We start from the raw sequence: 144,179 nt of genomic DNA, 5'->3' as shown, positions 1-144,179 counted from the left end.
CAACCGCACATAGTAATACGTCATAACGTATGATGTCATATAGTATTCCGTCATAACGTATAACGTCATGTAGTATTGCGACTTGACGTACAACGTTATATGTTATTGTGTAATAACGTATAACGTCACATAGTAATACGTCATAACGTATAACGCTATATTGTATAGCGTCATAACGTATAACGTCATATAGTATTACGTCATAACGTATAACGTCAAATAGTATTGCGCCATGACGTATAACATTATAAAGTATAATGTTATAACGTATAAAGTCATATAGTATTGCGTCATTACGACTGACGTCATATAATATTGCGTCAAAACGTATAACCTCACATAGTACTACGTTATAACATATAGCGCTATATTGTATTACGCCATGACGTATAACGTCATATTGAATTATTTCATAACGTATAACGTCATATAGCATTGCGCCATGACGTATAACGTCATATAGAATTACGTCATAACGTATAACGACATATAGTATTGCGTCATAACGTATAACGTCACATAGTGATACGTCATAACGTACAACTGCACATAGTAATACGTCATAACGTATGACGTCATATAGTATTCCGTCATAACGTATAACGTCATATAGTATTGCGACATGACGTACAACGTTATGTGTTATTGTGTAATAACGTATAACGTCACATAGTAATACGTCATAACGTATAACGCTATATTGTATAGCGTCATAACGTATAACGTCATACAGAATTACGTCATAACGTATAACGTCATATAGTATTGCGTTATAACTTATAGCGTCACACAGTACTACTCCACAACGGATGACGTCATATAGAATTACGTCAGGACGTATAACGTCATACAGAATTACGTCATAACGCACAACGTCACATAGTAATAGGTCATAACGCATAATGTCATGTAGTATTATGGTATAACGTATAACGTCACATAGTAATACGTCATGACGTATAACGTTATATTGTGTGACGTCATAACGTATAACGTCATATAGAATTACGGTACAACGTATAACGTCACATAGTAATACGTCATGACGTATAACGTCATATAGTATTGCGTCCTAACGTATAGCGTTATAAAGTATTACGTCATAACGTATAGCGTCACATAGTAATACCTCATGACGTATAACGTCATATAGAGTTACGTCATAACGTACAACGTCATATAGTATTGCGCAATGACGTATAACGTTATAAAGTATAACGCCATAACGGATGACGTCGTATAGTATTGCGTCATAACGTATAACGTTATAAAGTATAGCGTCATAATGTTATATTGTGTGACGTCATAATGTATAACGTCATATAGTATTCCGTCATATCGTATAACGTCATATAGTATTGCGTCATGACGTATAACGTTATATGGTATTGCGTAATAACATATAACGTCACATAGTAATCCGCCATGACGTATAACGTCATATAGAATTACGGTTTAACGTATACCGTCACATAGTTAAACGTCATAACGTATAGCGCTATATTGTATTACGTCATAACGTATAACGTCATATAGTATTGCGTCATTACGTACAACGTTATATGATATTGTGTAATAACGTATAGCGTCACATAGCAATCCGCCATGACGTATAACGTCATATAGAATTACGGTTTAACGTATACCGTCACATAGTTAAACGTCATGACGTATAACGTCATATAGTATTGCGTCCTAACGTATAGCGTTATAAAGTATTACGTCATAATGTATACCGTCACATAGTATTCCGTCATAACGTATAACGTCACATAGTTCTACGTCATAACGTATAACGTCATATAGTATTGCGCCATGACGTATAACGTCACATAGTAATACGTTATAACGTATAGCGCTATATTGTATTACGCCATGACGTATAACGTAATATAGAATTACGGTTTAACGTATACCGTCACATAGTTATACGTCATAACGTATAGCGCTATATTGTATTACGACATAACGTATAACGTCGTATAGTATTGCGTCATGACGCACAACGTTATATGATATTGTGTAATAACGTATAACGTCACATAGTAATACGTCATAACGTATAGCGCTATATTGTATAGCGTCGTAACGTATAACGTCACATAGTTCTACGTCTTAACGGATGACGTCATATAGAATTACGGCAAGACGTATAACGTCATATAGTATTACGTCATAACGTATGACATCATATAGTATTGCGTCATGACGTACAACGTTATATGTTATTGTGTAATAACGCATAACGTAACACAGTAATACGTCATAACGTATAGCGCTATATTGTATTGCGTCATAACGTACAACGTCACATAGTAATACGTCATAACGTATAACGTCATATAGAATTACGGTTTAACGTATAACGTCACATAGTTATACGTCATAACGTATAGCGCCATATTGTATTTCGTCATAACGTATAACGTCATATAGTAATCCGCCATGACGTATATCGTTATAATGTATAACGTCATATCGCATAACGTCATCTAGAGTTACGGTTTAATGTATACTGTCACATAGGACTACGTCATAACGTATAACGTCACATAGTACTACGTCAGAACGGATGACGTCATATAGTATTCCGTCATAACGTATAACGTCATATAGTATTGCGACATGACGTACAACGTTATATGTTACTGTGTAATAACGTATAACGTCACATACTAATACGTCATAACCTATAGCGCTATATTGTATAGCGTCATAACGTATAACGTCATACAGAATTACGTCATAACGTATAACGTCATATAGTATTGCGCCATGACGTATAATGTTATAAAGTATAACGTCATAATGCATAACGTCATATAGAGTTACGGTTTAATGTATACTGTCACATAGGACTACGTCATAACGTATAACGTCACATAGTACTACGTCAGAACGGATGACGTCATATAGTATTCCGTCATAACGTATAACGTTACATAGTTCTACATCATAACGTATAACGTCATATAGTATTGCGCCATGACGTATAACGTTATAAAGTATAATGTTATAACGTATAGCGCTATATTGTATTACGCCATGACGTATAACGTCATATTGAATTATTTCATAACGTATAACGTCATATGGCATTGCGCCATGACGTATAACGTCATATAGAATTACGTCATAATGTATAACGTCATATAGTATTGCGTCATGACGTAAGCGTCACTTAGTAATACGTCATAACGTATAACGTCATATAGAATTACGTCAGGACGTACAACGTCATATGTTATTGTGTAAAAACGTATAACGTCACATAGTTATACGTCATAACGTATAGCGCTATATTGTATTGCGTCATAACGTACAAAGTCACATAGTAATAGGTCATAACGCATAATGTCATGTAGTATTAAGGTATAACGTATAACGTCACATAGTAATACGTCATGACGTATAACGTTATATTGTGTGACGTCATAACGTATAACGTCATATAGAATTACGGTACAACGTATAACGTCACATAGTAATACGTCATAACGTATAACGTCATGTAGTATTGCGTCCTAACGTACAGCGTTATAAAGTATAACGCCATAACGGATGACGTGATATCGTATTGCGTCATAACGTATAACGTTATAAAGTATAGCGTCATAATGTTATATTGTGTGACGTCATAATGTATAACGTCATATAGTATTCCGTCATAACGTATAACGTCACATAGTACTACTTCATAACGTATAACGTCACATAGTAATACGTCATAACGGATGACGTCATATAATATTGCGTCATAACGTATAACGTCACATAGTAATACGTTATAACGTATAGCGCTATATTGTATTACGCCATGACGTATAACGTAATATAGAATTACGGTTTAACGTATACCGTCACATAGTTATACGTCATAACGTATAGCGCTATATTGTATTACGACATAACGTATAACGTCGTATAGTATTGCGTCATGACGCACAACGTTATATGATATTGTGTAATAACGTATAACGTCACATAGTAATACGTCATAACGTATAGCGCTATATTGTATAGCGTCGTAACGTATAACGTCACATAGTTCTACGTCTTAACGGATGACGTCATATAGAATTACGGCAAGACGTATAACGTCATATAGTATTACGTCATAACGTATGACATCATATAGTATTGCGTCATGACGTACAACGTTATATGTTATTGTGTAATAACGCATAACGTAACACAGTAATACGTCATAACGTATAGCGCTATATTGTATTGCTTCATAACGTATAACGTCACATAGTATTGGGTCATGACGTACAACGTCATATGTTATTGTGTAATAACGTATAACGTCACATAGTTATACGTCATAACGTATAGCGCTATATTGTATTGCGTCATAACGTACAACGTCACATAGTAATACGTCATAACGTATAACGTCATATAGAATTACGGTTTAACGTATAACGTCACATAGTTATACGTCATAACGTATAGCGCCATATTGTATTTCGTCATAACGTATAACGTCATATAGTAATCCGCCATGACGTATATCGTTATAATGTATAACGTCATATCGCATAACGTCATCTAGAGTTACGGTTTAATGTATACTGTCACATAGGACTACGTCATAACGTATAACGTCACATAGTACTACGTCATAACGGATGACGTCATATAGTATTGCGTCATAACGTATAACGTCACATAGTACTACGCCACAACGGATGACGTCACATAGTATTACTTCGTAACGGATGACGTCATATTGAATTACGTCAAGACGTATAAAGTCATATATTATTCCGTCATAACGTATACCGTCATATAGTATTGCGTCATGACGTATAACGTTATATGGTATTGCGTAATAGCGTATAACGTCATATAGTAATCCGCCATGATGTATAACGTGTTAATGTATAACGTCATATCGCATAAGGTTATATTGTTACGGTTTAACGTATACTGTCACATAGTAATACGTCATAACGTATAGCGCTATATTGTATTGCGTCATAACGTATAACGTCACATAGCAATGCGTCGTCACTTATTGCGCTATTTTGTATAGAGTCACAACGTATGACGTCACATAGTATTACGTCATAACGTATAATGTCATGTAGTATTAAGGTATAACGTATAACGTCACATAGTATTACGTCATAACGTATAACGTCATATTGAATTACGTCATAACGTATAACGTCATATAGTGATACGTCATAACGTACAACCGCACATAGTAATACGTCATAACGTATGATGTCATATAGTATTCCGTCATAACGTATAACGTCATGTAGTATTGCGACTTGACGTACAACGTTATATGTTATTGTGTAATAACGTATAACGTCACATAGTAATACGTCATAACGTATAACGCTATATTGTATAGCGTCATAACGTATAACGTCATATAGTATTACGTCATAACGTATAACGTCAAATAGTATTGCGCCATGACGTATAACATTATAAAGTATAATGTTATAACGTATAAAGTCATATAGTATTGCGTCATTACGACTGACGTCATATAATATTGCGTCAAAACGTATAACCTCACATAGTACTACGTTATAACATATAGCGCTATATTGTATTACGCCATGACGTATAACGTCATATTGAATTATTTCATAACGTATAACGTCATATAGCATTGCGCCATGACGTATAACGTCATATAGAATTACGTCATAACGTATAACGACATATAGTATTGCGTCATAACGTATAACGTCACATAGTGATACGTCATAACGTACAACTGCACATAGTAATACGTCATAACGTATGACGTCATATAGTATTCCGTCATAACGTATAACGTCATATAGTATTGCGACATGACGTACAACGTTATGTGTTATTGTGTAATAACGTATAACGTCACATAGTAATACGTCATAACGTATAACGCTATATTGTATAGCGTCATAACGTATAACGTCATACAGAATTACGTCATAACGTATAACGTCATATAGTATTGCGTTATAACTTATAGCGTCACACAGTACTACTCCACAACGGATGACGTCATATAGAATTACGTCAGGACGTATAACGTCATACAGAATTACGTCATAACGCACAACGTCACATAGTAATAGGTCATAACGCATAATGTCATGTAGTATTATGGTATAACGTATAACGTCACATAGTAATACGTCATGACGTATAACGTTATATTGTGTGACGTCATAACGTATAACGTCATATAGAATTACGGTACAACGTATAACGTCACATAGTAATACGTCATGACGTATAACGTCATATAGTATTGCGTCCTAACGTATAGCGTTATAAAGTATTACGTCATAACGTATAGCGTCACATAGTAATACGTCATGACGTATAACGTCATATAGAGTTACGTCATAACGTACAACGTCATATAGTATTGCGCAATGACGTATAACGTTATAAAGTATAACGCCATAACGGATGACGTCGTATAGTATTGCGTCATAACGTATAACGTTATAAAGTATAGCGTCATAATGTTATATTGTGTGACGTCATAATGTATAACGTCATATAGTATTCCGTCATAACGTATAACGTCATATAGTATTGCGTCATGACGTATAACGTTATATGGTATTGCGTAATAACATATAACGTCACATAGTAATCCGCCATGACGTATAACGTCATATAGAATTACGGTTTAACGTATACCGTCACATAGTTAAACGTCATAACGTATAGCGCTATATTGTATTACGTCATAACGTATAACGTCATATAGTATTGCGTCATTACGTACAACGTTATATGATATTGTGTAATAACGTATAGCGTCACATAGCAATCCGCCATGACGTATAACGTCATATAGAATTACGGTTTAACGTATACCGTCACATAGTTAAACGTCATGACGTATAACGTCATATAGTATTGCGTCCTAACGTATAGCGTTATAAAGTATTACGTCATAATGTATACCGTCACATAGTATTCCGTCATAACGTATAACGTCACATAGTTCTACGTCATAACGTATAACGTCATATAGTATTGCGCCATGACGTATAACGTTATAAAGTATAACGTTATAACGTATAACGTCATATTGTATTGCGTCATTACGACTGACGTCATATAATATTGCGTCATAACGTATAACGTCACATAGTAATACGTTATAACGTATAGCGCTATATTGTATTACGCCATGACGTATAACGTAATATAGAATTACGGTTTAACGTATACCGTCACATAGTTATACGTCATAACGTATAGCGCTATATTGTATTACGACATAACGTATAACGTCGTATAGTATTGCGTCATGACGCACAACGTTATATGATATTGTGTAATAACGTATAACGTCACATAGTAATACGTCATAACGTATAGCGCTATATTGTATAGCGTCGTAACGTATAACGTCACATAGTTCTACGTCTTAACGGATGACGTCATATAGAATTACGGCAAGACGTATAACGTCATATAGTATTACGTCATAACGTATGACATCATATAGTATTGCGTCATGACGTACAACGTTATATGTTATTGTGTAATAACGCATAACGTAACACAGTAATACGTCATAACGTATAGCGCTATATTGTATTGCGTCATAACGTACAACGTCACATAGTAATACGTCATAACGTATAACGTCATATAGAATTACGGTTTAACGTATAACGTCACATAGTTATACGTCATAACGTATAGCGCCATATTGTATTTCGTCATAACGTATAACGTCATATAGTAATCCGCCATGACGTATATCGTTATAATGTATAACGTCATATCGCATAACGTCATCTAGAGTTACGGTTTAATGTATACTGTCACATAGGACTACGTCATAACGTATAACGTCACATAGTACTACGTCAGAACGGATGACGTCATATAGTATTCCGTCATAACGTATAACGTCATATAGTATTGCGACATGACGTACAACGTTATATGTTACTGTGTAATAACGTATAACGTCACATACTAATACGTCATAACCTATAGCGCTATATTGTATAGCGTCATAACGTATAACGTCATACAGAATTACGTCATAACGTATAACGTCATATAGTATTGCGCCATGACGTATAATGTTATAAAGTATAACGTCATAATGCATAACGTCATATAGAGTTACGGTTTAATGTATACTGTCACATAGGACTACGTCATAACGTATAACGTCACATAGTACTACGTCAGAACGGATGACGTCATATAGTATTCCGTCATAACGTATAACGTTACATAGTTCTACATCATAACGTATAACGTCATATAGTATTGCGCCATGACGTATAACGTTATAAAGTATAATGTTATAACGTATAGCGCTATATTGTATTACGCCATGACGTATAACGTCATATTGAATTATTTCATAACGTATAACGTCATATGGCATTGCGCCATGACGTATAACGTCATATAGAATTACGTCATAATGTATAACGTCATATAGTATTGCGTCATGACGTAAGCGCTATATTGTATTGCGTCATAACGTACAAAGTCACATAGTAATAGGTCATAACGCATAATGTCATGTAGTATTAAGGTATAACGTATAACGTCACATAGTAATACGTCATGACGTATAACGTTATATTGTGTGACGTCATAACGTATAACGTCATATAGAATTACGGTACAACGTATAACGTCACATAGTAATACGTCATAACGTATAACGTCATGTAGTATTGCGTCCTAACGTACAGCGTTATAAAGTATAACGCCATAACGGATGACGTGATATCGTATTGCGTCATAACGTATAACGTTATAAAGTATAGCGTCATAATGTTATATTGTGTGACGTCATAATGTATAACGTCATATAGTATTCCGTCATAACGTATAACGTCACATAGTACTACTTCATAACGTATAACGTCACATAGTAATACGTCAGAACGGATGACGTCATATGGCATTACGCCATGACGTATATCGTCATATTGAATTACTTCATAACGTATAACGCCAAATAGTATTGCGTCATGACGTACAACGTTATATGTTATTGTGTTATAGCGTATAACGTCACATAGTAATGCGTCGTAACGTATAGCGCCATTTTGTATTGCTGCATAACGTATAACGTCACATAGTATTACGTCATAACGTATGAGGTCATATAGTATTGCGTCATAACGTATAGCGTCACACAGTACTACGCCACAACGGATGACGTCATATAGAATTACGTCATGACGTATAACGTCCTACAGTATTACGTCATAACGCACAAAGTCACATAGTAATAGGTCATACCGTATAATGTCATGTAGTATTATGGTATAACGTATAACGTCACATAGTAATACGTCATGACGTATAACGTTATACTGTGTGACGTCATAACGTATAACCTCATATAGAATTACGGTACAACGTATAGCGTCATATAGTATTGCGCTATGACGTATAACGTTTTATAGTATTACGTCATAACGTACAACGTCACATAGTACTACGTCATAACGGATGACGTCATACAGAATTGCGTCATAAGGTATAACGTCACATAGTACTACGCCACAACGGATGACGTCATATAGAATTACGTCATTACGTATAACGTCATATAGAATTACGTCATAACGTACAACGTCATATAGTATTGCGACATGACGTATAACGTTATACAGTATAACGTCATAACGTGTAATGTCACATAGTACTACGCCACAACGGATGACGTTATATAGAATTGCGTCATGACGTACAACGTAACATTGTACTACGTCATAACGTATAATGTCATGTAGTATTATGGTATAACGTATAACGTCACATAGTTATACGTCATAACGTATAACTTCACATAGTAATACGTCATAAAGCAGAATGTCATATAGTATTGCGTCATGACGTACAACGTTATATGTTATTGTGTAATAACGTATAGCGTCACATAGTAATACGTCATAACGTACAGCGCTATATTGTATAGCGTCATAACGTATAACGTCACATAGAATTACGTCATAACGTATAACGTCATATAGTATTGCGTCAGAACGGATGACGTCATAAAGAATAACGTCATGACGTATAACGTCATATAGAATTACGTCATAACGTATAACGTCATATAGTATTGCGTCAGAACGGATGACGTCATAAAGAATAACGTCATGACGTATAACGTCATATAGAATTACGTCATAACGTATAACGTCATATAGTATTGCGCCATGACGTATAACGTTATAAAGTATAACGTTATAACGTATAACGTCATATTGTATTGCGTCATTACGACTGACGTCATATAATATTGCGTCATAACGTATAACGTCACATAGTAATACGTTATAACGTATAGCGCTATATTGTATTACGCCATGACGTATAACGTAATATAGAATTACGGTTTAACGTATACCGTCACATAGTTATACGTCATAACGTATAGCGCTATATTGTATTACGACATAACGTATAACGTCGTATAGTATTGCGTCATGACGCACAACGTTATATGATATTGTGTAATAACGTATAACGTCACATAGTTATACGTCATAACGTATAGCGCTATATTGTATTGCGTCATAACGTACAACGTCACATAGTAATACGTCATAACGTATAACGTCATATAGAATTACGGTTTAACGTATAACGTCACATAGTTATACGTCATAACGTATAGCGCCATATTGTATTTCGTCATAACGTATAACGTCATATAGTAATCCGCCATGACGTATATCGTTATAATGTATAACGTCATATCGCATAACGTCATCTAGAGTTACGGTTTAATGTATACTGTCACATAGGACTACGTCATAACGTATAACGTCACATAGTACTACGTCAGAACGGATGACGTCATATAGTATTCCGTCATAACGTATAACGTCATATAGTATTGCGACATGACGTACAACGTTATATGTTACTGTGTAATAACGTATAACGTCACATACTAATACGTCATAACCTATAGCGCTATATTGTATAGCGTCATAACGTATAACGTCATACAGAATTACGTCATAACGTATAACGTCATATAGTATTGCGCCATGACGTATAATGTTATAAAGTATAACGTCATAATGCATAACGTCATATAGAGTTACGGTTTAATGTATACTGTCACATAGGACTACGTCATAACGTATAACGTCACATAGTACTACGTCAGAACGGATGACGTCATATAGTATTCCGTCATAACGTATAACGTTACATAGTTCTACATCATAACGTATAACGTCATATAGTATTGCGCCATGACGTATAACGTTATAAAGTATAATGTTATAACGTATAGCGCTATATTGTATTACGCCATGACGTATAACGTCATATTGAATTATTTCATAACGTATAACGTCATATGGCATTGCGCCATGACGTATAACGTCATATAGAATTACGTCATAATGTATAACGTCATATAGTATTGCGTCATGACGTAAGCGTCACTTAGTAATACGTCATAACGTATAACGTCATATAGAATTACGTCAGGACGTACAACGTCATATGTTATTGTGTAAAAACGTATAACGTCACATAGTTATACGTCATAACGTATAGCGCTATATTGTATTGCGTCATAACGTACAAAGTCACATAGTAATAGGTCATAACGCATAATGTCATGTAGTATTAAGGTATAACGTATAACGTCACATAGTAATACGTCATGACGTATAACGTTATATTGTGTGACGTCATAACGTATAACGTCATATAGAATTACGGTACAACGTATAACGTCACATAGTAATACGTCATAACGTATAACGTCATGTAGTATTGCGTCCTAACGTACAGCGTTATAAAGTATAACGTCATAACGTATAGCGTCACATAGTAATACGTCATGACGTATGACGTCATATAGAATTACGTCATAGCGTACAACGTCATATAGTATCGCGCCATGACGTATAACGTTATAAAGTATAACGCCATAACGGATGACGTGATATCGTATTGCGTCATAACGTATAACGTTATAAAGTATAGCGTCATAATGTTATATTGTGTGACGTCATAATGTATAACGTCATATAGTATTCCGTCATAACGTATAACGTCACATAGTACTACTTCATAACGTATAACGTCACATAGTAATACGTCATAACGGATGACGTCATATAGTATTGCGTCATGACGTACAACGATATATGGTATTGCGTAATAACATATAGTATTTGGTCATAACGTATAACGTTATAAACTATAACGTGATTACGTATAACGTCACATAGTTATACGTCATAACGTATAGCGCTATATTGTATAGCGTCATAACGTATAACTTCACATAGTATTACGTCATAACGTATGAGGTCATATTGTATTGCGTCATAACGTATAGCGTCACACAGTACTACGCCACAACGGATGACGTCATATAGAATTACGTCATGACGTATAACGTCCTACAGTATTACGTCATAACGCACAAAGTCACATAGTAATAGGTCATAACGTATAATGTCATGTAGTATTATGGTATAACGTATAACGTCACATAGTAATACGTCATGACGTATAACGTTATACTGTGTGACGTCATAACGTATAACCTCATATAGAATTACGGTACAACGTATAGCGTCATATAGTATTGCGCTATGACGTATAACGTTTTATAGTATTACGTCATAACGTACAACGTCACATAGTACTACGTCATAACGGATGACGTCATACAGAATTGCGTCATAAGGTATAACGTCACATAGTACTACGCCACAACGGATGACGTCATATAGAATTACGTCATTACGTATAACGTCATATAGAATTACGTCATAACGTACAACGTCATATAGTATTGCGACATGACGTATAACGTTATACAGTATAACGTCATAACGTGTAATGTCACATAGTACTACGCCACAACGGATGACGTTATATAGAATTGCGTCATGACGTACAACGTAACATTGTACTACGTCATAACGTATAATGTCATGTAGTATTATGGTATAACGTATAACGTCACATAGTAATACGTCATAACGTATAACGTCATACAGGATTACGGTTTAACGTATGCCGTCACATAGTTATACGTCATAACGTATAGCGCTATATTGTTTTGGGTCATAACGTATAACGTCCATTGTACTACGTCATAACGGATGACGTCATATAGAATTACGTCATGACGTATAACGATATATGGTATTGCGTAATAACGTATAACGTCATATAATATTGCGTCAGAACGGATGACGTCATAAAGAATTACTTCATAACGTATAACTTCACATAGTAATACGTCATAAAGCAGAATGTCATATAGTATTGCGTCATGACGTACAACGTTATATGTTATTGTGTAATAACGTATAGCGTCACATAGTAATACGTCATAACGTACAGCGCTATATTGTATAGCGTCATAACGTATAACGTCACATAGAATTACGTCATAACGTATAACGTCATATAGTATTGCGTCAGAACGGATGACGTCATAAAGAATAACGTCATGACGTATAACGTCATATAGAATTACGTCATAACGTATAACGTCATATAGTATTGCGTCATGACGTACAACGATATATGGTATTGCGTAATAACATATAGTATTTGGTCATAACGTATAACGTTATAAACTATAACGTGATTACGTATAACGTCACATAGTTATACGTCATAACGTATAGCGCTATATTGTATAGCGTCATAACGTATACCGTCACATAGAATTACGTCATAACGTATAACGTCACATACCAATACGTCGTAACGTATAGCGCTATATTGTATTGCGTCATAACGTATAACGTCAAATAGAATTACGTCATAACGTATAACGTCATATAGAATTGCGTCATGACGTATAACGTTATGAAGTATAATGTCATAACGTATAGCGTCATATAGTATTGCGTCATTCCGAATGACGTCATATAATATTGCGTCATAACGTATAACGTCACATAGTGATACGTCACAACGTACAACCGCACATAGTAATACGTCATAACGTACAATGTCATGTAGTATTAAGGTATAACGTATTACGTCACATAGTAATACGTCATAACGGATAATATCATATAGAATTACGTCATGACGTATAACGTCATATAGAATTACGGTACAACGTATAACGTCATATAGTATTGCGCCATGACGTATAACGTTATAAAGTATAATGTCATAACGTATAACGTCATATAGTATTGCGTCATTCCGAATGACGTCATATAATATTGCGTCATAACGTATAACGTCACATAGTGTTACGTCATAACGTACAACCGCACATAGTAATACGTCATAACGTACAATGCCATGTAGTATTAAGGTATAACGTATAACGTCAGATAGTAATACGTCATAACGGATAACGTCATATAGAATTACGTCATGACGTATAACGTCATATAGAATTACGGTACAATGTATAACGTCATATAGTATTGCGCCATGACGTATAACGTTATAAAGTATAATGTCATAACGTATAACGTCATATAGTATTCCGTCATAAGGTATAACGTCATATAGTATTGCGTCATGACGTATAACGTTATATGGTATTGCGTAATATCGTATAACGTCATATAGTAATCCGCCATGACGTATAACGTTATAATGTATAACGCCATATCGCATAACGTCATATAGAGTTACGGTTTAACGTATACCGTCACATAGTATTCCGTCATAACGTATAGCGCTATATTGTATTGCGCCATAACGTATAACGTCATACAGAATTACGTCATAACGTATAACGTCACATACTAATACGTCGTAACGTATAGCGCTATATTGTATTGCGCCATAACGTATAACGTCATATAGAATTACGTCATAACTTATAACGTCATATAGAATGGCGCCATGACGTATAACGTTATAAAGTATAAAGCTATAACGTATAACGTCGTATAGTATTGCGTCATTCCGAATGACGTCATATAATATTGCATCATAACGTATAACGTCACATAGTAATACGTCATAACGTACAGCCGCACATAGTAATACATCATAACGTACAATGCCATCTACCATTAAGGTATAACGTATAACGTCACATAGTAATACGTCATAACGGATAACGTCATATAGAATTACGTCATGACGTATAACGTCATATAGAATTACGGTACACCGTAGAACGTCACATAGTATTGCGCCATGGCGTATATCGTTATAAAGTATAATGTCATAACGTATAACGCCATATAGTATTCCGTCATAAGGTATAACGTCATATAGTATTGCGTCATGACGTATAACGTTATAAAGTATAATGTCATAACGTATAACGTCATATAATAATGCGTAAGAACGGATGACGTCATAAAGAATTGCGTCATGACGCATAACGTCATATAGAATTACGGTACAACGTATAACGTCATATAGTATTGCGCCATGACGTATAACGTTATAAAGTATAAAGTTATAACGTATAACGTCGTATAGTATTGCGTCATTCCGAATGACGTCATATAATATTGCATCATAACGTATAACGTCACATAGTAATACGCCATAACGTACAGCCGCACATAGTAATTCGTCATAACGTACAATGTCATGTAGTATTAAGGTATAACGTATATCGACACTTAGTAGTACGTCTGAACGGATGACGTCATATATTATTACGCCATGACGTATAACGTCATATAGAATTACGTCATAACGTATAACGTCATATAGTATTGCGCCATGACGTATAACGTTATAAAGTATAACGTCATAATGCATAACGTCATATAGAGTTATGGTTTAACGTATACCGTCACATAGTATTCCGTCATAACGTATAACGTCACACAGTTCTACGTCATAACGTATAACGTCATATAGTATTGCGTCATGATGTACAACGTTATATGTTATTTTGTAATAACGTATTACGTCACATAGTAATACGTCATAACGTACAGCCGCACATAGTAATACATCATAACGTACAATGCCATCTACCATTAAGGTATAACGTATAACGTCACATAGTAATACGTCATAACGGATAACGTCATATAGAATTACGTCATAACGTATAACGTCATATAGTATTGCGTCATGACGTACAACGATATATGGTATTGCGTAATAACATATAACGTCATATAATATTGCGTCAGAACGGATGGCGTCACACAGTAATACTTCATAACGTAGAACGTCCTATAGAATTACGGTCTAACGTATACCGTCACATAGTTATACGTCATAACGTATAGCGCTATATTGTATTACGTCATAACGTATAACGTCACATAGCACTACGTCATAACGGATGACGTCATATAGTATTGCGTCATAACGTATAACGTCACATAGTACTACGCCAAAACGGATGACGTCATATAGAATTACGTCATTACGTATAACGTCATATAGAATTACGTCATAACGTACAACTTTATATAGTATTGCGTCATAACGTATAACGTCATATAGAATTACGGTTTTACGTATACTGTCACATAGTTATACGTCATAACGTATAGCGCTATATTGTATAGCGTCATAACGTATAGCGTCATATAATAATACATCATAACGCATAACGTCATATAGAATTACGGTTTAACGTATTCCGTCACATAGTTATACGTCATAACGTATAGCGCTATATTGTATTACGTCATAACGTATAACGTATTATAGTATTCCGTCATAACGTTCAACGTCATATAGTATTGCGCCATGACGTATATCGTTATAAAGTGTAAAGTTATAACGTATAACGTCGTATAGTATTACGTCATTCCTAATGACGTCATATAATATTGCATCATAACGTATAACGTCACATAGTAATACGTCATAACGGATAACGTCATATAGAATTACGTAATGCCGTATAACGTCATATAGAATTACGTCATAACGTACAACTTTATATAGTATTGCGTCATAACGTATAACGATATAAACTATAACGTGATTACGTATAACGTCACATAGAAATACGTCATAACGTATAACGTCATATAGAATTACGGTTTAACGTATACTGTCACATAGTTATACGTCATAACGTATAGCGCTATATTGTATAGCGTCATAACGTATACCGTCACATAGAATTACGTCATAACGTATAACGTCATATAGTGTTGCGTCATTCCGAATGACGTCATATAATATTGCGTCATAACGTATAACGTCACATAGTGATACGTCATAACGTACAACCGCACATAGTAATACGTCATAACGTACAATGTCATGTAGTATTAAGGTATAACGTATAACGTAACATAGTAATACGTCATAACGGATGACGTCATATAGTATTGCGCCATGACGTATAACGTTATAAAGTATAACGTCATAACGTATAATGTCATGTAGTATTAAGGTATAACGTATAAAGTCACACAGTAATACGTCATGACGTATAACGTTATATTGTGTGACGTCATAACGTATAACGTCATATCGAATTACGGTACAACGTATAACGTCATATAGTATTGCGCCATGACGTATAACGTCATCTAGTTTTGCGTCATGACGTATAACGTTATATAGAGTTACGTCATAACGTATAACGTTATATAATATTGCGTCAGAACGGATGACGTCATATAGTATTGCGTCATGACGTATACCGTTATATGGTATTGCGTAATTACGTATAACGTCATATAGTAATACGCCATGACGTATAACGATATAATGTATAACGTCATATCGCATAACGTCACATAGTATTGCATCATGACGTATAACGTTATATGGTATTGCGTAATAACGTATAACGTCATATAGTATTGCGACATTACGACTGACGTCATATAATATTGCGTCATAACGTAAAACGTCACATAGTACTACGTCAGAACGGATGACGTCATATAGAATTACGTCATAACGTATAACGTCATATAGTATTGCGCCATGATGTATAACGTCATATAGTATTGCGTCATGACGTACAACGTTATATGTTATTGTGTAATAACGTATAACGTCACATAGTACTACGTCAGAACGGATGACGTCATATAGTATTCTGTCATAACGTATAACGTCACATAGTACTACACCACAACGGATGACGTCTTACAGAATTACGCCATGACGTATAACGTCATATTGGATTACGTCATAACGTATAGCGTCATATAGTATTGCGCCATGACGTATAACGTCATAAAGTATAACGTCATATAGTATTGCGTCATAACGTATAACGTCACATAGTACTACACCACAACGGATGACGTCTTACAGAATTACGCCATGACGTATAACGTCATATTGGATTACGTCATAACGTGTAGCGTCATATAGTATTGCGCCATGACGTATAACGTCACCAAGTACAGCGTCATAACGTATAGCGTCATATAATAATACATCATAACGCATAACGTCATATAGAATTACGGTTTAACGTATTCCGTCACATAGTTATACGTCATAACGTATAGCGCTATATTGTATTACGTCATAACGTATAACGTCATATATAATTACGTCATAACGTATAACTTCACATAGTAATACGTCATAACGTGTAATGTCATGTAGTATTGCGTCATGACTTATAACGTTATATAGAGTTACGTCATAACGTATAACGTTATATGGTATAACGTAATAATGTTTAACATTGTACGATGTAAGATGTCATGTAGTATTAAGGTATAACGTATAACGTCACATAGTAATACGTCATAACGTATAGCGCTATATTGTATTGCTGCATAACGTATAACGTCACACAGTATTACGTCATAACGTGTGACGTCATATAGTATTGCGTCATTACGAATGACGTCATATAGAATTACGGTACAACGTATAACGTCACATAATATTACGTCATAACGTATGATGTCATATAGTATTACGTCAGAACGTATAACGTTATACAGTATAAGGTCATAACGTATAACGTCATATAGTATTCCGTCATAACGTATAACGTCATATAGTATTCCGCCATGACGTATAACGTTATGAAGTATAACGTCATAAAGCATAACGTAATATAGAGTTACGATTTAACGTATACCGTCACATAGTATTCCGTCATAACGTATAAGGTCACATAGTTCTACGTCAGAACTGATGACGTCATATAGAATTACGCCATGACGTATAACGTCATATAGTATTGCGCCATGACGTATAACGTTATAAAGTATATCACCATAACGTATAACGTCACATAGTAATACGTCATAACGTATGATGTCATATAGTATTACGTCAGAGCGTATAACGTTATACAGTATAAGGTCATATCGTATAACGTCATATAGTATTACGTCATAACGTATAACGTCACATAGTACTACGTCAGAACGGATGACGTCATGTATTATTACGCCATGACGTATAACGTCATATAGAATTGCGTCATAACTTATAACGTCATATAGTATTTCGCCATGACGTATAACGTTATAAAGTATAACGTCATAATGAATAACGTCATGTAGAGTTACGGTTTAACGTATACCGTCACATAGTATTCCGTCATAACGTATAACATCACATAGTACAACGTCAGAACGGGTGACGTCATGTACTATTACGCCATGACGTATAACGTCATAAAGAATTGAGTCATGACGTATAACGTCATATAGGATTACGGTACAACGTATAACGTCATATAGTATTGCGCCATGACGTATAACGTTATAAAGTATAATGTTATAACGTATAACGTCATATGGTATTGCGTCATTCCGAATGGCGTCATATAATATTGCGGCATAACATATAACGTCACATAGTACTACGTCATAACGTATAACGTCACATACTAATACGGCGTAACGTATAGCGCTATATTGTATTGCGTCATAACGTATAACGTTATATAGAATTACGTAAATACGTATAGCGCTATATTGTATTGCGCCATTACGTATAACGTCACATAGTATTACGTCATAACGTATGACGTCATATAGTATTGCGTCATAGCGTATAACGTCACATAGTACTACCCCACAAAGTATTACGTCATATAGAATTACGTCATGACGTATAACTTCACATAGTACTACGCCACAACGGATGACGTCATATAGAAATACGTCATGACGTATACCGTCATATTGAATTACGTCATAACGTATAACGTCATATAGAATTACGTCATAACGTACAACGTAACATAGTAATACGTCATAACGTATAATGTCATGTAGTATTGCGTCATGACGTATTACGTTATATACAGTTACGTCAAAACGCGTAACGTTATATGGTATAACGTAATAATGATTAACGTTGTACAGTATAAAGGTATAACGTATAACGTCAGATAGTATTACTTCGTAACGGATGATGTCATATAGAATTACGGTTTAACGTATACTGTCACATAGTTATACGTCATAACGTATAGCGCTATATTGCATTACGTCATCACGTATATCGTGATATAGTATTGCGTCATGACGTACAACGTTATATGTTATTGTGTAATAACGTATAACTTCACTTAGTACTACGCCACAACGGATGACGTCATATAGAAATACGTCATGACGTATACCGTCATATTGAATTACGTCATAACGTATAACGTCATATAGAATTACGTCATAACGTACAACGTAACATAGTAATACGTCATAACGTATAATGTCATGGAGTATTGCGTCATGACGTATTACGTTATATACAGTTACGTCAAAACGCGCAACGTTATATGGTATAACGTAATAATGATTAACGTTGTACAGTATAAAGGTATAACGTATAACGTCAGATAGTATTACTTCGTAACGGATGATGTCATATAGAATTACGGTTTAACGTATACTGTCACATAGTTATACGTCATAACGTATAGCGCTATATTGTATTACGTCACAACGTATAACGTCATATAGTATTGCGTCATGACGTACAACGTTATATGATATTGTGTAATACCGTATAACGTCACATAGTAATACGTCATAACCTATAGCGCTATATTGTATAGCGTCATAACGTATAACGTCACATAGTACTACTTCATAACGGATGACGTCATATAGTGTTGCGTCATAACGTATAACGTCACATAGTACTACGCCACAACGGATGACGTCATATAGAATTACGTCATTACGTATAACGTCATATAGAATTACGTCATAACGTACAACGTCATATAGTATTGCGTAATGACGTGTGACGTTGTATGGTATTGCGTAATAACTTATAACGTCATATAATATTGTGTCAGAGCGGATGACGTCATGAAGAATTACGTCATGACGTATAACGTTATATAGAGTTACGTCATAACGTATAAGGTCATATAATATTGCGCCATGACGTATAACGTTATAAAGTATAACGTCATAACGTATAACGTCACATAGTGATTCGTCATAACGTACAACGTCACATAGTAATACGTCATGACGTATAGCGTTGTATTGTGTGACGTCATAACGTATAATGTCAGATACAAATACGGTTGAACGTATAACGTCACATAGTATTACGTCATAACGTATAGCCCTATATTCTATTGCGTCATAGCTTATAACGTCATGTAATATTGCGTCATGGCGTATAACGTCACATAGTACTACGTCAGAACGGATGACGTCATATAGAATTCCGCCATTACGTATAACGGCATATACAATTACGTCATAACGTATAACGTCATATAGTTATACGTCATAACGTATAACGTCATATAGCATTGCGTCATGACGTATAACGTCATATCGTATAACGTCATAACGTATAACGTCATATAGTATTGCGCCATGACGTATAACGTTATAAAGTATAACGTCACAACGTATAACGCCATAAAGTATTGCGCCTTGACGTATAACGTCATATTGAGTTACGTCAAATCGTATAACTTCATATAGTATTGCGTAATGACGTATGACGTTGTATGGTATTGCGTAATAACGTATAACGTCACATAGTACAACGTCAGAACGGTTGACGTCATATAGAATTGCGCCTCGACGTATAACGTCATATTGAGTTACGTCAAAACGTATAACTTCGTATAGTATTGCGTAATGACGTATGACGTTGTATGGTATTGCGTAATAACGTATAACGTCATATAATGTTGTGTCAGAGCGGATGACGTCATGAAGAATTACGTCATGACGTACAATGTCATATAGTATTGCGTCATGACGTATAACGTCACATAATACTACGTCAGAACGTATGACGTCATATAGAATTACGCCAAGACGCATAACGTCATATCGAGTTACGGTTTAACGTATAACGTCACATAGTTATACGTCATAACGTATAACGTCATATAGCATTGCGTCATGACGTATAACGTCATATAGTATAGCGTCATGACGTATAACGTTATGTGGTATTGCGTAATAACGTATAACGTCATATAATATTGCGTCAGAACGGATGACGTCATATAATATTGCGTCATAACATATTATGTCACATAGTACTACGTCAGAACGGATGACCTCATATAGAATTATGTCAAGACGTATAACGTCATATAGAATTACGTCATAACGAATAACGTCCTATAGTATCCCGCCATGACGTATAACGTTATAAATTATAACGTCATAACGTATAGCGTCATATTGTATTACGGTTAAACGTATAACGTCACATAGTTATACGTCATAACATATAACGTCATATAGCATTGCGCCATGTCGTATAACGACATATAGTGTTGCGTAGTAACGTATAACGTCATGTAGTATTGCGTCATTACGAATGACGTTATCTGTTATTGTGTAATAAGATATAACGGCACATAGTAATACGTCATAACGTATTACGTCATATAGTATTGCGTAATAACGTATAACGTCACATGGTAATATGCCACAACGGATGACGTCATATAGAATTACGTCATGACAAATAACGTCAAATAGAATTACGCCATAACGTATAACGTCATATAGTATTGCGCCATGACGTACAACGTTATATGTTATTGTTCAATAACGTATAACGTCACATAGTAAGACGTCATAACGTATAACGTCATATGGAATTACGGTTTAACGTATAACGTCACATAGTTATACGTCATAACGTATAGCGCCATATTGTATTACGTCATAACGTATAACGTCATATAGTATTGCGTCATGACGTATAACGTTATATGATATTGTGTAATAACGTATAACGTCACATTGTAATACGTCATAACGTATAGCGCTATATCGTATTGCGCCATAACGTATAACGTCACATAGTTATACGTCATATCGTATAGCGCCATATTGTATTACGTCATAACGTATAACGTCATATAGTATTGTGCCATGACGTATAAGGTTATAAAGTATAACGTCATGACGTATGACGTCATATAGTATTGTGTCAGAACGTATAACGTCACATAGTACTACGCCACAAGGGATGACGTCATATAGAATTACGTCATGACTTATAACGTCAAATAGAATTACGTCATAACGCACAACGTCACATAGTTATACGTCATAACGTATAGCGCTATATTGTATTACGTCATATCGTATAACGTCATATCGTATAACGTCATATAGTATTGTGTCATGACGTATAACGTCACATAGAATTACGGTTTAACGTATACTGTCATATAGTAATACGTCATAACGAATAGCGCTATATTGTATTGCGTCATAACGTATAACGTCACATAGTATTACGTCATAACGTATAACATCACATAGTATTGTGTCAGAACGTATAACGTCACATAGTACTACACCACAACGGATGACGTCATATAGAATTACGCCATGACGTATATCGTCATATTGAATTACGTCATAACGTGTAGCGTCATATAGTATTGCGCCATGACGTATAACATCATAAAGTACAACGTCATACCGTATAGCGTCATATAATAGTACATCATAACGCATAACGTCATATCGAATTACGGTTAAACGTATTCCGCCACATAGTTATACGTCATAACGTATAGCGCTATATTGTATTACGTCATATCGTATAACGTCATATAGTATTGTGTCATGACGTATAACGTCACATAGAATTACGGTTTAACGTATACTGTCATATAGTAATACGTCATAACGAATAGCGCTATATTGTATTGCGTCATAACGTATAACGTCACATAGTATTACGTCATAACGTATAACATCACATAGTACTACGTCAGAACGGATGACGTCATGTATTATTACGCCATGACGTATAACGTCATATAGAATTGCGTCATAACTTATAACGTCATATAGTATTTCGCCATGACGTATAACGTTATAAAGTATAACGTCATAATGAATAACGTCATGTAGAGTTACGGTTTAACGTATACCGTCACATAGTATTCCGTCATAACGTATAACATCACATAGTACAACGTCAGAACGGGTGACGTCATGTACTATTACGCCATGACGTATAACGTCATAAAGAATTGAGTCATGACGTATAACGTCATATAGGATTACGGTACAACGTATAACGTCATATAGTATTGCGCCATGACGTATAACGTTATAAAGTATAATGTTATAACGTATAACGTCATATGGTATTGCGTCATTCCGAATGGCGTCATATAATATTGCGGCATAACATATAACGTCACATAGTACTACGTCATAACGTATAACGTCACATACTAATACGGCGTAACGTATAGCGCTATATTGTATTGCGTCATAACGTATAACGTTATATAGAATTACGTAAATACGTATAGCGCTATATTGTATTGCGCCATTACGTATAACGTCACATAGTATTACGTCATAACGTATGACGTCATATAGTATTGCGTCATAACGTATAACGTCACATAGTACTACCCCACAAAGTATTACGTCATATAGAATTACGTCATGACGTATAACTTCACATAGTACTACGCCACAACGGATGACGTCATATAGAAATACGTCATGACGTATACCGTCATATTGAATTACGTCATAACGTATAACGTCATATAGAATTACGTCATAACGTACAACGTAACATAGTAATACGTCATAACGTATAATGTCATGTAGTATTGCGTCATGACGTATTACGTTATATACAGTTACGTCAAAACGCGTAACGTTATATGGTATAACGTAATAATGATTAACGTTGTACAGTATAAAGGTATAACGTATAACGTCAGATAGTATTACTTCGTAACGGATGATGTCATATAGAATTACGGTTTAACGTATACTGTCACATAGTTATACGTCATAACGTATAGCGCTATATTGCATTACGTCATCACGTATATCGTGATATAGTATTGCGTCATGACGTACAACGTTATATGTTATTGTGTAATAACGTATAACTTCACTTAGTACTACGCCACAACGGATGACGTCATATAGAAATACGTCATGACGTATACCGTCATATTGAATTACGTCATAACGTATAACGTCATATAGAATTACGTCATAACGTACAACGTAACATAGTAATACGTCATAACGTATAATGTCATGGAGTATTGCGTCATGACGTATTACGTTATATACAGTTACGTCAAAACGCGCAACGTTATATGGTATAACGTAATAATGATTAACGTTGTACAGTATAAAGGTATAACGTATAACGTCAGATAGTATTACTTCGTAACGGATGACGTCATATAGAATTACGTCATTACGTATAACGTCATATAGAATTACGTCATAACGTACAACGTCATATAGTATTGCGTAATGACGTGTGACGTTGTATGGTATTGCGTAATAACTTATAACGTCATATAATATTGTGTCAGAGCGGATGACGTCATGAAGAATTACGTCATGACGTATAACGTTATATAGAGTTACGTCATAACGTATAAGGTCATATAATATTGCGCCATGACGTATAACGTTATAAAGTATAACGTCATAACGTATAACGTCACATAGTGATTCGTCATAACGTACAACGTCACATAGTAATACGTCATGACGTATAGCGTTGTATTGTGTGACGTCATAACGTATAATGTCAGATACAAATACGGTTGAACGTATAACGTCACATAGTATTACGTCATAACGTATAGCCCTATATTCTATTGCGTCATAGCTTATAACGTCATGTAATATTGCGTCATGGCGTATAACGTCACATAGTACTACGTCAGAACGGATGACGTCATATAGAATTCCGCCATTACGTATAACGGCATATACAATTACGTCATAACGTATAACGTCATATAGTTATACGTCATAACGTATAACGTCATATAGCATTGCGTCATGACGTATAACGTCATATCGTATAACGTCATAACGTATAACGTCATATAGTATTGCGCCATGACGTATAACGTTATAAAGTATAACGTCACAACGTATAACGCCATAAAGTATTGCGCCTTGACGTATAACGTCATATTGAGTTACGTCAAATCGTATAACTTCATATAGTATTGCGTAATGACGTATGACGTTGTATGGTATTGCGTAATAACGTATAACGTCACATAGTACAACGTCAGAACGGTTGACGTCATATAGAATTGCGCCTCGACGTATAACGTCATATTGAGTTACGTCAAAACGTATAACTTCGTATAGTATTGCGTAATGACGTATGACGTTGTATGGTATTGCGTAATAACGTATAACGTCATATAATGTTGTGTCAGAGCGGATGACGTCATGAAGAATTACGTCATGACGTACAATGTCATATAGTATTGCGTCATGACGTATAACGTCACATAATACTACGTCAGAACGTATGACGTCATATAGAATTACGCCAAGACGCATAACGTCATATCGAGTTACGGTTTAACGTATAACGTCACATAGTTATACGTCATAACGTATAACGTCATATAGCATTGCGTCATGACGTATAACGTCATATAGTATGGCGTCATGACGTATAACGTTATGTGGTATTGCGTAATAACGTATAACGTCATATAATATTGCGTCAGAACGGATGACGTCATATAATATTGCGTCATAACATATTATGTCACATAGTACTACGTCAGAACGGATGACCTCATATAGAATTATGTCAAGACGTATAACGTCATATAGAATTACGTCATAACGAATAACGTCCTATAGTATCCCGCCATGACGTATAACGTTATAAATTATAACGTCATAACGTATAGCGTCATATTGTATTACGGTTAAACGTATAACGTCACATAGTTATACGTCATAACATATAACGTCATATAGCATTGCGCCATGTCGTATAACGACATATAGTGTTGCGTAGTAACGTATAACGTCATGTAGTATTGCGTCATTACGAATGACGTTATCTGTTATTGTGTAATAAGATATAACGGCACATAGTAATACGTCATAACGTATTACGTCATATAGTATTGCGTAATAACGTATAACGTCACATGGTAATATGCCACAACGGATGACGTCATATAGAATTACGTCATGACAAATAACGTCAAATAGAATTACGCCATAACGTATAACGTCATATAGTATTGCGCCATGACGTACAACGTTATATGTTATTGTTCAATAACGTATAACGTCACATAGTAAGACGTCATAACGTATAACGTCATATGGAATTACGGTTTAACGTATAACGTCACATAGTTATACGTCATAACGTATAGCGCCATATTGTATTACGTCATAACGTATAACGTCATATAGTATTGCGTCATGACGTATAACGTTATATGATATTGTGTAATAACGTATAACGTCACATTGTAATACGTCATAACGTATAGCGCTATATCGTATTGCGCCATAACGTATAACGTCACATAGTTATACGTCATATCGTATAGCGCCATATTGTATTACGTCATAACGTATAACGTCATATAGTATTGTGCCATGACGTATAAGGTTATAAAGTATAACGTCATGACGTATGACGTCATATAGTATTGTGTCAGAACGTATAACGTCACATAGTACTACGCCACAAGGGATGACGTCATATAGAATTACGTCATGACTTATAACGTCAAATAGAATTACGTCATAACGCACAACGTCACATAGTTATACGTCATAACGTATAGCGCTATATTGTATTACGTCATATCGTATAACGTCATATCGTATAACGTCATATAGTATTGTGTCATGACGTATAACGTCACATAGAATTACGGTTTAACGTATACTGTCATATAGTAATACGTCATAACGAATAGCGCTATATTGTATTGCGTCATAACGTATAACGTCACATAGTATTACGTCATAACGTATAACATCACATAGTATTGTGTCAGAACGTATAACGTCACATAGTACTACACCACAACGGATGACGTCATATAGAATTACGCCATGACGTATATCGTCATATTGAATTACGTCATAACGTGTAGCGTCATATAGTATTGCGCCATGACGTATAACATCATAAAGTACAACGTCATACCGTATAGCGTCATATAATAGTACATCATAACGCATAACGTCATATAGAATTACGGTTAAACGTATTCCGCCACATAGTTATACGTCATAACGTATAGCGCTATATTGTATTACGTCATATCGTATAACGTCATATAGTATTGTGTCATGACGTATAACGTCACATAGAATTACGGTTTAACGTATACTGTCATATAGTAATACGTCATAACGAATAGCGCTATATTGTATTGCGTCATAACGTATAACGTCACATAGTATTACGTCATAACGTATAACATCACATAGTACTACGTCAGAACGGATGACGTCATGTATTATTACGCCATGACGTATAACGTCATATAGAATTGCGTCATAACTTATAACGTCATATAGTATTTCGCCATGACGTATAACGTTATAAAGTATAACGTCATAATGAATAACGTCATGTAGAGTTACGGTTTAACGTATACCGTCACATAGTATTCCGTCATAACGTATAACATCACATAGTACAACGTCAGAACGGGTGACGTCATGTACTATTACGCCATGACGTATAACGTCATAAAGAATTGCGTCATGACGTATAACGTCATATAGGATTACGGTACAACGTATAACGTCATATAGTATTGCGCCATGACGTATAACGTTATAAAGTATAATGTTATAACGTATAACGTCATATGGTATTGCGTCATTCCGAATGGCGTCATATAATATTGCGGCATAACATATAACGTCACATAGTACTACGTCATAACGTATAACGTCACATACTAATACGGCGTAACGTATAGCGCTATATTGTATTGCGTCATAACGTATAACGTTATATAGAATTACGTAAATACGTATAGCGCTATATTGTATTGCGCCATTACGTATAACGTCACATAGTATTACGTCATAACGTATGACGTCATATAGTATTGCGTCATAACGTATAACGTCACATAGTACTACCCCACAAAGTATTACGTCATATAGAATTACGTCATGACGTATAACTTCACATAGTACTACGCCACAACGGATGACGTCATATAGAAATACGTCATGACGTATACCGTCATATTGAATTACGTCATAACGTATAACGTCATATAGAATTACGTCATAACGTACAACGTAACATAGTAATACGTCATAACGTATAATGTCATGTAGTATTGCGTCATGACGTATTACGTTATATACAGTTACGTCAAAACGCGTAACGTTATATGGTATAACGTAATAATGATTAACGTTGTACAGTATAAAGGTATAACGTATAACGTCAGATAGTATTACTTCGTAACGGATGATGTCATATAGAATTACGGTTTAACGTATACTGTCACATAGTTATACGTCATAACGTATAGCGCTATATTGCATTACGTCATCACGTATATCGTGATATAGTATTGCGTCATGACGTACAACGTTATATGTTATTGTGTAATAACGTATAACTTCACTTAGTACTACGCCACAACGGATGACGTCATATAGAAATACGTCATGACGTATACCGTCATATTGAATTACGTCATAACGTATAACGTCATATAGAATTACGTCATAACGTACAACGTAACATAGTAATACGTCATAACGTATAATGTCATGGAGTATTGCGTCATGACGTATTACGTTATATACAGTTACGACAAAACGCGCAACGTTATATGGTATAACGTAATAATGATTAACGTTGTACAGTATAAAGGTATAACGTATAACGTCAGATAGTATTACTTCGTAACGGATGATGTCATATAGAATTACGGTTTAACGTATACTGTCACATAGTTATACGTCATAACGTATAGCGCTATATTGCATTACGTCATCACGTATATCGTGATATAGTATTGCGTCATGACGTACAACGTTATATGTTATTGTGTAATAACGTATAACGTCATATAGAATTACGGTACAACGTATAACGTCATATAGTATTGCGCAATGACGCATAACGTTATAAAGTATAATGTCATAACGTATAACGGCATATAGAATTACGTCATAACGTATAACGTCGTATAGTACTACGCCACAACGGATGACGTTATATAGAGTTACGTCATAACGTATAACGTCGTATAGTACTACGCCACAACGGATGACGTTATATAGAATTACGCCACAACGGATGACGTCATATAGAAATACGTCATGACGTATACCGTCATATTGAATTACGTCATAACGTATAACGTCATATAGTATTGCGCCATGACGTATAACGTCATAAAGTATAACGTCATATAGTACTGCGTCATAACGTATAACGTCACATAGTACTACGTCAGAACGGATGACATCATATAGAATTACGTCATAACGTATAACGTCATATAGTATTGCGCCATGACGTATAAAGTTATATAGTATTGCGTCATGACGTATAACGTTATATGGTATTGCGTAATAACGTATAACGTCATATAGTATTGCGTCTTTACGACTGACGTCATATAATATTGCGTCATAACGTATAACGTCACATAGTACCACGTCAGAACGGATGACATCATATAGAATTACGTCATAACGTATAACGTCATATAGTATTGCGTCATAACGTATGACGTCATGTAGTATTGCGTCATAACGTATAACGTCACATAGTACTACCCCACAACGTATTACGTCATATAGAATTACGTCATAACGTATAACTTCACATAGTACTACGCCACAACGGATGACGTCATATAGTATTGCGTCATGACGTACAACGTTATATGATATTGTGTAATAACTTATAACGTCACATAGTACTACGCCACAACGGATGACGTCATATAGAATTACGTCATGACGTATAACGTTATATTGTGTACGACATAACGTATAACGTCATATAGAATTACGGTACAACGTATAACGTCATATAGTATTGGGCCATGAGGTATTACGTCATATTGAATTACGTCATAACGTATAACGTCATACAGTATTGCGCCATGACATATAGCGCTATAAAGTATAACGTCATAACGTATAACGTCACATAGTATTGCGTCATTACGAATGACATCATATAATATTGCGCCATGACGTATAACGTCACATAGTAATACGTCATAACGGATGACGTCATATGGAATTACGCCATGACGTATAACGTCATATAGAATTACGTCATTACGTATAACGTCACATAGAATTACGTCATAACGTACAACGTCATATTGTATTGCGCCATGACGTATAACGCTATAAAGTATAACGTCATAATGTATAACGTCATATAGTATTGCGTCATTACGAATGACGTCTTGTAATATTGCGTCATAACGTATACCGTCACATAGTAATACGCCATACCGTATAGCGTCATATAGTAATGCGTCATGACGTACAACTTTATATGTTATTGTGTAATAACCTATAACGTCACATAGTAATACGTCATAACGTATAACGTGACATAGTATTACTTCGTAACGGATGACGTCATATAGAATTACGTCAAGACGTATAACGTCGCATAGAATTACTGTACAACGTATAACGTCATATAGCATTGCGCCATGACGTATAACGTTATAAAGTATATCGTCATAACTTATAACGTCATATAGTATTACGTCATAACGTATAACGTCATATAGAAATACGTCATAACGTATAGCGCTATATTGTATTGCGGCATAACGTATAACGTCACATAGTATTCCGTCATAACGTATAAGGTCACATTGTTCTACGTCAGAACGGATGACGTCATATAGAATTACGCCATGACGTATAACGTCATATTGAATTACGTGATATCGTATAACGTCATATAGTATTGCGCCATGACGTATAACGTTATATGGTATTGCGTCATAACGTATAACGTCACATAGTAATACGTCATAACGTGCAACGTCACATAGTAATACGTCTTATGGTACAATGTCATGTAGTATTAAGGTATAACGTATATCGTCACATAGCGATACGTCATAACGTATAATGTTATATTTTGTGACATCATAACGTATAACGTTATATAGAATTACGGTACAACGTATAACGTCATTTAGTATTGCGCCATGACGTATAACGTTATAAAGTATAACGTCATAACGCATAACGTCATATGGAGCTACGGTTTAACGTATACCGTCACATAGTATTCCGTCATAACGTATAACGTCGCATTGTTCTACGTCAGAATCGATGACGTCATATAGAATTACGCCATGACGTATAGCGTCATATTGAATTACGTCATAACGTATAACGTCATATAGTATTGCGTTATTACGAATGACGTCATATAATATTGCGTTATTACGAATGACGTCATATAATATTGCGTCATAACGTATAACGTCACATAGTAAAACGTCATAACGCATGACGTCATATGGAATTACGCCATGACGTATAACGTTATAAATTATAACGTGATAACGTATTACGTCATATAGTATTGCGTCATTACGAATGACGTCATATAATATTGCGTCATAACGTATAACGTCACATAGTAATACGTCATAACGTATTACGTCATATAGAATTACGGATTAACGTATACCGTCACACAGTTATACGTCATAACGTATAGCGCTATATTGTATTACGTCATAACGTATAACGTCATATAGTATTGCGTTATTACGAATGACGTCATATAATATTGCGTCATAACGTATAACGTCACATAGTAAAACGTCATAACGCATGACGTCATATGGAATTACGCCATGACGTATAACGTCATATTGAATTACTTCATAACGTATAACGTCATATAGTGTTGCGTCATTACGAATGACGTCATATAATATTGCGTCATAACGTATAACGCCACATAGTAATACGTCATAACGAATGACGTCATATAGTATTTCGTCATAACGTATAACGTCATATAGAATTATGGTACAACGTTTAACGTAATATAGTATTGCGCCATGACGTATAATGTTATAAAGTATAACGTCATATCGCATAACGTCATATAGAGTTACGGTTTAACGTATACTGTCACATAGTAATACGTCATAACTTATAGCGCTATATTGTATTGCGTCATGACGTATAACTTCATATAGTATTGCGTCATTACGACTGACGTCATATAATATTGCGTCATAACGTATAAAGTCACATAGTAATACGTCATAACGTATAACCTCATATGGAATTACGGTTTAACGTATACCGTCACATGGTTATACGTCATAACGTATAGCGCCATATTCTATTACGTCATAACGTATGACGTCATATAGTGCTGCATAATAACGTATAACGTCATATAGTTTTCCGCCATGACGTATAACGTTATAAAGTGTAACGTCATAACGCATAACGTCATATAGAGTTACGGTTTAACGTATACCGTCACATAGTATTCCGTCTAAACGTATAACGTCATATAGTATTGCGTTATTACGAATGACGTCATATAATATTGCGTCATAACGTATAACGTCACATAGTAAAACGTCATAACGCATGACGTCATATGGAATTACGCCATGACGTATAACGTCATATTGAATTACTTCATAACGTATAACGTCATATAATGTTGCGTCATTACGAATGACGTCATATAATATTGCGTCATAACGTATAACGCCACATAGTAATACGTCATAACGAATGACGTCATATACTATTTCGTCATAACGTATAACGTCATATAGAATTATGGTACAACGTTTAACGTTATATAGTATTGCGCCATGACGTATAACGTTATAAAGTATAACGTCATAACGCATAACGTCATATGGAGCTACGGTTTAACGTATACCGTCACATAGTATTCCGTCATAACGTATAACGTCGCATTGTTCTACGTCAGAATCGATGACGTCATATAGAATTACGCCATGACGTATAGCGTCATATTGAATTACGTCATAACGTATAACGTCATATAGTATTGCGTTATTACGAATGACGTCATATAATATTGCGTTATTACGAATGACGTCATATAATATTGCGTCATAACGTATAACGTCACATAGTAAAACGTCATAACGCATGACGTCATATGGAATTACGCCATGACGTATAACGTTATAAATTATAACGTGATAACGTATTACGTCATATAGTATTGCGTCATTACGAATGACGTCATATAATATTGCGTCATAACGTATAACGTCACATAGTAATACGTCATAACGTATTACGTCATATAGAATTACGGATTAACGTATACCGTCACACAGTTATACGTCATAACGTATAGCGCTATATTGTATTACGTCATAACGTATAACGTCATATAGTATTGCGTTATTACGAATGACGTCATATAATATTGCGTCATAACGTATAACGTCACATAGTAAAACGTCATAACGCATGACGTCATATGGAATTACGCCATGACGTATAACGTCATATTGAATTACTTCATAACGTATAACGTCATATAGTGTTGCGTCATTACGAATGACGTCATATAATATTGCGTCATAACGTATAACGCCACATAGTAATACGTCATAACGAATGACGTCATATAGTATTTCGTCATAACGTATAACGTCATATAGAATTATGGTACAACGTTTAACGTAATATAGTATTGCGCCATGACGTATAATGTTATAAAGTATAACGTCATATCGCATAACGTCATATAGAGTTACGGTTTAACGTATACTGTCACATAGTAATACGTCATAACTTATAGCGCTATATTGTATTGCGTCATGACGTATAACTTCATATAGTATTGCGTCATTACGACTGACGTCATATAATATTGCGTCATAACGTATAACGTCACATAGTAATACGTCATAACGTATAACCTCATATGGAATTACGGTTTAACGTATACCGTCACATGGTTATACGTCATAACGTATAGCGCCATATTCTATTACGTCATAACGTATGACGTCATATAGTGCTGCATAATAACGTATAACGTCATATAGTTTTCCGCCATGACGTATAACGTTATAAAGTGTAACGTCATAACGCATAACGTCATATAGAGTTACGGTTTAACGTATACCGTCACATAGTATTCCGTCTAAACGTATAACGTCATATAGTATTGCGTTATTACGAATGACGTCATATAATATTGCGTCATAACGTATAACGTCACATAGTAAAACGTCATAACGCATGACGTCATATGGAATTACGCCATGACGTATAACGTCATATTGAATTACTTCATAACGTATAACGTCATATAATGTTGCGTCATTACGAATGACGTCATATAATATTGCGTCATAACGTATAACGCCACATAGTAATACGTCATAACGAATGACGTCATATAGTATTTCGTCATAACGTATAACGTCATATAGAATTATGGTACAACGTTTAACGTAATATAGTATTGCGCCATGACGTATAATGTTATAAAGTATAACGTCATATCGCATAACGTCATATAGAGTTACGGTTTAACGTATACTGTCACATAGTAATACGTCATAACTTATAGCGCTATATTGTATTGCGTCATGACGTATAACTTCATATAGTATTGCGTCATTACGACTGACGTCATATAATATTGCGTCATAACGTATAACGTCACATAGTAATACGTCATAACGTATAACCTCATATGGAATTACGGTTTAACGTATACCGTCACATAGTTATACGTCATAACGTATAGCGCCATATTCTATTACGTCATAACGTATGACGTCATATAGTGCTGCGTAATAACGTATAACGTCATATAGTTTTCCGCCATGACGTATAACGTTATAAAGTGTAACGTCATAACGCATAACGTCATATAGAGTTACGGTTTAACGTATACCGTCACATAGTATTCCGTCTAAACGTATAACGTCACATAGTTCTACGTCAGAACGGATGACGACATATAGAATTACGCCATGACGTATAACGTCATATTGAATTACGTCATAACGTATAACGTCATATAGTATTGCGCCATGACGCATAACGTTATAAAGTATAACGTCATAACGTATAACTTCATATAGTATTGCGTTATTACGAATGACGTCATATAATATTGCGTCATAACGTATAACGTCACATAGTAATACGTCATAACGGATGACGTCATATGGAATTACGCCGTGACGTATAACGCCATATTGAATTACTTCATAACGTATAACGTCATATTGTATTGCGTCATTACGAATGCCGTCATATAATATTGCGTCATAACGTATAACGTCATATAGTAATACGTCATAACGTAGAACGTCCTATAGAATTATGGTTTAACGTATACCGTCACATAGTTATACATCATAACGTATAGCGCTATATTGTATTACGTCATAACGTATAACGTCATATAGTATTGCGACATGACGTGTAAAGTTATATGTTATTGTGCAATAAGGCATAACGTCACATAGTAATACGTCATAACGGATGACGTCATACAGAATTACGTCATGAGGTACAACGTCATACAGAATTACGTCATGACGTACAACGTAACATAGTAATACGTTATAACGTATAATGTCATGTAGTATTAAGGTATAACGTATAACGTGTCAATTTAATACCTCATGACGTATAACGTTATATTGTGTGACGTCATAACGTATAACGTGATATAGTATTGCGTCATTCCTAATGACGTCATATAATATTGCGTCATTCCGAATGACGTCATATAATATTGCGTCATAAGGTATAACGTCACATAGTAATATGTCATAACGGATGACGTCATATAGGGTTGCGTCATAACGTATAGTGTCACATAGTACTACGCCACAAAGGAGGACGGCATATAGAATTACGTCATAACGTATAACGTCACATAGTAATACGTCATAACGTATAACGTCAAATAGAATTACGGTTAAACGTATACCGTCAAATAGTAATACGTCATAACGTATAACGTCATAGAGAATTACGGTTTAACGTACACCGTCACATAGTTATACGTCATAACGTATAGCGCTATACTGTATAGCGTCATAACGTATAACGTCACATAGTAGTACGTCATAACGGATGACTTCATTTAGAATTGCGTCATAACGTATAACGTCACATAGTACTACGCCACAACGGATGACGTCATATAGAATTACGTCATTACGTATAACGTCATATAGCATTACGTCATAACGTACAACGTCATATAGTATTGCGTCATAACGTATAGGGCTATATTGTATTACGTCATAACTTATAGCGTCACATAGTGTTGCGTCATGACGTACATCTTTATATGTTATTGTGTAATGACGTATAACGTCAGTACTACGCCACAACGGATGACGTCATATAGAATTACGTCATGACGTACTACGCCATACAGAATTACGTCATAACGTACAACGTATCATAGTAATACGTCATCACGTATAATGTCATGTAGTATTAAGGTATAACGTATAACGTCACATAGTAATACGTCATGGCGTATAACGTTATATGGTGTGACGTCGTAACGTATAACGTCATATAGAATTACGGTACAACGTATAACGTCATATAGTATTGCGTCATGACGTATAACGTTATAAAGTATAACGTCATATCGTATAACGTCATATAGTATTGCGTCATTCCGACTGACGTCATACAATATTGCGTTATAACGTAGAAGGTCACATAGTAATACGTCATAATGTATAACGTCATATAGAATTACGGTTTAACGTATACCGTCACATAGTTATACGTCATAACGTATAGCGCTATATTGTATTACGTCATAACGTATAACGTCATATAGTATTGCGTCATAACGTACAACGTCATATAGTAATACGTCATAACGTACAACGTCACATAGTAATACGTCTTAACGTACAATGTGGTGTAGTATTAAGGAATAACGTATATCGTCACATAGTAATACGTCATGACGTATAACGTGATATTGTGTGACATCATAACGCATAACGTCATATAGAGTTACCGTTTAACGTATACCGTCACATAGTATTCCGTCATAACGTATAAGGTCACATTGTTCTACGTCAGAACGGATGACGTCATATAGAATTACGCCATGACGTATAACGTCATATTGAATTACGTGATATCGTATAACGTCATATAGTATTGCGCCATGACGTATAACGTTATATGGTATTGCGTCATAACGTATAACGTCACATAGTAATACGTCATAACGTACAACGTCACATAGTAATACGTCTTATGGTACAATGTCATGTAGTATTAAGGTATAACGTATATCGTCACATAGCGATACGTCATGACGTATAATGTTATATTTTGAGACATCATAACGTATAACGTTATATAGAATTACGGTTTAACGTATAACGTCACATAGTTATACGTCATAACGTATAGCGCCATATTGTATTACGTCATAACGTATAACGTCATATAGTATTACGTCATAACGTATAGCGCTATATTGTATTGCGTCATAACGTATAACGTCACATAGCATTACTTCGTAACGGATGACGTCATATAGAATTACGTCATGACGTATAACGTTATATGTTATTGGGTAATAACGTATAACGTCACATAGTAATACGTCATAACGTATAGCGCTATATTGTATAGCGTCATGACGTGTAACGTCACACAGTATTACGTCATAACGGATGACGTCATATAGTATTGCGTCATGACGTATAGCGTCACATAGTACTACGCCACAACGGATGATGTCAAATAGAATTACATCATGACGTATAACGTCATACAGAATTACGTCATAACGTATAGCGCCATATTGTATTGCGTCATAACGTATAACGTCACATAGTACTACGTCATAACGTATAACGCCATATAGAATTACGCCATAACGCATAACGTTATATGGTATTGCGTAATAACGTATAACGTCACATAGTACTACGCCATAACGGATAACGTCATTTAGAATTACGCCATGCCGTATAACGTCATATTGAATTACGTCATAACGTATAACGTCATAGAGTATTGCGCCATGACGTATAACGTTATAAAGTGTAACGTCAGAACGTATAACGTTATAAAGTGTAACGTCAGAACGTATAACGTCATATAGTATTGCTTCATAACGTATAACGTCACATAGTAATACGCCGCAACGGATGACGTCATATAGAATTACGGTTTAACGTATACCGTCACATAGTTATACGTCATGACGTATAGCGCTGTATTGTATTACGTCATAACGTATAACGTCATATTGTATTGCGCCATGACGTATAACGTTATAAAGTATATCGTCATAACGTATAACGTCATATAGTATTGCGTCATGACGTATAACGTTGTATGGTCTTGCGTAATAACGTATAACGTCACATAATACTACGCCACAACGGATGACGTCATATAGAATTACGCCATGACGTATAACGTCATATTGAATTACGTCATAACGTATAACGTCATATAGTCTTGCGCCATGACGTATAACGTTATAAAGTATAACGCCATAACGGATGACGTCATATAGTACTGCGTCATAACGTATAACGTTATAAAGTATAGCGTCATGACGTATAATGTCATGTAGTATTGCGTCATGACGTATAACGTTATATTGTGAGACGTCATAATGTATAACGTCATATAGTATTCCGTCATAACGTGTAACGTCATATAGTATTGCGTCATGACGTATAACGTTATATCGTATTGCGTAATAACGTATAACGTCACATAGTATTCCGCCATGACGTATAACGTCATATAGAATTACGGTTTAACGTATACCGTCACATAGTTATACGTCATAACGTATAGCGCTATATTGTATTACGTCATATCGTATAACGTCATATAGTATTGCGTCATGACGTACAACCTTATATGATATTGTGTAATAACGTATAACGTCACATAGTAATACGTCATAACGTATAGCGCTATATTGTATAGCGTCATAACGTATAATGTCACATAGTTCTACGTCATAACGGATGACGTCATATAGAATTACGGCAAGACGTATAACGTCATATAGTATTACGTCATAACGTATGACATCATATAGTATTGCGTCATGACGTACAACGTTATATGTTATTGTGTAATATCGCATAACGTCACAAAGTAATACGTCATAACGTATCGCGCTATATTGTATTTCGTCATAACGTATAACGTCACATAGTATTGGGTTATGACGTACAACGTCATATGTTATTGTGTAATAACGTATAACGTCACATAGTTATACGTCATAACGTATAGCGCTATATTGTATTGCGTCATAACGTACAACGTCACATAGTAATACGTCATAACGTACAATGTCACATGGTACTACGTCAGAACGGATGACGTCATATAGAATTACGTCATAACGCACAACGTCACATGGTACTATGCCACAACGGAAGACGTCATATCGAATTACATCATGACGTACAACGTCATATAGAATTACGTCATGACATACAACGTAACACAGTAGTACGTCATAACGTATAATGTCATGTAGTATTAAGGTATAACGTATAACGTCACATAGTAAGACGTCATAACGTATAACGTCATATGGAATTACGGTTTAACGTATAACGTCACATAGTTATACGTCATAACGTATAACGCCATATTGTATTACGTCATAACGTATAACGTCATATAGAATTGCGTCATGACGTATAACGTCATATAGTATTGCGTCATAACGTATAACGTTATATGATATTGTGTAATAACTTATAACGTCACATTGTAATACGTCATAACGTATAGCGCTATATTGTATTGCGCCATAACGTATAACGTCATATAGTATTACGTCATGACGTATGACGTCATATAGTATTGTGTCAGAACGTATAACGTCACATAGTACTACGTCACAACGGATGACGTCATATAGTATTGCGTCATAACGTATAACGCCATATAGTATTGTGCCACGACTTATAAGGTTATAAAGTATAACGACATAACGTATAACGTCATATTGTATTGCGTCATAACGTATAACGTCACATAGTTCTACGCCACAACGGATGACGTCATATAGAATTACGTCATGACGTATAACATCATATAGAATTACGTCATAACGTATAACGTCATATAGTATTGCGTCATGACGTCAGATGTCATGTAGTATTGCGTCATGACGTATAACGTTATACAGAATTACGTCATAACGTACAACGTAACATAGTAATACGCCACAACGTATAATGTCATGTAGTATTAAGGTATAACGTATAACGTCACATAATACTACATCAATACGGATAACCTAATATAGAATTACGCCCTGACATACAACGTCACATAGTAATACGTCACAACGTGTAACGTCTTATAGTATTGCGTCATGACGTACAACGTTATATAGTATTGCGTCATAACGTATAGCACTATATTGTATAGCCTCATAACGTATAACATCACATAGTATTACGTCATAACGGATGACGTCATATAGTATTGCGTAATAACGTATAACGTCATATATAATTACGTCATAACGTATAACGTCATATAGTATTACGTCATAACGTATAACATCACATAGTATTACGTCATAACGTATAACGTCACATAGTAATACTTCATAACGGATGACTTCATATAGAATTACGTCATGACTTACAACGTCATATAGTATTGCGTCATGACATATAACGTTATGTGGTATTGCGTAATAACGTATAACGTCACATAGTATTACGTCAGAACGGTTGACGTCATATAGAATTGCGCCTTGACGTATAATGTCATATTGAGTTACGTCAAAACGTATAACGTCATATAGTATTGCGTAATGACGTATGAAGTTGTATGGTATTGGGTAATAACGTATAACGTCATATAGAATTACGGTTTAACGTATACCGTCACATAGTAGTACGTCATAACGGATGACGTCATTTAGAATTGCGTCATAACGTATAACGTCACATAGTACTACGCCACAACGGATGACGTCATATAGAATTACGTCATTACGTATAACGTCATATAGCATTACGTCATAACGTACAACGTCATATAGTATTGCGTCATAACGTATAGGGCTATATTGTATTACGTCATAACTTATAGCGTCACATAGTGTTGCGTCATGACGTACATCTTTATATGTTATTGTGTAATGACGTATAACGTCAGTACTACGCCACAACGGATGACGTCATATAGAATTACGTCATGACGTACTACGCCATACAGAATTACGTCATAACGTACAACGTATCATAGTAATACGTCATCACGTATAATGTCATGTAGTATTAAGGTATAACGTATAACGTCACATAGTAATACGTCATGGCGTATAACGTTATATGGTGTGACGTCGTAACGTATAACGTCATATAGAATTACGGTACAACGTATAACGTCATATAGTATTGCGCCATGACGTATAACGTTATAAAGTATAACGTCATATCGTATAACGTCATATAGTATTGCGTCATTCCGACTGACGTCATACAATATTGCGTTATAACGTAGAAGGTCACATAGTAATACGTCATAATGTATAACGTCATATAGAATTACGGTTTAACGTATACCGTCACATAGTTATACGTCATAACGTATAGCGCTATATTGTATTACGTCATAACGTATAACGTCATATAGTATTGCGTCATAACGTACAACGTCATATAGTAATACGTCATAACGTACAACGTCACATAGTAATACGTCTTAACGTACAATGTGGTGTAGTATTAAGGAATAACGTATATCGTCACATAGTAATACGTCATGACGTATAACGTGATATTGTGTGACATCATAACGCATAACGTCATATAGAGTTACCGTTTAACGTATACCGTCACATAGTATTCCGTCATAACGTATAAGGTCACATTGTTCTACGTCAGAACGGATGACGTCATATAGAATTACGCCATGACGTATAACGTCATATAGTATTGCGCCATGACGTATAACGTTATATGGTATTGCGTAATAACGTATAACGTCATATAATATTGCGTCAGAACGAATGACGTCATAAAGAATTACGTCATGACGTATAACGTGATATAGAATTAGGGAACAACGTATAACGTCATATAGTAATACGTCATAACGTACAACGTCACATAGTAATACGTCTTGTGGTACAATGTCATGTAGTATTAAGGTTTAACGTATACCGTCACATAGTATTCCGTCATAACGTATAAGGTCACATTGTTCTACGTCAGAACGGATGACGTCATATAGAATTACGCCATGACGTATAACGTCATATTGAATTACGTGATATCGTATAACGTCATATAGTATTGCGCCATGACGTATAACGTTATATGGTATTGCGTCATAACGTATAACGTCACATAGTAATACGTCATAACGTACAACGTCACATAGTAATACGTCTTATGGTGCAATGTCATGTAGTATTAAGGTATAACGTATATCGTCACATAGCGATACGTCATGACGTATAATGTTATATTTTGTGACATCATAACGTATAACGTTATATAGAATTACGGTTTAACGTATAACGTCACATAGTTATACGTCATAACGTATAGCGCCATATTGTATTACGTCATAACGTATAACGTCATATAGTATTACGTCATAACGTATAGCGCTATATTGTATTGCGTCATAACGTATAACGTCACATAGCATTACTTCGTAACGGATGACGTCATATAGAATTACGTCATGACGTATAACGTTATATGTTATTGGGTAATAACGTATAACGTCACATAGTAATACTTCATAACGTATAGCGCTATATTGTATAGCGTCATGACGTGTAACGTCACACAGTATTACGTCATAACGGATGACGTCATATAGTATTGCGTCATGACGTATAGCGTCACATAGTACTACGCCACAACGGATGATGTCAAATAGAATTACATCATGACGTATAACGTCATACAGAATTACGTCATAACGTATAGCGCCATATTGTATTGCGTCATAACGTATAACGTCACATAGTACTACGTCATAACGTATAACGCCATATAGAATTACGCCATAACGCATAACGTTATATGGTATTGCGTAATAACGTATAACGTCACATAGTACTACGCCATAACGGATAACGTCATTTAGAATTACGCCATGCCGTATAACGTCATATTGAATTACGTCATAACGTATAACGTCATAGAGTATTGCGCCATGACGTATAACGTTATAAAGTGTAACGTCAGAACGTATAACGTTATAAAGTGTAACGTCAGAACGTATAACGTCATATAGTATTGCTTCATAACGTATAACGTCACATAGTAATACGCCGCAACGGATGACGTCATATAGAATTACGGTTTAACGTATACCGTCACATAGTTATACGTCATGACGTATAGCGCTGTATTGTATTACGTCATAACGTATAACGTCATATTGTATTGCGCCATGACGTATAACGTTATAAAGTATATCGTCATAACGTATAACGTCATATAGTATTGCGTCATGACGTATAACGTTGTATGGTCTTGCGTAATAACGTATAACGTCACATAATACTACGCCACAACGGATGACGTCATATAGAATTACGCCATGACGTATAACGTCATATTGAATTACGTCATAACGTATAACGTCATATAGTCTTGCGCCATGACGTATAACGTTATAAAGTATAACGTCATAAAGTATAACGTCATATAGTATTGCGCCATGACGAATAACGTTATAAAGTATAACGTCATAACGTATAACGTCATATAGTATTGCGTCATGACGTATAACGTTATATGGTATTGCGTAATAACGTATAACGTCACATAGTAATACGCCATAACGTATAGCGCTATATTGTATAGCCTCATAACGTATAACCTCACATAGTATTACGTCATAACGGATGACGTCATATATTATTGCGTAATAACGTATAACGTCATATATAATTACGTCATAACGTATACCGTCACATAGCACTCCGTCATAACGTATAACGTCACATAGTTATACGTCATAACGTATAACGTAATATAGCATTGCGTCATGACGTATAACGTCATATAGAATTGCGGCATGACGTATAACGGCATATACAATTACGTCATTGCGTATAACGTCATGTAGTATTGCGCCATGACGTATAACGTTATAAAGTATAACGTCATAACGTATAGCGTCATATTGTATTGCGTCATGACCTATAACGTTATATGGTATTGCGTAATAACGTATAACGTCACATAGTATTACGTCATGATGTATAACGTTATATATAATTACGTCATAGCGTATAACATCACACAGTGATACGTCATAACGTATAACATCACATAGTATTACGTCATGACGTATAACGTTATATGGCATTGCGTAAGAACGTATAACGTCTTATAATATTGCGTCAGAACGGATGACGTCATAAAGAATTCCGTCATGACGTATAACGTCATATAGCATTACGGTACAACGTAAAACGTCATAGAGTATTGCGTCATAACGCATAACGTCACATAATACTACATCAGTACGGATGACGCAATATAGAATTACGCCATGACGTACAACGTCACATAGTAATACGTCATAACGTATAACGTCATATAGTATTCCGTCAAAACGTACAACGTCATATAGTATTGCGTCATAACGTACACCGTCATATAGTATTCCGTCATAACATATAACGTCATATAGTAATACGTCATAACGTATAATGTCATGTAGTATTAAGGTATAAGGTATAACGTCACATAGTAGTACGTCATAACGTATAACGTTATATTGTGTGACGTCATAACGTATAACGTCATATAAAATTACGCTACAACGTATAATGTCATATAGTATTGCGCCATGACGTATAACGTTCTAAAGTATAACGTCATAACTTATAACGTCATATAGTATTCCGTCATAACGTTTAACGTCATACAGTATTGCGTCATGACGTATAACGTTATATGGTATTGCGTAATAACGTATAACGTCACATAGTATTACGTCATGATGTATAACGCTATATATAATTACGTCATAACGTATAACATCACATAGTGATACGTCATAACGTAGAACATCACATAGTATTACGTCATAACGTACAACGTCACATAATACTACGTCAGAACGTATGACGTCAGATAGAATTACGACATGACGTATAACGTCATGTTGAATTACGTCATAACGTATAGCGTCATATAGTATTGCGCCATGACGTACAACGTTATATGTTATTGTGCAATAACGTATAACGTCACATAGTAATACGTCATAACGGATAGCGCTATATTGCATAGCGTCACAACGTATAACGTCACATAGTAATACTTCATAACGGATGACGTCATATAGAATTATGTCATGACGTACAACGTCATATAGTATTGCGTCATGACGTATAACGTTATATGGTATTGCGTAATAACGTATAACGTCACATAGTACAACGTCAGAACGGTTGACGTCATATAGAATTGCGCCTTGACGTATATCGCCATATTGAGTTACGTCAAAACGTATAACGTCATATAGCATTTCGTAATGACGTATGACGTTGTATGGTATTGCGTAATAACGTATAACGTCATATAATATTGTGTCAGAGCGGATGACGTCATGAAGATTTACGTCATGATGTACAAAGTTATATAGAGTTACGTCATAACGTATAAAGTTATATGGTATAACGTAATAATCTTTAACGTTGTACAGGATTAAGGTATAACGTATAACGTCACATAGTGATTCGTCATAACGTATAACGGCACATAGTAATACGTCATGACGTATATCGTTATATTGTGTGACGTCATAACGAATAACGTCAGATACAATTACGGTTTAATGTATAACGTCACATAGTATTACGTCATAACGTATAGCCCTATATTGTATTGCGTCATAGCGTATAACGTCATGTAATATTGCGTCATGGCGTATAACGTCACATAGTACTACGTCAGAACGGATGACGTCATGTAGAATTACGCCATGACGTATAACGACATATACAATTACGTCATAACGTATAACGTCATATAGTATTGCGCCATGACGTATAACGTTATAAAGTATAACGTCATAACGTATAACGTCACGTAGTACTACGCCACAACGGATGACGTCATATAGAATTACGTCATTACGTATAACGTCATATAGAATTACGTCATGACGTATAACGTCATATAGTATTGTGTCCTAACGTATAGCGTTATAAAGTATAAGGTCATAACGTATAGCGTCACATAGTAATACGTCATTACGTATAACGTCATATAGAATTACGTCATAACGTACAACGTCATATAGTATTGCGCCATGACATATAACGTTATAAAGTATAACGCCATAACGGATGACGTCATATAGTACTGCGTCATAACGTATAACGTTATAAAGTATAGCGTCATGACGTATAATGTCATGTAGTATTGCGTCATGACGTATAACGTTATATTGTGAGACGTCATAATGTATAACGTCATATAGTATTCCGTCATAACGTGTAACGTCATATAGTATTGCGTCATGACGTATAACGTTATATCGTATTGCGTAATAACGTATAACGTCACATAGTATTCCGCCATGACGTATAACGTCATATAGAATTACGGTTTAACGTATACCGTCACATAGTTATACGTCATAACGTATAGCGCTATATTGTATTACGTCATATCGTATAACGTCATATAGTATTGCGTCATGACGTACAACCTTATATGATATTGTGTAATAACGTATAACGTCACATAGTAATACGTCATAACGTATAGCGCTATATTGTATAGCGTCATAACGTATAATGTCACATAGTTCTACGTCATAACGGATGACGTCATATAGAATTACGGCAAGACGTATAAAGTCATATAGTATTACGTCATAACGTATGACATCATATAGTATTGCGTCATGACGTACAACGTTATATGTTATTGTGTAATATCGCATAACGTCACAAAGTAATACGTCATAACGTATCGCGCTATATTGTATTTCGTCATAACGTATAACGTCACATAGTATTGGGTTATGACGTACAACGTCATATGTTATTGTGTAATAACGTATAACGTCACATAGTTATACGTCATAACGTATAGCGCTATATTGTTTTGCGTCATAACGTACAACGTCACATAGTAATACGTCATAACGTACAATGTCACATGGTACTACGTCAGAACGGATGACGTCATATAGAATTACGTCATAACGCACAACGTCACATGGTACTGTGCCACAACGGAAGACGTCATATCGAATTACATCATGACGTACAACGTCATATAGAATTACGTCATGACATACAACGTAACACAGTAGTACGTCATAACGTATAATGTCATGTAGTATTAAGGTATAACGTATAACGTCACATAGTAAGACGTCATAACGTATAACGTCATATGGAATTACGGTTTAACGTATAACGTCACATAGTTATACGTCATAACGTATAACGCCATATTGTATTACGTCATAACGTATAACGTCATATAGAATTGCGTCATGACGTATAACGTCATATAGTATTGCGTCATAACGTATAACGTTATATGATATTGTGTAATAACGTATAACGTCACATTGTAATACGTCATAACGTATAGCGCTATATTGTATTGCGCCATAACGTATAACGTCATATAGTATTACGTCATGACGTATGACGTCATATAGTATTGTGTCAGAACGTATAACGTCACATAGTACTACGTCACAACGGATGACGTCATATAGTATTGCGTCATAACGTATAACGCCATATAGTATTGTGCCATGACTTATAAGGTTATAAAGTATAACGACATAACGTATAACGTCATATTGTATTGCGTCATAACGTATAACGTCACATAGTTCTACGCCACAACGGATGACGTCATATAGAATTACGTCATGACGTATAACATCATATAGAATTACGTCATAACGTATAACGTCATATAGTATTGCGTCATGACGTAAGATGTCATGTAGTATTGCGTCATGACGTATAACGTTATACAGAATTACGTCATAACGTACAACGTAACATAGTAATACGCCACAACGTATAATGTCATGTAGTATTAAGGTATAACGTATAACGTCACATAATACTACATCAATACGGATAACCTAATATAGAATTACGCCCTGACATACAACGTCACATAGTAATACGTCATAACGTATAACGTCATATAGTATTGCGTCATGACGTATAATGTCATATAGTATTGCGCCATGACGTATAACGTTCTAAAGTATAACGTCATAACTTATAACGTCATATAGTATTCCGTCACAACGTGTAACGTCTTATAGTATTGCGTCATGACGTACAACGTTATATAGTATTGCGTCATAACGTATAGCACTATATTGTATAGCCTCATAACGTATAACATCACATAGTATTACGTCATAACGGATGACGTCATATAGTATTGCGTAATAACGTATAACGTCATATATAATTACGTCATAACGTATAACGTCATATAGTATTACGTCATAACGTATAACATCACATAGTATTACGTCATAACGTATAACGTCACATAGTAATACTTCATAACGGATGACTTCATATAGAATTACGTCATGACTTACAACGTCATATAGTATTGCGTCATGACATATAACGTTATGTGGTATTGCGTAATAACGTATAACGTCACATAGAATTACGTCAGAATGGTTGACGTCATATAGAATTGCGCCTTGACGTATAATGTCATATTGAGTTACGTCAAAACGTATAACGTCATATAGTATTGCGTAATGACGTATGAAGTTGTATGGTATTGGGTAATAACGTATAACGTCATATAATATTGTGTCAGAGCGGATGACGTCATGAAGAATTACGTCATAATTTACAACGTTATATAGAGTTACGTCATAACGTATAAAGTTATATGGTATAACGTAATAATCTTTAACGTTGTACAGGATTAAGGTATAACGTATAACGTCACATAGTGATTCGTCATAACGTATAACGGCACATAGTAATACGTCATGACGTATATCGTTATATTGTGTGACGTCATAACGAATAACGTCAGATACAATTACGGTTTAACGTATAACGTCACATAGTATTACGTCATAACGGATAGCCCTATATTGTATTGCGTCATGGCGTATAACATCATGTAATATTGCGTCATGGCGTATAACGTCACATAGTACTACGACATAACGGATGACGTCATATGGAATTACGCCATGACGTATAATGTCACATAGCACTCCGTCATAACGTATAACGTCACATAGTTATACGTCATAACGTAGAACGTCCTATAGAATTGCGGTTTAACGTATACCGTCAGATAGTTATACGTCATAACGTATAGCGCTATTTTGTATTACGTCATAACGTATAACCTCACATAGTATTACGTCATAACGGATGACGTCATATATTATTGCGTAATAACGTATAACGTCATATATAATTACGTCATAACGTATACCGTCACATAGCACTCCGTCATAACGTATAACGTCACATAGTTATACGTCATAACGTATAACGTAATATCGCATTGCGTCATGACGTATAACGTCATATAGAATTGCGTCATGACGTATAAAGTTATATGGTATTGCGTAATAACGTATAACGGCACTTAGTATTACGTCATGATGTATAACGTCATATATATTTACGCCATAACGAATAGCGTCACATAGTGTAATGTCATAACGTATAACATCACATAGTATTACGCCATAACGTATAACGTCACATAGTTCTACGTCAGAACGGATGACGTCATATAGAATTACGCCATAACGTATAACGTCATATAGTATTGTGCCATGACGTATAACGTTATAAAGTATAACGACATAACGTATAACGTCATATAGTATTGCGTCATAACGTATAACGTCACATAGTTCTACGCCACAACGGATGACGTCATATAGAATTACGTCATGACGTATAACATCATATAGAATTACGTCATAACGCATAACGTCATATACTATTGCGTCATGACGTAAGATGTCATGTAGTATTGCGTCATGACGTATAACGTTATATAGAATTACGTCATAACGTACAACGTAACATAGTAATACGCCACAACGTATAATGTCATGTAGTATTAAGGTATAACGTATAACGTCACAGAGTATTATGTCATAACGTATAACGTCATATAGTATTGCGTCATGACGTGTAACGGCATATACAATTACGTCATTGCGTATAACGTCATGTAGTATTGCGCCATGACGTATAACGTTATAAAGTATAACGTCATAACGTATAGCGTCATATTGTATTGCGTCATGACCTATAACGTTATATGGTATTGCGTAATAACGTATAACGTCACATAGTATTACGTCATGATGTATAACGTTATATATAATTACGTCATAGCGTATAACATCACACAGTGATACGTCATAACGTATAACATCACATAGTATTACGTCATGACGTATAACGTTATATGGCATTGCGTAAGAACGTATAACGTCTTATAATATTGCGTCAGAACGGATGACGTCATAAAGAATTCCGTCATGACGTATAACGTCATATAGCATTACGGTACAACGTAAAACGTCATAGAGTATTGCGTCATAACGTATAACGTCACATAATACTACATCAGTACGGATGACGTAATATAGAATTACGCCATGACGTACAACGTCACATAGTAATACGTCATAACGTATAACGTCATATAGTATTGCGTCATGACGTATAATGTCATGTAGTATTGCGTCATGACGTATAACGTTATATTGTGTGACGTCATAACGTATAACGTCATATAAAATTACGCTACAACGTATAATGTCATATAGTATTGCGCCATGACGTATAACGTTCTAAAGTATAACGTCATAACTTATAACGTCATATAGTATTCCGTCATAACGTTTAACGTCATACAGTATTGCGTCATGACGTATAACGTTATATGGTATTGCGTAATAACGTATAACATCATATAGTATTCCGCCATGACGTGTAACGTTCTAAAGTATAACGTCATAACGTATAACGTCATATAGTATTCCGTCAAAACGTACAACGTCATATAGTATTGCGTCATAACGTACACCGTCATATAGTATTCCGTCATAACATATAACGTCATATAATAATACGTCATAACGTATAATGTCATGTAGTATTAAGGTATAAGGTATAACGTCACATAGTAGTACGTCATAACGTATAACGTTATATTGTGTGACGTCATAACGTATAACGTCATATAAAATTACGCTACAACGTATAATGTCATATAGTATTGCGCCATGACGTACAACGTTATATGTTATTGTGCAATAACGTATAACGTCACATAGTAATACGTCATAACGGATAGCGCTATATTGCATAGCGTCACAACGTATAACGTCACATAGTAATACTTCATAACGGATGACGTCATATAGAATTATGTCATGACGTACAACGTCACATAGTATTACGTCATAACGTATAATGTCATGTAGTATTAAGGTATCACGTATAACGTCACATAGTAATACGTCATGACGTATAACGTTATATTGTGTGACGTCATAACGTATAATCTCATATAGAGTTACGGTACAACGTATAATATCATACAGTATTGCGCCATGACGTATAACGTTATATTGTGTGACGTCATAACGTATAACGTCATATATAATTACGTCATAACGTATAACGTCATATAGTATTAGGCCATGACGTATAACGTTATATAGTATTGTGTCATGACGTATAACGTCATATAGAATTACGTCATAACGTATAACGTCATATAGTATTGCGTCATGACGTATAACGTTATATGATATTGTGTAATAACGTATAACGTCACATTGTAATACGTCATAACGTATAGCGCTATATTGTATTGCGCCATAACGTATAACGTCACATAGTATTACGTCATGACGTATGACGTCATATAGTATTGCGTCAGAACGTATAACGTCACATAGTACTATGTCACAACGGATGACGTCATATAGTATTGCGTCATAACGTATAACGTCACATAGTACTACGCCACAACGGATGACGTCATATAGAATTACGTCATTACGTATAACGTCATATAGAATTACGTCATGACGAATAACGTCATATAGTATTGTGTCCTAACGTATAGCGTTATAAAGTATAAGGTCATAACGTATAGCGTCACATAGTAATACGTCATAACGTACAATGTCACATGGTACTACGTCAGAACGGATGACGTCATATAGAATTACGCCATGACGTATAACGACATATACAATTACGTCATAACGTATAACGTCATATAGTATTGCGCCATGACGTATAACGTTATAAAGTATAACGTCATAAAGTATAACGTCATATAGTATTGCGTCATTATGAATGACGTCATAGAATATTGCGTCATAACTTATAACGTCATATAGTAATACATCATAACGCATAATGTCCTATAGAACTACGGTTTAACGTATACCGTCACAAAGTCATACGTCATAACGTATAGCGCTATTTTGTATTACGTCATAACGTATAACGTCATATAGTATTGCGTCATGACGTACAACGTTATATGATATTGTGTCATACCGTATAACGTCACATAGTAATACGTCATAACGTATAGCGCTATATTGTATAGCGTCATAACGTATAACGTCACATAGTACTACGTCATAACGGATGACGTCATATAGTGTTGCGTCATAACGTATAACGTCACGTAGTACTACGCCACAACGGATGACGTCATATAGAATTACGTCATTACGTATAACGTCATATAGAATTACGTCATGACGTATAACGTCATATAGTATTGTGTCCTAACGTATAGCGTTATAAAGTATAAGGTCATAACGTATAGCGTCACATAGTAATACGTCATTACGTATAACGTCATATAGAATTACGTCATAACGTACAACGTCATATAGTATTGCGCCATGACGTATAACGTTATAAAGTATAACGCCATAACGGATGACGTCATATAGTACTGCGTCATAACGTATAACGTTATAAAATATAGCGTCATGACGTATAATGTCATGTAGTATTGCGTCATGACGTATAACGTTATATTGTGAGACGTCATAATGTATAACGTCATATAGTATTCCGTCATAACGTGTAACGTCATATAGTATTGCGTCATGACGTATAACGTTAATTCGTATTGCGTAATAACGTATAACGTCACATAGTATTCCGCCATGACGTATAACGTCATATAGAATTACGGTTTAACGTATACCGTCACATAGTTATACGTCATAACGTATAGCGCTATATTGTATTACGACATATCGTATAACGTCATATAGTATTGCGTCATGACGTACAACGTTATATGATATTGTGTAATAACGTATAACGTCACATAGTAATACGTCATAACGTATAGCGCTATATTGTATAGCGTCATAACGTATAATGTCACATAGTTCTACGTCATAACGGATGACGTCATATAGAATTACGGCAAGACGTATAACGTCATATAGTATTACGTCATAAAGTATGACATCATATAGTATTGCGTCATGACGTACAACGTTATATGTTATTGTGTAATATCGCATAACGTCACAAAGTAATACGTCATAACGTATCGCGCTATATTGTATTTCGTCATAACGTATACCGTCACATAGTATTGGGTCATGACGTACAACGTCATATGTTATTGTGTAATAACGTATAACGTCACATAGTTATACGTCATAACGTATAGCGCTATATTGTATTGCGTCATAACGTACAACGTCACATAGTAATACGTCATAACGTACAATGTCACATGGTACTACGTCAGAACGGATGACGTCATAAAGAATTACGTCATTACGTATAACGTTATGTAGAATTACGTCATAACGTACAACGTCACATAGTTATACGTCATAACGTATAGCGCCATATTATATTACGTCATAACGTATAACGTCACATAGTTCTACGTCAGAACGGATGACGTCATATCGAATTACGTCGTGACGTACAAATTCATATAGAATTACGACATAACGTATAACGTTATATGGTATAACGTTATATGGTATAACGTAATAGTGTTGAACGTTCTACAGTATTAAGGTATAACGTATAACGTCACATGGTATACCGTCATAACGTATAACGTCACATAGTTCTACGTCAGAACGGATGACGTCATATAGTAATGCGCCATGACGTATAACGTAATAAAGTATAACGCCATAACGTATATCGACATATAGTATTGCGTCATTACGAATGACGTCATATAATATTGCGTCATAACATATAACGTCACATAGTAATACGTCATAACGTAGAACGTCCTATAGAATTACGGTTTAACGTATACCGTCACATAGTTATACGTCATAACGTATAGCGCTATATTGTATTACGTCATAACATATAGCGTCATATAGTATTGCGTCATGACGTACAACGTTATATGATATTGTGTAATAACTTATAACGTCCATAGTAACACGACATAACGTATAGCGCTATATTGTATAGCGTCATAACGTATAACGTCACATAGTTCTACGTCATAACGGATGACGTCATATAGAATTACGGCAAGATGTATAACGTCATATAGTATTACGTCATAACGTATGACGTCATATCGTATTGCGTCATGACGTACAACGTTATATGTTATTTTGTAATAACGCATAACGTCGCAAAGTAATACGTCATAACGTATAGCGCCATATTGTATTGCGTCATAACGTATAACGTCACATAGTGTTACGTCATATCGTATAACGTCACATAGCATTACTCCGTAACGGATGACGTCATATAGAATTACGTAATGACGTATAAAGTTATATAGTATTGCGCCATGACGTATAACGTGATATAGTATTGCGTCATGACGTACATCGTTATATGTTATTCTGTAATAACGTATAACGTCACATAGTAATACGTCATAACGCATAAGGTCATGTAGTATTAAGGTATAACGCATACCGACACATAGTTATACGTCATAACGTATCGCGCTATATTGTATAGCGTCATAACGAATGACGTAACATAGTAATACGTCATAACGTATAACGTCATGTGAAATTGCGTCATGACGTATAACGGCATATACAATTACGTCATTACGTATAACGTCATGTAGTATTGCGCCATGACGTATAACGTTATAAAGTATAACGTCATAACGCATAGCGTCATATAGTAATGCGTCATGACCTATAACGTTATATGGTATTGCGTAATAACGTATAACGTCACATAGTATTACGTCATGATGTATAACGTTATATATAATTACGTCATAACGTATAACATCACACAGTGATACGTCATAACGGATAGCGCTATATGGTATAGCGTCATAACGTATAACGTCATATAATATTGCGTCAGAACGGATGACGTCATATAGTATTCCGCCATGACGTATAACGTTATAAATTATAACGTCACAACGCATAACGTCATACGGAGTTACGGTTTAACGTATAAAGTCACATAGTATTCCGCCATAACGTATAACGTCATATAGTACTGCGCCATGACGAATAACGTTATAAAGTATAACGTCATAACGTATAACGTCATATAGTATTGCGTCATGACGTATAACGTTATATGGTATTGCGTAATAACGTATAACGTCACATAGTATTACGTCATAACGTATAATGTCACATAATACCACGTCAGAACGTATGACGTCAGATAGAATTACGACATGACGTATAACGTCATGTTGAATTACGTCATAACGTATAACGTCATATAGTATTGCGCCATGACGTACAACGTCACATAGTAATACGTCGTAAATTATAGCGCTATTTTGTATAGAGTCACAACGTATGACGTCACATAGTATTACGTCATAACGTATAATGTCACATAATACCACGTCAGAACGTATGACGTCAGATAGAATTACGACATGACGTATAACGTCATGTTGAATTACGTCATAACGTATAACGTCATATAGTATTGCGTCATGACGTATAACGTTATATATAATTACGTCATAACGTATAACACCACACAGTGATACGTCATAACGTATAACATCACATAGTATTGCGTCATAACGTATAACGTCATATTGAATTACGTCATAACGTATAACGTCATATAGTACTACGCCACAACGGATGACGTCATATAGAATTACGTCATGACGTATAACGTCAAATAGAATTACGTCATAACGTACAACGTCACATAGTAATACGTCGTAAATTATAGCGCTATTTTGTATAGAGTCACAACGTATGACGTCACATAGTATTACGTCATAACGTATAATGTCATGTAGTATTAAGGTATAACGTATAACGTCACATAGTAATACGTCATGACGTATAACGTTATATAGTATTGTGTCATGACGTATAACGTCATATAGAATTACGTCATAACGTATAACGTCATATATTATTACGTCATAACGTATAATGTCACATAATACCACGTCAGAACGTATGACGTCAGATAGAATTACGACATGACGTATAACGTCATGTTGAATTACGTCATAACGTATAACGTCATATAGTATTGCGCCATGACGTACAACGTCACATAGTAATACGTCGTAAATTATAGCGCTATTTTGTATAGAGTCACAACGTATGACGTCACATAGTATTACGTCATAACGTATAATGTCACATAATACCACGTCAGAACGTATGACGTCAGATAGAATTACGACATGACGTATAACGTCATGTTGAATTACGTCATAACGTATAACGTCATATAGTATTGCGTCATGACGTATAACGTTATATATAATTACGTCATAACGTATAACACCACACAGTGATACGTCATAACGTATAACATCACATAGTATTGCGTCATAACGTATAACGTCATATTGAATTACGTCATAACGTATAACGTCATATAGTACTACGCCACAACGGATGACGTCATATAGAATTACGTCATGACGTATAACGTCAAATAGAATTACGTCATAACGTACAACGTCACATAGTAATACGTCGTAAATTATAGCGCTATTTTGTATAGAGTCACAACGTATGACGTCACATAGTATTACGTCATAACGTATAATGTCATGTAGTATTAAGGTATAACGTATAACGTCACATAGTAATACGTCATGACGTATAACGTTATATAGTATTGTGTCATGACGTATAACGTCATATAGAATTACGTCATAACGTATAACGTCATATAGTATTGCGTCATGACGTATAACGTTATATAGTATTGCGCCATGACGTACAACGTTATAACGTATAACGTCATAACGCATATCGTCATATAGAGTTACGGTTTAACGTATACCGTCACATAGTATTCCGTCATAACGTATACTGTCACATAGTAATACGTCGTGACGTATAGCGCTATATTGTACTGCGTCATAACGTATAACGTCATATGTTATTGTGTTATAACGTATAACGTCACATTGTAATACGTCATAACGTATAGCGCTATATTGTATTGCGCCAGAACGTATAACGTCACACAGTATTACGTCATGACGTATGACGTCATATAGTATTGCGTCAGAACGTATAACGTCACATAGTACTACGTCACAACGTATGACGTCATATAGTATTGCGTCATAACGTATAACGTCACATAGTACTATGCCACAACGGATGACGTCATATAGAATTACGTCATGACGTATAACGTCAAATAGAATTACGTCATAACGTACAACGTCACATAGTAATACGTCATATCGTATAGCGCTATATTGTATAGCGTCACAACGTATAACGTCACATAGTACTACGTCATAACGGATGACGTCATACAGTATTGCGTCATAACGTATAACGTCACATAGTACTACGCCACGACGGATGACGTCACATAGTATTACTTCGTAACGGATGACGTCATACAGTATTGCGTCATAACGTATAATGTCACATAATACCACGTCAGAACGTATGACGTCAGATAGAATTACGACATGACGTATAACGTCATGTTGAATTACGTCATAACGTATAACGTCATATAGTATTGCGTCATGACGTATAACGTTATATATAATTACGTCATAACGTATAACACCACACAGTGATACGTCATAACGTATAACATCACATAGTATTGCGTCATAACGTATAACGTCATATTGAATTACGTCATAACGTATAACGTCATATAGTACTACGCCACAACGGATGACGTCATATAGAATTACGTCATGACGTATAACGTCAAATAGAATTATGTCATAACGTACAACGTCACATAGTAATACGTCGTAAATTATAGCGCTATTTTGTATAGAGTCACAACGTATGACGTCACATAGTATTACGTCATAACGTATAATGTCATGTAGTATTAAGGTATAACGTATAACGTCACATAGTAATACGTCATGACGTATAACGTTATATAGTATTGTGTAATGACGTATAACGTCATATAGAATTACGTCATAACGTATAACGTCATATAGTATTGCGTCATGACGTATAACGTTATATAGTATTGCGCCATGACGTACAACGTTATAACGTATAACGTCATAACGCATATCGTCATATAGAGTTACGGTTTAACGTATACCGTCACATAGTATTCCGTCATAACGTATACTGTCACATAGTAATACGTCGTGACGTATAGCGCTATATTGTACTGCGTCATAACGTATAACGTCATATGTTATTGTGTTATAACGTATAACGTCACATTGTAATACGTCATAACGTATAGCGCTATATTGTATTGCGCCAGAACGTATAACGTCACACAGTATTACGTCATGACGTATGACGTCATATAGTATTGCGTCAGAACGTATAACGTCACATAGTACTACGTCACAACGTATGACGTCATATAGTATTGCGTCATAACGTATAACGTCACATAGTACTACGCCACAACGGATGACGTCATATAGAATTACGTCATGACGTATAACGTCAAATAGAATTACGTCATAACGTACAACGTCACATAGTAATACGTCATATCGTATAGCGCTATATTGTATAGCGTCACAACGTATAACGTCACATAGTACTACGTCATAACGGATGACGTCATACAGTATTGCGTCATAACGTATAACGTCACATAGTACTACGCCACGACGGATGACGTCACATAGTATTACTTCGTAACGGATGACGTCATATTGAATTACGTCATGACGTATAACGTTATATGGTATTGCGTAATAACGTATAACGTCATATAGTAATCCGCCATGATGTATAACGTTATAATGTATAACGTCATATCGCATAAGGTTATATTGTTACGGTTTAACGTATACTGTCACATAGTAATACGTCATAACGTACAGCCGCACATAGTAATACGTCATAACGTATAACGTTATAAAGTGTAACGTCATAACGTATAACGTCATATAGTACTGCGCCATTACGACTGACGTCATATAATATTGCGTCATAACGTATAATGTCGCATAGTAATACGTCATTACGTATAACGTCATATAGTAGTGAGCCATTACGACTGACGTCATATAGTATTCCGTCATAACGTATAACGTCATATAGTATTGCGACATGACGTACAACGTTATATGTTATTGTGTAATAACGTATAACGTCACATAGTAATACGTCATAACGTATTGCGCTATATTGTATTGCGTCATAACGTATAACGTCATATAGAAATACGTCATAACGTATAACGTCACACAGTATTACGTCATGACGTATGACGTCATATAGTATTGCGTCAGAACGTATAACGTCACATAGTACTACGTCACAACGTATAACGTCACATAGTACTACGTCATAACGGATGACGTCATACAGTATTGCGTCATAACGTATAATGTCACATAATACCACGTCAGAACGTATGACGTCAGATAGAATTACGACATGACGTATAACGTCATGTTGAATTACGTCATAACGTATAACGTCATATAGTATTGCGTCATGACGTATAACGTTATATATAATTACGTCATAACGTATAACACCACACAGTGATACGTCATAACGTATAACATCACATAGTATTGCGTCATAACGTATAACGTCATATTGAATTACGTCATAACGTATAACGTCATATAGTACTACGCCACAACGGATGACGTCATATAGAATTACGTCATGACGTATAACGTCAAATAGAATTACGTCATAACGTACAACGTCACATAGTAATACGTCGTAAATTATAGCGCTATTTTGTATAGAGTCACAACGTATGACGTCACATAGTATTACGTCATAACGTATAATGTCATGTAGTATTAAGGTATAACGTATAACGTCACATAGTAATACGTCATGACGTATAACGTTATATAGTATTGTGTCATGACGTATAACGTCATATAGAATTACGTCATAACGTATAACGTCATATAGTATTGCGTCATGACGTATAACGTTATATAGTATTGCGCCATGACGTACAACGTTATAACGTATAACGTCATAACGCATATCGTCATATAGAGTTACGGTGTAACGTATACCGTCACATAGTATTCCGTCATAACGTATACTGTCACATAGTAATACGTCGTGACGTATAGCGCTATATTGTACTGCGTCATAACGTATAACGTCATATGTTATTGTGTTATAACGTATAACGTCACATTGTAATACGTCATAACGTATAGCGCTATATTGTATTGCGCCAGAACGTATAACGTCACACAGTACTACGCCACAACGGATGACGTCATATAGAATTACGTCATGACGTATAACGTCAAATAGAATTACGTCATAACGTACAACGTCACATAGTAATACGTCATATCGTATAGCGCTATATTGTATAGCGTCACAACGTATAACGTCACATAGTACTACGTCATAACGGATGACGTCATACAGTATTGCGTCATAACGTATAACGTCACATAGTACTACGCCACGACGGATGACGTCACATAGTATTACTTCGTAACGGATGACGTCATATTGAATTACGTCATGACGTATAACGTTATATGGCATTGCGTAATAACGTATAACGTCATATAGTAATCCGCCATGATGAATAACGTTATAATGTATAACGTCATATCGCATAAGGTTATATTGTTACGGTTTAACGTATACTGTCACATAGTAATACGTCATAACGTACAGCCGCACATAGTAATACGTCATAACGTATAACGTTATAAAGTGTAACGTCATAACGTATAACGTCATATAGTACTGAGCCATTACGACTGACGTCATATACTATTGCGTCATAACGTATAATGTCGCATAGTAATACGTCATTACGTATAACGTCATATAGTAGTGAGCCATTACGACTGACGTCATATAGTATTCCGTCATAACGTATAACGTCATATAGTATTGCGACATGACGTACAACGTTATATGTTATTGTGTAATAACGTATAACGTCACATAGTAATACGTCATAACGTATTGCGCTATATTGTATTGCGTCATAACGTATAACGTCATATAGAAATACGTCATAACGTATAACGTCATATAGTATTGCGTCATGACGTATAATGTCATATAGAATTACGGTACAACGTATAACTTCATATAGTATTGCTCCATGACGTATAACGTTATAAAGTATAATGTCATAACGTATAACGTCATATAGTAATACGTCATAACGTACAGCCGCACATAGTAATACGTCATAACGTATAACGTCATATAGAATTACGGTTTAACGTATACAGTCACATAGTTATACGTCATAAGGTATAGCGCTATATTGTATAGCGTCATAACGTATAACGTCATATAGAATTACGTCATAACGTATAACGTCATATAGTATTGCGTCAGAACGGATAACATCATAAAGAATTACGTCATGACGTATAACTTCATATAGAATTACGTCATAACGTATAACGTCACATAGTGATACGTCATAAAGTACAACCGCACATAGTAATACGTCATAACGTATAACGTTATAAAGTGTAACGTCATAACGTATAACGTCATATAGTAGTGAGCCATTACGACTGACGTCATATAGTATTCCGTCATAACGTATAACGTCATATAGTATTGCGACATGACGTACAACGTTATATGTTATTGTGTAATAACGTATAACGTCACATAGTAATACGTCATAACGTATGACGTCATATAGTATTGCGTCATGACGTATAGCGTCACTTAATAATACGTCATAACGTATAACGTCATATAGAATTACGTCAGGACTTATAACGTCATACAGAATTACGTCATATCGCACAACGTCACATAGTAATAGGTCAGAACGTATAATGTCATGTAGTATTAAGGTATAACGTATAACGTCACATAGTATAACGTCATGACGTATAACGTCATATAGTATTGCGTCCTAACGTATAGCGTTATAAAGTATAACGCCATAACGGATGACGTCATATGGTATTGCGTAATAACGTATAACGCTATATTGTATTACATCATAACGTATAGCGCTATATTGTATAGCGTCATAACGTATAACGTAACATAGTTCTACGTCATAACGGATGACGTCATATAGAATTACGGCAAGACGTAAAACGTCATATAGTATTACGTCATAACGTATGACGTCATATGGTATTGCGTCATGACGTACAACGTTATATGTTATTGTGTAATAACGCATAACGTCACAAAGTAATACGTCATAACGTATAGCGCTATATTGTATTGCGTCATAACGTATAACGTCACATAGTATTGGGTCATGACGTACAACGTTATATGATATTGTGTAATAACGTATAACGTCACAAAGTAATACGTCATAACGTATAGCGCTATATTGTATTGCGTCATAACGTATAACGTCACATAGTATTGGGTCAAGACGTACAACGTCATATGTTATTGTGTAATAACCTATAACGTCACATAGTAATCCGCCATGATGTATAACGTCATATAGAATTACGGTTTAACGTATATCGTCACATAGTTATACGTCATAACGTATAACGCTATATTGTATTACGTCATCACGTATAGCGCTATATTGTATAGCGTCATAACGTATAACGTAACATAGTTCTACGTCATAACGGATGACGTCATATAGAATTACGGCAAGACGTAAAACGTCATATAGTATTACGTCATAACGTATGACGTCATATAGTATTGCGTCCTGACGTACAACGTTATATGTTATTGTGTAATAACGCATAACGTGACAAAGTAATACGTCATAACGTATAGCGCTATATTGTATTGCATCATAACGTATAGCGTCACATAGTATTGGGTCATGACGTACAACGTCATATGTTATTGTGTAATAACGCATAACGTCACAAAGTAATACGTCATAACGTATAGCGCTATATTGTATTGCATCATAACGTATAACGTCACATAGTATTGGGTCATGACGTACAACGTCATATGTTATTGTATAATAACGTATAACGTCACATAGTTATACGTCATAACGTATAGCGCTATATTGTATTGCGTCATAACGTACAACGTCACATAGTAATACGTCATAACGTGCAATGTCACATAGTACTACGTCAGAACGGATGACGTCATATAGAATTACGTCATTACGTATAACGTTATGTAGAATTACATCATAACGTACAACGTCACATAGTAAGACGTCATAACGTATAACGTCATATAGAATTACGGTTTAACGTATAACGTCATATAGTTATACGTCATAACGTAGAGCGCCATATTGTATTACGTCATAACGTATAACGTCATATAGTAATCGGCCATGACGTATAACGTTATAATGTATAACGTCATATCGCATAACGTCATATAGAGTTACGGTTTAATGTATACTGTCACATAGTACTACGTCATAACGTATAACATCACATAGTACTACGTCAGAACGGATGACGTCATATAGACTTACGGTTTAACGTATACCGTCACATAGTTATACGTCATAACGTATAGCGCTATATTGTATTACGTCATAACGTATAACGTCACATAGTTCTACGTCATAACGGATGACGTCATATAGAATTACGGCAAGACGTAAAACGTCATATAGTATTACGTCATAACGTATGACGTCATATAGTAATACGTCACAACGTATATCGCTATATTGTATTGCGTCATAACGTAATAGGTCCATTGTACAGCGTCATAACGGTTGACGTCATATAGAATTACGTCATGACGTATAACGATATATGGTATTGCGCAATAACGTATATCGTCATATAGTATTGCGCCATGACGTATAACGTCATAAAGTATAACGTCATATAGTATTGCGACATTACGACTGACGTCATATAATATTGCGTCATAACGTATACCGTCACATAGTATTCCGTCATTACGAATGACATCATATAATATTGCGACATGACGTATAACGTCACATAGTAATACGTCATAACGGATGACGTCATATAGAATTACGTCATAACGTACAACGTCATATCGTATTGCGCCACAACGGATGACGTCATATAGTATTGCGTCATGACGTACAACGTTATATGATATTGTGTAATAACTTATAACGTCACATAGTACTACGCCACAACGGATGACGTCATATAGAATTACGTCATGACGTATAACGTCATACAGAATTACGTCATAACGCACAACGTAACAGAGTAATACGTCATAACGTATAATGTCATGTAGTATTAAGGTATAACGTGTAACGTCACACAGTAATACGTCATGACGTATACCGTTATATTGTGTGACGTCATAACGTATAACGTCATATAGAATTACGGTACAACGTATAACGTCATATAATATTGGGCCATGAGGTATTACGTCATATTGAATTACGTCATTACGTATAACGTCATACAGTATTGCGCCATGACGTATAACGCTATAGAGTACAACGTCATAACGTATAACGTCACATAGTATTGCGTCATTACGAATGACATCATATAATATTGCGCCATGACGTATAACGTCACATAGTAATACGTCATAACGGATGACGTCATATAGAATTACGTCATAACGTACAACGTCATATCGTATTGCGCCATGACGTATAACGCTATAAAGTATAACGTCATAACGTATAACGTCATATAGTATTGCGTCATTACGAATGACGTCTTGTAATATTGCGTCATAACGTATACCGTCACATAGTAATACGCCATACCGTATAGCGTCATATAGTATTGCGTCATGACGTACAACTTTATATGTTATTGTGTAATAACGTATAACCTCACATAGTAATACGTCATAACGTATAGCGCTATATTAAATTACGTCATAATGTATAACGTCACATAGTGTTACGTCATAACGTATAACGTGACATAGTATCACTTCGTAACGGATGACGTCATATAGAATTACGTCAAGACGTATAAAGTCATATAGAATTACGTCATAACGTATAACGTCATATAGTATAGCGTCATGACGTATAGCGTTATATGGTAATGCGTAATAACGTATAACGTCATACAATGTTGCGTCAGAGCAGATGACGTTATAAAGAATTACGTCATGACGTATAACGTCGCATAGAATTACTGTACAACGTATAACGTCATATAGTATTGCGACATGACGTATAACGTTATAAAGTATAACGTCATAACTTATAACGTCATATAGTATTACGTCAAAACGTTTAACGTCATATAGTAATACGTCATAACGTATAGCGCTATATTGTATTGCGGCATAACGTATAACGTCACATAGTCTTACGTCATAACGTATGACGTCATATAGTATTGCGTCATAAGGTATAGCGTCACATAGTACTACGTCATAACGGTTGACGTCATTTAGTATTGCGTCATAACGTATAACGTCACATAGTACTACGCCACAACGGATGACGTCATATAGAATTACGTCATTACATATAACGTCATATAGAATTACGTCATAACGTACAACGTCATATAGTATTGCGTCATAATGTATAACGTTATAAAGTATAACGTCATAACGTATAACGTCACATAGTAATAAGTCAAAGCGTAGAACGTCATATAGAATTACGGTTTAACGTATAACGTCACATAGTTATACGTCATAACGTATAGCGCTATATTGTATTACGTCATAACGTATAACGTCATATAGTATTGCGTCATAACGTACAATGTCATATAGTAATACGTCATAACGTACAACGTCACATAGTAATACGTCTTAACGTACAATGTCGTGTAGTATTAAGGAATAACGTATATCGTCACATAGTAATACGTCATGACGTATAAAGTGATATTGTGTGACGTCATAAGGTATAACGTCATATAGAATTACAGTACAACGTATAACGTCATTTAGTATTGCGCCATGACGTATAACGTTATAAAGTATAACGTTATAACGTATAACGTCATATAGTATTCCGTCATAACGTATAACGTCATATAGTAATACGTCATAACGGATGACGTCATATGGAATTACGCCGTGACGTATAACGTCATACAGAAGTGCTTCATAACGTACAACGTCACATAGTAATACGTCATAACGTATAATGTCATGTAGTATTAAGGTATAACGTATAACGTCACACAGTAATACGTCATGACGTATGACGTCATATAGTATTGCGTCATAACGTATAACGTCACATGGTAATACGTCATAACGTAGAACGTCCTATAGAATTACGGTTTAACGTATACCGTCACATAGTTATACGTCATAACGTATAGCGCTATATTGTACTACGTCATAACTGTTAACGTCATATAGTATTGCGTCATGACGTATAACGATACATTTTATATGTAATAAGGTATAACGTCACATAGTAATACGTCATAACGTATAGCGCTATATTGTACTACGTCATAACGGTTAACGTCATATAGTATTGCGTCATGACGTATAACGATACATTTTATATGTAATAAGGTATAACGTCACATAGTAATACGTCATAACGTAGAACGTCCTATAGAATTACGGTTTAATGTATACCGTCACATAGTTATACGTCATAACGTATAGCGCTATATTGTACTACGTCATAACGGTTAACGTCATATAGTATTGCGTCATGACGTATAACGATACATTTTATATGTAATAAGGTATAACGTCACATAGTAATACGTCATAACGTATGACGTCATATAGTATTGCGTCATAACGTATAACGTCACATGGTACTATGTCAGAACGGATGACGTCATATAGAATTACGCCAAGACGTATAACGTCATATAGAATTACGTCATGACGTATAACGTCATATAGAATTACGTCATGACGTACAACGTCACATAGAATTACGTCATGACGTATAACGTCATATAGACTTACGTCATAACGTATAACGTCATATAGTATTGCGCCATGACGTATAACGTCATAACGTATAACGTCATATAGTTTTGCGTCATTATGACTGACGTCATACAATATTGCGTCATAACGTATAACGTCACATAGTACTATGTCAGAACGGATGACGTCATATAGAATTACGCCAAGACGTATAACGTCATATAGAATTACGGTACACCGTATAACGTCATATAGAATTGCGCCATGACGTATAACGTTATAAAGTATAACGTCATAACGTATAACGTCACATAGTAATACGTCACAACGTATATCGCTATATTGTATTGCGTCATAACGTAATAGGTCCATTGTACAGCGTCATAACGGTTGACGTCATATAGAATTACGTCATGACGTATAACGATATATGGTATTGCGCAATAACGTATAACGTCATATAGTATTCCGCCATGACGTGTAACGTTATAATGTATAACGTCACATCGCATAACGTCATATAGAGTTACGGTTTAACGTATACTGTCTGATAGTAATACGTCATAAAGTATAATGTCGTGTAGAATTTAGGTACAACGTATAACGTCACGTAGTAATACGTCATGACGTATAACTTTATATTGTGTGACGTCATAACGTATATCGTCATATAGTATTGCGCCATGACGTATAACGTCATAAAGTATAACGTCATATAGTATTGCGTCATAACGTATAACGTCACATAGTACTACGTCAGAACGGATGACATCATATCGAATTACGTCATAACGTATAACGTCCTATAGTATTGCGCCATGACGTATAACGTTATATGGTATTGCGTAATTACGTATAACGTCATATAGTAATCCGCCATGACGTATAACGATATAATGTATATCGTCATATCGCATACCGTCATATAGTATTGCGTCATGACGTATAACGTTATATGGTATTGCGTAATAACGTATAACGTCATATAATATTGCGTCAGAACGGATGACGTTATAAAGAATTACGTCATGACGTATAACGTCATATAGTATTGCGTCATGACGTATAACGTTATGTGGTATTGCGTAATTACGTATAACGTCATATAGTAATCCGCCATGACGTATAACGATATAATGTATAACGTCATATCGCATACCGTCATATGGTATTGCGTCATGACGTATAACGTTATATGGTATTGCGTAATAACGTATAACGTCATATAATATTGCGTCAGAACGGATGACGTTATAAAGAATTACGTCATGACGTATAACGTCATATAGAATTACGGTACACCGTATAACGTCATATAGAATTGCGCCATGACGTATAACGTTATAAAGTATAACGTCATAACGTATAACGTCATATAGCATTTCGTCATTCCGAATGAGCCATATAATATTGCGTCATAACGTATAACGTCACATAGTAATACGTCATAACGTATAACGTCATATAGAACTACGGTTTCACGTATACCGTCACATAGTACTACGTCAGAACGGATGACGTCATATAAAATTACGCTATGACGTATAACGTCATATAAAATTACGTCATAACGTATAACGTCATATAGTATTGCGCCATGACGTATAGTGTTATAAAGTATAACGTCATGACGTATAACGTCATATAGTATTGCGTCATTACGACTGACATCATATAATATTGCGTCATAACGTATAACGTCACATAGTACCACGTCAGAACGGGTGACACCATATAGAATTACGTCATAACGTATAACGTCATATAGTATTGCGCCATGACGTATAACGTTATATGGAATTGCGTAATTACGTATAACGCCATATAGTAATCCGCCATGACGTATAACGATATAATGTATAACGTAATATCGCATAACGTCATATACTATTGCGTCATGACGTATAACGTTATATGGTATTGCGTAATAACGTATAACGTCATAAAATATTGCGTCAGAACGGATGACGTCATAAACAATTACGATATGACGTATAACGTTATATGTTATTGTGTAATAACGTATAACGTCACATAGTAATACGTCACAACGTATAGCGCTATATTGTGTTGCGTCATAACGTATAACGTCCATTGTAGTACGTCATAACGGACGACGTCATATAGAATTACGTCATGACGTATAACGTCATATAGAATTGCGTCATAATGTACAACGTCACATAGTAATACGTCTTGACGTACAATGCCATGTAGTATAATGGTATAACGTACATCGTCAGATAGTAATACGTCATGACGTATAATGTTAAATTGTGTGACGTCATATAGTATTCCGTCAAAACGTTTATCGTCATATAGTATTGCGTCATGACGTATAACGATATATGGTATTGCGTAATAACGTATAACGTCATATAGTATTCCGCCATGACGTGTAACGTTATAATGTATAACGTCACATCGCATAACGTCATATAGAGTTACGGTTTAACGTATACTGTCACATAGTAATACGTCATAACGTATAATGTCATGTAGTATTAAGGTATGACGTATAACGTCACATAGTAATACGTCATGGCGTATATCGTTATATTGTGTGACGTCATAACGTATAACGTCACACAGTAATACGTCATAACGAATAACGTCATACAGAATTACGGTAGAACGTATAACGTCACATAGAAATATGTCATGACGTATAACGTTATATTGAGTGACGTCATAACGTATAACGTCATATAGTATTGCGTCATAACGTATAGCGTCACATGGTACTACGCCACAACGGATGACGTCATATAGTATTGCGTCATGACGTACAACGTTATATGATATTGTGTAATAACTTATAACGTCACATAGTACTACGCCACAACGGATGACGTCATATAGAATTACGTCATGACGTATAACGTCATACAGAATTACGTCATAACGCACAACGTCACAGAGTAATACGTCATAACGTATAATGTCATGTAGTATTAAGGTATAACGTGTAACGTCACACAGTAATACGTCATGACGTATAGCGTTATATTGTGTGACGTCATAACGTATAACGTCATATAGAATTACGGTACAACGTATAACGTCATATAGTATTGGGCCATGAGGTATTACGTCATATTGAATTACGTCATTACGTATAACGTCATACAGTATTGCGCCATGACGTATAACGCTATAGAGTATAACGTCATAACGTATAACGTCACATAGAATTGCGTCATTACGAATGACATCATATAATATTGCGCCATGACGTATAACGTCACATAGTAATACGTCATAACGGATGACGTCATATAGAATTACGTCATAACGTACAACGTCATATCGTATTGCGCCATGACGTATAACGCTATAAAGTATAACGTCATAACGTATAACGTCATATAGTATTGCGTCATTACGAATGACGTCTTGTAATATTGCGTCATAACGTATACCGTCACATAGTAATACGCCATACCGTATAGCGTCATATAGTATTGCGTCATGACGTACAACTTTATATGTTATTGTGTAATAACGTATAACCTCACATAGTAATACGTCATAACGTATAGCGCTATATTAAATTACGTCATAATGTATAACGTCACATAGTGTTACGTCATAACGTATAACGTGACATAGTATCACTTCGTAACGGATGACGTCATATAGAATTACGTCAAGACGTATAAAGTCATAGAATTACGTCATAACGTATAACGTCATATAGTGTAGCGTCATGACGTATAGCGTTATATGGTAATGCGTAATAACGTATAACGTCATACAATGTTGCGTCAGAGCGGATGACGTTATAAAGAATTACGTCATGTCGTATAACGTCGCATAGAATTACTGTACAACGTATAACGTCATATAGTATTGCGACATGACGTATAACGTTATAAAGTATAACGTCATAATTTATAACGTCATATAGTATTACGTCAAAACGTTTAACGTCATATAGTAATACGCCATAACGTATAGCGCTATATTGTATTGCGGCATAACGTATAACGTCACATAGTCTTACGTCATAACGTATGACGTCATATAGTATTGCGTCATAAGGTATAGCGTCACATAGTACTACGCCACAACGGATGACGTCATGTAGAATTACGTCATAACGTACAACGTCATATAGTATTGCGTCATGACGTACAACGTTATATGTTATTGTGCAATATCGTATACCGTCACATATTTATACGTCATAACGTATAGCGCTATATTGTATTGCGGCATAACGTATAACGTCACAAAGTATTACGTCATAACATAGATTGTCATGTAGTATTGCGTCTTGACGTATAACGTTATATAGAGTTACGTCATAGCGTATAACGTTATATGGTATCACGTTATATGAGATAACGTAATAATCTTGAACGTTGTACAGTATTAAGGTATTACGTATAATGTCACATAGTATTAGTTAGTAACGGATGATGTCATATAGTATTACGTCATGACGTATAACGTCATATAGAATAAGGTCATAACGTATAACGTCACATAGTAATACGTCATAACGTATAATGTCATGTAGTATTAAGGTATAACGTATGACGTCACATAGTAATACGTCACAACGTATAGCGCTAATTGTATTGCGCCATAACGTATAACGTCACATAGTATTACGTCATACCGTATAACGTCATATAGTATTGCATCATTCCGAATGACGTCATATAATATTGCGTCATAACGTATAACGTCACATAGTAATACGCCATAACGTATAACGTCATATAGAATTACGGTTTAACGTATACCGTCACATAGTAATACGTCATAACGTAGAATGTTATGTAGTATTGCGTCATGACGTATAACGTTATATAGAGTTACGTCATAACGTACAACGTCACATAGTAATACGTCATAACGTATAATGTCATGTAGTATTAATTTATAACGTATAACGTCACATAGTAATACGTCATAACGTATAATGTCATGTAGTATTAAGGTATAACGTATAACGTCACATAGTAATAAGTCAAAACGTAGAACGTCATATAGAATTACGGTTTAACGTATAACGTCACATAGTTATACGTCATAACGTATAGCGCTATATTGTATTACGTCATAACTTATAACGTCATATAGTGTTGCGTCATGACGTACATCTTTATATGTTATTGTGTAATGACGTATAACGTCAGTACTACGCCACAACGGATGACGTCATATAGAATTGCGTCATGACGTACTACGCCATACAGAATTACGTCATAACGTATAACGTATCATAGTAATACGTCATCACGTATAATGTCATGTAGTATTAAGGTATAACGTATAACGTCACATAGTTATACATCATGGCGTATAACGTTATATTGTGTGACGTAGTAACGTATAACGTCATATAGAATTACGGTACAACGTATAACGTCATATAGTATTGCGCCATGACGCATAACGTTATAAAGTATAACGTCATAACGTATAACGTCATATAGTATTGCGTCATTACGAATGACGTCTTGTAATATTGCGTCATAACGTATACCGTCACATAGTAATACGCCATACCGTATAGCGTCATATAGTATTGCGTCATGACGTACAACTTTATATGTTATTGTGTAATAACGTGTAACCTCACATAGTAATACGTCATAACGTATAGCGCTATATTAAATTACGTCATAATGTATAACGTCACATAGTGTTACGTCATAACGTATAACGTGACATAGTATCACTTCGTAACGGATGACGTCATATAGAATTACGTCAAGACGTATAAAGTCATATAGAATTACGTCATAACGTACAATGTCATATAGTAATACGTCATAACGTATAACGTCATATAGTAATACGTCATAACGGATGACGTCATATGGAATTACGCCGTGACGTATAACGTCATACAGAAGTGCTTCATAACGTACAACGTCACATAGTAATACGTCATAACGTATAATGTCATGTGGTATTAAGGTATAACGTATAACGTCACACAGTAATACGTCATGACGTATGACGTCATATAGTATTGCGTCATAACGTATAACGTCACATGGTAATACGTCATAACGTAGAACGTCCTATAGAATTACGGTTTAACGTATACCGTCACATAGTTATACGTCATAACGTATAGCGCTATATTGTACTACGTCATAACTGTTAACGTCATATAGTATTGCGTCATGACGTATAACGATACATTTTATATGTAATAAGGTATAACGTCACATAGTAATACGTCATAACGTATAGCGCTATATTCTACTACGTCATAACGGTTAACGTCATATAGTATTGCGTCATGACGTATAACGATACATTTTATATGTAATAAGGTATAACGTCACATAGTAATACGTCATAACGTAGAACGTCCTATAGAATTACGGTTTAATGTATACCGTCACATAGTTATACGTCATAACGTATAGCGCTATATTGTACTACGTCATAACGGTTAACGTCATATAGTATTGCGTCATGACGTATAACGATACATTTTATATGTAATAAGGTATAACGTCACATAGTAATACGTCATAACGTATGACGTAATATAGTATTGCGTCATAACGTATAACGTCACATGGTACTATGCCACAACGGAAGACGTCATATAGAATTACGTCATGACGTACAACGTCATATAGAATTACGTCATGACGTACAACGTAACATAGTAGTACGTCATAACGTATAATGTCATGTAGTATTAAGGTATAACGTATAACGTCACATAGTAATACGTCATGTCGTAGAACGTTATATTGTGTGACGTCGTAACGTATAACGTCATATAGAATTACGGAACAACGTATAACGTCATATAGTAATGCGCCATGACGTATAACGTTATATGGTATTGCGTAATAACGTATAACGTCACATAGTACTAAGACACAACGGATGACGTCATATAGAATTACGTCATGACGTACAACGTCACATAGAATTACGTCATGACGTATAACGTCATATAGACTTACGTCATAACGTATAACGTCATATAGTATTGCGCCATGACGTATAACGTCATAACGTATAACGTCATATAGTTTTGCGTCATTATGACTGACGTCATACAATATTGCGTCATAACGTATAACGTCACATAGTACTACGTCAGAACGGATGACGTCATGTAGAATTACGCCAAGACGTATAACGTCATATAGAATTACGTCATAACGTATAACGTCATATAGTATCCCGCCACGACGTATAACGTTATAAAGTATAACGTCATAACGCATAACGTCATATCGAGTTACGGCTTAACGTATACCGTCACATAGTATTCCGTCATAACGCATAACGTCACATAGTTCTACGTCTGAACGTATGACGTCATATAGCATTGATCCATGACGTATAACGACATACGGTATTGCGCAGTAACGTATAACGTCATATAGTATTGCTCCATGACGTATAACGTTATAAAGTATAACGTCATAACGCATAACGTCATATACAGTTACGGTTTCACGTATACCGTCACATAGTATTCCGTCATAACGTATAACGTCACATAGTAATACGTCATAACGTAGAACGTCCTATAGAATTACGGTTGAACGTATACCGTCACATATTAATACGCCATGACGTATAACGTCATATTATATTACGTCATAATGTATAACGTCATATAGTATTGCGCCATGACGTATAACGTCATATAGAATTACGTCATAACATATAACGTCACACAGTAAGACGTCAGAACGGATGACGTCATATAGAATGACGCCATGACGTATAACGTCATATAGAATTACGTCATAACATATAACGTCGTATAGTATTGCGCCATGGCATATAACGTCATATAGTACTGCGTCATGACGTATAACAATATATGGTATTGCGTAATAACGTATAACGTCATGTAGTAATCCGCCATGACGTATAACGTTATAATGTATAACGTTATATCGCATAACGTCATATAGTTTTGCTTCATTACGACTGACGTCATATAATATTTCGTCATAACGTATAACGTCACATAGTAACACGTCATAACGTATAGCGCTATATTGTATTGCGTCATAACGTATAACGTCACATAGTATTACGTCATAACGTATAACGGCACATAGTACTACGTCAAAACTAATGACGTCATATAGAATTACGCCATGACGTATAACGTCATATTGAATTACTTCATAACGTATAACGTCATATAGTATTGCGTCATGACGTATAACGTTATATTTTATTGTGTAATAAGGTATAACGTCACATAGTAATACGTCATAACGTATAGCGCTATATTGTATTATGTCATAACGTATAATGTCATATAGTATTGCGTCATTCCGAATGACGTCATATAGTATTGCGTCATAACGTATAACGTCATATAGTATTGCGTCATGACGTACAACGTTATATGTTATTGTGTAATAACGTATAACGTCTCATAGTAATACGTCATAACGTATAGCGCTATATTGTATAGCGTCATAACGTATAACGTCACATAGTACTACTTCATAACGGATGACGTCATATAGTATTGCGTCATAACGTATAACGTCATGTAGTATTAAGGTATAACGTATAACGTCACACAATAATACGTCATGACGTATAACGTTATATTGTGTGACGTCATAACGTATAACGTCATATAGAATTACGGTACAACGTATAACGTCATATAGTATTGCGCCATGACGTATAACGTCATATAGTATTACGTCATAACGTATAACGGCTTATAGTATTGCGTCATTCCGATTGACGTCATATAATATTTCGTCATAAAGTATAACGTCACATATTAATACGCCATAACGTATAACGTCATGTAGTATTAAGGTATAACGTATAACGTCACATAGTAATACGTCATGACGTACAACGTTATATGCTATTGTGTAATAACGTATAACGTCACAAAGTAATACGTCATAACGTATAGCGCTATATTATATTGCGTCATAACGTATAACGTCACATAGTATTGCGTCATTCCGAATGACGTCATATAATATTGCTTCGTAACGTATAACGTCACATAGTAATACGCCATAACGTATGACGGCATATAGTATTGCGTCATTCCGAATGACGTCATATAATATTGCGTCATAACGTATAACGTCACATAGTAATACGCCATAACGTATAACGTCACATGGAATTACGGTTTAACGTATACCGTCACATAGTTATACGTCTTAACATATAGCGACTATATTGTATTACGTCATAACGTATAGCGTCATATAGTATTGCGTCATAACGTATAGCGCTATATTATATTGCGTCATAACGTATAACGTCACATAGTATTGCGTCATTCCGAATGACGTCATATAATATTGCGTCGTAACGTATAACGTCACATAGTAATACGCCATAACGTATGACGGCATATAGTATTGCGTCATTCCGAATGAGGGTCATATAATATTGCGTCATAACGTATAACGTCACATAGTAATACGCCATAACGTATAACGTCACATGGAATTACGGTTTAACGTATACCGTCACATAGTTATACGTCTTAACATATAGCGACTATATTGTATTACGTCATAACGTATAACGTCATATAGTATTGCATCATAACGTATAACGTTATATGGTATTGCGTAATAACGTATAACGTCATATAGTATTGCGCAATGACGTATAACGTCATATAGTATTGTGTCATGACGTATAACGTTATATGGTATTGCGTAATAACGTATAACGTCATATAGTAATCCGCCATGACGTATAACCTTATAATGTATAACGTCATATCGCATAACGTCATATAATATTGCGTCATACGTATAACGTCACATAGTAATACGTCATAACGTATAACTTCATATAGAACTACGGTTTAACGTATACCGTCAGATAGTATTTCGCCATAACGTATAACGTCACATAGTACTACGTCAGAACGGATGACGTCATATCGAATTACGCCAAGACGTATAACGTCATATAGAATTACGTCATAACGTATAACGTCATATAGTATCCCGCCATGACATATAACGTTATAAAGTATAACGTCATAACGCATAACGTCATATCGAGTTACGTCATAACGTATGACGTCATATAGCATTGCACCATGACGTATAACGACATATAGTATTGCGCTGTAACGTATAACGTCATACAGTATTCCGTCATAACGTATAACGTCACATAGTTCTACGTCAGAACGGATGACGCAATATCGAATTACGCCATGACGTATAACGTCATATTATATTACGTCAGAACGTATAAAGTCATATAGTATTCCGCCATGACGTATAACGTTACAAAGCATAACGTCATAACGTATAACGTCACATAGTGATACGTCATAACGGATGACGTCACGTGGAATTACGCCGTGACGTATAACGTCATATTGAATTACTTCATAACGTATAACGTCATATAGTATTGCGTCATGACGTACAACGTTATATGTTATTGTGTAATAACGTATAACGTCTCATAGTAATACGTCATAACGTATAGCGCCATATTGTATAGCGTCATAACGTATAACGTCACATAGTACTACTTCATAACGGATGACGTCATATAGTATTGCGTCATAACGTATAGCGTCATGTAGTATTAAGGTATAACGTATAACGTCACACAATAATACGTCATGACGTATGACGTCATATAGTATTGCGTCATAACGTATAACGTCACATGGTAATACGTCATAACGTAGAACGTCCTATAGAATTACGGTTTAACGTATACCGTCACATAGTTATACGTCATAACGTATAGCGCTATATTGTACTACGTCATAACTGTTAACGTCATATAGTATTGCGTCATGACGTATAACGATACATTTTATATGTAATAAGGTATAACGTCACATAGTAATACGTCATAACGTATAGCGCTATATTGTACTACGTCATAACGGTTAACGTCATATAGTATTGCGTCATGACGTATAACGATACATTTTATATGTAATAAGGTATAACGTCACATAGTAATACGTCATAACGTAGAACGTCCTATAGAATTACGGTTTAATGTATACCGTCACATAGTTATACGTCATAACGTATAGCGCTATATTGTACTACGTCATAACGGTTAACGTCATATAGTATTGCGTCATGACGTATAACGATACATTTTATATGTAATAAGGTATAACGTCACATAGTAATACGTCATAACGTATGACGTAATATAGTATTGTGTCATAACGTATAACGTCACATGGTACTATGCCACAACGGAAGACGTCATATAGAATTACGTCATGACGTACAACGTCATATAGAATTACGTCATGACGTACAACGTAACATAGTAGTACGTCATAACGTATAATGTCATGTAGTATTAAGGTATAACGTATAACGCACATAGTAATACGTCATGTCGTAGAACGTTATATTGTGTGACGTCGTAACGTATAACGTCATATAGAATTACGGAACATCGTATAACGTCATATAGTAATGCGCCATGACGTATAACGTTATATGGTATTGCGTAATAACGTATAACGTCACATAGTACTAAGACACAACGGATGACGTCATATAGAATTACGTCATGACGTACAACGTCACATAGAATTACGTCATGACGTATAACGTCATATAGACTTACGTCATAACGTATAACGTCATATAGTATTGGGCCATGACGTATAACGTCATAACGTATAACGTCATATAGTTTTGCGTCAATATGACTGACGTCATACCATATTGCGTCATAACGTATAACGTCACATAGTACTACGTCAGAACGGATGACGTCATATAGAATTACGCCAAGACGTATAACGTCATATAGAATTACGTCATAACGTATAACGTCATATAGTATCCCGCCACGACGTATAACGTTATAAAGTATAACGTCATAACGCATAACGTCATATACAGTTACGGTTTCACGTATACCGTCACATAGTATTCCGTCATAACGTATAACGTCACATAGTAATACGTCATAACGTAGAACGTCCTATAGAATTACGGTTGAACGTATACCGTCACATATTAATACGTCATGACGTATAACGTTATATTGTGTGACGTCATAACGTATAACGTCATACAGTATTCCGCCATGACGTATAACGTTATAAAGTATAACGTCATAACGCATAACGTCATATACAGTTACGGTTTAACGTATACCGTCACATAGTATTCCGTCATAACGTATAACGTCACATAGTAATACGCCAGAACGGATGAAGTCATATCGAATTACGCCATAACGTATAACGTCACATAGAATTACGTCATAACATATAACGTCGTATAGTATTGCGCCATGGCATATCACGTCATATAGTACTGCGTCATGACGTATAACGATATATGGTATTGCGTAAAAACGTATAACGTCATATAGTAATCCGCCATGACGTATAACGTTATAAAGTATGACGTCATAACGTATAACGTCATATAGTTTTGCGTCATTACGACTTACGTCATATAATATTGCGTCATAACGTATAACGTCACATAGTAAGACGTCAGAACGGATGACGTCATATAGAAATACGCCATGACGTATAACGTCATATTATATTACGTCATAATGTATAACGTCATATAGTATTGCGCCATGACGTATAACGTTATGAAGTATAACGTCATAACGTATAACGTCATATAGTTTTGCGTCATTACGACTGGCGTCATATAATATTGCGTCATAACGTATAACGTCACACAGTAAGACGTCAGAACGGATGACGTCATATAGAATGACGCCATGACGTATAACGTCATATAGAATTACGTCATAACATATAACGTCGTATAGTATTGCGCCATGGCATATAACGTCATATAGTACTGCGTCATGACGTATAACAATATATGGTATTGCGTAATAACGTATAACGTCATATAGTATTGCGTCATGACGTATAACGTTATATTTTATTGTGTAATAAGGTATAACGTCACATAGTAATACGTCATAACGTATAGCGCTATATTGTATTATGTCATAACGTATAATGTCATATACTATTGCGTCATTCCGAATGACGTCATATAGTATTGCGTCGTAACGTATAACGTCACATAGTAATACGCCATAACGTATGACGGCATATAGTATTGCGTCATTCCGAATGACGTCATATAATATTGCGTCATAACGTATAACGTCACATAGTAATACGCCATAACGTATAACGTCACATGGAATTACGGTTTAACGTATACCGTCACATAGTTATACGTCTTAACATATAGCGACTATATTGTATTACGTCATAACGTATAGCGTCATATAGTATAGCGTCATAACGCATCACAACACATAGTACTACGTCATAACGGATGACGTGATATAGCATTGCGTCATAACGTATAACGTCATGTAGTATTAAGGTATAACGTATAACGTCACAGAGTAATACGTCTTGACGTCCAACGTTATATTGCGTGACGTCATAACGTATAACGTCATATAGTATTGCGTCATAACGTATAACGTTATATGGTATTGCGTAATAACGTATAACGTTATATAGTATTGCGCAATGACGTATAACGTCATATAGTATTGTGTCATGACGTATAACGTTATATGGTATTGCGTAATAACGTATAACGTCATATAGTAATCCGCCATGACGTATAACCTTATAATGTATAACGTCATATCGCATAACGTCATATAGTATTGCTCCATGACGTATAACGTTATAAAGTATAACGTCCTAACGTATAACGTCATATAGTATTGCGTCATACCGAATGACGTCATATAATATTGCGTCATACGTATAACGTCACATAGTAATACGTCATAACGTATAACGTCACATAGTTCTACGTCAGAACGGATGACGCAATATCGAATTACGCCATGACGTATAACGTCATATTATATCACGTCAGAACGTATAAAGTCGTCATATAGTATTCCGCCATGACGTATAACATGAAATTGAATTACGTCATAACGTATAACGTCATATAGTATTGCGCCATGACGTATAACGTTATAAAGTATAACGTCATAAAGTATAACGTTATATAGTATTGTGTCATAACGTATAACGTCACATAGTACTACGCGACAACGGATGACATCATATAGAATTACGCCATGACGTATAACGTCATATTGAAATACGTCATAACGTATAGCGTCATATAGTATTGCGCCATGACGTATAACGTCATAAAGTATAACGTCATAACGTATAACGTCATATAGTATTGCGTAATAACGTATAACGTCATATAGAATTACGGTTTAATGTATAACGTCACATAGTATTACGTCATAACCTATATCGTCTCATAGTACTACGTCAGAGCGGATGACGTCATATAATGTTTCGTCCTAAGGTATAACGTCACATAGTAAGACGTCATAACGTATAACGTCATATAGTATTACGTCATAACGTATAACGTCACATAGTACGACGTCAGAGCGGATGCCGTCATATAATGTTACGTCCTAACGTATAACGTCACATAGTAAGACGTCATAACGTATAACGTCATATAGAATTACGGTTAAACGTATAACGTCACATGGTTATACCTCATAACGTATAGCGCCATATTGTATTACGTCGTAACGTATAACGTCATATAGTAATGCGTAATAACGTATAACGTCATATGGTATTCCGCCATGACGTATAACGTTATAAAGTATAACGTCATAACGCATAACGTGATATAGTATTGCGTCATGTCGTATAACGTTATATGGTATTGCATAAAAACGTATAACGTCACATAGTACTACGTCATGACGTATAACGTCATATAGTATTGCGTAATAACGTATAACGTCATACAGAACTACGTTTTAACGTATACTGTCGCATAGTAATACGTCATTACGTATCGCGTCATATAGAATTACGGTTTAACGAATACCGTCACATAGTTATACGTCATAACATATAGCGCTATATTATATTACGTAATAACGTATAACGTCATATAGAATTACGGTTTAACGTATAACGTCACATAGTAATACGTCATAACGTATAACGTTATATGGTATTGCGTAACAACGTATAACGTCACATAGTACTACGCCACAGCGGACGACGTCATGTAGAATTACTTCATGACGTATAACTTCACACAGGAATACGTCATAACGTGTAATGTCATGTAGTATTGCGTCATGACGTATAACGTTATATAGAGTTACGTCATAACGTATAACTTCACACAGTAATACGTCATTACATGTAATGTCATGTAGTATTGCGTCATGACGTATAACGTTATATAGAGTTACGTCATAACGTATAACTTCACATAGTAATACGGCATAACGTGTAATGTCATGTAGTATTGCGTCATGACGTATAACGTTATATAGAGTTACGTCATAACGTATAACGTCACATAGTGCTACGTCATAACGTCTAGCGTCATATAGTATTGCGCCATGACGTATAACGTCATAAAGTATAACGTCATAACGTATAGCGCTATATTGTATTGCGTCATAACGTATAACGTCACATAGTATTGCGTCATTCCGAATGACGTCGTATAATATTGCGTCGTAACGTATAACGTCACATAGTAATACGCCATAACGTATGACGGCATATAGTATTGCGTCATTCCGAATGACGTCATATAATATTGCGTCATAACGTATAACGTCACATAGTAATACGCCATAACGTATAACGTCACATGGAATTACGGTTTAACGTATACCGTCACATAGTTATACGTCTTAACATATAGCGACTATATTGTATTACGTCATAACGTATAGCGTCATATAGTATTGCGTCATGACGTACAACGTTATATGTTATTGTGTAATAACGTATAACGTCACATAGTAATACATCATAACGTATAGCGCTATATAGTATAGCGTCATAACGCATCACATCACATAGTACTACGTCATATCGGATGACGTGATATAGCATTGCGTCATAACGTATAACGTCATGTAGTATTAAGGTATAACGTATAACGTCACACAGTAATACGTCTTGACGTCCAACGTTATATTGCGTGACGTCATAACGTATAACGTCATATAGTATTGCGTCATAACGTATAACGTTATATGGTATTGCGTAATAACGTATAACGTCATATAGTATTGCGCAATGACGTATAACGTCATATAGTATTGTGTCATGACGTATAACGTTATATGGTATTGCGTAATAACGTATAACGTCATATAGTAATCCGCCATGACGTATAACCTTATAATGTACAACGTCATATCGCATAACGTCATATAGTATTGCTCCATGACGTATAACGTTATAAAGTATAACGTCATAAAGTATAACGTCATAAAGTATAACGTTATATAGTATTGTGTCATAACGTATAACGTCACATAGTACTACGCGACAACGGATGACATCATATAGAATTACGCCATGACGTATAACGTCATATTGAAATACGTCATAACGTATACCGTCACATAGTTATACGTCATAACATATAGCGCTATATTATATTACGTCATAACGTATAACGTCATATGGAATTACGGTTTAACGTATACCGTCACATAGTTATACGTCATAACGTATAGCGCTGTATTGTATTACGTCATAACGTATAACGTCATATAGTATTGCGTCATAACGTATAACGTTATATGGTATTGCGTAATAACGTTTAACGTCATATAGTATTGCGCAATGACGTATAACGTCATATAGTATTGTGTCATGACGTATAAAGTTATATGGTTTTGCGCAATAACGTATAACGTCACATAGTACTACGCCACAAAGGATGACGTCATATAGAATTACTCCATGACGTATAACGTCATATTGAATTACGTCATAACGTATAGCGTCTTATAGTATTGCGCCATGACGTATAACGTCATAACGTATAGCGTCATATAGTAATACATCATAACGCATAACGTCATATAGAATTACGGTTTAACGTATTCCGTTACATAGTTATACGTCATAAATAATAGCGCTATATTGTATTATGTCATAACGTATAACGACATATAGTATTTTGTCATGACGTATAACGTCATAAAGTATAAAGTCATAACGTATAACGTCATACAGTATTGCGTCATTACGACTGACGTCATATAGTATTCCGCCATGACGTATAACATGAAATTGAATTACGTCATAACGTATAACGTCATATAGTATTGCGCCATGACGTATAACGTTATAAAGTATAACGTCATAAAGTATAACGTCATAAAGTATAACGTTATATAGTATTGTGTCATAACGTATAACGTCACATAGTACTACGCGACAACGGATGACATCATATAGAATTACGCCATGACGTATAACGTCTTATTGAAATACGTCATAACGTATAGCGTCATATAGTATTGCGCCATGACGTATAACGTCATAAAGTATAACGTCATAACGTATAACGTCATATAGTATTGCGTAATAACGTATAACGTCATATAGAATTACGGTTTAATGTATAACGTCACATAGTATTACGTCATAACCTATATCGTCTCATAGTACTACGTCAGAGCGGATGACGTCATATAATGTTGCGTCCTAAGGTATAATGTCACATAGTAAGACGTCATAACGTATAACGTCATATAGTATTACGTCATAACGTATAACGTCACATAGTAAGACGTCATAACGTATAACGTCATATAGAATTACGGTTAAACGTATAACGTCACATGGTTATACGTCATAACGTATAGCGCCATATTGTATTACGTCGTAACGTATAACGTCATATAGTAATGCGTAATAACGTATAACGTCATATGGTATTCCGCCATGACGTATAACGTTATAAAGTATAACGTCATAACGCATAACGTGATATAGTATTGCGTCATGACGTATAACGTTATATGGTATTGCATAAAAACGTATAACGTCACATAGTACTACGTCATGACGTATAACGTCATATAGAATTACGGTTTAACGTATAACGTCACACAGTAATACGTCATAACCTGTAATGTCATGTAGTATTGCGTCATGACGTATAACGTTATATAGAGTTACGTCATAACGTATAACTACACAGTAATACGTCATTACATGTAATGTCATGTAGTATTGCGTCATGACGTATAACGTTATATAGAGTTACGTCATAACGTATAACTTCACATAGTAATACGGCATAACGTGTAATGTCATGTAGTATTGCGTCATGACGTATAACATTATATAGAGTTACGTCATAACGTATAACGTTATAATGTATAACGTAATAATGTTTAACGTTGTACAGTATTAGGTTATAACGTATAACGTCACATAGTGCTACGTCAGAACGGATGACGTCATATAGAATTACGCCATGACGTATATCGACACATAGTACTACACCACAACGGAGGACGTCATATAGAATTACGCCATGACGTATAACGTCATATTGAATTACGTCATAACGTCTAGCGTCATATAGTATTGCGCCATGACGTATAACGTCATAAAGTATAACGTCATAACGTATAACGTCATACAGTATTGCGTAATAACGTATAACGTCATATAGAATTACGGTTTAACGTATAACGTCACATAGTAATACGTCATAACGTATAGCGCTATATGGTATTGTGTCATAACGTATAACGTCACATAGTATACCGTCATAACGTATGACGTCACATAGTGCTACGACAGAACGGATGACGTCATGTAGAATTACGTCATGACGTAGAACGTCATATATAATAACGTCATAACGTATTAGGTCATATAGTAATACGGCATAACGTCCAATGTCATATAGTATTGCGTCATGACGTATAACGTTATATGGTATTGCGTAATAACGTACAACGTCATATAATATTGCGTCAGAACGGATGACGTCATAAAGAATTACGTCATGACGTATAACGTCATATAGAATTACGCTACAACGTATAACGTCATACGGTATTGCGCCATGACGTATAACGTTATAAAGTATAACGTCATAACGTATAACGTCATATAGTATTGCGTCATTACGACTGACGTCATATAATATTGCGTCATAACGTATAACGTCATATTGTATTCCGTCATAACGTATAACGTCATATAGTATTGCGTCATGACGTATAACGTTATATGGTATTGCGTAATAACGTATAACGTCATATAGTAATCCGCCTTGCCGTATAACGTTATAAAGTATAACGTCATTACGTATAACGTCATATAGAATTACGGTTTCACGTATAGCGCCATATTGTAATACGTCATAATGTATAACGTCATATAGAATTACGGTTAGACGAATAGCGCCATATTGTATTACCTCATAACGTATAAATTCACATAGTAATACGTCATAATGTATAATGTCATGTAGTATTGCGTCATGACGTATAACGTCATATAGTATTCCGCCATGACGTATAACGTTATAAAGTATAACCTCATAACGCATAACGTCATATAGAATTGCGGTTTAACGTATACCGTCATATAGTATTGCTTCATGACGTACAACGTCACATAGTGTTACGTCATAACGTATAACGTACATAGTACTACGTCAGAGCGGATAACATCATATAATGTTGCGTCCTAACTTATAACGTCACATAGTAAGACGTCATAACGTATAACGTCATATAGAATTACGGTTTAACGTATAACGTCACATAGTTATACGTCATAACGTATAGCGCCATATTGTATTACGTCATAACGTATAACGTCTTACAGTATTACGTCATAACGTATAGCGCTATATTGTATTGAGTCATAACGTATAACGTCACATAGCATTACTTCGTAACGGATGACGTCATATAGAATTACGTCATGACGTATAACGTTATATGTTATTGGCTAATAACGTATAACGTCACATAGTAATACGTCATAACGTATAGCGCTATATTGTATACCGTCATAACGCATAACGTCATATAGTATTGCGTCATTCCGAATGACGTCGTATAATATTGCGTCATAACGTATAACGTCACATAGTACTACGCCACAAAGGATGACGTCATATAGAATTACGTCATGACGTACAACGTCTTACAGAATTACGTCATAAAGTACAACGTAACATAGTAATACGTCATAACGTATAATGTCATGTAGTATTAAGGTAAAACGTATAACGTCACACAGTAATACGTCATGACGTATAACGTTATATTGTGTGACGTCATAACGTATAACGTCATATAGAATTACGGTACAACGTATAACGTCATATAGTATGGCGCCATGACGTATAACGTTGTAAAGTATAACGTCATAACGTATAACGTCATATAGTATTGCGTCAGTCCGAATGGCGTCATATAATATTGCGTCATAACGCATAACGTCACATGGTAATACGTCATGACGTATAACGTTATATTGTGTGACGTCATAACGTATAACGTCATATAGTATTGCGTCATGACGTATAACGTTATATGGTATTGCGTAATAACGTATAATGTCTTATAATATTGCGTCAGAACGGATGACGTCATAAAGAATTACGTCATAACGTACAACGTCACATAGTAATACGTCATAACGTACAACGAATCATAGTATTACGTCATATCGTGTAACGTCACATAGTACAACGTCATAACGTATGACGTCATTTAGTATTGTGTCAGAGCGGATGACGTCATGAACAATTACGTCATGACGTACAACGTCATATAGAATCACGTTATAACGTACAACGTAATATAGTAGTACGTCATAACGTATTATGTCATGTAGTGTTAAGGTATAACGTATAAGCACACATAGTAATACGTCATAACGTATAGCGCTATATTGTATTGCGCCATAACGTATAACGTCACATTCTAATAGTCATAACGTATAATATCCTGTAATACTAAGGTATAACGTATAAAGTCACATAGTAATACGTCATGACTTTCAACGTCATATAGAATTACGTCATAACGTACTACGTAACATAGTATATCGTCTTAACGTATAACGTCATACAGTATTGCGTCATTACGAATGACGTCATATAATATTGCGTCAACACGTATAACGTTATATAGAGTTACGTCATAACGTATAACGTTGTATGGTAATACGTAATAATATTTAACGTTGTACAGTATTAAGGCATAACGTATAACGTCGCATAGTCATTCGTCATAATGTATAACGTCATATATTATTCCGCCATGACGTATAACGTTATAAGGTATAACGCAAAAACGCATAACGTCATATAGATGTACGGTTTAACGTATAACGTCACATCGTAATACGTCATAACGTATAGCGCTATATTATATTGCGTCATAACGTATAACGTCACATAGTAGTACGTCATAAAGTATAACGTCATATAGTATTGCGTAATAACGTATGACGTCATACAGTATTGCGTCGTGACGTATAACGTTATATGGTACTGCGTAATAACGTATAAGTGATATAGTATTGCGACATTACGAATGACGTCATATAATATTGCGTCATAACGTATGACGTCACATAGTATTACGTCATTACGTATATCGTTATATGGTATAACGTAATAATGTTTAACGTTTTACAGTATTAATGTATAACGTATAACGTCACATAGTATTATGCCACAACGGATGACGTCATATAGAATTACGTCATGACGTATAACGTCATATATAATTACGCCATAACGTATAACATCACATAGTAATACGTCATGACGTACAACATCACATAGTAATACGTCATGACGTATAACGTCATATTGTATTACGTCATAACGTCTAACGTCATATGGTGTTACTTCGTAAGGGATGACGTCATATAGAATTACGTCCTGACGTATAACGTCATATCGTATTACGTCATAACATCTAACGACATATAGTATTACTTCTTAAGGGATGACGTCATATAGAATTACGTCGTGACGTATAACGTCATACAGAATAACGTCATAACGTATAACGTCATATACAATTGCGTCATGACGTATAACTTCATATAGTATTCCGTTATAACGTAAAACGTCATATATAATTACGTCATAACGTATAACGTCATGTAGTTTTAATTCGTAACGGATGACGTCACATAGAATTACGTCGTGACGTAAAACGTCATATTGTATTACGTCATAACATCTAACGACATATAGTATTACTTCGTAAGGGATGACGTCATATAGAATTACGTCGTGACGTATAACGTCATATAGAATAACGTCATAACGTATAACGTCATATAGTATTGCGTCATGACGTATAACGTTATATAGTATTGCGTCATGACGTATAACGTTATATAGTATAGCGTAATAACGCATAACGCCATATAGTATTGCGTCATGACGTATAACGTCATATAGTATCCCGTCATAAAGTAAAACGTCATATATAATTACGTCATACGGTATAACATCACATAGTAATACGTCATGATGTATGACGTTATAAAGTATAACGTCATAACGTATAACATCATATAGTATTACGTCATAACGTATAGCGCTATATTGTATTGCGTCATAACGTATAACGTCACATAGTGTTACGTCATACCGTAAACCGTCACATAGTATTACTTCGTAACGGATGACGTCATATAGAATTACGTCATGACGTATAAAGTCATATAGAATTACGTCATGACGTATAAAGTCATATAGAATTACGTCATATCGTATAACGTCATATAGTATTGCGTCATGACGTATAACGTTATATGTTATTGTGTGATAACGTATAACGTCACAAGGTAATACGTCATAACGTATAGCGCTATATTGTATTGCGTCATAACGTATAACGTCATATAGTATTGCGTCATAACGTACAACGTCATATAGTATTGTGCCATGACGTATAACGTTATAAAGTATAACGTCATAACGTATAACATCATATAGTACTACGTCATAACGTATAGCGCTATATTGTATTGCCTCATAACGTATAACGTCACATAGTGTTACGTCATATCGTAAACCGTCACATAGTATTACTTCGTAACGGATGACGTCATATAGAATTACGTCATGACGTATAAAGTCATATAGAATTACGCCATGACGTATAAAGTCATATAGAATTACGTCATATCGTATAACGTCATATAGTATTGCGTCATGACGTATAACGTTATGTGGTATTGCGTAATAACGTATAACGTCACATAGTAATACGCCATAACGTATAACGTCATATAGAATTACGGCTTAACGTATACCGTCACAAGGTTATACGTCTTAACGTATAGCGCTATATTGTATTACGTCATAACGTATAACGTCATATAGTATTGCGTCATGACGTACAACGTTATATGTTATTGTGTAATAACGTATAACGTCACATAGTGCTACGTCATAACGTATAACGTCATATAAAATTACGCTACAACGTATAATGTCATATAGTATTGCGCCATGACGTATAACGTTGTAAAGTATAACGTCATAACGTATAACGTCATATAGTATTGCGTCAGTCCGAATGGCGTCATATAATATTGCGTCATAACGCATAACGTCACATAGTAATACGTCATGACTTTCAATGTCATATAGAATTACGTCATAACGTACAACGTAACATAGTATAACGTCTTAACGTATAACGTCATACAGTATTGCGTCATTACGAATGACGTCATATAATATTGCGTCAACACGTATAACGTTATATAGAGTTACGTCATAACGTATAACGTCATATAGTTTTACTTCGTAACGGATGACGTCACATAGAATTACGTCGTGACGTATAACGTTATATAGTATTGCGTCATGACGTATAACGTTATATAGTATTGCGTCATGACGTATAACGTTCTATAGTATCGCGTCATGACGTATAACCTTATATAGTATAGCGTAATAACGTATAACGCCATATAGTATTGCGTCATGACGTATAACGTCATATAGTATCCCGTCATAAAGTAAAACGTCATATATAATTACGTCATACGGTATAACGTCACATAGTAATACGTCATGATGTATGACGTCATGTAGTATTGCGTCATGACGTATAGCGTCATATAGAATTACGGTACAACGTATAACGTCATATAGTATTCCGTCATAACGTATAACGTCATATAGTAATACGTCATGACGTATAACGTCATACTGTATTACGTCATAACGTCTAACGTCATATAGTGTTACTTCGTAACGGATGACGTCATATAGAATTACGTCATAACGTATAACTTCATATGTAATTACGTCATAACGTATAACGTCACATAGTACTACGCCGCAACGGATGACGTCATATAGAATTACGTCATAACGTACAACGTAACATAGTAATACGTCATAACGTATAATGTCATGTACTATTAAGGTATAACGTATAACGTCACATAGTAATACGTCATAACGTATAGCGCTATATAGTATAGCGTCATAACGTATAACGTCACATAGTACTACGTCATAACGGATGACGTCATATAGTATTGCGTCATAACGTATAACGTCTTATAGTATTGCGTCATGACATAGAACGTTATATGTTATTGTGTAATAACGTATAACGTCACATAGTACTACGCCATAACGGAGGACGTCATATAGAATTACGGTTTAACGTATGCCGTCACATAGTTATACGTCATGACATATAGCGCTATTTTGTATTACGTCGTAACGTGTAACGTCATATAATTCTGCGTCATTCTGAATGACGTCATATAATATTGCGTCATAACGTTTAACGTCACATAGTACTACGCCACAACGGATGACGTCATATAGAAATACGTCATGACGTATAACGTCATACACAATTACGTCATAACGCACAACGTCACAGAGTAATACGTCAGAACGTATAATGTCATGTAGTATTAAGGTATAACGTATAACCTCACACAGTAATACGTCATGACGTACAACGTTATATTGTGTGACGTCGTAACGTATAACTTCATATAGAATTACGGTACAACGTATAACGTCATATAGTATTGCGCCATGACGTATAACGTTATACGGTATTGCGTAATAATGCATAACGACACATGTTACTACGCCACAACGGATGACGTACTATAGAATTACGTCATGACGTATAACGTCATATAGTATTACGTCATTACGTACAAAGTTTCAGAGTATTACGTCATAGCTAATAACGTCATATATAATTACGTCATAACGTATAACTTCACATAGCAATACGTCATAACGTAGAATGTCATGTAGTATTGCGTCATGACGTATAACGTTATATAGAGTTACGTCATAAGGTATAACGTTATATGGTATAAGGTAATAATGTTGAACGTTGTACAGTATTATGGTGTGACGTATAACGTCACATAGTATTACTTCGTAACGGTTGATGTCATATAGTATTGCGTCATGACGCATAACGTTATATGGTATTGCGTAGTAACGTATAACGTTATATGGTATTGCGTAGTAACGTATAACGTCATAGATTATTGCGTCATTCCGAATGACGTCATGTAATATTACGTCATAACGTATAACGCCACATAGTATTACGTCATAACGTATAACGTCATATAGTATTGCGCCATGACGTACAACGTTATATGTTATTGTGTTATAACGTATAACGTCACAAGGTAATACGTCATAACGTATAGCGCTATATTGTATTGCGTCATATCGTAAAACGTCACATAGTATTACTTCGTAACGGATGACGTCATATAGAATTACGTCATGACGAATAAAGTCATATAGAATTATGTCATAACGTATAACGTCACATAGCATTTCTTCGTAACGCATGACGTCATATAGAATTACGTCATAACGTATAACGTCATATAGTATTGCGTCATAACGTATAGCGTCACATAGTACTACGCCACAACGGATGACGTCATATTGAAATAGGTCATGACGTATAACGTCATACAGAAATACGTCATAACGCACAACATCACACAGTAATACGTCATAATGTATAATGTCATGTACTATTAAGGTATAACGTATAACCTCACACAGTAATACGTCATGACGTATAACGTTGTATTGTGTGACGTCATAACGTATAACGTCATATAGAATTACGGTACAACGTATGACGTCATATAGTATTACGTCATAACGTACAACGTCTCATAGTAATACGTCATAACGCATAATGTAATGTAGTATTAATTTATAACGTATAACGTCACGTAGTAATACGTCATAACGTATAACGCTATATTGTATTGCGCCATAACGTATAACGTCACATAGTATTACGTCATAACGTATGACATCACATAGTAATACGTCATAACGTATGTCATGTAGTATTCATTTATAACGTATAACGTCACATAGTAATACGTCATAACGTATAGCACTCTATTGTATTGCGCCATAACGTATAACGTCACATAGTGTTACGTCATAACGTATAACGTCACATAGTACTACGCCATGACGTATAGCGTTATATTGTGTGACGTCATAACGTATAACCTCATATAGTACTGCGTCATGACGGACAACGTTATATGTCATTGTGTAATAACGTATAACGTCACTTAGTAATACGTCATGACGTATAACGTTATATTGTGTGACGTCATAACGTATAACGTCATATAGAATTACGGTACAACGTATAACGTCTTATAGTGTTGCGCCATGACGTCCAACGTTATATGTTATTGTGTTATAACGTATAACGTCATATAGTATTGCGTCATGACGTATAGCGTCACATAGTACTACGCCGCAAAGGATGGCGTCATAGAGAATTACGTCATGACGTATGACGTCATATAGAATTACGTCATAACGTACAACGTCACATAGTAATACGTCATAACGTATAACGTCATATACAATTACGTCATAACGTATAACTTCACATAGCATTACGTCATCACGTAGAATGTCATGTAGTAATGCGTCATGACGTATAACGTTATATAGTACTGCGTAATAACGTATAACGTCATATAGTATAGCGCCATGACGTATAACGTTATCTGGTATTGCGTAATAACGTATAACTTCATATGTAATTACGTCATAACGTATAACGTCACATAGTACTACGCCGCAACGGATGACGTCATATAGAATTACGTCATAACGTACAACGTAACATAGTAATACGTCATAACGTATAATGTCATGTACTATTAAGGTATATCGTATAACGTCACATAGTAATACGTCATAACGTATGACGTCATATAGTATTACGTCATAACGTATGACGTCATGTAGTATTACGTCATAACGTATGACGTCATATAGTATTGCGTCATAGCTTATAACGTCACATAGTACTACGCCACAACGGATGACGTCATATAGAATTACGTCATAACGTACAACGTGACATAGTAATACGTCATAACGTATAATATCATGTAGTATTAAGGTATATCGTATAACGTCACATACTAATTCGTCATGACCTATAACGTTATATTGTGTGACGTCATAACGTATAACGTCATATAGTACTGCGTCATGACGTACAACGTCATATGTCATTGTGTAATAACGTATAACGTCACGTAGTATTGCGTCATAGCTTATAACGTCACATAGTACTACGCCACAACGGATGACGTCATATAGAATTACGTCATAACGCACAACGTCACACAGTAATACGTCATAACGTATAATGTCATGTAGTATTCATTTATAACGTATAACGTCACATAGTAATACGTCATAACGTATAGCACTCTATTGCATTGCGCCATAACGTATAACGTCATATAGTATTGCGTAATAACGTATAACGTCATACAGTATTGCGTCGTGACGTATAACGTTATATGGTATTGCGTAATGACGTATAACGTGATATAGTATTGCGTCATTACGAATGACGTCATATAATATTGCGTCATAACGTATGACGTCACATAGTATTACGTCATTACGAATATCGTTATATGGTATAACGTAATAATGTTTAACGTTTTACAGTATTAATGTATAACGTATAACGTCACATAGTACTACGCCACAACGGATGACGTCATATTGAAATAGGTCATGACGTATAACGTCATACAGAAATACGTCATAACGCACAACATCACACAGTAATACGTCATAATGTATAATGTCATGTACTATTAAGGTATAACGTATAACCTCACACAGTAATACGTCATGACGTATAACGTTGTATTGTGTGACGTCATAACGTATAACGTCATATAGAATTACGGTACAACGTATGACGTCATATAGTATTACGTCATAACGTACAACGTCTCATAGTAATACGTCATAACGTATAATGTAATGTAGTATTAATTTATAACGTATAACGTCACGTAGTAATACGTCATAACGTATAACGCTATATTGTATTGCGCCATAACGTATAACGTCACATAGTATTACGTCATAACGTATGACATCACATAGTAATACGTCATAACGTATGTCATGTAATATTCATTTATAACGTATAACGTCACATAGTAATACGTCATAACGTATAGCACTCTATTGTATTGCGCCATAACGTATAACGTCACATAGTGTTACGTCATAACGTATAACGTGACATAGTACTACGCCATGACGTATAGCGTTATATTGTGTGACGTCATAACGTATAACCTCATATAGTACTGCGTCATGACGGACAACGTTATATGTCATTGTGTAATAACGTATAACCTCACTTAGTAATACGTCATGACGTATAACGTTATATTGTGTGACGTCATAACGTATAACGTCATATAGAATTACGGTACAACGTATAACGTCTTATAGTGTTGCGCCATGACGTCCAACGTTATATGTTATTGTGTTATAACGTATAACGTCATATAGTATTGCGTCATAACGTATAGCGTCACATAGTACTATGCCGCAAAGGATGACGTCATAGAGAATTACGTCATGACGTATGACGTCATATAGAATTACGTCATAACGTACAACGTCATATAGTAATACGTCATAACGTATAACGTCATATACAATTACGTCATAACGTATAACTTCACATAGCATTACGTCATCACGTAGAATGTCATGTAGTATTGCGTCATGACGTATAACGTTATATAGTACTGCGTAATAACGTATAACGTCATATAGTATAGCGCCATGACGTATAACGTTATCTGGTATTGCGTAATAACATATAACTTCATATGTAATTACGTCATAACGTATAACGTCACATAGTACTACGCCGCAACGGATGACGTCATATAGAATTACGTCATAACGTACAACGTAACATAGTAATACGTCATAACGTAAAATGTCATGTACTAGTAAGGTATAGCGTATAACGTCACATAGTAATACGTCATAACGTATAGCGCTATATTGTATTGCGCCGTAACATATAACGTCATATGGTATTGCGTCATGACGTATAACGTTATATGTTTTTGTGTAATAACGTATAACATCACATAGTAATACGTCATGACGTATAACGTCATACTGTATTACGTCATAACGTCTAACGTCATATAGTGTCACTTCGTAACGGATGACGTCATATAGAATTACGTCGTGACGTATAACGTCATATTGTATTACGCCATAACATCTAACGACATATAGTATTACTTCGTAAGGGATGACGTCATATAGAATTACGTCATGACGTATAACGTCATATAGAATAACGTCATAACGTATAACGTCATATAGTATTGTGTCATGACGTATAACGTTATATAGTATCGCGTCATGACGTATAACGTTATATAATATTGCGTAATAACGTATAACGCCATATAGTATTGCGTCATGACGTATAACGTCATATAGTATTCTGTCATAACGTAAAACGTCATATATAATTACGTCATAACGTATAACGTCATATAGTGTTACTTCGTAACGGATGACGTCATATAGAATTACGTCATAACGTATAACGTCACATAGTAATACGTCATGATGTATGACGTAATTTAGTATTGCGTCATGACGTATAACGTCATATAGAATTACGGAACAACGTATAACGTCATACAGTATTGCGCCATGACGTGTAACGTTATCAAGTATAACGTCATAACGTATAACGTCATATAGAAATACGTCATGACGTATAACGTCATATAGAATTACGTCATAACGTACAAAGTCACATAGTAATACGTCATAACGTATAATGTCATGTAGTATTAAGGTATAACGTATAACGTCACATAGTAATACATCATGACGTATAACGTTATATTGTGTGACGTCATAACGTATAACGTCATATAGTATTGCGTCATAACGTATAGCGTCACATAGTAATACGTCATGACGTATAACGTTATATTGTGTGACGTCATAACGTATAACGTCATATAGTATTGCGTCATAACGTATAGCGTCACATAGTACTACGCCACAATGGATGACGTCATATAGAATTACGTCATGACGTATAACTTCGTACAGAAATACGTCATAACGCACAACGTCACACAGTAATACGTCATAACGTATAATGTCATGTAGTATTAAGGTATAACGTATAACGTCACATAGTAATTCGTCATAACATATAGTTCTATATTGTATAGCGTCATAACGTATATCGTCACATAGTACTACGTCATAATGGATGATGTCATATAGTATTGCGTCATAAGGTATAACGTCATATAGAATTACGTCTTAACGTACAACGGCACATAGTAATACGTTATAACGTACAATGTCATGTAGTATTAAGGTATACGTATATCGTCACATAGTAATACGTCGTGAAGTATAATGTTATATTGTGTGACGTCATAACGTACAACTTTATATAGTTTTGCGTCATAACGTATAGCGTTATAAAGTGTAACGTCATGACCTATAACGTCACATAGAAATACGTCATAACGTATAACGTCATATAGAATTACGGTTTAACGTATACCGTCACATAGTTATACGTCATAACGTATAGCGCTATATTGTATTACGTCATCACGTATAACGCGATATAGTATTGCGTCATGACGTACAACGTTATATATTATTGTGTAGTAACGTATAACATCACATAGTAATACGTCATAACGTATAACGTCATATAGTATTGCGCCATGACGGATAACGTTATAAAGTATAATGTCATACCGTATATCGTCACATAGTAATACATAGTGACGTATAATGTTATATTGTGTGACGTCATAACGTATAACGTCATATAGTATTCCGTCATAACGTATAACGTCATATAGTATTGCGTCATGACGTATAACGTTATAATGTATAACGTCATATCGCATAACGTCATATAGGGTTACGGTTTAACGTATACTGTCACATAGTAATACGTCATATCGTATAGCGCTATATTGTATTGCGTCATATCGTATAACGTCACATAGTTCTACGTCAGAATGGATGACGTCATATCGAATTACGCCATGACGTATAACGTCATATTGAATTACTTCATAACGTATAACGTCATATAGTATTGCGTCATGATGTACAACGTTATATGTTATTGTTTAATAAGGTATAACGTCACATAGTAACACGTCATAACGTATAGCGCCATATTGTATTGCGTCATAGCGTATAACGTCACATAGTGGTACGTCATAACGTATAACGTTATAAAGTGCAACGTCATAACGTATAACGTCACATAGTGTTACGTCATAACGTATAACGTCACATAGCTCTACGTGAGAACGGATGACGTCATATCGAAATACGCCCTGACGTATAACGTCATATTGAATTGCTTCATAACGTAAAACGTCACATAGTAATACGTCATAACGTATAATGTCATGTAGTATTAAGGTATAACGGATATCGTCACATAGTAATACGTCATAACATATAGCACTATATTGTATTGCGCCATAACGTATAACGTCACATAGTGTTACGTCATAACGTATAACGTCACATAGCTCTACGTGAGAACGGATGACGTCATATCGAAATACGCCATGACGTATAACGTCATATTGAATTGCTTCATAACGTATAGCGTCATATAGTATTGTGCCATGACGTATAACGTTATAAAGTGTAACGTCATAACGTATAACGTCATATAGTATTGCGTCATGACGTATAGCGTCACATAGTAATACGTCATACCGTGTAACGTCATATAGAATTACGGTTTAACGTATGCCGTCACATAGTTATGCGTCATGACGTATAGCGTCACATCGTAATACGTCATAACGTATAACGTCATATAGAATTACGTAAGGACGTATAACGTCATACAGAGTTACGTCATAACGCACGGCGTCACATAGTAATAGGACAGAACGTATAATGTCATGTAGTATTAAGGTATAACGTATAACGTCACATAGTAATACGTTATAACGTATAGCGCTATATTGTATTTCGCCATGACGTATAACGTCATATAGCATTGCGTCATGACGTATAGCGTCACATAGTAATACGTCATACCGTATAACGTCATATAGAATTACGGTTTAACGTATGCCGTCACATAGTTATACGTCATAACGTACAGCGCTGTTATGTATTACGTCATAACGTATAACGTCATATAGTATTGCGTAATGACGTATAACGTTTAGTGTTATTGTGTAATAAGGTATAACGTCACATAGTAACACGTCATAACGTATAGCGCTATATTGGTTTACGTCATAACGTATAACGTTACATAGTACTACTCCACAACGGATGACGTCATATAGAATTACGTCAGGTCGTATAACGTCATACAGAATTACGTCATAACGCACAACGTCATATAGTAATAGGTCATAACGCATAATGTCATGTAGTATTAAGGTATAACGTATAACGTCACATAGTAATACGTCATGACGTATAACGTTATATTGTGTGACGCCATAAAGTATAACGTCTTATAGAATTACGGTACAACGTATAACGTCACATAGTATTGAGCCATGAGGTATAACGTTATAAAGTATTGCGTCATGACGTATAACGTCATATAGAACTACGTCATAACGTATAACGTCATATAGTATTGCGTCATAACGTATAACGTCACATAGTATTACGCCACAACGGATGACGTCCTATAGAATTACGTCATGACGCACAACGTCATACAGAATTACGGTTTAACGTATACCGTCACATAGTTATACGTCATAACGTATAGCGCTATATTGTATTACGTCATATTGTATAACGTCATATAGTATTGCGCCATGACGTATAACGTTATAAAGTATAATGTCATAACGTATAACGTCATATAGTAATCCGCCATGACGTATAACGTTATAATGTATAACGTCATATAGAGTTACGGTTTAACGTATAATGTCACATAGTAATATGTCATAACGAATAGCGCTGTATTGTATTGCGTCATAACGTATAACGTCACATAGTATTACGTCATAACGTATAACATCACATAGAACTACGTCAGAACGGATGACGTCATATATTACTATGCCATGACGTATAACGTCATGTAGAATTACGTCATAACGTATAATGTCACATAGTAATACGTCATAACGTATAACGTCACATGGAATTACGGTTTAACGTATACAGTCACATAGTTATCCGTCATAACGTATAGCGCTATATTGTATTACCTCATAACGTATAACGTCACATAGTTCTACGTCAGAACGGATGACGTCATATAGAAATACGCCATGACGTGTAACGTCATATTGAAATACGTCATAACGTACAACGTGATATAGTATTGCGTCGTAACGTATAACGTTATAAAGTATAACGTCATAACGTACATCGTCACATAGTAATACGTCATAACGTCTAACGTCATATAGATTTACGGTTTAACGTATACAGTCACATAGTTATACGTCATAACGTATAGCGCTATATTGTATTACCTCATAACGTATAACGGCATATAGTTTTGCGACATGACGTAAAACGTTATATGTTATTGCGTAAAAACGTATAACGTCACATAGTAATACGTCATAACGTATTGCGCTATATTGTATAGCGTCATAACGTATAACGTCATATAGAATTACGTCATAACGTATAACGTCATATAGTATTGCGTCAGAACGGATGACGTCATAAAGAATTATGTCATGACGTATAACATCATATAGAATTGCGTCATTCCGAATGACGCCATATAATATTGCGTCATAACGTATAACGTCACATAGTGATACGTCATAACGTACAACCGCACATAGTAATACGTCATAACGTACAATGTCATGTAGTATTAAGGTATAACGTATAACGTCATATAGTGTTACTTCGTAACGGATGACGTCATATAGAATTACGTCGTGACGTATAACGTCATATTGTATTACGCCATAACATCTAACGACATATAGTATTACTTCGTAAGGGATGACGTCATATAGAATTACGTCATGACGTATAACGTCATATAGTATTCCGTCATAACGTAAAACGTCATATAGTATTGCGTCATGACGTATAACGTTATCTGGTATTGCGTAATAACATATAAATTCATATGTAATTACGTCATAACGTATAACGTCACATAGTACTACGCCGCAACGGATGACGTCATATAGAATTACGTCATAACGTACAACGTAACATAGTAATACGTCATAACGTATAATGTCATGTACTATTAAGGTATAACGTATAACGTCACATAGTAATACGTCATAACGTATGACGTCATATATAATTACGTCATAACGTATAACTTCACATAGCAATACGTCATAACGTAGAATGTCATGTAGTATTGCGTCATGACGTATAACGTTATATAGAGTTACGTCATAAGGTATAACGTTATATGGTATAAGGTAATAATGTTGAACGTTGTACAGTATTATGGTATGACGTATAACGTCACATAGTATTACTTCGTAACGGATGATGTCATATAGTATTGCGTCATGACGCATAACGTTATATGGTATTGCGTAGTAACGTATAACGTTATATGGTATTGCGTGGTAATGTATAACGTCATAGATTATTGCGTCATTCCGCATGACGTCATGTAATATTACGTCACAACGTATAACGTCACATAGTTCTACGTCATAACGTATAACGTCATATAGTATTGCGTCATAACGTATAACGTCATATAGTATTGCGTCATAACGACTGACGTCATATTATATTGCGTCATAACGCATAATGTCACATAGTAATACCTCATAACGTATAACGTCATATAGAATTACGCCTTTACGTGTAACGTCATATTGAAATACGTCATAACGTACAACGTCATATAGTATTGCGTCATAACGTATAACGTCACATAGTACTACGCCACAACGTATGACGTCATATAGAATTACTTCATAACGTATAACTTCACATAGTACTACGTCACAACGAATGACGTTATATAGAATTACGTCACAACGTATGACGTCATATTGTATTGCGTCATAACGTATAACGTCACATAGTAATAGGTCATAACGTATAATGTCATGTAGTATTAAGGTATAACGTATAACATCACATAGTAATACGTCAATACGTATAGCGCTATATTGTGTTGCGCCATAACGTATAACGTCACATAGTATTACGTCATAACGTATGACGTCATATAGTATTGCGTCATAACGTATAACGTCACATAGTACTACGCCACAACGAATGACGTTATATAGAATTACGTCACAACGTATGACGTCATATTGTATTGCGTCATAACGTATAACGTCACATAGTACTACGTCATAACGTATAATGTCATGTAGTATTAGGGTATAACGTATAACATCACATAGTAATACGTCCTAACGTATTGCGCTATATTGTATTGCGCCATAACGAATAACGTTACATAGTATTACGTCATAACGTGTGGCGTCATAGAGTATTCCGTCATAACTAATAACGTCACATAGTACTACACCACAACGGATGACGTCATATAGAATTACGTCATGACATACAACGTCATATAGAATTACGTCATAACGTACAACGTAACATAGTAATACGTCATAACGTATAATGTCATATAGAATTACGCCATGACGTATAACGTCATATAGAATAACGTTATATCGTATAACGTCATATAGTACTACGTCAGAACGGATGACGTCATATAGAATTACGAAATGACGTATAACGTCATATAGAATTAAAGTACAACGTATAACGTCATATAGTATTGCGCCATGACGTATAACGTCATATAGAATTACGTCATATCGTATAACATCATATAGTACTACGTCAGAACGGATGACGTCATATAGAATTACGAAATGACGTATAACGTCATATAGCATTACGTCATAACGTGTAACGTGATATAGTATTGCGTCATGACGTACAACGTCATATATGATTGTGTAATAACGTATAACATCACATAGTAATACGTCATAACGTATAACGTCATATAGTATTGCGCCATGACGTATAACGTTATAAAGTATAACGTCATAACGTATAACGTCACATAGAAATACGTCATAACGTATACCGTCATATTGAATTACGGTTTAACGTATACCGTCACATAGTTATACGTCATAACGTATAGCGCTATATTGTATCGCGTCATCACGTATAACGCGATATAGTATTGCGTCATGACGTACAATGTCATATATTATTGTGTAATAACGTATAACATCACATAGTAATACGTCATAACGTATAACGTCATATAGTATTGCGCCATGACGTATAACGTTATAAAGTATAACGTCATAACGTATAACGTCACATACTAATACGTCGTAACGTATAGCGCTATATTCTATTGCGTCATAACGTTTAACGTCATGTAGAATTACGTCATAACGTAATCCGCCATATAGTATTGCGTCATGACGTATAACGTTATATGGTATTGCGTAATAACGTATAACGTCATATAATATTGCGTCAGAACGGATGACGGCATAATGAATTGCGTCATGACGTATAACGTCATATAGAATTACGGTACAACGTATAACGTCATATAGTATTGCGCCATGATGTATAACGTTATAAAGTATAATGTCATACCGCATAACGTCATATAGTATTGCGTCAATCCGAATGACGTCATATAATATTGCGTCATAACGTATAACGTCACGTAGTAATACGTCATGACGTATAACGTCATATCGAGTTACGTCTTAACGTACAACGGCACATAGTAATACGTTATAACGTACAATATCATGTAGTATTAAGGTATACGTATATCGTCACATAGTAATACGTCGTGAAGTATAATGTTATATTGTGTGACGTCATAACGTACAACTTTATATAGTTTTGCGTCATAACGTATAGCGTTATAAAGTGTAACGTCATGACCTATAACGTCACATAGAAATACGTCATAACGTATAACGTCATATAGAATTACGGTTTAACGTATACCGTCACATAGTTATACGTCATAACGTATAGCGCTATATTGTATTACGTCATCACGTATAACGCGATATAGTATTGCGTCATGACGTACAACGTTATATATTATTGTGTAGTAACGTATAACATCACATAGTAATACGTCATAACGTATAACGTCATATAGAATTGCGCCATGACGGATAACGTTATAAAGTATAATGTCATACCGTATATCGTCACATAGTAATACGTTGTAACGTACAATGACATGTAGTATTAAGGTATACGTATATCGTCACATAGTAATACATAGTGACGTATAATGCATTATTGTGTGACGTCATAACGTATAACGTCATATAGTATTCCGTCATAACGTATAACGTCATATCGAATTACGCCATGACGTATAACGTCATATTGAATTACTTCATAACGTATAACGTCATATAGTATTGCGTCATGATGTACAACGTTATATGTTATTGTTTAATAAGGTATAACGTCACATAGTAACACGTCATAACGTATAGCGCCATATTGTATTGCGTCATAACGTATAACGTCACATAGTGGTACGTCATAACGTATAACGTTATAAAGTGCAACGTCATAACGTATAACGTTATAAAGTGCAACGTCATAACGTATAACGTCATATAGTATGGCGTCATTACGAATGACGTCATACAATATTGCGTCATAACGTATAACGTCGCATAGTAATACGTCATAACGTAGAACGTCCTATAGAATTACGGTTTAACCTATACCGTCACATAGTTATACGTCATAACGTACAGCGCTATATTGTATTACGTCATAACGTATAACGTCATATAGTATTGCGTCATGATGTACAACGTTATATGTTAATGTGTAATAACGTATTACGTACATAGTACTACGTCATAACGTATAACGTCACATAGTATTGCACCATGACGTATAACGTTATAAAGTATAATGTCATTCCGTATAACGTCATATAGTATTGCGTCATTCCGAATGACGTCATATAATATTGCGTCATAACGTATAACGTCACATAGTAATACGTCGTAACGTACAGCCGCACATAGTAATACGTCATAACGCACAATGTCATGTAGTATTATGGGATAACGTATATCGTGACATAGTAATACGTTGTAACGTACAATGTCATGTAGTATTAAGGTATACGTATATCGTCACATAGTAATACATAGTGACGCATAATGTTATATTGTGTGACGTCATAACGTATAACGTCATATAGTATTCCGTCATAACATATAACGTCATATAGTATTGCGTCATGACGTATAACATTATAATGTATAACGTCATATCGCATAACGTCATATAGGGTTACGGTTTAACGTATAATGTCACATAGTAATACGTCATATCGTATAGCGCTATATTGTATAGCGTCATGACGTATAACGTCACATAGTACTACGTCATAACGTATAATGTCATGTAGTATTAAGGTATAACGTATAACATCACATAGTAATACGTTGTGACGTATGATGTTACATTGTTTGACGTCATAACGTATAACGTCATATAGTATTCCGTCATAACGTATAACGTCACATTGTAATACTTCATAACGTAGAACGTCCTATAGAATTACGGTTTAACGTATACCGTCACATAGTTATACGTCATAACGTATAGCGCTATATTGTATTACGTCATAACGTATAGCGTCCCATAGTACTACGTCATAACGGATGACGTCATCTAGTATTGCGTCATAACGTATAACGTCACATAGTACTACGCCATGACGTATAACGTTATAAAGAATAACGTCATAACGTATAACGTCATATAGTATTGCGCCATGACGTATAACGTTATAAAGTATAACGACATAACGTATAACGTCATATAGTATTGCGACATGACGAATAACGTTATATGGTATTGCGTAATAACGTATAACGTCACATGGTATTACGTCATAACGTATAGCGCTGTGTTCTATTACTTCATAACATATGACGTCACGTAGAACTACGGTATAACGTGCAACGTCTCACAGTATTACGTCATAACGTATAACGTCATATATAACTACGTCATAACGTATAACATCACATAGTAATGCGTCATAACGTATAATGTCATGCAGTATTGCGTCATGACGCATAACGTTCTACAGAGTTACGCCATAACGTGTAACGTTATATGGTATAACGTAATAATTTTTAACGTTTTACAGTATTAAGGTATAACGTATAACATCACATAGTAATACGCCATGACGTATAACGTCATATAGAATTACGTCAAAACGTACAACGTCATATAATATTGCGTCATGACGTATAACGTCATATAGAATTACGTCATAACGTATAACGTCCCATAGTACTGCCTCATGATGTACAACGTTATATGTTATTGTGTAATAACGTATTACGTCACATAGTAATACGTCACAACGTATAGCGCTATATTGTATTGCGTCGTAACGTATAACGTCACATAGTGATACGTCATAACGTACTACCGCACATAGTGATACGTCATAACGTACAATGTCATGTAGTATTAAGGTATAACGTATAACGTCACATAGAAATACGTCATAACGTATAACGTTATATAGAATTACGGTTTAACGTATACTGTCACATAGTAATACGTCATATCGTATAGCGCTATATTGTATTGCGTCATAACGTATAACGTCACATAGCTCTACGTCAGAACGGATGACGTCATATCGAATTACGCCATGACGTATAACGTAATATTGAACTACTTCATAACGTATAACGTCATATCGTATTGCGCCATGACGTATAACGTCATAAAGTATAACGTCATAACGTATAACGACATATAGTATGGCGTCATTACGAATGACGTCATATAATATTGCGTCATAACGTATAACGTAGCATAGTAATACGTCACAACGTAGAACGTCCTATATAATTACGGTTTAACGTATACCGTCACATAGTTATACGTCATGATGTACAGCGCTATATTGTATAGCGTCATAATGTATAACGTCACCTAGAATTACGTCATAACGTATAACGTCATACAGTATTGCGTCAGAACGGATGACGTCATAAAGAATTACGTCATGACGTATAACGTCATATAGAATTACGGTACGACGTATAACGTCATATAGTATTCCGTCATAACGTATAACGTCACATAGTTCTACGTCATAACGTATAACGTCATATAGTATTGCGTCATTCCGAATGACGTCATATAATATTGCGTCATAACGGATAACGTCACATAGTGATACGTCATAACGTACTACCGCTCATAGTGATACGTCATAACGTACAATGTCATGTAGTATTAAGGTATAACGTATTACGTCACATAGTAATACGTCATAACGGATGACATCATATAGAATTACGTCATGACGTATAACGTCATATAGAATTACAGTACAACGTACAACGCCATTTAGTATTGCGCCATGACGTATAACGTCATATAGAATTACGTCATATCGTATAACGTCATATAGTACTACGTCAGAACGGATGACGTCATATAGAATTACGAAATGACGTATAACGTCATATAGCATTACTTCATAACGTATAACGTCATATAGTATTGCGCCATGACGTATAACGTTATAATGTGTAACGTCATATCATATAAAGTCATATCGTATTGCGTCATTGCGACTTATGTTATATAACATTACGTCATAACGTACAACCGCACATAGTAATACTTCATAACGTACAACGTCATGTAGTATTAAGGTATAACGTATATCGTCACATAGTAAAACGTCATAACGGATGACGTCATATAGTATTGCGTCATAACGTATAACGTCACATAGTACTACGCCACAACGGATGACGTCATACAGAATTACGCCATTACGTATAACGTCATATAGAATTACGGTTTAACGTATACTGTCACATAGTAATACGTCATAACGTATAGCGCTATATTGTATAGCGTCATAACGTATAACGTCACATAGAATTACGTCATAACGTATAACGTCATATAGTATTGCGTCATTCCGAATGACGTCATATAATATTACGTCATAACGTATAACGTCACATAGTAATACGTCATAACGTACAGCAGCACATAGTAATACGTCATGACGTACAATGTCATGTAGTATTAAGGTATAACGTATAACGTCACATAGTAATACGTCATAACGGATGACGTAATATAGAATTACGTCATGACGTATAACGTCATATAGGATTACGGTACAACGTATAACGTCATATAGTATAGCGTCATGACGTATAACGTTATATGGTATTGCGTAATAACGTATAACGTCATATAATATTGCGTCAGAACGGATGACGTCATAAAGAATTGCGTCATGACGTATAACGTCATATAGAATTACGGTACAACGTATAACGTCATATAGTATTGCGCTATGACGTATAACGCTATAAAGTATAATGTTATAACGTATAACGTCATACAGTATTGCGTCAGAACGGATGACGTCATAAAGAATTACGTCATGACGTATAACGTCATATAGAATTACGGTACGACGTATAACGTCATATAGTATTCCGTCATAACGTATAACGTCACATAGTTCTACGTCATAACGTATAACGTCATATAGTATTGCGTCATTCCGAATGACGTCATATAATATTGCGTCATAACGGATAACGTCACATAGTGATACGTCATAACGTACTACCGCTCATAGTGATACGTCATAACGTACAATGTCATGTAGTATTAAGGTATAACGTATTACGTCACATAGTAATACGTCATAACGGATGACATCATATAGAATTACGTCATGACGTATAACGTCATATAGAATTACAGTACAACGTACAACGCCATTTAGTATTGCGCCATGACGTATAACGTCATATAGAATTACGTCATATCGTATAACGTCATATAGTACTACGTCAGAACGGATGACGTCATATAGAATTACGAAATGACGTATAACGTCATATAGCATTACTTCATAACGTATAACGTCATATAGTATTGCGCCATGACGTATAACGTTATAATGTGTAACGTCATATCATATAAAGTCATATCGTATTGCGTCATTGCGACTTATGTTATATAACATTACGTCATAACGTACAACCGCACATAGTAATACTTCATAACGTACAACGTCATGTAGTATTAAGGTATAACGTATATCGTCACATAGTAAAACGTCATAACGGATGACGTCATATAGTATTGCGTCATAACGTATAACGTCACATAGTACTACGCCACAACGGATGACGTCATACAGAATTACGCCATTACGTATAACGTCATATAGAATTACGGTTTAACGTATACTGTCACATAGTAATACGTCATAACGTATAGCGCTATATTGTATAGCGTCATAACGTATAACGTCACATAGAATTACGTCATAACGTATAACGTCATATAGTATTGCGTCATTCCGAATGACGTCATATAATATTACGTCATAACGTATAACGTCACATAGTAATACGTCATAACGTACAGCAGCACATAGTAATACGTCATGACGTACAATGTCATGTAGTATTAAGGTATAACGTATAACGTCACATAGTAATACGTCATAACGGATGACGTAATATAGAATTACGTCATGACGTATAACGTCATATAGGATTACGGTACAACGTATAACGTCATATAGTATAGCGTCATGACGTATAACGTTATATGGTATTGCGTAATAACGTATAACGTCATATAATATTGCGTCAGAACGGATGACGTCATAAAGAATTGCGTCATGACGTATAACGTCATATAGAATTACGGTACAACGTATAACGTCATATAGTATTGCGCTATGACGTATAACGCTATAAAGTATAATGTTATAACGTATAACGTCATATAGTATTGCGTCATTCCGAATGACGTCATATAATATTACGTCATAACGTATAACGTCACATAGTAATACGTCATAACGTACAGCAGCACATAGTAATACGTCATAAAGTACAATGTCATGTAGTATTAAGGTATAACGTATATCGTCACATAGTAATACGTCGTGACGTATAATGTTGTATTGTGTGACGTCATAACGTATCTCATCATATAGTATTCCGTCATAACGTAAAACGTCATATCGTATTGCGCCATGACGTATAACGTCATAAAGTATAACGTCATAACGTATAACGTCATATAGTATGGCGTCATTACGAATGACGTCATATAATATTGCGCCATAACGTATAACGTCGCATAGTAATACGTCATAACGTATAACGTCATATAGAATTACGGTTTAACGTATACCGTCACATAGTTATACGTCATAACGTATAGCGCTATATTGTATTACGTCATCACGTATAACGCGATATAGTATTGCGTCATGACGTATAACGCCACATACTAATACGTCGTAACGTATAGCGCTATATTGTATTGCGTCATAACGTTTAACGTCATGTAGAATTACGTCATAACGTATACCGTCATATAGTATTGCGTCATGACGTACAACGTTATATATTATTGTGTAATAACGTATAACATCACATAGTAATACGTCATAACGTATAACGTCATATAGTATTGCGCCATGACGTATAATGTCATATAGAATTACGGTACAACGTATAACGTCATATAGCATTGCGTCATGACGTATAACGTTATAAAGTATAATGTCATACCGTATAACGTCATATAGTATTGCGTCAATCCGAATGACGTCATATAATATTGCGTCATAACGTATGACGTCACATAGTAATACGTCGTAACGTACAGCCGCACATAGTAATACGTCATAACGCACAATGTCATGTAGTATCAAGGTATAACGTATATCGTCACATAGTAATACGTTGTAACGTACAATGTCATGTAGCATTAAGGTATACGTATATCGTCACATAGTAATACATAGTGACGCATAATGTTATATTGTGTGACGTCATAACGTATAACGTCATATAGTATTCCGTCATAACGTATAACGTCATATAGTATTGCGTCATGACGTATAACGTTATAATGTATATCGTCATATCGCATAACGTCATATAGGGTTACGGTTTAACGTATACTGTCACATAGTAATACGTCATATCGTATAGCGCCATATTGTATTGCGTCATATCATATAACGTCACATAGTTCTACGTCAGAATGGATAACGTCATATCGAATTACGCCATGACGTATAACGTCATATTGAATTACTTAATAACGTATAACGTCATATAGCATTGCGCCATGACTTATAACGTTATATGTTATTGTTTAATAAGGTATAACGTCACATAGTAACACCTCATAACGTATAGCGCTATATTGTATTGCGTCATAACGTATAACGTCACATAGTGCTACGTCATAACGTATAACGTTATGAAGTGCAACGTCATAACGTATAACGTCATATAGTATGGCGTCATTACGAATGACGTCATACAATATTGCGTCATAACGTATAACGTCGCATAGTAATACGTCACAACGTAGAACGTCCTATAGAACTACGGTTTAACCTATACCATCACATAGTTATACGTCATAACGTACAGTGCTATATTGTATTACGTCATAACGTATAACATCATATAGTATAGCGTCATGACGTATAACGTTATATGGTATTGCGTAATAACGTATAACGTCATATAATATTGCGTCAGAACGGATAACGTCATAAAGAATTGCGTCATAACTAATAACGTCACATAGTACTGCGCCACAACGGATGACGTCATATAGAATTACGCCATGACGTATAACGTCATATAGAATTACGGTACAACGTACAACGTCATATAGTATTGCGCCATGACGTATAACGTTATAAAGTATAACGACATAACGTATAACGTCATATAGTATTGCGTCATGACGAATAACGTTATATGGCATTGCGTAATAACGTATAACGTCAGTTAGTATTACGTCATAACGTATAGCGCTGTGTTGTATTACGTCATAAAGTATGACGTCACATAGAACTACGGTATAACGTGCAACGTCTCACAGTATTACGTCATAACGTATAACGTTATAAAGTGCAACGTCATAACGTATAATGTCATGTAGTATCAAGGTATAACGTATAACGTCACATAGTAATACGTCATAACGTATAGCGCTATATTGTATAGCGTCATGACGTATAACGTCATATAGTACTACGTCATAACGTCTAATGTCATGTAGTATTAAGGTATAACGTATAACATCACATAGTAATACGTCATAACGTATAGCGCTATATTGTATTGCGCCATAACGTATAACGTCACATTGTATTACGTCATAACGTGTGACGTGATAGAGTATTCCGTCATAACTAATAACGTCACATAGTACTACGCCACAACGGATGACGTCATATAGAATTACGTCATGACATACAACGTCACATAGTAATACGTCATAACGTACAGCAGCACATAGTAATACGTCATAACGTACAATGTCATGTAGTATTAAGGTATAAGTATATCGTCACATAGTAATACGTTGTGACGTATAATGTTACATTGTTTGACGTCATAACGTATAACGTCATATAGTATTCCGTCATAACGTATAACGTCACATAGTAATACTTCATAACGTAGAACGTCCCATAGAATTACGGTTTAACGTATACCGTCACATAGTTATACGTCATAACGTATAGCGCTATATTGTATTACGTCATAACGTATAGCGTCGCATAGTACTACGTCATAACGGATGACGTCATCTAGTATTGCGTCATAACGTATAACGTCATATAGTACTACGCCATGACGTATAACGTTATAAAGTATAACGTCATAACGTATAACGTCATATAGTATTGCGCCATGACGTATAACGTTATAAAGTATAACGACATAACGTATAACTTCATATAGTATTGCGACATGACGAATAACGTTATATGGTATTGCGTAATAACGTATAACGTCACATGGTATTACGTCATAACGTATAGCGCTGTGTTCTATTACTTCATAACGTATGACGTCACGTAGAACTACGGTATAACGTGCAACGTCTCACAGTATTACGTCATAACGTATAACGTCATATATAATTACGTCATAACGTATAACATCACATAGTAATGCGTCATAACGTATAATGTCATGCAGTATTGCGTCATGACGCATAACGTTATACAGAGTTACGTCAAAACGTACAACGTCATATAGTATTGCGTCATGACGTATAACGTCATATAGAATTACGTCATAACGTATAACGTCATATAGTATTGCGTCATGACGTATAACGTCATATAGAATTACGTCAAAACGTACAACGTCATATAATATTGCGTCATGACGTATAACGTCATATAGAATTACGTCATAACGTATAACGTCCCATAGTACTGCCTCATGATGTACAACGTTATATGTTATTGTGTAATAACGTATTACGTCACATAGTAATACGTCACAACGTATAGCGCTATATTGTATTGCGTCGTAACGTATAACGTCACATAGTGATACGTCATAACGTACTACCGCACATAGTGATACGTCATAACGTACAATGTCATGTAGTATTAAGGTATAACGTATATCGTCACATAGTAAATCGTCATAACGGATGACGTCATATAGTATTCCGTCATAACGTATAACGTCACATAGTACTACGCCACAACGGATGACGTCATACAGAATTACGCCATTAGGTATAACGTCATATAGAATTACGTCATAACGTACAACTTTATATAGTATTGCGTCATAACGTATAACGTTATAAACTATAACGTCATAACGTATAACGTCACATAGAAATACGTCATAACGTATAACGTTATATAGAATTACGGTTTAACGTATACTGTCACATAGTAATACGTCATATCGTATAGCGCTATATTGTATTGCGTCATAACGTATAACGTCACATAGCTCTACGTCAGAACGGATGACGTCATATCGAATTACGCCATGACGTATAACGTCATATCGTATTGCGCCATGACGGATAACGTCATAAAGTATAACGTCATAACGTATAACGACATATAGTATGGCGTCATTACGAATGACGTCATATAATATTGCGTCATAACGTATAACGTAGCATAGTAATACGTCACAACGTAGAACGTCCTATATAATTACGGTTTAACGTATACCGTCACATAGTTATACGTCATGATGTACAGCGCTATATTGTATAGCGTCATAATGTATAACGTCACCTAGAATTACGTCATAACGTATAACGTCATACAGTATTGCGTCAGAACGGATGACGTCATAAAGAATTACGTCATGACGTATAACGTCATATAGAATTACGGTACGACGTATAACGTCATATAGTATTCCGTCATAACGTATAACGTCACATAGTTCTACGTCATAACGTATAACGTCATATAGTATTGCGTCATTCCGAATGACGTCATATAATATTGCGTCATAACGGATAACGTCACATAGTGATACGTCATAACGTACTACCGCTCATAGTGATACGTCATAACGTACAATGTCATGTAGTATTAAGGTATAACGTATTACGTTACATAGTAATACGTCATAACGGATGACATCATATAGAATTACGTCATGACGTATAACGTCATATAGCATTACTTCATAACGTATAACGTCATATAGTATTGCGCCATGACGTATAACGTTATAAAGTGTAACGTCATATCATATAAAGTCATATCGTATTGCGTCATTGCGACTTATGTTATATAACATTACGTCATAACGTACAACCGCACATAGTAATACTTCATAACGTACAACGTCATGTAGTATTAAGGTATAACGTATATCGTCACATAGTAAAACGTCATAACGGATGACGTCATATAGTATTGCGTCATAACGTATAACGTCACATAGTACTACGCCACAACGGATGACGTCATACAGAATTACGCCATTACGTATAACGTCATATAGAATTACGGTTCAACGTATACCGTCACATAGTTATACGTCACAACGTATAGCGCTATATTGTATTACGTCATAACGTATAGCGTCCCATAGTACTACGTCATAACGGATGACGTCATCTAGTATTGCGTCATAACGTATAACGTCACATAGTACTACGCCATGAAGTATAACGTTATAAAGAATAACGTCATAACGTATAACGTCATATAGTATTGCGCCATGACGTATAACGTTATAAAGTATAACGACATAACGTATAACGTCATATAGTATTGCGACATGACGAATAACGTTATATGGTATTGCGTAATAACGTATAACGTCACATGGTATTACGTCATAACGTATAGCGCTGTGTTCTATTACTTCATAACATATGACGTCACGTAGAACTACGGTATAACGTGCAACGTCTCACAGTATTACGTCATAACGTATAACGTCATATATAACTACGTCATAACGTATAACATCACATAGTAATGCGTCATAACGTATAATGTCATGCAGTATTGCGTCATGACGCATAACGTTCTACAGAGTTACGCCATAACGTGTAACGTTATATGGTATAACGTAATAATTTTTAACGTTTTACAGTATTAAGGTATAACGTATAACGTCACATAGTAATACGCCATGACGTATAACGTCATATAGAATTACGTCAAAACGTACAACGTCATATAATATTGCGTCATGACGTATAACGTCATATAGAATTACGACATAACGTATAACGTCCCATAGTACTGCCTCATGATGTACAACGTTATATGTTATTGTGTAATAACGTATTACGTCACATAGTAATACGTCACAACGTATAGCGCTATATTGTATTGCGTCGTAACGTATAACGTCACATAGTGATACGTCATAACGTACTACCGCACATAGTGATACGTCATAACGTACAATGTCATGTAGTATTAAGGTATAACGTATAACGTCACATAGTAAATCGTCATAACGGATGACGTCATATAGTATTCCGTCATAACGTATAACGTCACATAGTACTACGCCACAACGGATGACGTCATACAGAATTACGCCATTAGGTATAACGTCATATAGAATTACGTCATAACGTACAACTTTATATAGTATTGCGTCATAACGTATAACGTTATAAACTATAACGTCATAACGTATAACGTCACATAGAAATACGTCATAACGTAGAACGTCCTATAGAATTACGGTTTAACGTATACCGTCACATAGTTATACGTCATACCGTATAACGTCATATAGTATTGCGTCATAACGGATAACGTCACATAGTGATACGTCATAACGTACTACCGCTCATAGTGATACGTCATAACGTACAATGTCATGTAGTATTAAGGTATAACGTATTACGTCACATAGTAATACGTCATAACGGATGACGTCATATAGAATTACGTCATGACGTATAACGTCATATAGAATTACAGTACAACGTACAACGTCATTTAGTATTGCGCCATGACGTATAACGTCATATAGAATTACGTCATATCGTACAACGTCATATAGTACTACGTCAGAACGGATGACGTCATATAGAATTACGAAATGACGTATAACGTCATATAGCATTACTTCATAACGTATAACGTCATATAGTATTGCGCCATGACGTATAACGTTATAAAGTGTAACGTCATATCATATAAAGTCATATCGTATTGCGTCATTGCGACTTATGTTATATAACATTACGTCATAACGTACAACCGCACATAGTAATACGTCATAACGTACAACGTCATGTAGTATTAAGGTATAACGTATATCGTCACATAGTAAAACGTCATAACGGATGACGTCATATAGTATTGCGTCATAACGTATAACGTCACATAGTACTACGCCACAACGGATGACGTCATACAGAATTACGCCATTACGTATAACGTCATATAGAATTACGGTTTAACGTATACTGTCACATAGTAATACGTCATAACGTATAGCGCTATATTGTATAGCGTCATAACGTATAACGTCACATAGAATTACGTCATAACGTATAACGTCATATAGTATTGCGTCATTCCGAATGACGTCATATAATATTACGTCATAACGTATAACGTCACATAGTAATACGTCATAACGTACAGCAGCACATAGTAATACGTCATGACGTACAATGTCATGTAGTATTAAGGTATAACGTATAACGTCACATAGTAATACGTCATAAAGGATGACGTCATATAGAATTACGGTACAACGTATAACGTCATATAGTATAGCGTCATGACGTATAACGTTATATGGTATTGCGTAATAACGTATAACGTCATATAATATTGCGTCAGAACGGATGACGTCATAAAGAATCGCGTCATGACGTATAACGTCATATAGAATTACGGTACAACGTACAACGTCATATAGTATTGCGCCATGACGTATAACGTTATAAAGTATAACGACATAACGTATAACGTCATATAGTATTGCGTCATGACGAATAACGTTATATGGCATTGCGTAATAACGTATAACGTCAGTTAGTATTACGTCATAACGTATAGCGCTGTGTTGTATTACGTCATAAAGTATGACGTCACATAGAACTACGGTATAACGTGCAACGTCTCACAGTATTACGTCATAACGTATAACGTTATAAAGTGCAACGTCATAACGTATAATGTCATGTAGTATCAAGGTATAACGTATAACGTCACATAGTAATACGTCATAACGTATAGCGCTATATTGTATAGCGTCATGACGTATAACGTCATATAGTACTACGTCATAACGTCTAATGTCATGTAGTATTAAGGTATAACGTATAACATCACATAGTAATACGTCATAACGTATAGCGCTATATTGTATTGCGCCATAACGTATAACGTCACATTGTATTACGTCATAACGTGTGACGTGATAGAGTATTCCGTCATAACTAATAACGTCACATAGTACTACGCCACAACGGATGACGTCATATAGAATTACGTCATGACATACAACGTCACATAGTAATACGTCATAACGTACAGCAGCACATAGTAATACGTCATAACGTACAATGTCATGTAGTATTAAGGTATAAGTATATCGTCACATAGTAATACGTTGTGACGTATAATGTTACATTGTTTGACGTCATAACGTATAACGTCATATAGTATTCCGTCATAACGTATAACGTCACATAGTAATACTTCATAACGTAGAACGTCCCATAGAATTACGGTTTAACGTATACCGTCACATAGTTATACGTCATAACGTATAGCGCTATATTGTATTACGTCATAACGTATAGCGTCACATAGTACTACGTCATAACGGATGACGTCATCTAGTATTGCGTCATAACGTATAACGTCATATAGTACTACGCCATGACGTATAACGTTATAAAGTATAACGTCATAACGTATAACGTCATATAGTATTGCGCCATGACGTATAACGTTATAAAGTATAACGACATAACGTATAACTTCATATAGTATTGCGACATGACGAATAACGTTATATGGTATTGCGTAATAACGTATAACGTCACATGGTATTACGTCATAACGTATAGCGCTGTGTTCTATTACTTCATAACGTATGACGTCACGTAGAACTACGGTATAACGTGCAACGTCTCACAGTATTACGTCATAACGTATAACGTCATATATAATTACGTCATAACGTATAACATCACATAGTAATGCGTCATAACGTATAATGTCATGCAGTATTGCGTCATGACGCATAACGTTATACAGAGTTACGTCAAAACGTACAACGTCATATAGTATTGCGTCATGACGTATAACGTCATATAGAATTACGTCATAACGTATAACGTCATATAGTATTGCGTCATGACGTATAACGTCATATAGAATTACGTCAAAACGTACAACGTCATATAATATTGCGTCATGACGTATAACGTCATATAGAATTACGTCATAACGTATAACGTCCCATAGTACTGCCTCATGATGTACAACGTTATATGTTATTGTGTAATAACGTATTACGTCACATAGTAATACGTCACAACGTATAGCGCTATATTGTATTGCGTCGTAACGTATAACGTCACATAGTGATACGTCATAACGTACTACCGCACATAGTGATACGTCATAACGTACAATGTCATGTAGTATTAAGGTATAACGTATATCGTCACATAGTAAATCGTCATAACGGATGACGTCATATAGTATTCCGTCATAACGTATAACGTCACATAGTACTACGCCACAACGGATGACGTCATACAGAATTACGCCATTAGGTATAACGTCATATAGAATTACGTCATAACGTACAACTTTATATAGTATTGCGTCATAACGTATAACGTTATAAACTATAACGTCATAACGTATAACGTCACATAGAAATACGTCATAACGTATAACGTTATATAGAATTACGGTTTAACGTATACTGTCACATAGTAATACGTCATATCGTATAGCGCTATATTGTATTGCGTCATAACGTATAACGTCACATAGCTCTACGTCAGAACGGATGACGTCATATCGAATTACGCCATGACGTATAACGTAATATTGAACTACTTCATAACGTATAACGTCATATCGTATTGCGCCATGACGGATAACGTCATAAAGTATAACGTCATAACGTATAACGACATATAGTATGGCGTCATTACGAATGACGTCATATAATATTGCGTCATAACGTATAACGTAGCATAGTAATACGTCACAACGTAGAACGTCCTATATAATTACGGTTTAACGTATACCGTCACATAGTTATACGTCATGATGTACAGCGCTATATTGTATAGCGTCATAATGTATAACGTCACCTAGAATTACGTCATAACGTATAACGTCATACAGTATTGCGTCAGAACGGATGACGTCATAAAGAATTACGTCATGACGTATAACGTCATATAGAATTACGGTACGACGTATAACGTCATATAGTATTCCGTCATAACGTATAACGTCACATAGTTCTACGTCATAACGTATAACGTCATATAGTATTGCGTCATTCCGAATGACGTCATATAATATTGCGTCATAACGGATAACGTCACATAGTGATACGTCATAACGTACTACCGCTCATAGTGATACGTCATAACGTACAATGTCATGTAGTATTAAGGTATAACGTATTACGTCACATAGTAATACGTCATAACGGATGACATCATATAGAATTACGTCATGACGTATAACGTCATATAGCATTACTTCATAACGTATAACGTCATATAGTATTGCGCCATGACGTATAACGTTATAAAGTGTAACGTCATATCATATAAAGTCATATCGTATTGCGTCATTGCGACTTATGTTATATAACATTACGTCATAACGTACAACGTCATGTAGTATTAAGGTATAACGTATATCGTCACATAGTAAAACGTCATAACGGATGACGTCATATAGTATTGCGTCATAACGTATAACGTCACATAGTACTACGCCACAACGGATGACGTCATACAGAATTACGCCATTACGTATAACGTCATATAGAATTACGGTTTAACGTATACCGTCACATAGTTATACGTCATAACGTATAGCGCTATATTGTATTACGTCATAACGTATAGCGTCCCATAGTACTACGTCATAACGGATGACGTCATCTAGTATTGCGTCATAACGTATAACGTCACATAGTACTACGCCATGAAGTATAACGTTATAAAGAATAACGTCATAACGTATAACGTCATATAGTATTGCGCCATGACGTATAACGTTATAAAGTATAACGACATAACGTATAACGTCATATAGTATTGCGACATGACGAATAACGTTATATGGTATTGCGTAATAACGTATAACGTCACATGGTATTACGTCATAACGTATAGCGCTGTGTTCTATTACTTCATAACATATGACGTCACGTAGAACTACGGTATAACGTGCAACGTCTCACAGTATTACGTCATAACGTATAACGTCATATATAACTACGTCATAACGTATAACATCACATAGTAATGCGTCATAACGTATAATGTCATGCAGTATTGCGTCATGACGCATAACGTTCTACAGAGTTACGCCATAACGTGTAACGTTATATGGTATAACGTAATAATTTTTAACGTTTTACAGTATTAAGGTATAACGTATAACGTCACATAGTAATACGCCATGACGTATAACGTCATATAGAATTACGTCAAAACGTACAACGTCATATAATATTGCGTCATGACGTATAACGTCATATAGAATTACGACATAACGTATAACGTCCCATAGTACTGCCTCATGATGTACAACGTTATATGTTATTGTGTAATAACGTATTACGTCACATAGTAATACGTCACAACGTATAGCGCTATATTGTATTGCGTCGTAACGTATAACGTCACATAGTGATACGTCATAACGTACTACCGCACATAGTGATACGTCATAACGTACAATGTCATGTAGTATTAAGGTATAACGTATAACGTCACATAGTAAATCGTCATAACGGATGACGTCATATAGTATTCCGTCATAACGTATAACGTCACATAGTACTACGCCACAACGGATGACGTCATACAGAATTACGCCATTAGGTATAACGTCATATAGAATTACGTCATAACGTACAACTTTATATAGTATTGCGTCATAACGTATAACGTTATAAACTATAACGTCATAACGTATAACGTCACATAGAAATACGTCATAACGTAGAACGTCCTATAGAATTACGGTTTAACGTATACCGTCACATAGTTATACGTCATAACGTATAACGTCATATAGTATTGCGTCATAACGGATAACGTCACATAGTGATACGTCATAACGTACTACCGCTCATAGTGATACGTCATAACGTACAATGTCATGTAGTATTAAGGTATAACGTATTACGTCACATAGTAATACGTCATAACGGATGACGTCATATAGAATTACGTCATGACGTATAACGTCATATAGAATTACAGTACAACGTACAACGTCATTTAGTATTGCGCCATGACGTATAACGTCATATAGAATTACGTCATATCGTACAACGTCATATAGTACTACGTCAGAACGGATGACGTCATATAGAATTACGAAATGACGTATAACGTCATATAGCATTACTTCATAACGTATAACGTCATATAGTATTGCGCCATGACGTATAACGTTATAAAGTGTAACGTCATATCATATAAAGTCATATCGTATTGCGTCATTGCGACTTATGTTATATAACATTACGTCATAACGTACAACCGCACATAGTAATACGTCATAACGTACAACGTCATGTAGTATTAAGGTATAACGTATATCGTCACATAGTAAAACGTCATAACGGATGACGTCATATAGTATTGCGTCATAACGTATAACGTCACATAGTACTACGCCACAACGGATGACGTCATACAGAATTACGCCATTACGTATAACGTCATATAGAATTACGGTTTAACGTATACTGTCACATAGTAATACGTCATAACGTATAACGTCACATAGAATTACGTCATAACGTATAACGTCATATAGTATTGCGTCATTCCGAATGACGTCATATAATATTACGTCATAACGTATAACGTCACATAGTAATACGTCATAACGTACAGCAGCACATAGTAATACGTCATGACGTACAATGTCATGTAGTATTAAGGTATAACGTATAACGTCACATAGTAATACGTCATAAAGGATGACGTCATATAGAATTACGGTACAACGTATAACGTCATATAGTATAGCGTCATGACGTATAACGTTATATGGTATTGCGTAATAACGTATAACGTCATATAATATTGCGTCAGAACGGATGACGTCATAAAGAATCGCGTCATGACGTATAACGTCATATAGAATTACGGTACAACGTATAACGTCATATAGTATTGCGCCATGACGTATAACGCTATAAAGTATAATGTTATAACGTATAACGTCACATAGTAATACGTCATAACGTACAGCAGCACATAGTAATACGTCATAAAGTACAATGTCATGTAGTATTAAGGTATAACGTATATCGTCACATAGTAATACGTCATAACGGATGACGTCATATAGAATTGCGTCATGACGAATACCGTCATATAGAATTACAGTACAACGTATAACGTCATATAGTATTGAGCCTTGACGTATAACGTTATAAAGTATAATGTCACAACGTATAACGTCATATAGAATTACGTCATGACGTATAACGTCATATCGAATTACGTCATAACTTACAACGTCACATAGTAATACGTTGTAACGTACAATGTCATGTAGTATTAAGGCATACGTATATCGTCACATAGTAATACGTCGTGACGTATAATGTTGTATTGTGTGACGTCATAACGTATAACACCATATAGTATTCCGTCATAACGTATAACGTCAAATAGTAATCCGCCATGACGTATAACGTTATAATGTATAACGTCATAACGTAGAACGTCATATAGTATGGCGTCATTACGAATGACGTCATATAATATTGCGTCATAACGTATAACGTCGCATAGTAATACGTCATAACGTAGAACGTCCTATAGAATTACGGTTTAACGTATACCGTCACATAGTTATACGTCATAATGTACAGCGCTATATTGTATAGCGTCATAACGTATAACGTCATGTAGTATTGCGTCCGAACGGATGACGTCATAAAGAATTACGTCATGACGTATAACGTCATATAGAATTACGGTTTAACGTATACTGTCACATTGTTATACGTCATAACGTATAGCGCTATATTGCATTACGTCATCACGTATAACGTGATATAGTATTGCGTCATGACGTACAACGTTATATGTTATTGTGTAATAACGTATAACGTCATATAGTATTGCGTCATTCCGAATGCCGTCATATAATATTGCGTCATAACGTATAACGTCACATACGGATACGTCATATCGTACAACCGCACATAGTAATACGTCATAACGTACAATGTCATGTAGTATTAAGGTATAACGTATTACGTCACATAGTAATACGTCATAACGGATGACGTCATATAGAATTACGTCATGACGTATAACGTCATATAGAATTACGGTTTAACGTATACTGTCACATTGTTATACGTCATAACGTATAGCGCTATATTGCATTACGTCATCACGTATAACGTCATATAGTATTCCGTCATAACGTATAACGTCAGATAGTTCTACGTCATAACGTATAACGTCATATAGTATTGCGTCATTCCGAATGCCGTCATATAATATTGCGTCATAACGTATAACGTCACATACGGATACGTCATATCGTACAACCGCACATAGTAATACGTCATAACGTACAATGTCATGTAGTATTAAGGTATAACGTATTACGTCACATAGTAATACGTCATAACGGATGACGTCATATAGAATTACGTCATGACGTTTAACGTCATATAACATTACGTCATAACGTACAACCGCACATAGTAATACGTCATAACGTACAACGTCATGTAGTATTAAGGTATAACGTATATCGTCACATAGTAAAACGTCATAACGGATGTCGTCATATAGCATTGCGTCATAACGTATAAATTCACATAGTACTACGCCACAACGGATGACGTCATACAGAATTACGCCATTACGTATAACGTCATATAGAATTACGGTTTAACGTATACTGTCACATTGTTATACGTCATAACGTATAGCGCTATATTGCATTACGTCATCACGTATAACGTGATATAGTATTGCGTCATGACGTACAACGTTATATGTTATTGTGTAATAACGTATAACGTCACATAGAATTACGTCTTAACGTATAACGTCATATAGTATTGCGTCAGAACGGATGACGTCATAAAGAATTACGTCATGACGTATAACGTCATATAGAATTACGGTACAACGTATAACGTCATATAGTATTGCGCCATGACGTATAACTTTATAAAGTATAATGTCATAACGTATAACGACATATAGTATTGCGTCATGACGTATAACGTTATATCGAATTGCGCCATGACGTATAATGTTAAAAAGTATAACGTCATAACGTATAACGTCACATACTAATACGGCGTAACGTATAGCGCTATATTGTATTGCGATATAACGTATAACGTCATATAGTATTACGTCATAACGTATAACGTCATATAGTATAGCGTCATGACGTATAACGTTATATGGTATTGCGTAATAACGTATAACGTCATATAATATTGCGTCAGAACGGATGACGTCATAAAGAATTGCGTCATGACGTATAACGTCATGTAGAATTACGGTACAACGTATAACGTCATATAGTATTGCGTCATGACGTACAACGTTATATGTTATTGAGTAATAACGCATTACGTCACATAGTAATACGTCACAACGTATAGCGCTATATTGTATTGCGTCATAACGTATAACGTCACATTGTATTGCGTCATTCCGAATGACGTCATATAATATTGCATCATAACGTATAACGTCACATAGTAATACGTCATAACGTATAACGTCATATAGAACTACGGTTTAACGTATACCGTCACATAATAATACGTCATAACGTATAGCGCTATATTGTATTGTGTCATTCCGAATGACGTCATATAATATTGCATCATAACGTATAACGTCACATAGTAATACGTCATAACGCATAACGTCATATAGAACTACGGTTTAACGTATACCGTCACACACTCATACGTCATAACGTATAACGTCACATAGTACTACGCCATAACGGTTGACGTCATATAGAGTTACGCCTTAACGTATAACGTCATATAGTATTCCGTCATTACGTATAACGTCATATAGTATTGCGTCATGACGTATAATGTCACATAATAAGGCGACATGACGTATAACGTCATATTGAATTACGGTTTAACGTATAACGTCATATAGTAATCCGCCATGACGTATAACGTTATAATGTATAACGTCATATCGCATAACGTCATATAGAGTTACGGTTTCACGTATACTGTCACATAGTAATACGTCATAACGTATCGCGCTATATTGTATTGTGTCATAACGTGTAACGTCACATAGTGCTACGTCATAACGTATAACGTCACATAGTACTACGTCAGAACGGATGACGTCATATAGAATTACGTCATAACGTATAACGTCATATAGTATTGCGTCATGGCGTATAATGTTATATGGTATTGCGTAATAACGTATAACGTCATATAATATTGCGTCATAACGTATAACGTCACATAGTTATACGTCATAACGTATGGCGGTATATTGTATTGCGTCATAACGTATAACGTCATATAGAATTACGGTTTAACGTATACTGTCACATAGTAATACGTCATAACGTATAGCGCTATATTGTATAGCGTCATAACGTATAACGTCACATAGAATTACGTCATAACGTATAACGTCATATAGTATTGCGTCATTCCGAATGACGTCATATAATATTACGTCATAACGTATAACGTCACATAGTAATACGTCATAACGTACAGCAGCACATAGTAATACGTCATGACGTACAATGTCATGTAGTATTAAGGTATAACGTATAACGTCACATAGTAATACGTCATAAAGGATGACGTCATATAGAATTACGGTACAACGTATAACGTCATATAGTATAGCGTCATGACGTATAACGTTATATGGTATTGCGTAATAACGTATAACGTCATATAATATTGCGTCAGAACGGATGACGTCATAAAGAATCGCGTCATGACGTATAACGTCATATAGAATTACGGTACAACGTACAACGTCATATAGTATTGCGCCATGACGTATAACGTTATAAAGTATAACGACATAACGTATAACGTCATATAGTATTGCGTCATGACGAATAACGTTATATGGCATTGCGTAATAACGTATAACGTCAGTTAGTATTACGTCATAACGTATAGCGCTGTGTTGTATTACGTCATAAAGTATGACGTCACATAGAACTACGGTATAACGTGCAACGTCTCACAGTATTACGTCATAACGTATAACGTTATAAAGTGCAACGTCATAACGTATAATGTCATGTAGTATCAAGGTATAACGTATAACGTCACATAGTAATACGTCATAACGTATAGCGCTATATTGTATAGCGTCATGACGTATAACGTCATATAGTACTACGTCATAACGTCTAATGTCATGTAGTATTAAGGTATAACGTATAACATCACATAGTAATACGTCATAACGTATAGCGCTATATTGTATTGCGCCATAACGTATAACGTCACATTGTATTACGTCATAACGTGTGACGTGATAGAGTATTCCGTCATAACTAATAACGTCACATAGTACTACGCCACAACGGATGACGTCATATAGAATTACGTCATGACATACAACGTCACATAGTAATACGTCATAACGTACAGCAGCACATAGTAATACGTCATAACGTACAATGTCATGTAGTATTAAGGTATAAGTATATCGTCACATAGTAATACGTTGTGACGTATAATGTTACATTGTTTGACGTCATAACGTATAACGTCATATAGTATTCCGTCATAACGTATAACGTCACATAGTAATACTTCATAACGTAGAACGTCCCATAGAATTACGGTTTAACGTATACCGTCACATAGTTATACGTCATAACGTATAGCGCTATATTGTATTACGTCATAACGTATAGCGTCACATAGTACTACGTCATAACGGATGACGTCATCTAGTATTGCGTCATAACGTATAACGTCATATAGTACTACGCCATGACGTATAACGTTATAAAGTATAACGTCATAACGTATAACGTCATATAGTATTGCGCCATGACGTATAACGTTATAAAGTATAACGACATAACGTATAACTTCATATAGTATTGCGACATGACGAATAACGTTATATGGTATTGCGTAATAACGTATAACGTCACATGGTATTACGTCATAACGTATAGCGCTGTGTTCTATTACTTCATAACGTATGACGTCACGTAGAACTACGGTATAACGTGCAACGTCTCACAGTATTACGTCATAACGTATAACGTCATATATAATTACGTCATAACGTATAACATCACATAGTAATGCGTCATAACGTATAATGTCATGCAGTATTGCGTCATGACGCATAACGTTATACAGAGTTACGTCAAAACGTACAACGTCATATAGTATTGCGTCATGACGTATAACGTCATATAGAATTACGTCATAACGTATAACGTCATATAGTATTGCGTCATGACGTATAACGTCATATAGAATTACGTCAAAACGTACAACGTCATATAATATTGCGTCATGACGTATAACGTCATATAGAATTACGTCAAAACGTACAACGTCATATAATATTGCGTCATGACGTATAACGTCATATAGAATTACGTCATAACGTATAACGTCCCATAGTACTGCCTCATGATGTACAACGTTATATGTTATTGTGTAATAACGTATTACGTCACATAGTAATACGTCACAACGTATAGCGCTATATTGTATTGCGTCGTAACGTATAACGTCACATAGTGATACGTCATAACGTACTACCGCACATAGTGATACGTCATAACGTACAATGTCATGTAGTATTAAGGTATAACGTATATCGTCACATAGTAAATCGTCATAACGGATGACGTCATATAGTATTCCGTCATAACGTATAACGTCACATAGTACTACGCCACAACGGATGACGTCATACAGAATTACGCCATTAGGTATAACGTCATATAGAATTACGTCATAACGTACAACTTTATATAGTATTGCGTCATAACGTATAACGTTATAAACTATAACGTCATAACGTATAACGTCACATAGAAATACGTCATAACGTATAACGTTATATAGAATTACGGTTTAACGTATACTGTCACATAGTAATACGTCATATCGTATAGCGCTATATTGTATTGCGTCATAACGTATAACGTCACATAGCTCTACGTCAGAACGGATGACGTCATATCGAATTACGCCATGACGTATAACGTAATATTGAACTACTTCATAACGTATAACGTCATATCGTATTGCGCCATGACGGATAACGTCATAAAGTATAACGTCATAACGTATAACGACATATAGTATGGCGTCATTACGAATGACGTCATATAATATTGCGTCATAACGTGTAACGTAGCATAGTAATACGTCACAACGTAGAACGTCCTATATAATTACGGTTTAACGTATACCGTCACATAGTTATACGTCATGATGTACAGCGCTATATTGTATAGCGTCATAATGTATAACGTCACCTAGAATTACGTCATAACGTATAACGTCATACAGTATTGCGTCAGAACGGATGACGTCATAAAGAATTACGTCATGACGTATAACGTCATATAGAATTACGGTACGACGTATAACGTCATATAGTATTCCGTCATAACGTATAACGTCACATAGTTCTACGTCATAACGTATAACGTCATATAGTATTGCGTCATTCCGAATGACGTCATATAATATTGCGTCATAACGGATAACGTCACATAGTGATACGTCATAACGTACTACCGCTCATAGTGATACGTCATAACGTACAATGTCATGTAGTATTAAGGTATAACGTATTACGTCACATAGTAATACGTCATAACGGATGACATCATATAGAATTACGTCATGACGTATAACGTCATATAGCATTACTTCATAACGTATAACGTCATATAGTATTGCGCCATGACGTATAACGTTATAAAGTGTAACGTCATATCATATAAAGTCATATCGTATTGCGTCATTGCGACTTATGTTATATAACATTACGTCATAACGTACAACCGCACATAGTAATACTTCATAACGTACAACGTCATGTAGTATTAAGGTATAACGTATATCGTCACATAGTAAAACGTCATAACGGATGACGTCATATAGTATTGCGTCATAACGTATAACGTCACATAGTACTACGCCACAACGGATGACGTCATACAGAATTACGCCATTACGTATAACGTCATATAGAATTACGGTTTAACGTATACCGTCACATAGTTATACGTCATAACGTATAGCGCTATATTGTATTACGTCATAACGTATAGCGTCCCATAGTACTACGTCATAACGGATGACGTCATCTAGTATTGCGTCATAACGTATAACGTCACATAGTACTACGCCATGAAGTATAACGTTATAAAGAATAACGTCATAACGTATAACGTCATATAGTATTGCGCCATGACGTATAACGTTATAAAGTATAACGACATAACGTATAACGTCATATAGTATTGCGACATGACGAATAACGTTATATGGTATTGCGTAATAACGTATAACGTCACATGGTATTACGTCATAACGTATAGCGCTGTGTTCTATTACTTCATAACATATGACGTCACGTAGAACTACGGTATAACGTGCAACGTCTCACAGTATTACGTCATAACGTATAACGTCATATATAACTACGTCATAACGTATAACATCACATAGTAATGCGTCATAACGTATAATGTCATGCAGTATTGCGTCATGACGCATAACGTTCTACAGAGTTACGCCATAACGTGTAACGTTATATGGTATAACGTAATAATTTTTAACGTTTTACAGTATTAAGGTATAACGTATAACGTCACATAGTAATACGCCATGACGTATAACGTCATATAGAATTACGTCAAAACGTACAACGTCATATAATATTGCGTCATGACGTATAACGTCATATAGAATTACGACATAACGTATAACGTCCCATAGTACTGCCTCATGATGTACAACGTTATATGTTATTGTGTAATAACGTATTACGTCACATAGTAATACGTCACAACGTATAGCGCTATATTGTATTGCGTCGTAACGTATAACGTCACATAGTGATACGTCATAACGTACTACCGCACATAGTGATACGTCATAACGTACAATGTCATGTAGTATTAAGGTATAACGTATAACGTCACATAGTAAATCGTCATAACGGATGACGTCATATAGTATTCCGTCATAACGTATAACGTCACATAGTACTACGCCACAACGGATGACGTCATACAGAATTACGCCATTAGGTATAACGTCATATAGAATTACGTCATAACGTACAACTTTATATAGTATTGCGTCATAACGTATAACGTTATAAACTATAACGTCATAACGTATAACGTCACATAGAAATACGTCATAACGTAGAACGTCCTATAGAATTACGGTTTAACGTATACCGTCACATAGTTATACGTCATAACGTATAACGTCATATAGTATTGCGTCATAACGGATAACGTCACATAGTGATACGTCATAACGTACTACCGCTCATAGTGATACGTCATAACGTACAATGTCATGTAGTATTAAGGTATAACGTATTACGTCACATAGTAATACGTCATAACGGATGACGTCATATAGAATTACGTCATGACGTATAACGTCATATAGAATTACAGTACAACGTACAACGTCATTTAGTATTGCGCCATGACGTATAACGTCATATAGAATTACGTCATATCGTACAACGTCATATAGTACTACGTCAGAACGGATGACGTCATATAGAATTACGAAATGACGTATAACGTCATATAGCATTACTTCATAACGTATAACGTCATATAGTATTGCGCCATGACGTATAACGTTATAAAGTGTAACGTCATATCATATAAAGTCATATCGTATTGCGTCATTGCGACTTATGTTATATAACATTACGTCATAACGTACAACCGCACATAGTAATACGTCATAACGTACAACGTCATGTAGTATTAAGGTATAACGTATATCGTCACATAGTAAAACGTCATAACGGATGACGTCATATAGTATTGCGTCATAACGTATAACGTCACATAGTACTACGCCACAACGGATGACGTCATACAGAATTACGCCATTACGTATAACGTCATATAGAATTACGGTTTAACGTATACTGTCACATAGTAATACGTCATAACGTATAACGTCACATAGAATTACGTCATAACGTATAACGTCATATAGTATTGCGTCATTCCGAATGACGTCATATAATATTACGTCATAACGTATAACGTCACATAGTAATACGTCATAACGTACAGCAGCACATAGTAATACGTCATGACGTACAATGTCATGTAGTATTAAGGTATAACGTATAACGTCACATAGTAATACGTCATAAAGGATGACGTCATATAGAATTACGGTACAACGTATAACGTCATATAGTATAGCGTCATGACGTATAACGTTATATGGTATTGCGTAATAACGTATAACGTCATATAATATTGCGTCAGAACGGATGACGTCATAAAGAATCGCGTCATGACGTATAACGTCATATAGAATTACGGTACAACGTATAACGTCATATAGTATTGCGCCATGACGTATAACGCTATAAAGTATAATGTTATAACGTATAACGTCACATAGTAATACGTCATAACGTACAGCAGCACATAGTAATACGTCATAAAGTACAATGTCATGTAGTATTAAGGTATAACGTATATCGTCACATAGTAATACGTCATAACGGATGACGTCATATAGAATTGCGTCATGACGAATACCGTCATATAGAATTACAGTACAACGTATAACGTCATATAGTATTGAGCCTTGACGTATAACGTTATAAAGTATAATGTCACAACGTATAACGTCATATAGAATTACGTGATGACGTATAACGTCATATCGAATTACGTCATAACTTACAACGTCACATAGTAATACGTTGTAACGTACAATGTCATGTAGTATTAAGGCATACGTATATCGTCACATAGTAATACGTCGTGACGTATAATGTTGTATTGTGTGACGTCATAACGTATAACACCATATAGTATTCCGTCATAACGTATAACGTCAAATAGTAATCCGCCATGACGTATAACGTTATAATGTATAACGTCATAACGTAGAACGTCATATAGTATGGCGTCATTACGAATGACGTCATATAATATTGCGTCATAACGTATAACGTCGCATAGTAATACGTCATAACGTAGAACGTCCTATAGAATTACGGTTTAACGTATACCGTCACATAGTTATACGTCATAATGTACAGCGCTATATTGTATAGCGTCATAACGTATAACGTCATGTAGTATTGCGTCCGAACGGATGACGTCATAAAGAATTACGTCATGACGTATAACGTCATATAGAATTACGGTTTAACGTATACTGTCACATTGTTATACGTCATAACGTATAGCGCTATATTGCATTACGTCATCACGTATAACGTGATATAGTATTGCGTCATGACGTACAACGTTATATGTTATTGTGTAATAACGTATAACGTCATATAGTATTGCGTCATTCCGAATGCCGTCATATAATATTGCGTCATAACGTATAACGTCACATACGGATACGTCATATCGTACAACCGCACATAGTAATACGTCATAACGTACAATGTCATGTAGTATTAAGGTATAACGTATTACGTCACATAGTAATACGTCATAACGGATGACGTCATATAGAATTACGTCATGACGTATAACGTCATATAGAATTACGGTTTAACGTATACTGTCACATTGTTATACGTCATAACGTATAGCGCTATATTGCATTACGTCATCACGTATAACGTCATATAGTATTCCGTCATAACGTATAACGTCAGATAGTTCTACGTCATAACGTATAACGTCATATAGTATTGCGTCATTCCGAATGCCGTCATATAATATTGCGTCATAACGTATAACGTCACATACGGATACGTCATATCGTACAACCGCACATAGTAATACGTCATAACGTACAATGTCATGTAGTATTAAGGTATAACGTATTACGTCACATAGTAATACGTCATAACGGATGACGTCATATAGAATTACGTCATGACGTTTAACGTCATATAACATTACGTCATAACGTACAACCGCACATAGTAATACGTCATAACGTACAACGTCATGTAGTATTAAGGTATAACGTATATCGTCACATAGTAAAACGTCATAACGGATGTCGTCATATAGCATTGCGTCATAACGTATAAATTCACATAGTACTACGCCACAACGGATGACGTCATACAGAATTACGCCATTACGTATAACGTCATATAGAATTACGGTTTAACGTATACTGTCACATTGTTATACGTCATAACGTATAGCGCTATATTGCATTACGTCATCACGTATAACGTGATATAGTATTGCGTCATGACGTACAACGTTATATGTTATTGTGTAATAACGTATAACGTCACATAGAATTACGTCTTAACGTATAACGTCATATAGTATTGCGTCAGAACGGATGACGTCATAAAGAATTACGTCATGACGTATAACGTCATATAGAATTACGGTACAACGTATAACGTCATATAGTATTGCGCCATGACGTATAACTTTATAAAGTATAATGTCATAACGTATAACGACATATAGTATTGCGTCATGACGTATAACGTTATATCGAATTGCGCCATGACGTATAATGTTAAAAAGTATAACGTCATAACGTATAACGTCACATACTAATACGGCGTAACGTATAGCGCTATATTGTATTGCGATATAACGTATAACGTCATATAGTATTACGTCATAACGTATAACGTCATATAGTATAGCGTCATGACGTATAACGTTATATGGTATTGCGTAATAACGTATAACGTCATATAATATTGCGTCAGAACGGATGACGTCATAAAGAATTGCGTCATGACGTATAACGTCATGTAGAATTACGGTACAACGTATAACGTCATATAGTATTGCGTCATGACGTACAACGTTATATGTTATTGAGTAATAACGCATTACGTCACATAGTAATACGTCACAACGTATAGCGCTATATTGTATTGCGTCATAACGTATAACGTCACATTGTATTGCGTCATTCCGAATGACGTCATATAATATTGCATCATAACGTATAACGTCACATAGTAATACGTCATAACGTATAACGTCATATAGAACTACGGTTTAACGTATACCGTCACATAATAATACGTCATAACGTATAGCGCTATATTGTATTGTGTCATTCCGAATGACGTCATATAATATTGCATCATAACGTATAACGTCACATAGTAATACGTCATAACGCATAACGTCATATAGAACTACGGTTTAACGTATACCGTCACACACTCATACGTCATAACGTATAACGTCACATAGTACTACGCCATAACGGTTGACGTCATATAGAGTTACGCCTTAACGTATAACGTCATATAGTATTCCGTCATTACGTATAACGTCATATAGTATTGCGTCATGACGTATAATGTCACATAATAAGGCGACATGACGTATAACGTCATATTGAATTACGGTTTAACGTATAACGTCATATAGTAATCCGCCATGACGTATAACGTTATAATGTATAACGTCATATCGCATAACGTCATATAGAGTTACGGTTTCACGTATACTGTCACATAGTAATACGTCATAACGTATCGCGCTATATTGTATTGTGTCATAACGTGTAACGTCACATAGTGCTACGTCATAACGTATAACGTCACATAGTACTACGTCAGAACGGATGACGTCATATAGAATTACGTCATAACGTATAACGTCATATAGTATTGCGTCATGGCGTATAATGTTATATGGTATTGCGTAATAACGTATAACGTCATATAATATTGCGTCATAACGTATAACGTCACATAGTTATACGTCATAACGTATGGCGGTATATTGTATTGCGTCATAACGTATAACGTCATATAGAATTACGTCGTAACGTATAACGTCATATAGTATTGCGTCATGACGTATAACGTCATATCGGATTACGTCATAGCGTACAACGTCACATAGTAATACGTTAAAACGTAAAATGTCATGTAGTATTAAAGTATACGTATATCGTCACATAGTAATACGTCGTGACGTATAATCTTGTATTGTGTGACGTCATAACGTATAACGTCATATAGAATTACGGTACAACGTATAACGTCATATAGTATTGCGTCATGACGTACAACGTTATATGTTATTGAGTAATAACGTATTACGTCACATAGTAATACGTCACAACGTATAGCGCTGTATTGTATTGCGTCATAACGTATAACGTCACATAGTACTGCGTCATAACGTATAACGTCACATACTAATACGTCGTAACGTATAGCGCTATATTGTATTGCGTCATAACGTATAACGTCATATAGAATTACGTCATAACGTATAACGTCACATAGTACTGCGTCATAACGTATAACGTCACATACTAATACGTCGTAACGTATAGCGCTATATTGTATTGCGTCATAACGTATAACGTCATATAGAATTACGTCATAACGTATAATGTCACATAGTATTGCGTCATGACGTATAACGTTATATGGTATTGCGTAATAACGTATAACGTCATACAATATTGCGTCAGAACGGATGACGTCATAAAGAATTGCGTCATGACGAATACCGTCATATAGAATTACAGTACAACGTATAACGTCATACAGTATTGCGCCATGACGTACAACGTTATATGTTATTGAGTAATAACGTATTACGTCACATAGTAATACGTCACAACGTATAGCGCTATATTGTATTGCGTCATAACGTATAACGTCACATAGTATTGCGTCATTCCGAATGACGTCATATAATATTGGGTAATAACGTATAACGTCACATAGTTATACGTCAGAATGGATGACGTCATATCGAATTACGCCATGACGTATAACGTCATATTAAATTACGTCATAACGTACAACGTAACGTAGTAATACGTCATAACGTATAATGTCATGCAGTATCAAGGTATAACGCATAACGTGCCGTAGTAATACGTCATGACGTATAATTTTGTATTCTGTGACGTCATAACGTATAACGTCATATAGAATTACGGTACAACGTATAACGTCATGTAGAATTGCGCCATGGCTTATAACGTTATAAAGTATAACGTCATAACGTATAACGTCATATAGACTTACGCCATGACGTATAACGTCATATTGAATTACGTCATAACCTATAACGTCAAATAGTATTGCGCCATGACGTATAACGTTATAAAGTATAACGACATAACGTATAACGTCATATAGTATTGCGTCATGGCGAATAACGTTATATGGTATTGCGTAATAACGTATAACGTCACATAGTATTACGTCATAACGTATAGCTCTGTGTTCTATTACTTCATAACGTATGACGTCACCTAGAACTACTGTATAACGTGCAACGTCTCACAGTATCATGTCATAACGTATAACGTCATATATAATTACGTCATAACGTATAACATCACATAGTAATACGTCATAACGTGTGACGTCATAGAGTATTGCGTCATAACTAATAACGTCACATAGTACTACGCCACAACGGATGACGTCATATAGTATTGCCAAATAACGTATAACGTCAAATAGTATTGCGTCATGTCGTATAGCGTCACATAGTACTACGCCACAACAGATGACGTCATATAGAAATACGTCATGACGTATAACGTCATCCAGAATTACGTCATAACGCACAACGTCACAGAGTAATACGTCATAACGTATAATGTCATGTAGTATTAAGGTATAACGTATAACGTCATACAATAATACGTCATGACGTATAACGTTATATTGTGTGACGTCATAACGTATAACGTCATATAGAATTATGGTACAACGTATAACGTCATATAGTATTGCGCCATGACGTTTAACGTCATACAGTATTACGTCATAACGTATAACGTCATATCGAATTACGGTACAACGTATAACGTCACAAAGTAATACGTCATAACGTATAGCGCTATATTGTATTGCGCCATAACGTATTAAGTCACATAGTAATACGTCATAACGTATAGCGCTATATGGTATTACGTCTTAACGTATAGCGTCATATAGAATTACGGTACAAGGTATAACGTCATATAGTTTTGCGCCATGATGTATAACGTCATATAGTATTACGTCATAACGTATAACGCCATATAGTATTGCGTCATGACGTACAACGTTATATGTTAATGTGTAATAACGTATAACGTCACATAGTAATCAATCATAACGTATAGCGCTATATGGTATTCCGTCATGACGTATAACGTTATATGGTATTGCGTAATAACGTATAACGTCACATAGTAATACGTCGTGACGTATAACGTCACATAGTACTACGTCAGAACGAATGACGTCATAAAGAATTACGTCATGACGTATAACGTCATATAGAATTACGGTACACCGTATAACGTCATATAGTATTGCGTCATTACGACTGACGTCATATAATATTGCGTCATAACGTATAACGTCACATAGTACTACGTCAGAACGTATGACGTCATATAGAATTACGCCATGACGTATAACGTCATATAGAATTACGTCATAACGTGTAACGTAACATAGTACTACGCCACAACGGATGACGTCATAGAGTATTGCGTCATAACGTATAACGCCAAATAGTATTGCGTCATGACGTATAACGTTATATGGTATTGCGTAATTACGTATAACGTCATATAGTATTCCGTCATAACGTATAACGTCATATAGTATTGCGTCATGACGTATAACGTTATATTATATTGCGTAATAACGTATAACGTCATATAGAGTTACGGTTTCACGTATAGCGCCATATTGTAATACGTCATAACGTATAACGTCATATAGAATTACGGTTTGACGAATAGCGCCATATTGTATTACCTCATAACGTATAACGTATTATAGTATTGCGTCATGACGTCAAACGTTATATTATATTGCGTCATAACGTATAACGTCACATAGTAATACGTCATAACGTATAACGTCATATAGAATTACGCCATGACGTATAACGTTATATAGAATTACGTCATAACGTATAACGTCACACAGTAATACGTCATAACGTATAGCGCTATATTGTATTGCGTCATAACGTATAACGTCATATAGTACTTCGTCAGAACGGATGGCGTCATATAGAATTACGCAATGACGTATAACGTTATATAGAATTACGTCATAACGTATAACGTCATATAGTATTGCGCCATGACGTATAACGTCATATAGTATTGCGTCATGACGTATAACGTTATATGGTATTGCGTAATAACGTATAACGTCATATAATATTGCGTCATAACGCATAACGTCACATAGTAATACGTCATAACGTATAACGTCATATATAATTACGTCATAACGTATAACTTCACATAGTAATAAGTCATAACCTATAATGTCATGTAGTATTGCGTCATGACGTACAAAGTTATATAGAGTTACGTCATAACGTGTAACGTTATCTGGTATAACGTAATAATGTTTAACGTTGTACAGTATTAAGGTATAACGTATAACGTCACATAGTAATACGTCATAACGTCTAGCGCTATATTGTATTGCGTCATAACGTATAACGTCACATAGTACGACGTCAGAACGGATGACGTCATATAGAATTACGCCATGACCTATAACGTTATATAGAATTACGTCATAACGTATGACGTCATATAGAATTACGCCATGACGTATAACGTCATATAGAATTACGTCATGACGTATAACGTCATATAGAATTACGGTACACCGTATAACGTCATATAGTATTGCGTCATTACGACTGACGTCATATAATATTGCGTCATAACGAATAACGTCACATAGTAATACGTCATAACGTATAACGTAATAGAACTACGGTTCAACGTATACCGTCACATAGTCATACGTCATAACATATAACGTAACATAGTACTACGTCATAACGGTTGACGTCATATAGAATTACGTCATAACGTATAACGTCATATAGTATTCCGTCATAACGTATAACGTCATATGGTATTGCGTTATGACGTATAACGTTATATTTTATTGCGTAATAACGTATAACGTCATATAGTAATCCGACATGACGTATAACGTTATAATGTATAACGTCATATCGCATAACGTCATATAGAGTTACGATTTAACGTATACTGTCACATAGTAATACGTCATAACGAATAGCGCTATATTGTATTGTGTCATAACGTATAACGGCACATAGTGCTACGTCATAACGTATAACGTCACATAGTACCACGACAGAACGTATGACGTCATATAGAATTACGCCATGACGTATAACGTCATATAGAATTACGTCATAACGTATAACGTCATATAGTAATCCGCCATGACGTATAACGATATAATGTATAACGTCATATCGCATAACGTCATATAGTATTGCGCCATGACGTATAATGTTATATGGTATTGCGTCATTACGTATAACGTCATATAGTAATCCGCCATGACGTATAACGATATGATGTATAACGTCATATCGCATAACGTCATATAGAATTACGTCATAACGTATAACGTCATATAGTATTGCGCCATGACGTATAACGCCATATAGTATTGCGTCATGACGTATAACGTTATATGGTATTGCGTAAGAACCTATAACGTCATACAGTAATCCGCCATGACGTATAACGTTATAATGTATAACGTCATATCGCATAACGTCATATAGTATTGATCCATGACGTATAACGTTATAAAGTATACCGACATAACGTACAACGTCATATAGTATTGCGTCATTCCGAATGACGTCATATAAGTATGCGTCATAACGTATAACGTCACATAGTAATACGTCATAACGTATAACGTCATATAGAACTACGGTTTAACGTATACCGTCACATAGTTATACGTCATAACGTATAACGTCACATAGTACTACGTCATATCGGTTGACGTCATATAGAATTACGTCATAACGTATACCGTCGTATAGTATTGCGCCATTACGTATAACGCCATATAGTATTGCGTCATGACGTATAACGTTATTTGGTATTGCGTAATAACGTATAACGTCATATAGTAGTCCGCCACGACGTATAACGTTATCAAGTATAACGTCATATCGCATAACGTGATATAGTATTGATCCACGACGTATAACGTTATAAAGTATACCGTCATAACGTATGACGTCATATCGCATTGCGCCATGACGTATAACGACATATAGTATTGCGTAGTAACGTATAACGTCACATAGTAAGACGCCAAAACGTATACCGTCACATAGTACTACGTCAGAACGGATGACGTTATATAATATTGCGTCATAACGTATAACGTCACATAGTAAGAGGTCATAACGTATAACGTCATATAGAATTACGGTTTAACGTATAACGTCACATAGTTATACGTCATAGCGTCTAGCGCCATATTGTATTACGTCATAACGTATAACGTCACATAGTACTACGTCATAACGGATGACATCATACAGAATTACGTCATAACGCACAACGTCACATAGTAATAAGTCATAACTTATAACGTCATGTAGTATTAAGGTATAACGTATAACGTCATATAGTATTGCGTAGTAACGTATAACGTCACATAGTAAGACGTCAAAACGTATAACGTCACATAGTACTACGTCAGAACGGATGACGTTATATAATATTGCGTCATAACGTATGCCGTCACATAGTTATACGTCATAACGTATAACGTCACATAGTAAGACGTCATAACGTATAACGTCACATAGTACTACGTCATAACGGATGACGTCATATAGTATTGCGTGATAACGTATAACGTGATATAGTATAGCGTCATGACGTACAACGTTCTATGTTATTGTGCAATAACGTATAACGTCACATAGTACCACGCCATAGCGGATGACGCCGTATAGAATTACGTCATGACGTATAACGTCATATAGAATTACGTCATAACGTACAACGTCACATAGTAATAAGTCATAACTTATAACGTCATGTAGTATTAAGGTATAACGTATAACGTCACATAGTAATACGTCATAGCGTATAGCGCTATATTGAATTGCGCGATAACGTATAACGTCACATAGTATTACGTCATACCGTATGACGTCATATAATATTGCGTCACAACGTATAACGTCACATAGTAATACGCCACGACGGATGACGTCATATACAATTACGACATGACGTACAACGTCATACAGAATTACGTCATAACGTACAACGTAACATAGTAATACGTCATAACGTATAATGTCATGTAGTATTAAGGTATAACGTATAACGTCACATAGTAATACGTCACGACGTATAACGTTATATTGTGTGGCGTCATAACGTATAACGTCATATAGAATTACGTTACAACGTATAACATCATATAGTATTGCGCCATGACGTATAACGTTATATGGTATTGCGTAATAACGTATAACGTCATATAGTATTGTGTCATGACGTACAACGTTATATGTTATTGTGTAATAACGTATAACGTCACAAAGTATACGTCGTAACGTATAGCGTTTATTGTATTGCGTCATAACGTATAACGTCATATAGTGTTACGTCATATCGTAAAACGTCACATAGTATTATTTCGTAACGGATGACGTCATATAGAATTACGTCATAACGTATAACGTCATATAGTATTGCGTCATGACGTATAACATTATGTGGTATTGCTTAATAACGTATAACGTCACATAGTAATACGCCATAACGTATAACGTCATATAGTATTGCGTCATGACGTACAACGTTATATGTTATTGTGTAATAACGTATAACGTCACATAGTACTACGTCAGAACGGATGACGTCATATAGAATTACGCCATGACGTATAACGTCAT

Source organism: Bombus fervidus, unplaced genomic scaffold, assembly GCF_041682495.2.
Source record: "Bombus fervidus isolate BK054 unplaced genomic scaffold, iyBomFerv1 scaffold0025, whole genome shotgun sequence".
Classification (NCBI taxonomy): Eukaryota; Metazoa; Arthropoda; class Insecta; order Hymenoptera; family Apidae; genus Bombus; species Bombus fervidus.
This window is presented reverse-complemented; position numbering follows the sequence as displayed.